The sequence below is a fragment of the Trichosurus vulpecula genome, chromosome 1, assembly GCF_011100635.1.
Source record: "Trichosurus vulpecula isolate mTriVul1 chromosome 1, mTriVul1.pri, whole genome shotgun sequence".
NCBI lineage: Eukaryota > Metazoa > Chordata > Mammalia > Diprotodontia > Phalangeridae > Trichosurus > Trichosurus vulpecula.
The window spans coordinates 66,526,915-66,670,440 of NC_050573.1; the positions used below are offsets into that span (position 1 = coordinate 66,526,915).

General features: G+C 45.8%; 4 protein-coding genes across 5 annotated transcripts; 1 reads left to right on the top strand and 3 right to left on the bottom strand.

Moving 5' to 3' along the window:
* Nucleotides 1–34,418: 34,418 nt before the first annotated feature.
* On the bottom strand, nt 34,419–51,858 carry CILP2 (cartilage intermediate layer protein 2). The gene is made up of 9 exons (XM_036742204.1): nt 51,795–51,858; nt 45,948–46,049; nt 44,674–44,946; nt 43,660–43,848; nt 42,525–42,680; nt 40,986–41,300; nt 40,523–40,631; nt 37,493–37,650; nt 34,419–36,808 (listed from the first exon to the last, which is right to left on the bottom strand). The coding sequence occupies exons 1-9, from the start codon at nt 51,856–51,858 to the stop codon at nt 34,419–34,421; spliced, it is 3,756 nt and encodes a 1,251-aa protein (XP_036598099.1).
* A 2,163-nt stretch (nt 51,859–54,021) lies between these two features.
* YJEFN3 (YjeF N-terminal domain containing 3) lies at nt 54,022–86,958 on the bottom strand. 2 transcript variants are annotated; one of them, XM_036741816.1, is made up of 7 exons: nt 68,912–69,068; nt 65,967–65,973; nt 64,097–64,205; nt 60,638–60,748; nt 59,379–59,492; nt 57,505–57,655; nt 54,022–54,259 (listed from the first exon to the last, which is right to left on the bottom strand). In XM_036741816.1, exons 1-7 carry the CDS (start codon nt 69,066–69,068, stop codon nt 54,060–54,062), a joined length of 849 nt encoding a protein of 282 aa, XP_036597711.1. In that variant the 3' UTR covers nt 54,022–54,059. The 2 variants fall into 2 exon arrangements, with proteins under 2 accessions (XP_036597711.1, XP_036597712.1); XM_036741817.1 differs by lacking the exons at nt 65,967–65,973; nt 68,912–69,068 and adding an exon at nt 86,887–86,958.
* Nucleotides 86,959–99,006: 12,048 nt separating this feature from the next.
* NDUFA13 (NADH:ubiquinone oxidoreductase subunit A13) lies at nt 99,007–114,579 on the bottom strand. The gene is made up of 5 exons (XM_036741554.1): nt 114,441–114,579; nt 106,333–106,411; nt 100,686–100,757; nt 100,001–100,070; nt 99,007–99,181 (listed from the first exon to the last, which is right to left on the bottom strand). Exons 1-5 carry the CDS (start codon nt 114,532–114,534, stop codon nt 99,062–99,064), a joined length of 435 nt encoding a protein of 144 aa, XP_036597449.1. The 5' UTR covers nt 114,535–114,579; the 3' UTR covers nt 99,007–99,061.
* Nucleotides 114,580–115,480: 901 nt separating this feature from the next.
* Nucleotides 115,481–116,342, top strand: TSSK6 (testis specific serine kinase 6). Its single transcript, XM_036741647.1, has one exon. It carries the CDS (start codon nt 115,524–115,526, stop codon nt 116,340–116,342), a length of 819 nt encoding a protein of 272 aa, XP_036597542.1. The 5' UTR covers nt 115,481–115,523.
* Nucleotides 116,343–143,526: the final 27,184 nt, after the last annotated feature.

Sequence of the window (143,526 nt, forward strand, 5' to 3'; positions counted from 1 at the left end):
GATCTTGGCCTGCCTCAGTTTCTTCATCTGAAAAATGAAGAGGCTAGACTTGCTGACTTGCAAGATCTTTTCTAGCTTTAAATCTCTGACCCTAGGATCACTCTGCTATTTCTGTAGGAGGTATGAAGAAATTGCTCCATCAATTTGATGGAATCATAGGGTGGATCAGGCACACCCCTGATGGCCTCTTAAAAGCAAGCTAGTCAAAGCAATTTTGAATTGTGTAAATAAAGCAACTAAAATGTCCATACTCTTTGACTCAGAGATTCCACCATTAGGCATATATCCCAAGGACGTCACTGACAAAAAAAAAGGCTCCATAAACACCAGAATATTTCTAGCAGCACTTTTCAACGTAGCAAAATAGTGGAAACTAAATAGATGCCCATTCATTGGAGAATGGCTAAGCAATTCATGGTGCCTGAACATAATGCAATATTACTGAGCATATTTAAGTTACATGGGTGCCTAGGTAAGATATGTGTGTCAACACAGGTTGTCTAAATGTTTGGGTGTGGCTCATGAGTAATATAGATAGATTTATTTCTGAAATCTGAGCAAAGTTACCTTGCAGGAGGTAGGGAGGACGCTCTTTTCAGCATTCTCTGAGAGGGTTACTAGACTGGAATTATATCTATCTGCCTGCCTCAAATATCTCTGCTCTGCTCTAGAGGTGGGGATTGGAATCTCTGGTCTGAATGGAGGCGGGGAATGATTCAGAAGGAAAGCCAAGTTTATATCCTCCAGCTTGGCTTCTCAGCTGATTCTGGTTTCAAAAGAGACCATCACAAATAGCAAATAGTGAATAAACCCATTTATCCAAGAAAATAGCAAACAGAAGTTGGAAAAATCATACAGATTAGAATATACTGGAAAATACACAAGTGACAGGAGGTCACTTTCTGTACTTCTAGCGAGATCTGAGCCCTGGAGAGCCAGACAAGTCTAATAGTTGACCCATATGTAGCACTTTGAGGTATAGAACATAGTTTCTCACAACAATCCTGTGAGGGAAGTAATATAAGTATTTTTATTTCCTATTTACAGATAAAGAAATTGAACTTCAGACAGGAGAAGAGCATTGACTTTAAAATCCTGTTCCAGCTGATTTATCCTGTGGTGACTAGGAGGAAAGAAGAGTTTTAACTTTGGAATTGTATTCTTTTTAGTCCTGTCTTTATAAAGTTGGTTTTAATTGTGTTTTATGTTCCGCAAGATCTTATTACATGTGAAGTCTGCTGTGGGGAGGAGTAGCTGATTCTAGGTCTTCCAATAATCAGGAATAATCAGTCTCTGAAACCCCATCAGTACAGTCCCAGTGGGCATGTTCAAAGGGGTGGTGCCCCTGGATGCCTTCCCCAAAAAAAAAGACCCACAACCTATAATCTCATTATTAATTGGGGAACTTAGCAAATTAATCAAGATTTACATGATCACATTCCCCTTACAAATTATGAATGCCTATGATAGTTGGAGACTGAATGGGTTTGAACCCAGGATTCCTGATTCTAAAGCCAACTTTCTTTCCAGTATGCCTCTGACTCCCCGTGTGGAGATCTCTAAGGTTGCTTCCAATTCTGAAGCCTATGACCTAAAGTCTTTTCCTGGAAAATAGATGTTAATACATTGTTGATGGAGCTGTGAACTGGTCCAGCCATTCTGGAAAGCAATTTGGAAACTATGCCCAAAAAGCAATAAAACTGTTTGTGCCTTTTGACTACCACTACTAGGTCTATACCCCAAAGAGATCAAAGAAAGAGGAAAAGAACTCATATAAACAAAACTATTATAGCTGCTCTTTCAGTAATAGTAAAGAACTGGAAACAAAGTGGGTATCCATCAATTAATTATGGTACATGAATCCAATTTAATACTATTGTCCCATTAAAATAATGAAAGAGAGTGAAACCTAGGAAGACTTGTATGAACTGATGCAGGATGAAGTGAGCAGAACCAGGAGAACATGCTATACAATAAAAACATTTTTAAAGACAGATAACTTTGAAAGATTTAAGAACTCTAATGACTGCAAAGACCAGGGCTGGTGAGGACCGGGATGGTGAGGTATGTTACCCACCTCCTGATGGAATGGTGATGCAGAATGAGAAGTATAGGGGCAGCTAGGTGGCACAGTGAGTAGAGCACCAGCCCTGGAGTTAGGAGGACCTGAGTTCAAATTTGACCTCAGACACTTGATGCACTTACTAACTGTGTGACCTTGGGCAAGTCACTTAACCCCAATTGCCCTGCCCTCCCTGCTCCAAAAAAGAATGAGAATATATTTTTTAGACTATCCAATGTGGGAATTTTTTTTTCTTGAATATACATGCTTGTTACTTTAGAAAAAGAAAAAAGTTTTCTTCTTCTTTTCTCCCATTTTGGAATAGGGGTGTTGATTTGGGGGGAGAGATTGTATATTTTGGGATCTTCCACCAAGGCTCTGGGTAGCCGCTGCCTTTGTTTCCCTTGTCTACCATGCCAACTGCCCTACCAAGGGGAGAAGGGGAGGAAATAGTTATTTGTTCAATAAGAAGAAAATTTTAATTTAAAAAAAAGTCCTTCCAGGTTCTAACCATTCTATATTCTAAGTTCTCTCCCAGCTCTGACATTCTATTTTCAGGGTTCTAAGGTCCCACCCAGCTCTGACATACTACGCTCTGGGTTCTTTGGTTCCTTCCAGCTCTAAACTCCAGGATTTTGGTTCTGCCAGGACTTCCAGGTGAACAATCCCATACCAGTGGAGGATGACGTCCTATTTGCCTGCCGGCAGGCCTGGCTGCCCTCACCCCGCTTCTCCCAAAAATTAGGTGGCTCAGGGCACGGTAGGAAGGGAGAGATGGAGCAGGGCACAGGGGCCTGGGGAGGGCACTTGGCCTCTCCTCCCCAGTCCAGGGCCTCTGTCGGGAAGACAGCCCAGCGGGGCTGAGCCCAGAGCCACAAGACAAATTGATTTTTCTCTAATTGGCTATAAATAGCCAACATTCTTTCGGCTCCTGGCAGCTCCCTGCTGGGCTTGCTTCACATTCTGTTCACTTCTGCGGTGAAATTTAACACGGCGGCGGCTGCCTCTCGTTGGTGCCTTTCCCCGTCCTCATTCTTTCTCTTTTTCCTGCAGGCGTTTCCTCTGTGGGGAGAACACGCACTCAATAACAATGATTCCGCTCAGTCCGCAATTTCCAAATATTTGGGGTCGGCTGGGCGGGGGCGGGCGGCTCACCACCCGCACTGGCTGTCGGAAACTGCTGGCCCCACCCCAGGCTCACACCTCAAGGTCCCGGGTTCGAATCCATCCCTGAGAAGGCGGGCAGAGACAGCCTGGTGTTATAGTTGGCACGGTAGACAAGGAAAACAAAGGGGACAGCTACCGTAGAGCCTTGGTGGAAGACTCCCCCCCCAAAAAAAGAAGCAGTGCCTCCATTCCATTGATGGGACTGTAGGGAAAAAGGGCCGTCTTTTGCTAAGCGTGGGGGTAAATGGTGTGGGAGGCTGACTTATTCTGACTTTTTAAAGCAAAGAGAGGCTTGCCTCTGCTATATTTCACAGTTAGAGAGTCTGAAATGACCTTGGCAGCCTCCTGCAACTGAATGCTTTCTAACAATAGCTAGCTTTACATGACGCTTTAAGGTTTGCAAAGCACTTGACCCTCGCAACAACTCTGGAAGGGAGGTGCCATTCTTAGCTTCATTTTACAAATGAGGAAACTGAGTTAGGTGGAGGTTAAGTGACTTGCCCAAGGTCACATAGCTAGTAAGTTATCAAATCTGGATTTGAACTCGGGTCTTCCTGAGTCCTGGTCCATTGCCCTATCCACTGTGCCACCTAGCTGCCCCTAGAGGCTCCCCCACAAATGGTCATCCAGCCTTTGATTGAAGATGTCTACTAAGGGGGAGGGAAACCATCTTTGCACTTCCACTTTGGGCTAGATCTAAACACTAGGAAGTTTTCCCCTATCAAACCTAAATTGGCTGCTCTGTAACTTCTACCCGTTGGCCTTCTGGGACCAAGCAGAACAATGCTAAACTCTCTTCCGTGGGAAAGCCCTTCAGGTACTTGAGGACAGTGATGATGTTCGGTCTAAATCTTCTCTTCTCCAGGCTAAACATCCCCAGTTCCTCCAATATATCCTTATATGACATACTCCTCCTTGACTGGGGGTACCCCCGAATCAACTTAGGGATATGATGGAAAAAAATTGAAATCTGTGGGCCACAAGACACTCAATACGCACTCTGGCCTAGAGGGAAGGAAGCTGGCCCAAGCTAGGGCTGGAGAATTGTAGACAGCTGGGATATAATTTAGAAGTGAAGTACAGCCCCAGTCTGCAAGGAGATAGATTTCTTCTTCACACATTTCTAATGATTCCCCACTCAGTTATTTCTGAATGTTGTTTTTATTTTCTTTTCCCCTGTAAAAGCTAGGAGGAGGAGTGGGGAGAAGAGGAAGATGGAGGAAGGTACTGAGACCAAGCACCAAAATAGGTCAACAGCAAGTGGAGAAGAGGGCAAAGATGTAGAAAGTGTGGTAGATTTCTGAACACTAGAACCCAAGCCTGCTCAGACATCAGTGAAGTTGGGATCTCAGTGTGTGTGAGGCTAGACTTCAGGGATCAAAGAGATCAAGAAACTGCAACAGAAGTCATTGGCCTGGGTCCATGGATTTGGTTTGAAGAAGAAAAAAAAATATTTGATAACTATTTCAATGAAAGTGGTTTCCTTGGTAATCCTATTCATTTTATTTTATGCATTTTAAAAACACTATTCTGAGAAAGAATCCACAGGTTTCACCCGAAAATGGGCCTATGACACAAAATAAGTTGAGAACCCTCAGATTAGGGAGAGGTGAAGGCTGTGGAGCTGAAGTCAATGGTTCCCTGTACTGAGTCTCAGGAGGAGCTGGGGTACTGGATAAATGAGGCCATTTGAAGCAAGGTCTATGGTCTAGGGCTGGACCTTTCATGGGGTCAGATAACAAGTGTGGAGGTGCTGTCTCAGGAAGGCTCCTGCGCAAATGCAAGGTCCTGGCAAAAGTGGGGCCAGACACAGAGGCTGGGGTCAGTGTCTGCAGGTTGGAGCCAGGCAGGAGCAAGCTCACGGACTCAGGCTGGGGCCAATGTCCCAAGCTGGCATACAACAGGAATGTGGTAAGAGACAGGGGCCAGGGTCGGTATTCACAATACGAGCCTGGCAGGAATGTGCTTGGGGCTCTAGCCAGGGTCAATGTCCACATTTTAGAGCCAGGCATGAGGGCTCGGTGAGGAGCTGAGAACCAGACATCTAGAATGTCTTAGAATTCAAAAGAGGCGGCCAGCTCAGCATAACAACATCATCTAAGTAAAGCTATTGATGCCTTGGTTCACTGCCTGAGAAGTGTTAGGACCTCAGAGGTCAAGTAATCCAACCCATACCTATCTGCTATCCCTGATGAGTGATAATCCAACTTCTGCTGGTGAGATAGGATCCACAGCCCCTGAAACTGTCCATTCCACTTTTAAACAACTTAACAGCCATCCAAAATCTGCTTCTGGGACCAAACAGAACCAGTCTAATCCTTCTTCCATATTTCAAAATTTTAAACAAAGCTTTCATGATGAACCTCACAAATCTTTTCTCCAAGCTAAACAATCCCAGCTCCTTTATAACCAATCCTTACAGGGCATGACCATCCTGGTCACCTCTTTGTGGATGCTGCCTAGATTGTCAATTCATTCCAAAAAGGTGGTGCCCAAGATTGACGTAAATATTCCACATGTGGCCTGAGAAAAGCAGAATAAAGCAGGACTGTCACTCTCTATTCTAGATGGTATGCTTCTCTTAACATAACCTAAAATTGCATTGGATATTTTGGCTGCCACAGCCATTAGCTGCCATTGTCAATTAGCTTCAAGCTTTCAGAACACTGAAACCAGCAGCCTTCCTTCACATGACATGTTGTCTTGCCACGATTCCCCCCATCCTGTCTTTCTGAAGTTGATTTTTGAAACCCAGTAAGATTTTACTATTTGTCCCTATTAAATTTCATCTTATTAGATTCAACCTAATAGTCTAGCCCGATGAGTTATTTTGGGATCTTGAATCTGTTATTCATATAAGCTGTCCCTCCCAGTTCCATGGAAGTTGCCAACTGTGTAAATATACAGTCTATGTCTTTATTCAAACCATTGATAAAAAATGTTAAACAGCACAAGGCCAAGAATATCTACCTGGATCACTCCCCCTAGAGCCTTCCTTCTAGTTTGACACCCAATCAATAAAGATTACTCTTTGGGGTCAATCATTAGACCCATTCTGAAGCTACTATTATCCATGTGGTCCACATATCTCTCTCGTGTCCACAAGGATCTCACGGGAGAGACTTGGTCAAATGTTTTAAAGAAATCTAGATATTCTTCTCCCAGGGTATTCTTCTGAACGTCTAGTCACCAAAGCTCTAATTGTGAGTTTACTAAAAATTCATGTTGGCAGCTAAGTGATGTAGTGGAAAAAGCACTTAACCTAGAATCAGGAAGACCTGAGTTCAAATGTGACCTCAGACACTGGCTGTGTGACCCTAGGCAAGTCACTTAATCTTTGTCTGCCTTAGTTTCCTCATCTATAAAATGAGGATAATGATAGTAACTACCTCCCAGGGTTGTTGGAAGGATAAAATGAGATAATATTTGTAAAGAGCTTTACAAACCTCAAAGCACTGTATAAATGTTGGTTGTTGTTTTATTATTAGTAGTAGTTGTAGTAGTCGTAGTCGTAGTAGTATTTTAACCAAGCTTTTGATTCTGCATAATAATCCTTTATTTTTTCCTGATTAATTCTCTATCACACCTTCACACGATGCTATTGTAACCTTATCCTCTCTCCTCAAATGTCCTACGCCCCACTTTCCACTACGGCTCAGCAAAGGACCTCACTTCCTACTTTAACAAAATACTAGAAGCCATTCAACATTAGTTCCCCCTTCCCTACACTACAACTCAAAATCCTTTGTCCCTCTCCTCCTTTGCTCCAGATTCAGAGGAAAAGGTGTCCCTTCGTTCATGTTCTTGCTACCATACCTTCCTATCCCCTCCAAGAGCTTACCACTTCAATGATTTCCCTTTTTCTCTCCTCTTCAAACTCTCCTTATCCATTGACTTTCTCCATGGCCTACCAGTATGACCAGGTTTCCACTCAAGCTATTGTCCTACACCTCCTTCATTTTATAGGCCAATAATAGAAAGGGTTATCTACATCCACCGGCACCATTTTCTGAGCTACTATTTCTAATTCCCTCATGTTCTGGTTTCTCGCCTCCACCACCCCACTGGAATGACTCTCCAAGATTACCAGTGATCTCTTTACTGCTAAATCCTATGGCTTTATCATCTTACTTGGCTTCTGTGCAGTTTTTAACATTATTTATCACCCCTTCTTCCTGGGAACTTTCTCCTCCCTTGCCTGCTATGACCCTCCTCTGTCTTGGTTCTCCTTCTATCTGTCTGACCACTCCTTTTCTATATCCTTTGCAGATGAGCCATCATCCTCCCACCCACTCAGTGTGGGCATCCCCCAAAGTTCTATCTTGAGCCTCTGCTCTTTCCTATACATACTTGGTGATCTCATCAGTCCCAACGGGTTCAATTATTATCTCTACGCACTTGACTCTCAAACCTAGTCCTACTATTTCTTCTAAACTCTAATACTATGTCATCGCTGCCTGCTAGATGCCTCCCCCTGGACAACCCATGGGCATCTCCAACTCAGTAAGTCCAAAAAAAGAGACCATTATAACCAACCTCCTCTAAATTTCTCTATTTCTCTTGAGAACATCACCATCCTCCAATCAACATGGTTCACATTGCAAGCATCCTTGATTCTTCCGTTTCTCATACTGCCGCTCCTCCCCTACAACTATCTCTAAACCATTGCCTCATCTTCATAGTTCTACCTCCTCAATATCTCTTCCACCCATTTCCTTCTCTCTCCCCACACAGCCTCTACCCTAGTCCAGGCCCTCTTCATCTCTTGTCCGAATCATTGCAAGAGTATCTTCATTAATCTCTTTGCTTCTAGTCTCTTCCTCTACCCAGTCCCAAAATTGGTATTCTTGCAACACAGACCCAACCGTGTCACTCACCTACTCAAATACCTTCAGTGGTTCCCTTCTTCCCACCAAATCCTTAGCCTGACATTGAAAGCTCTCCTCAATAGGACTCCCCACCTACCTTTCCAATCTATTTTACATCATTCTCTTTCTCACGCTCCCCCTTCCAATCAAGCTCTTTCTAGTATAGAACATCTCATCTTCTTTCCTCATGCCTTTGCCCAGGTTGTGCCCCATGCCTTGTAGAGTCCCAGCAACCTTCAAAGCACAGCTTAGGCACCAATCTTCACAAAAAGGCTTCTCTCTCTGTCTCTGTCTCTCTCTGTCTCTGTCTCTCTCTGTCTCTGTCTCTCTCTGTCTCTCTCTGTCTCTCTCTCTCTCTCTCTCTCTCTCTCTCTCTCTCTCTCTCTGTCTCTCTCTCTCTCTCTCTCTCTCTCTCTCTTTCTGTCTCTCTCTCTCTCCTGAAGTTACTTTGTATTCCTAACCTCAAAGTCAAGAAGCCCAGTGGTCAAATCTTGCCTCTGACACCAAGAAACTATGTCACCTTGGACAATTAATTTAAACTCTGAGTGCTCTAGGGCAACTCTTAAAACAATAAAACCAAGAAATTTCCTCATAGGAAGTTCTCTACATAATGAAACCACAGATCCAAACCCAAAAGAAATCTATATTTTGTGTTTATCTTTTTTATACTGTATCTTTGTACATGTTGCATCTACCCCCGATCGTAATAGTTATTAAGATGGCTAGCATTTCTATCTCTCTATAAGGTTTGCAATATGTTTTACATATATTATCTCATTTGATTCTCACAACAACCTTATGAGAAAGGTGCTCTTATTATCTCTCCATTTTATGATGAGAGCTTAGGCTCTTTGAAGGCAACAACTATTGTTTCCATCTTCATATCCCAAGTGTCTAGCACAGATTTTTCCGTGCAGGAAAAACTTAACAAATTAGGCATGGAATTAAATTAAATTGAATAGTAATCCTTTCCAAAAAGGAAATGAAACTAGACTGGCATGACCTTTTATTGATGAACCCATACTGGCTCTTAGTGATCAGTGCTACCCTTTCTCAATGATCAAAAAATACAACTTTAATGATGTTTCTAAAATTTTGCCAGAAATGGAAATCAAACTTTCTGGTCTGTAGTTTGAAGATTCTACCTTGTTTCCTCTAGTGAAAATCAGAAGACTTACCCATTTCTAGTGCTGTGGCCAATGCTCCCATCGTCCACAGTTCTTCAGTAGCTCAGCAATCACAAGCCCTAGGTCTTCTCATACCATGGGTTGCCATTTTTCTAGGATTGATGAGTTGAACAAGTGGGAGGCAGCTAGTGTTATCTTGGGCAGCAGCTAGGTAGATCAGTGGATAGGATTCTGGGCTTGGAGTCAGGAAGATGTGGGTTCAGATCCAGCCTCAGACATTTACTAGTTGTGTGAACCTGGCGAGTCATTTAAACTCTTAATCCACTGGAGAGGAAAATGGCAAACCACTCTAGGATCTTTGCCAAGAAAATTCCATGTGGGGTCTTAAAGAGTCGGATCCAACAACGGTGTTATCATCTCCTCACTTACCTTGGATCTCATCAAACCCTTAGCTATTTTTGATCTACTTTTCCTACTAGGAGCTCAAATCCATCCTCTATTCACTCACTAAAGTGATTTTCCTAAAGTGCAGGTCCAACTATGTCACCCTCCCACTCAGTAAATTCCAGTGGCTTCCTGTTGTTTCCAGGAACAAATACAAAATGCTTTGTCTGACATTCAAAATCCTTCATAACCTAGCCCCATCCTACCCTTCCAATCCTCTTTGTTCTTACTCCTGGGTACTCCTCCATCCAGTGACACTGGCCTCCTGGTTGTCATTCTATGAATGACACTCCAGCTCTCTGCTACCAGCATTCTCTCTGGCTATCTCCTATACCTGCAATGCTATCCCTCCTCCTTCTCTCTGACTACTGACCTTCCTGGCTTCCTTTAAATCTCAACTAAAATCCTACCTTCTACAGGAAGCCTTCCCCAACTCCTTTTAATCCCAGTCTGTTTTGTGTTATTCTGTATATAGCTTGTTTTCTCATATTTGTTTGCATATTGTCTTCCCTATTAGACTGCAAATTCCTTGAGGACAGGAATTGTCTTTTGCCTCTTTTTTACATCCCCAGTTCAGTTGTTTTTCAGTTGTATCCAACTCTTCATGACCCCATTTGGGGTTTTCTTGGCAAAGATACTGGAATGATTTGCCATTTCCTTTTCCAGCTCATTTTACAGATGAGGAAACTGAGGCAAACAGGGTTAAGTGACTTTGCCCAAGGTCAGACAGCTAGTAAGTGGCTAAAGCCAGATTTGAAGTCAATAAGATGAGTCTTCCTGACTTCAGGCCCTATGCTCTAACCACTGTGCCACCTAGCTGCCCCAGCACTTAATAGATGTTTATTGATGCCTGGTAGAGAGAAACAAAATCATCTGTTGCCACCAACCTAGCAGATAACAGTCCTATCCCATCTTTGATCTTCCTCTTGTCCCAATGTAGCCAAACAGTGGCTTTTTTGTTATCTTCCACATGTTTCACTCTCCATGGCTCTTTCTGGATGAATTTCTGCCTTTATTCTTCCAGGAAGACTATGACACTCATTTTTTAAATTCATTTTCCATTTTCTGCCCTTGATTCCATCTTTTGTTTACATCTTTTCAAAACCAGACACAGGTTGGACACAACCTTCCCTTAGTAAGGGAAAAGAAGGGCTCACTTCAATGAGACAGAGCTTCACAAGAGGTGGAGACTTTGGTCTGGGTCTGGGTCTATGGGCTGGAGGTCAGCAATCTTGAATTTATATATCTTTGTGCATGTGCATACATGTGCCATGTTCATGCATGCATGTCCATGTGTGTTATATATTTCTTTCTTTGTGTATGAATGCATGCTGAGAAACCCACTACAGGCTCCCCACCCAGTCATGTTCCAGTAGGTTGGCTAGTCTGGAGACAGAGCTACCCTCAGAGGCCTCATCAAGGCTGACGTGACGTCTTCTGTCATCTTTACGAGTCCTCTGCTGAGGCTCTAAGTACAGGGGAACAGGACCAGCGCCCAACTTTATGGTGTCAACCTCAGAGTTTGATCTAAGAAAGACAAATTGGGTTGTGTGTGTTTATTTCTCTCAAGAAGGCAAAGCGTGCACACAGAGCTGCAGTCCAAGGCTGAGCTCCCCTTGGAGTTGGGGTACCCAGTTTGTAAATCTTTCCAACGAAGGCTGAGGTCACTCCATCATCACCTCATCTCTGGAGAGAGGAAATACTCCTTCTATCAGACCACCTCCTGGATCTGGGCTGTCTGGACAAAAAGAAAATCTTTTTCTACCCAAGTTTGAGCAGAACAATGGGTTTCCCAGTCCATTAGATTAAATTCCTTCCAGCTTGGGTGGGGGGCTTATCAGAATAAGGAGAGTCCTGTGATCACATTATCCATAATTGTGCTTTTGGAGGAAATTTGTGGTTCAGCAAACACTGCAGGATGGCAGGTATGTCCAGCTTGAGGGGTGCTCAGTTTGCCTCCTGATTAGATGATTCTGATTTCCAGGTCAGTTCAGCTTCCTCTGGATAGTAAGGAAGCTCAAGCAGATCAGGGTGGTTAGTCAGGTCATTAACCATTCTGCTTTCACAATTTTCATAATTTTTACAATGGTGACTGGGAGAAAAGTACTGAGGTGGTGATTCTGGTTTGTCAGTGGAGAGTTAGATGGGGGCGGGGGGTGGTGTCTTAGAGAAGGTAAAGTCACCTGGCAGGGCTTGGGATATCCCAGAATTTCCAGCTTCCTCTCCAAGGCAATGGAAGGGAATAAGAGGATTCCAAGGTTTCCAAAGTGGGAAAATCATGACCCTATAATCCCATAACATATCAGAATTCAAATGCAAATCCAAAGATCTGCCCTCTAGGACCAAATTTCTTTCTCCTACCAAAGCCTTATATTCTTTTCTAGGATCAAATCATAGGCTAAGGGCCAATAAGAAGGCAAAGGGAAGGTCTCAATTGATGCAATACACAAAACTCTACTCTCAGGAGCTTCCAAGGAAATAGACAAAGCCCTGCTCAAAAGGAGACCCTACCTGCCTCAGGATCATCTGAGTCCCTAAAGGCCCAGTGCTTGGGATATTGCCTCTGGAAAGCCCCTCTGACTTTGTTATCTAGAGCTCATCTCCTGACTCTCTCCCATTAGCACTTCTGCTGGGATCAGTATTATACTGGGAGAGGGGGGATGGGAACTGCCCCTTAGGACTCCCTAGCTACCTTCAGAGCACAGGAGTTCTGGAGTCCCCTGGATCCATAAGCTCCATGTTGACATGAGGACCACCTTGGTGTTGGTCGTGAGGCCTATTGCCTGGCCCCAGCCAACCGAGGAACTGAATGGTCAAGAATGTTTCAGCACGAGAGATTCTTCTCTCCAGAATAGAAGACACCCGGGAACGGAAGGCAGGCCACTGAGGGGAAGGGAGAGAGGCAGCAGTCAGTCAACAAACATTTATTAAGCTCCTTCTAAGCCAGAGACTGTGCCAAGTAACAGAGATAAAAAGGCAAGGAGCATATAGTCTAATGGGGGACAGCATGCAAATAACTATGTACAAACAAGCTACAGACAGGGTAAGTGAGACATGATTAGCAAAGTGAAGGCAACAGAATTAAGGGGGGCACTTGAAGGGAGCCAGGGAAGTCCAGAGGAAGAGATAAGGAAGGAGAGAGTTCTGGACATGGGAATAACCAGGGAAAATGCCCAGAGTCAGAAGATGGGGTGTCTTGTTAGAAGAATAGCAGGGACACCGTGTCACTGGATTGAAGAGTACCTAGGAGTTGGGGGAGATATAAAGTATAAGAAGATTGGAAAGGGAGGGAGGGACCAAGTCATAAAGGGCTTTGGACATCAAATTGAGGATTTTATATGTGATCCTGGAGATGACTTGGGAGCCAGTAGAGTTTATTGAGTGTGTTTGGGGGTGGAGGGTGGAGATGGTCAGATTTGTACTTTAGCGAGATCTGTTTGACATCTGAGAGGACAGTGGGCTGGAGTGGAGAGAGACTTGGGGCAGGTAGAGCCACCAGCAACTCTTACATTGTATGTTTGTCCTTCGTTTTTGAAGAGGACCACGACATCACGGACATGATGACATGACTTGCAGTTGACTTTGATTTGAGTGAGGGAGGGCTGTGCAAGATCACTCACTTTCTCCTCCAGAGCCATCCAGGTTCAGTGGCCTGATGTTCACCAGGACAACTGGAGATGGCCCAGGATGCAATGGGAGACCCTGGCCCTTTTAGGTGAAGGCCTTTTCATGCACTCAAGAGTGAGGTAACACCCATTCAGTGAATAGGCCTCTGTATTAGTCCAGGCAGGAGATGATGAGGACCTGCCCCAGGGTAGCCCCCCCAAGACACTGTCCCATGCCTGGAATGCTCTTCTTTCTCTTCTCCGGCACCTGTCCCTCCTGATTTCCTTCAACTCCCCCCTTAAAACCCAACCTTCTACACGAAGCTTTTCTTGATTCCCCTCAATCCCCATGCCTTCCCTCTGTTAATTATCTAATTACTCATCATGTATCTGTATATATACATATATATCATGATTGTAAATAGTTGTTTGTATGTTGTCTCCCCCTTTAGTTTAGCACGGATTGTTTAAGCTTTTTTTTTTTATCCCCAGTACTTAATATAATGTCTGGCACATAGCAGACACTAAAATGCCTATTTACTGACAAACCCTACCAGCCCCACAGTTTAGATGCAAGTAGATCCTATCCCTGGTACCCTAAACATGTTAGGGCCTTATAGGGCTGGAGAAGGCACCCTGGCAAAGAGTCTAGAACTTGGAGATAATGGGAGTTTGTGGGGGAAGCTAGGAGAAGAGAGAAGGCTAGAGTCTGAGAAGCTGAGATCTGTGGGAGGCTTGGAGCCTGGAGAGAGGAGGAACTGGGGGAGGGGCCATGGGACTTGAAGGACTAGGACAGGAAGGGGACCTAGAGGTCCCAGGGACAGAAGGGGCTGGACCCAAGGGCAGTTATGACTTGAGGGGAAGGGGACTAGAGCCTGAGGAATAAGACTGTAGAAGATGGATCCTGGGAGTGCTGGGGCATAAGGACTGGAACAGCTAAAGAGGCTGGGTGGAAGGAAGGGGGTGGGGGGCCGGGCAGGACTGAGACCTGGGTGGAGAAGCTGGGACCACGTGGTACCAGAGGCCCTTGGGTTGGGCCCGAGGGCAAGAGAATCTGGGAGGGCTAAAGGCGAATAGGTTACTGGGGTCCCAGAGGGGAAAACTAGGAGGGGGAAGTTGGCAGAGGGGATTGTTTCTGGAGCCTAAGAAGACTCATAGCCTCCACCCCCACCCTGGCCAAGCCATTAGGACATACCTGAGGTTTGAGAGTGGGCGCTCCCTCCTTCCCTGTCCCCCAAACAGCCTCCTGCCCCCCCCTCCAGTCTGCCTGTCCAGCCACATCAGCATCCAAGACCCTCCCCCCGGCTCAGGGCCCTGACTCAGCGACCTAGTTTCCAGGATTTTTCCCTGAAAGAGAAAGTTGAGGCCCCCTCTTCCCTACTCCTGCTATATGCTTGTCCCCAATCCTGAAGCTCCCCCTCATTTTCCCTCCTCTCTCACTTTCATTCCCCTCCTTCCCCTACACATACACCTGAAAGTCAAAGGTGGAGGAGGAGGGGGCCTGGAGCCCCGAACGAGGGGAGGAGAAGGCTCAGACCCTGGGGGCTTCTCAGGGAGAACCAATCTGGTAGGGGCTCTAGCAGGGGATGGGGAGAGGATGATACATGGACAGGGGATCCAAGTAAGGTAAAATGGAGGGTCAAGAATTCAACAATCAATTCAGAAAACATTTATAAAGGATCTACCTGGGGCAAAGCTCTGTATTCCATGTAGGGGAACAGAGATTCAAATGTTCTTAAGTCAGGGAGGAGCACGCTCAGAGACTCCGGGAAAACAACTATGTCATTTTGTGCAAAAGAGACAGAAAGGAGAAAGGCTGCAGGTCTGTGGGAGCCGGAGTGTGGACTTCAGCTCTAGGAAGAGAAGCAGCTAGATCTCCCAGGCCCCCTGTAAGAGCTGAGCTCAGGAGACCCTCCCCTGAAGATTCCACCAATTCTTCCTTCCGCTAGCCTATTGGTTTTCCCACACCAGGGCCTAAATTGTCCATCCGACTTGGGGACTGAGACATCAAAGACAGCCTAAGTAAGAGAAGCAGTCCAGACAAGCCTAGCCCAGCCCAGAATGCCCTGGGAACAGTAACCTCCCACCCAAGCCCCATCACCCTGAAGACTCCATTAGCCTTTGGGACAATGCCTAAAGAATGATCCCAATGTTCTCTAGTTTCTCCAGATCCAACGCCTGCTATATGGGCTCCCAAAGTCCAATTCTGCTTACGAACCTTTCTCCGATCAGACACTTTCTGTGGCTCCCCACTCTCTGTAGGGGAAAGCCTAGGCTCCATAATAATCTTAACCTTTCTGAGTTTCAGCTTCCTTATCTGTCAAAGGAAGATGATACTATCTATAATACCTACTTTGCAGAATCCTTTGTGCGTCTCAAATGAGACAATGCACACAGTGGTTTACAAACTTTCAAGTGCTAAATAAATATCATCTATTGTTGTTCTCAGTAATAATTTTGGTGATGGTAATTCACATTTTTATGTCACTTTATGGTTTGCATACATTATCTCATGTCATTCTTATCACAACATCCTCATGAGGTGGACAGGGCAGAGGATCATAATGTCCATTTTTACAGATGAGCAAAATGAGGTTGCAAAAAAGAAAACTGACTGGACCACAGTCCCATGGCTATTAGTGAGCAAGCCAGGACTCAAACCCAGCTCTTCTAATGATGGAGCCATTACTCTTCCCACTACACCATGTTTCTTCTCTCTCCCAGCATTCAAGGCCCTCCAGAATGAGAACTGATGGACTCCATATGTCTTGTCATACTTGATCCCCCACCAAGAGACACCCACCAGCCTGCCATTTCCCAATGGTGCCTCTCTCTCCTTGCCTTTCTGGTCCTCCCTCAGAGTTGGCTGGTATCCTAAGTCTTGTGAGCCAATAGGGACAGCCAGGTAGGGGGAGGAGCCCGTGGGTGGTGGCGCTGGGCCTTGGCCTGGAGAGGAGTCCATGACCAACCAGAAACTGGGAAGGCTGGATGGCTCGGTGTACTTCATTCCACTTAGCAAACATTTCTCAAGCATGATTGCTTACTCAACTCAAGACCCAGGCATGAGGGATAGTGCCCAGAAACACTTGTGGACAAGACGACCATCGATTACAGACTTCACATTCAGAACAGGTCTTACAAACCCTCTAGAATGACCTCACCCATTTTACAGGTGGGGAACTGACTTACCCAAAGTCACACTGACTTGGAAGCCACACGTTCTGACTTCAAGTCCAGGGGACTTTCTACTATATTACGCTGCTGGGATTGACAGGATTGGGAATCGAGTAATAATTACAATAATTATAAGTGTAACAATATCTGACATCTATATAGAACTTCAAAGCATAGAAAGTACTTTATAAACATGATTTCATTTGCCTCACCCCAACCCTATGAGGTAGTCATTACAGGTATTATTATCCCCATTTTATAGATGGGGAAACTGAGGCAGTATGGTACAATAGAACACCATGAGACATGAAATTGGAGTCAGACCATCTAGGTTCAAATCCTGGCTCTGACACTTGTTACCTATCACTTATTCTGTCTCTAGGTCGCAGTTTCCTCATGTGTAAAATGAAAGGGTTGCACTCCATGACCTCTCAGGTCCTAGAAGAGTTCTAAATCTATGATCCAATGCTCAGAGAGGTTGCACTGCCTGGGCCACACAGCTGAAGCTGGATTTGAACCCAATTATTCCTGCCTTCAGGTCCAGCTCTATCTATTACACCAAGTTATCCCGGGGGGAAGGATTTGAAGAACATCTTCAAAGCCAAGATGAAGCCACGTTGTGGAGGGCTTTGAATGCCATACTAAGGAGCTGTAGGCAACAGAGAGCCAAGAAAGGTATCTGAGCAAGGCAACTAGGGGTGAAGTGGATAGAGCGGGGGGCCTGGAGGCAGGAAGATCTGAGTTCAAATCCTGCCTTTGACACTAGCTGTGTGACCCTGAATGAGTCACTTCATATATCTGCCTCAGTTTTCTTAACTGCAAAATTGGAATAATATCGGCATCTACCTCCCAGGGTTGTTGTGAAGACCAAATGTGATCGTATTTGTGCCACTTCCTGGCACGTAGTAGGCACCTAAATTCTTATTCCCTTTTTTCCAAAGAAGTGAGAGAACTCCTTATCCTCTAAAAAAGGGAGTGAATTTATGAGTGACTCCCCAGTTGAGGGGTCTCTGCTATAGTGCAGATGTAAGAGCTTCAGTATTTTGAAAGCATAATAAAACTTCCACCTCTGTTGGCTTTAAAATAGAGATCATTATTTCAGAAGTCCCTGAAGGTGAAACCCTGACATGGTGTCCCTGCCTCCAACCTGGCCTCCCTGGCTCTCCCAAGGGGCCATGGTGAGGGGCTGATAGCGGGGTGGAAGAGTCTGTCAGCCACCCCAGAACTACTGGGCTTGGGAGAGGGATGGGTTTAACAGGCCTCCTTGGTGGCGCCGTGATCTCTTTTCCAGGCCAGGAGGTGCAGACGCCGTCGGGGGCCAAGGAGCACATTCCGGGGAGGGAGGCAGCCAGGCCAGGGAGAGAGGGAGGGACTGGGGAGGGGGCCAGATGCCTGAGGCCCAACTGGGGGGGCTGAGATTCCTGGCCTTGGGGAGATGAGGGGTACCCTCTGGGGATCTGAGAAAACCTTTAGAAAGCTGGTTCTGTTGCCTTTTCTAGTCTGAAATTTGGGAGCTAGGGGACTGAGGGATGGGAGACAATAGATTGTGGGGGCTAGAAGTTGTAGGATGGGGGATGGAGGAAATGGAAGATAGGGGTGCTGAGGAGATGGAAGCAGAGAAAACCAGAAGGATTGAGGCTAGGGAATGGATGGTAGTAAGGGCTAGAGAATGGACAATAAAGCATAGCACTTCTGGGAGGATCCCGACCTGAGCCTAACCTAAGGAATGGGGGTAGAGCACTAAGGGGGTACGAGGAACCATAAGCAAACACAATCCCCTGGAACAGCAGAGCTGGACTCCCCCTCCCTCTTCAACCCAGAGAAGAGGAGGAGGTGGAACTGTGGCCAGGAGTCAGCTGCAAGTGCTTTATAAATGATGGGCCCCTGTGCCAGGACACTTCATAAAGCTACTCCCGGCCCTATGCCACCAAGAGAGGAGAGTCCATCCAAACCAGGCTGTGGTCCCAGGAGCACCCCCTCCCGAAGGCACTTCCCTCAAACACCAACATCCAGGCTGCTGACTTCCAGAGAACCAGCTACCCACCAACTCCAGGCACAACTTCTGAATTCCCTCCCCTGTGTCCTGCCCCCTGCCATCCCCACCCCTGAGCACCTCCCCTCTTGCTTCCCAAACCTAGGCATTGTTCAAGATCAGCCCCACCCAGCACGGACACTGGCATCCCGCCCCAACTATCCCTCAACCCCAGCGCCTCGCAGGATCACAGAGTCCCAGAGAACTCAGAGGGCATGGAAACCAACCCATATTTGAATAGTGGGGAGTCAGGAAGACTTGAGTTAGGATTCTACCTCAGACACTGATTGTGTGACCCTAGGCAAGTCCCTTAACCCCTCTGCCTCAGTTCTATCTATAAAAAGCGCACCATAATAGCACCTACTTCTTAGGGCTTTTGTGGGGATCAAATGAGATAATATATGAAAACCCTTAACGAACCTTAAAGTGCTATGTAAATGTTAGCTGCCGTTATAATTATCACTATTATTAATCTACAACACTACCACCATCTCTGACATTTAAAAGCATTTTAGGTTGGCAAAGCATTTGACCACCATCTTTTCCTTTGATTCTCAAAAGTACCCTTTGAGGTAAGGGATATGACTATTCCCATTTCACAGATGAGGCAACTGGTGCCAGTAGGTATCTAAGCGGGTCTTCCTGACTCCTCAAGGAGTCCCCCAGCCTTGCTCAAAGCTCTCCATAGAGGGGTACCTGCTACCTCCAGAAGCAGCCGGTTCCTGTTTTGGATAGCTTTTCAGGGTTAGCAGGAAGTTTTTCCTTACCTCAAGCCTAAATTTGCCTCTCTGAAACATCCATCCCTTGCTCCTGGCACTGCCCTCTGGGTTCAAGAAGAACGGATCTAATCCTTCTTCCATGTAACAACCCTTCAAATACTGCTCCCTCCCTCCCAACTCAGACACCACCCAGACCACTCCCCATTGTCCCCAGTCAACCTCCAGCCATAGTCACTTTTCTTTAACCCCAGTATGCTGGCCCTGCCCATCAGACTTAGGAACCATTTCCATTATCAGGAAATTCCAGGGACTGTCTGGTATCACTAAACAATACTAGGCAGTAATGTTGGCCACCTCCCAACCACAGAGCTAAACCCAACCATCCCCTAAACCCTGGCACCATTACCAACTATGCCTCCTCTTTCCAAATCCTAGTCACTGTCCCCCAGACACTTCCATGACAAACACTTGCCCTGGCCATCTCCAACCCTGGAATTTCCCTGACCATCCCCCAAATCTGGGCACTGTCTCCAAGCAACCTCCACATCAAGCCCTTCCCCCTAGCACTGAATCCCAAGGATTTCCTACTTTCATTGAAATCCAGGCATTTCCCCGACTACTTCCCATTTCTGGGAACTCCCCCTAACCTTCCCAGACCCCTGCACTGTCTCCTATTAGCCCCTAACCCTAAGTATTGTCCCCATCCATGCCCAAAGCCCAGGGACTATCACCAGCCACACCTCAATCAAGGGCGCTGCCCAAAAGTCTATCCCAGTTCAGAGGACAGCCCCAACCTCAACAGCAGACAGTGTCCCCAGTTACCCCCAACCCCTGTCTCTGTGCTCTCCCCCCAATCCTGGGGACTGTCCCTGACCACTCCCCAGTACTGGGCACTATCCCCAGTCACTCCCCAACCCCAGACACTTCTCCCAACCACACCCCAATCCCAGGCACTGCCTCACTCCCCAACCATTGGCACTGACCCCACCTGGCATAGTAGATGGAGTACAAGACCTGAAGTCCAGATGACCTAGGTTTGGATCTCACCTCAGACACTTACTGTGTGACCCTGGACAAATCGCTTACCTCTCTGAGCTGAAACGTCCTCATCTGTAGAAGAACACTTAGCTAACCGGCTCTGATGCCATGACATTTAAATGAGATAATGTATATAGAGCACTCTTAAGACCTTAAGGAGGGGAAGAAAATAAGCATTTATAAAGCCCCTACTACGTGCCATGCACTTCACAAATATTACCTCATAACAACTCTGTGAGGTAGGTAGGTGCTGTCTTCATTCCCGTTTTACAGTTGAGGAAACAGAGGCAAACAAAGATTTGAATTCAAATCTTCCTCACTCCAAGCTCAACATGGTGACACTTAGCTGTCTGAAGATGACGTTTAGTCAACAAACATTTATTAAGGGTTACTATGTGTCAAGCACTACACTAAGAGCTGGAGTTAGAAAACCAGCAAAAAAAAAAATAGACCCTGGTCTCAAGGAGCTTACATTCTAATGGAGCAAGACAACACACAGAAGGGACAGATAAATGAGGGACTGTTATTATTATTCACTATCACAGACAGCAAACATATTCCCCAACCATAGACACTGCCTATGACTGCTTCCCGAGGGCACTAGTCCTAGACACAGATCCCGTCCAAGGGCTGGGCACAAGTCCTAAATATTTCTCAACCATGAATGCTTCGAGCAGCCACTTCTCATCCCCAGAAATTGACTGAGACCATCCTAAAACCCCAGGCACTGACCAGCTCTCAACCTAAGGCAACTGAACAAACCAGGTACCAGACCCTGGCTTCCGCCCCAGACCATCTTGATGAATCCAAGCACTTGCCCTCATCCACCCTCCAGTCCGGGCACTTTCTTCTTATTCCTAAATATAAGTATTGATTCCTAAATACCCCCCCCAACCCCAGTTATTTCTTCTCTGACCCCAATCCTGAGCACTTGCCATTAACAGCTTCCAAACCTCAAAACTGACCTAAAAAAACCTTGAAATGTGGGAAATGCCCCTCAACCATCCCTCAGACAATAGTGGCTTTACCCTTTCCTCCGACTCTGGCCACTGCCATCATCCACCTTCCAACCATCTAGCAATAAAGTCGATGGCCTCAGACATCTGTAGAAAAATATACAAAGCACGGATAGATGCTTAGATCAGACAGCTGGTAAGTAATGAGAGTGGGGTGGGGGAAACTAGCACCTAGGAGCATCAGGCTATGCCTTATGTAAGAGGTGGCATTGAAGCTAAGATTTAATAAGGATACTGAGTGAAGCGAGGAAGGAGTTAATTCTAGGCATGAGGGACAGCTTGGACAAAGGCATAGACAGAGCTGTAAAAGGGAGTATCGTGTACCAGAGAAATGCAAGTTTACAAACATGGAATATATGTAAATTGAGGAAGAGGGCTGAAAAGAATGCTGGATATGGAGTCTGAGAGTCTGTGTTCAAGTCTTGACTCTGGTACTTACTACTCCTGTGATCTCAGGCAGGTCACTGAACTCTCTGGGCTTCAGTTTCTTCATCTGTAGAATGGGCGGGTTGGACTCTATGACTTCCAAAAGTCCCTGCTAATTCCAGATCTAAGATTCTATGATGTTATGACCCCTGGAAGCAGCTACTGGGCCTGGAGTCAAGATGACTTGAATTCAAATATGACCTCAGATACTTAATAGCTACATGGGTGAGTCACTCTGCCTGCCTCAGTTTCCTGATCTGTACAGTGGGGATAATAATGGCACCTACGTCCCAGGGTTGTTGAGACAACCAAATGAGATGATAATTGTGAAGTACTTAGCCTGGCATATAGTAGGTGCTTAGTTAACACTTGTTTCCTTCCCTTCCCTCCCACCCTTACCCCTACTCGGGTAGCACATAGGCTTTTTAGCTAACTACGTTTCTAATGTTAGGAAGTTTTTTCTAACATCAAATCTAAATTTTCTTCTTTGTAACTCTCCCCCGCCACTCCATTCCACCACTGGTCCCCTGCCCTATTGGGCTTTATGGAGCCCAAATTCTCTCTCCCTTGATGGCCCTTCCAGTCCTTGAACACAGCTCTCATCCCCCCTGATGAGGGCCATGGTTAAGACTTCTCTTCTCTCAACTAGACATCCCCAGCCTCTTCAATCATTCCTCATAGAACATGAGTTCAAGCATTTTTGCCACCCCTGGACGCTCTCTAGTTTATCACAGTTTTTCCTAAAACCGAACACAGAACTCCTGGGATACTAGAATTCAAGATTTGGAGCTGAACGGGACCTCAGAGGTCATTGAGTCCACCCCCTTCTTTTTTACAGGTGAGGAAACTGATTCTTACAGAAGTGAACTACCCAAGCTCACACCACCAGTAAGTATCTGAGGCATGGTTTTAACTCAGGTCTTCTTGATGTCAAACCAAGCATTATGGGGAGAGGCAGGCAGACGAAGATTGGGATTGTAGAGTCATAGTATCCCAAGCCAGGATTTCAGCAGGGTCAGGCTGGGCCATCTCCAGTCGTCCTGATAAATATCAGGCCACTGGACCCAGAAGGCTCTGGAGAAGAAAGTAAGGCTGGTGACCTTGCACAGCCCTCCCTCACTCAAATCAAAGTCAACTGCAAATCATGTCATCATTTTCCTGATGTCATGGTCCTCTTTGAAAACAAATGTCTTAAGTTCTAAGGATACTAAGAAATGTAAAAGACAGTCCCTACCCCTGAGGAACTTACAATCTAACGGGGAGACAACATGCAGACAACTATGTACAAAAGGGACAAATTTAAAATAATCAACAGTTTCTCTAGGCACTGGAATTAAGAGGGACTGGGGGAAGTTTTCTCTAAAAGGTGGGCTTTTAGTTGGAGCTTGAAGGCAGATATAAAGGGGAAGAGAGTTCCAGGCATGAAAGACAGCTAGAGAAAATGCTTGGAATAGAGGGATGTCTTGTTCAAAGAACATCTGTGAGGTCTGTGTCGTTGCATCACAGAATATGTGAGGAAGTTTCTGGAGGTGAGGTGAGAAGACTGGAAAGGTGAGAGGGGGACTTATAATGAGCCTTGAACACTAAACAAGAGATTTTGTTGATGAGAAGCCCCTGGAGTTTATAGTGCAGGGGATATCATTGGACCTGATGGGTGAGAGGAGGATGGGGTGGAGTAAGGAGAGACTAGTGGCAGGCAGACCAACCAGCAGGCTACTGCAGTAGTTCAGAAGATGCAGGCCTACACCTGGGTAATGTCAGAGAAGAGAAAGGGACATATTTGAGAGATATTACAAAGGTAAACCCTACAGGCATTGGCAACAGATTGAACATGAGGGATGAGAGACATGAACTGTCCCTCCTTACACATGCTTTAGCCATGTAAGTTCCCTACATGAATGCCTCCCTGCTCCTGAACTCCATGGGCATCTACTCTTCCCACTGGCACCGTGTATATTTGTGAGAGAGTGTGCCTGAAGGTTTACGGTGGAGATGTTTTGTTGCTTTTGTTTTTAATATGCCATCTCATAAGGTGCTTTTGTATAATCACTAACCATGTGGACATTTCAAACTGCACTTCCTGGAGGCATCTCAAACTCAACACGTCCAAAACTGAACTCACTACCTTTCCCCCTAAACTCTTCCCTTTTCTATACTTTCCCAACTCTGTCTAGGGTACTAGTACCATTCCAATAACCCAGGCTGCAATGCAGTTCTTGAATTCTCATTCTTATTTGTGTACAGTTGTTTTCAACCATGTCCGACTCTCCGATGACCCCATTCGGGGTTTTCTTGGCAAAATACTGGAGTAGTTTGCCATTTTCTTCTCCAGCTCATTTTACATGTGGGGAAACTGAGGCAAATAGGGTCAAGTGACTTGCCTAGGGTCACACAGCTATTGTCTCAAGCCAGATTTGAACTCAGGTCTTCCTGACTCCAGACCCAGAGTTCTATCCGCTACGCCACCCAGTTGCCCCACTCTCATTAACTTTGTATCTAATCTGTCAACAAACCTTGCCATTTATTCCTTCACAACATCTCTTGTATATCCCCTTCTCTCCATTCACACAGTTACCACCTTAGTTTAGGCTCTCATCAGCTATTGATGGCGGAACCAAACAAGAGCTAGAAATATTCGAAGGAGTTTAAAATGGAAAGTTTAGTGTAAAACTGAAAAGTTTGTGCGCAAACAAAATCAATGTGTTAACTTTCTCCATTAGAATGCAAGTTTCTTGAGGGTAGGGATTGTCTTGGTCATATTTGTATCTATGGCACTTAGCACAATGCCTGGCAGATAGAAAACAATAAATCTCTCTCTCTCTCTCTCTCTCTGTCTCTCTCTGTCTCTGTCTCTCTCTGTGTGTGTGTGTGTGTCTGTCTGTCTGTCTGTCTGTCTGTCTCTGTCTTTCTCCATCTTTCTCTGTCTCTCTGTGTCTGTCTGTCTCTCTCTCTCTCTCTCTCTCTCTCTCACTCTCTCTCTCTCTCCCCTCACTCCCCCCCCCACCTTTAAGTCTTTAAGTTTCATTCTCTAGGGTAAACAAGGGTAAACAAGGATCTAATAACAAAGAGATTATAAACCCCTTGAGGGCAGGGACTGTACCATTTTTTCATCTTTTTATCCCAAATACCGAGCTTAGGGCTTTATAATACAGTGAATAGGGGTTTTTTTAATCTTTCTTAAATTGAATTCTCATCTCATCCCCTCAAACATAAAAATACACTCCCACCCTGATAGTATACTCAGAGGTAACTGACCCAGACAAACATATTCATCACATTACCTCACAGTAATTTCCCTCCATGCCTCCTAATTCTTTCCCTCTAGGGCCAAGCAGAACAAGTCTGCACTCTGCCCTATGATGGTCCTTCATATATTTGTAGACAGTTATCATATACTCCATAATTCTTTTCTTTTTTGGAATAAGCAGGAATTTAGAGCAGATTAGATTAGACCAGAGGCCTTAGAACCTCTTCAGTTTTGAGATTTAATGCACGGTGCTTCCTTTCACCCCTGATACACTGGATTCTTCCACCACAACTCCAAAAAGAGAAAGCTCCCCTTGGCCAGGCCCCTGATGTCTGGCCTTTTGCCCCCTACTCCCACCCTTCCCATTCTCCTGGACCTTATAATTTCCAGTCCTCCGTGTCCTGCCCTCCATTTTCCACTATTCTGCATCCTCCTAGGTCCACCTCAATTGCTCATATCCCCTAAACCCTATCTAAGCCAAATCCTCTTCTCCACAAATATTTTTGTATGGAGAGGAAGCAGAAGAAAGAAGGGGCAAGAGACAGAAGCAATAAGATATTAATGTGTAAAATGAAATGCAAGAATTTGTCTATGCCCAATACCCCCTTACAAAGTGTGAGAGAGTTCTCCCTGGTGGAATTAGAGGGGCAATTTGCCATTGATGGCTGAAAGATCCACCCTGCCTCTGGGGGCCTTTAAGAAGCAGGACGTGTTCTCCAGAGATATACAGTCAGGGCGGGAGAAGGTTTCAAGGGATGTGATCCCCAGCAGCCTGGAGGAGAGTCAACTGCGGAGGAGGTACTCAGTTCGGGAGACAGCATTGCTTTCTGGTTTTTGCCATGTGCCTCTACCAAGAGGCAGGACAGGGTGGAGGCTAATTCCCTCTCCTTTCTGTCACCCACGATACATCACAGCTAGTATACTCACCCAAGGACAGATACTACAGCCAGAAGCAAGGGAGTCAGAGGGAGAAAGAGTCATCAGAGAAAGTTCAGAAGACTCCAACTATGAAAGAAGAAGAGAGCTATCCCAGGAAGTATGGAGTCAAACTGCCAAGAAGAGCAGACCCAAGGAACCCAGCTGAGTGACCTTTCCAGAAGGGATACCTTGCCCAGATGGGAGAAGCATGAGGACACCATAAAAAGGACAACATGATCCTGCAGTGCCAGGACATGAACTGGTTATGCGACCTTTATGTATACATCCACTCTTCCCACTGATGCTTTGTGTATCTGTGGGAGAGTACACCCTAGGTTTATGGGGAGAATGTTTCACAGCCATCCTTACAATAAAGAGCCTCTTAGTAAATATCTTTGCTTTAATTTAATTGTTTCTACTGACTATTAAGTATTGGGGCAGCTAGGCAGTGCAGTGGATAAAGTACTGGCCCTGGAATCAGGAGGACCTGAGTTAAAATTCTGCCTGAGATACTTACTAGCTGTGTGACCCTGGGCAAGTCACTTAACCCCAATTGCCTCCCCCAACCAGAAAAAAAAGCTAAGCATCAGTGGTAGATTGTTGAGCTATAGTTTTAGAAGTGCAAACCCACATAGTATCTGTGAACCTGAGGTATTAGTCTTCCTATGGGAGACCCAACCAGTTATTCCAAGTAGTAAGTTGGGAGTGTAGACCTAGAGGAGTGTTATTTTTTTATGTCCTATCTTATTCCCCACAGGTTTCAGGGAAAGCATTTAGATGGCCTTATTTTATGTCTGCTTTCCACTTCCAAAGAGTATAACCCATGTACTGGAAAATTCAGAATGAAAATGACTAATAAGGAGTCAATACTAGCAGGAAGACATTGAGATAGAACAGAACGATCTGGGAATTTCCTCAAGGGAACTATGACTCTCTCCTCTGATGAACCAAAGACCTAGTATTGGTCACTGGTTATATCTTCATTCCCTAAAAAGCATATGCAATAACTACACATGTATGACCTATATTGAATTGCTTGCCTTCTCAATGAGGGTGGGTGGGGAGGGAAGAAGGGAGAGTCTGGAACTGAAAATTTTAAAAACAAATGTTCAAAATTGTTTGTACATGCAACTGGGAAATAAGATATACAGGCAGGGGGGTATAGAAATCTATCTTGCCCTACAAGAAAGTAAGGGGGAAAGGAATAAGAGGGCGTGGGGTGATAGAAGGGAGGACAGACTGGGGGAAGGGGTAATCAGAATGCATGCCATCTTGGGGTGGGGGAGGGGAGAGAGGGGAAAAAATCTTGTGGAAATGAATGTTAAAAACTAAAAATAAATTAATTAATTTTTAAAAGAGTGGATGCAGAAGAGAAAGAAACATCTAGGACCCCATTCAATTAATTAAATATTTGCTAAGCTATGTGCAAGGGTACCAAGCCCATGAATAAAAGAGAGACAGAGAGGCTAGAGATACAGCTGATTCAGAACACAACAGTATAGGTAAATGATTGAAGGAGCCAGGACAGAGTCATCTGGCCAGACCCCACAGATGATACAATGAATGACAAACACCATGGAATCTTAAAGGAGATTTCAGAGGGGTCTAGTGTCTTCTGTTCTGAGTAGGAACTCCCCTGATAGACTCTCCTAGACAGAGACCACCTGGACAGAAAGAAGAAATAGATGAGTAGTTTGAAAAACAGGTCACAATCTTGGCCCAGATGTGGGTATTGCATTGATATGGAACTTGATAATCCAACTAATAGCCCAAGTTCTCTCTCTGCATAAAGCAGACAGCAAATCGTTTCTCAGTCTTCCTTAATGATAATTTCATTATTCAAAAAGTAGGGGAACCAAAGCATGGAACTTCAATTTAATGCCTAGCACAGTGCAACACAGTAACATAGTATGTGCTTAACACAGGATGTGCTTTAAAAAGTTCCTTTTTGAATTGAATTTAGGAATGGAAGCAAGGCACTTAAGTGGCTCAGTGGATAGATCTCTGGGCCTAGAATCAAGAAGAGTCGAATTCAATCCAACTTCAGACATTTATTTGCTGTGTGACCCTGGGCAAGTCACTTAACTGCTGTCTACCTCAGTTTCCTCATCTGTAAAATGGAGATAAAGTGAAATAAAAAAGGGAGAGAGGGGAAGGAAGCAGTGATCACCAAGAACTACTACAATTTCATCAAGAACAGGTCATATATAATAAACAAACCTTATTTTCCTTTTGACAGGGTTAAGGCTTTGGTAGATCTAGAGAATGTGATAGCAAAACACATGACAAAATGTTTCATGCTATTTATTCTGTTAAATGAGATCAAAGGAGGTAAGCTAGACAATAGTATATTTAAGTCAATTTGAAACATGTTTCATGGTTAGACTCAATGTTGATTTGACAGCAGGTCTCTAATGGGGTGTCTCAGGAATCTGTACCTAGACCTCTGTCATTTTAAATGTTTATCAGTGATTTAGGTCAATGGCATGCTTGCCCAATTTGTAAAGTACACAAAGCAGGAAGGGATAGCTAACCCACTGGACGACAGACTAGGCGTGGGGTGAGGGACTTGAAGCTGCATCTTCCAAACTCTGGTTTTGGCCTAGGGACTTAGAGCTACAAGTGAGGAAAGGAGGATCAGGCACTTGGCTAGATGAGCAGTTTAGGGTGATCAAAGCACCAGCGATACCTTTTATCCAGGGAGGTCTTCAGGGTAGAGAGGCAAAGGAACCAGACCAGTCCAGAAGGTAAGCCTCAGCAGCAGAAAACATGGAGACCTTTTGACAAGGATCATCTGTAAGGAGCCCTGAGGGATGAATGCCTACTACTCAAAGCCATGCAAGGAGGGTTACAAAACCAGAAGCCAGTTCGCTCAGAAGATAGGCCTTCCTAGGGATTAGAGTAGAACCATGGGACAGAGAGTGTCGGAACTATGAGAAACTGTATGTTCCATATTCAAGAGAGTCAGAGCTGGGAGGGCTCTTAGAACATGGAGTTTCAGAGCTGGGAGGGCCTTTAGAACACTGAATGTCAGAGCTGGGAGGGCCCTTAGAATCCAGGATGTCAGATCTTGGAAGGCCCTTACAGATCATCTAAGTCAATCCCTTGAAAGCTAGGTCAAAAGCAAGCATCTTCCCATTACAACTCAAGATATCTGCAGTCCAAGACTGTGTGGCAAGTTCATATTTAGACTATAAGATCCTTGAGTGTAAGCATTTGTCATTCTTCATATTCATATACCAGTGCCTAGCACTGTATCTGTTATATAGTCGATTGACTAATCAGGTGGCTGGTTGGCTGGTTGGTGTGGTCCTGCCCATGGTCCCTGAGCCGTCCTTGGCTCTAGTGAAAAGCCTGGGCTAGGCAGCAGGGGAAGTCCTAGAATAAATAGGGAGCCAGGCTGAAGCACGGAAGGGGAGCCTAGGGGCCAACCAGGATGTTGGATTCAATCACCAAAGCTGCCATAGGCTTTTCTTGGGCCAGTCCTGTGCCTTCTCTGGTCCTTGCTTTCTCCACATGTAGAATGAAGACATTCAAAGGACTCTAAGCTCTGCCAGCTCTGTCCATCTATCTCTGGCCTCCTAAAGCTCAGGAAGCTCTGATCCACTCTCCCTCGAGATATAGTGAGGAAATTAAGGGGATTAGGACTGCATGTGGCTAATCATTGGAGCAGAGTGAACCACACTGATTCCATCTTGTGACCCAATTCTGGAGCTAGCTCAGTGCCTTTTCTATTCAATTATGGGGCTAATCCAATTTCTGTCTTGTGAGAAAACTTGATTCAATTGTGGGAATTGGGAAAAAACCTTATTGCATTGTCTGAACCTAGCCCTGTGTGGCTGGGAAGCTGGCCCACCGCTCCCTGCTGCTTAGAGACCCTTACCTAAGGACTTAGGTTATGCTGACCACAAATCCAGGCAGATCCAGAGACTGATGCAAGGAGTTTTCTCACAAAGCCACGTCTTATTTGAAAACTAGCCCATTTGTTCAGGGCATCTATCTATTCAATGAGGCTTTGTTTTGATTTTTAAAATATAAAGCCTCCCACAGAATCTGAAAAAAAGAAAAGAGAAAGAAAACTAGCCTATATTGACTAACCAGTTATTCTTCCTATGTTCCTTTGATTGTTTACAGACCCTCAGGGGAGGGACACAATTGTTTTTCTGAATTCAGGGAATTGTACCTGTTTACTCTCCCCTCTCCCAACTTGGACAGTCCCTAATCTTTCATCCAATTTTAAATCATTGCATTGTTTCTTTAATTAATTGGCCTTATTTGATTGCTTTTAATGTATAAAACTGTCATCCCCTGTATTCGGGGTCCAGGCCTAAGCTGAGGACGTCTGGTCCCAGTTTGTTAGGCATTGCTTAATAAATCGATATGATCAGAACATCGAACCTTTCATCTTTCACCCGCCACTACAGCCATTCTTAGGCTCACTGCCCCTCACCAGATGCAGAACTATGGGGCCTAAATTCTCAGCTCAGGACAGGCTCCCGGAGCCTGAAGCAGTAGGCCCTTCTCTCCCTCCCCTTCCTTCCCCTCCAGGCCAGCTGGGACCTGCTCTAGACCCTACTCACTGCCTAGGACTCAGCCCAGAATAAGCAGAGGCCCAGCCAGGCTGGTGGCTGCTACTGTATTCAGGGAGCATTTCTATTCAACAAATGTTTGCCGAATGAGGCCACTGGGGGAGTTCTGCACATGTTTGTCTGTGTGTGTGCACGTGTGTCTGCCCACAGATTTGCACATGTGTACACAGAATACTGGGATGTCTGAGAGTGAAAGGGTCTTAGAGCAGAGGATGTCAGAGTTAGAGACTTTGGAACCGCAGACCTGGAAAGGATCTTGGAACACAGAATGTCAGAACTAGAGGGAAGTTAGACCATAAACTATCAAAGCTGAAACATACAAAACTGATGGCAGAGAGGGGCCTTAGGATACAAAGTGTCAGCTCTAGAATAGAGAATGCAGAACCTTGGAGATGAAAGAGACTTAAGAGACTATTTCAGCCCCTCACTTTACAGTTATGGAAACTAAGACACAGAGAAAGTAACTTGATTTAGTGTCGGATGGGAACCAGAAGCCCTGTCTCCTGACTCCCAGTCAGAGCTATAACTAGGGTCAGACAAGTGGGGTCTAGACCTAGGGAGCTGACGTGGTTTGAGATTGGGGGGCATTTCTTCCTTGAGTTGATTTTAAGGCAGTCTGGACACCACTATGCCTGCGCCTGTTGGCATCTACCAGTCCTCCACCAAACACATGCCACACAGCTCCCTTATCCGCTCCTGGAATATCACCCTTATAGTCCTATTTCTATGCCAGTCCTCTCCTGGAAACTACTTTGTCCCCAACTCTACAGGGTTGGGGCTCAGGCCCAGCTCTCTGAGAGATGAGAAGCCCTGTCACCCAATTTCATCAGATTCTCTGTGATACGGCCCTCACTCTTTTTGGACTGCCCCTTACACTCCACTGAGGCCCCCTCCAATTTCCACCTACCCCCAATTATTTTTGCTCTATGTAAAAGAATTCTTGGTTATAGCTGTTTCCAGCCAAGGGCTCTATTAGATAGATGTGTGCACAGAACTGTATGGGGTACATGCCTGTAGGTCTGTGTGTACTCTCCAACAGGAACAGATAATTGGGTATACACGTATGTGCAGGTCTCAAGGTACATGACTGTGTCCATTCGTGTTTCCAGATTGACTCATAGTCTGGACCCCTCACCACTGGAGGCCAGGGAAGAAAGTGATTAGGAGGGACAGAAAGGGGGTTGGGGGGGGGGATAGGACTCATCCCCTTATCTCTGGTTCAGTGGTTGGGTTAAACATCCAAACACCAGAGTCCCAGATTTTTCATAAACTCACTTTATGACTGTGGGTTTAACTTCCCCCTTCTGGGCCTTAGTTTTCTCATCTATAAAATGGAGATGATGCTTGTACCCATACCCAACCTCATATACCACCCATCCCCAAACATCCCAACAAGACCCCTAAGCCACAAGTTTATTAATGAAGCATCTTTAATCATGAGCACCTAGTTATTTCCACCCTCTGGATTGCCAAGCACCAAATGAATGAGCACTATGGTCCCACACTGGGGAATCCAAAGGCCTCAAAAATCAGTTCAGTCATGACTGAGCCTGGCCTTCTCCCTCCCTCTCCACCCCCCCCCCGAAACTGGCCAAACCCTTACCTGCACCCCTCCCCCAGTCTTCAGAGAAGGGAGACTTACAGGGACAGAGTTCAGACCTGAAAAGGCCATTGCCTTCTCAAGGAATGTAACAAGACAGGAGGTAACCAGGAGTGACCTCACAGGATAGAATGTTGGAAGCAGGGGCTGGTCAGCCCAAAGGAAGAGATGACTGGAGAACCAGGCAATGGAAGGTTAGCGGGGAAGGGAAGGGAATAGGCACCGTAAGGCACCAACCTCATGGGGTGGAGGCAATGACCCCCAACGCCTTACCCCAATCCCTTCACCTGGGCAAGATCCCCAGGACCTCCCACAACAGGGAGGTATTACTGAATGAAAGGGAAAGAGTATTGGCTCCTAGAATCAGAAGACCTTGGTTTGGGGCCCAACACTGTCACTTTCCAACAGTGTGACATTGGGCAAGTCACAATCTCCCTGATCCTTAGTTTCTTCACCTGTAAAATGGGCATAATAATGCTTATACTACCTACCTCACTGGGCTGTTGAGAGGAAAAATGCTCTATAAACTTTAACAGGCCAAAGAAACAGAAGGCATGATTCCATGATAACCAAAAAATGGTGCTTGGGAAATGGAGGAGGTGGTCCTCAGCTGGAAGGAGTACCCTGGTCACATCCCTTCTCCCTCTGATGCTGACCTGGGAGGTCCCAAGCTGCCCACCACTAACAGGCACCCAAGGAGACTGTGAAGGAAAATGTTTGCAGTAGGTCCCACGGACAGGCTGGACAAATGGAAACCCCAGGTAACATGGGCTCCACTGGGCTGGGGTGGATAAAGGACAAGAGTTGGAACCTATCCCTTCCTACTCAGTGACACCAGTCTACTGTTTACCAATTTTAGAGCCTACAGGGTTAAGTTCAATTTCCTTTTCTTGGCATTTGAAGACGTGCCATCTGGTACCACTCAATCATTCCAACTTTCTTGTATTCTTCCCTTCCATGTACTCTATACTCTGCAGAACTCTCTGCTAAGCCCCTCCTTTCCCTCCCCACCAAAGAAACCCACACTCCGTGTTCTTCTGTGTTATTTGCTATCCCTCTGTCTCTTTGCCTGCTGGATTCCTATCCATCCTATAGAGCCCAGCCAAATTGCCACCTCCTCCAGGAAGACTTCCTTGAGCTCCCTGGTTGGTACTGACCTACCCTCACAGACCTTATATAGCACTTGGCTTACCCCTCAATAATACACTTATCAAGTAATGCTGTGTATTATATTTAATTTGTTTGTTTCTTGCCCTCTTTAACAGACTATGAGCTCCATGACGGCAGGCAGGGACTGTGTCATATTAAATTTTGTCTCCCCTCCTCTACTCCACCTAGCACAATGTTCTGCAAACAGCAGCTATTCTCAGTGTGTATTGAACTGACTGGAATCGGGAGCCCAGGGACCAATGGCCAACAGCTACTGTGTGGCACTTCCAGGAGCATGGGGCCAGAACTGCTCTGGAACCCAGAAGCCCTGGCACTAACTACATAGAGTTCCCCATGTGCCTGAATCATCCTTATCAAACACTGGCCAATTTGCTCCCAGGGAAATAATTTTGACATTGCTACTATAGGGAAGGGCTGAGGCATCTGATCCCATAATCCAGGGAATTTCAGAGCTAGGAGGGGACCTTAAAGATCTTGCCATTTTACAGATAAGAAAACTGAGCCCTACAGAATTTAAGTGATTCACCTAGGACCACACCATGAATCTCTTTCCAACACACCATCCTGCATTGTCTAGTGCAAAAGTTATTTCCCTAAGGTACCCAAATGAGTTAGCAAGGCTGGGAATAGAAGTTGAGCCCCTGTAGCCACTCCAGGCCTCTTTCTCCAACCCCACACTGTCTTGGTTCTTTTCCTTTTCTCAGCAATTGACCCCTTCCTTCCCCTGATCAGTCCCAAACTAACCCTGAGGTCTAACCCTAAGGGGCCTGTAGTGCAGTGAGTGGAACTGGGGTAACCGTTACTAATAGCTGGGGGGAAGCCTCTGGAACCCAGGCAGGAAGGAGTTAAAGCCTGGCCCAGTAGCTAAAGAATTAAAGTGAGATGTGGAAGATGGAAGGACCTTCTTTGCTCTGGGCTGGAGTAGGGAGAGGAGGTACAGATAATCACTTTCTCCTAGCCCCCTTCATGGGAACCTAGGCTTTTCCTAAGCAACAAATAGGGAAGGGGAGCATGGAGGAGACCGAGTTGGGGGGGAAGGGCTGTGAAAGAAAGGTGGGAGATGGTGATATCCCTAAGATCAGAGGAAGTATCTCTAGGGTTTGGGACTTCTTAGAGATGGGAGTGGGGGAGGTCATCCCTGGGGCTGGGGACCTGAGGGGATTCTTTGGGTCAGGTGTTATCATTGGGTTGGGAGCTAGGAGGAATTTCCTTGGGTTCAGGGGGCATCCTCAGGGTTACGGGTCAAGGTTTCGGTTGCTGCCCCAGCCTGGAGCGTTTCCATCCTCCTTCGGCGGCCAGAGATTCTTCGAGTGGAAGGAGACAGGCTTCTACGGCCAGGTCCCCCCATCTCACGGCGTATATCTTCCAGTGCAGTCCTAGGAGAGTCCAGCAGCCGCTGGAAAAGACTCCGTTGGCCAGCTGGGCGTTCCTGACACTGGAAAGTCACGGCTATGCCCACATCCGCCTTCATCTCCCTTGAGAAGCCATCTGAGGTACCATCAAAACAGCGGCCAATGGCGATCTCTTTGGCCAGTCGGGGATTCTGGTCTGTTACTGTGTAGATGCCATAGTTGTGGCCCAAGGGGTCTACAGGCGCAATCATGGAGAAGCCTGAGGGGTCATCAGTTGGGGCCACTGGTGGATGGCGGGCCAGGTACTCCCTCAGGAGACTGTTGACATTTATGCGTCGGCAACTACCCTGGGGTATCAGGGTCACCAGGGTCCGGTCTGATAGGCGCTGGTCAAACAGCATCCCACTACACTTGAACTCCACACAGGCTGCCGAGGTGCCAGGATGCTCCATGTCCCTCACGCTGCGTGCATCCCGCAGCCCATAGAGTTGGCCCTGGGTGCGAGGATGGCTGCCCCCAGCATTGTGAGACCTCACCATGTAGTCCTGGGGCCCCTGTATCTTGACCTTGATGAAGCAGGCGCGGAACTCCTGGGGATTGGGCCACCAGGAGAGGTAATCACCAGTCCAGGAAGACAGCTCACTCTCCCGGAAAGGGACCACATTGTACTCATACTTGTCTGCCTCCACCCGGGAGAAGCGGAAGTGGTTGGCTGTCACTGGAGCATCCTCACACTCACGCAAGCTCCGCCAGGGGTAGATGGGGCCCTGAATCTCATCCAGATTGTTAGGATTGGGTTTGGCCACGTTAATCCGGAAACCATTCTTCTTCAAAGCTGGATCATCGTGGTCTGTCCTACGATAGTCCAACTTATCCAGGTAGGGCTGGGTCACGCCCACAGTCCCTGGATGAGGCTGGGGACTGGAAGGTGCAGGCTCCAGCTCCTCACCCCCCAGGGCAGCTGTGATATAGGCAGTATAGGCATCAGCCCTATCAGCATCACAGAAAGCAGGGAGGCAGGCTCCATTGGGGCCGGTGACAGCACTGTCAAAGCGGCCCCAGGCACGGGGGTTGGCAGAGTAACCTGGGGCAGGTTCCAAATTGACCAGGGTCACCACCACCCCCTCAACTTGTTCACTGGGTATAAACTTGTCATTTATGTAGGCACGCACCTTGACAAAGCATCGTCGACGCTCGGGCACATCTAAGTTGAAGAGGCGTCGCTCCCGGATTTCCACGTTTCCTATGAGGAACGTCCGCTCCTCCCTCCGGACCCGGCGCCCACCTGTCTCCTTGCGAAATTTACTCTCCTCCTCCCATAATCCAGTATTTGGATTTAGGGACCACAGCTTCATTTCCTCAGCATGCCCTGCCATGTAGATTTGCCCAGCGTCCATGCGCACCTCTATTGGTCCTGTCTGTAGCTCCTTCCCAGAGCCCGCAGCTCGGAGGTCCACCAAGAACATGCCATAAGTCCGCAGTGGGGCCAGCTCCCCATTGTCATCCACAAAGTTGAGGTCGCTTGAAGCAGCAGCTGCTGTGGCAAGGTCACGTGGGTCCAGGAAAGTAATACTGGCCTGCACAGTCCCATTATAGGGCTCTCCATTAGGATAGTAGAAGGTACTGGCTGGCAAAACAATCTCTCCTATGGGGTCCATACCCTCTACTGTGCCCAGTGGAATGATACTGCTTTTACCAGAGTCCAAACTGATGGGCTCCTTCTTCCGCATGACCTTTATCTCCTGGTAAACGCCACCTCCCCGAGGGTCAAAGGGCAAGACTTTGATTGCATCTACAAACTCCTGATGTCCATCAATAAAAGTCACAACAAGGCGCTCAGTGGCTGGGGGCACCTCAATGGTGAAATCACCTTGGTATCCAGTGAAGCCAGTTTTCTCCTTCCCCAGGAGGATCTGGGCAAAGCGCAAGGGTTCCTTGGTGTCAGCGGCCACAACTCGGCCCCTCACCAGCACCTTGGGGGGCATGCACTTTTCACACCCACACTTGGCCACCACCTTCACAGGCAAGACATAGCCTGCACACTGGATTTCCCGAGTCTCTAAACGGCTCACAGAACAACAGCGATCACCAGACTCCCCACACCGAAGGTTGGAGCCAGGTCGGCCAGGGCAACGGGTATCTGGACAGAGACCCACATTGTAGTAGGCAGATCCTGAAGCAGCCTGGCGGCAGTCATCTGGCAGCTTGATGAGGTGCTCAAGGGGCTGAGGGTCACAGACTTGCTGTCCTGGAGCTGGGGAGGAATCAGTAACAGGATCAGGGGTTTAGTGTAGGGCCAGGAGGCCAATCTGGGGCTGAGGGCAGGGCTAGGACTCAGTCTAAGATGAAGATTCACTCAATATTCAGGGCCTCAGTCCAGGACTAAGGCTGGAAGCTCTGTTTGGGCCTAGGCTCAGGGTCCATGACCTGAGGAAGGGGGCTCAGCCTGAGGCTGGGGTGAACTCAGCCTAGAAAATGAGTTAGGCCTGAGTCTAGAACCATGATCAGTGGCTCGATCCAGGACCAGGATCTCAGTCCAAGGCCAGGGTAGGCAATTCATTCCAAGACTGGGGTCTCAGTCCAAGGCCAGGGATGGAGGCTCAGTTCAAGGCCAAAACTGGACAGAATCCAGGGCTGGGCTCTGAAGTTCATACCATGTCCAGGAAAGAATAACCTAATTTTCTGTGCCTCTTCTCAGAAGACTGAACCCATGCCCCTGGGTCTCATGTAGGCCCACAATACCCAACACACCAGGCTCAGCTTTCAATAACCTGCCCTAAAAATACCAGCAGACGCCTACCTTCTCTCCCCCTTCTATATCCCAAATCTCTCTCCTAAGGGAATTCTAGTCTTGTCCCCTCCCACCCAGCCACCCTAGGCTCTAGGCCCAGACATCGAGGAGAAGGAATGGGTTACAGAGAAGACAAAAAATGCTCACCCAACACGGTCAGGACAGCAGTGTTAGACTTGATGGTCCCAGCATCACTGTTGGCCTTGCAGTGGTAGGTGCCTGTCTGATCCAGGCCCAAGTTCCTGAGCACCAGGCTGCTGTCATACTTGTAGACCTTTCTATCCAGCAGGCTCCCATTGTGGTACCTGGAAGAGTGTGGAGGAAGGAGAGAAGGAAGGAAGCAGGGAGAGGATCAGCTGGGGCTGGAGGAAGAAAAAGGATACAGTGCTGGAGCTGTCGTGGCAACAGCAAGGGAAATAAGAAGGAAGGAAGGACACCCAAACCCACCTCGTGGCTCCCCAGCCCTCATCCTGTCTCCTGACCTCTGATTAGACAGCTGGCAGAATGCCACCTCCTTGGGAGCAGGGAGGATTTCACTTTTGTCTTTAAATCCCCAGCTCTAATGCAGCACCTAACATACAGAGGGCTTAAGAACATCTGTTGACTTGAACAAGCTCTCTCTGACTTGTCCCTCTTCCCCACTTCCCATATGTAACCTGTTGTCCGGACCTGTCATTTCTCCTCTGCAAAATCTAATGCCCCTTCTCTCCACTCACGTGACTATCACTTTAATTTAGGCCCTCATCACTTACTCCAGGAGAACTCTTACAGCTGCTAGTCACCTGGATTCATCTCTCTCTTCTCCAGTCTATCCTTCACGCAGTGCCAGAAGCATCTTTGTAAGGCACAGTTCTAAGCTTGTCACTCCCCTGCTCAAAACTCTGCAGAGGTTCCCTACTGCCTCTAGAGGAAAAAGGCAAAATCCTTGGGCTGCGTTTGAGGCCCATCTACAGCTGTCACTCCCCTTGGTGCCCTCTAGTTCCAACCAGAACAGACTCCTAACTGTTCCCTGAATATAACATGGGATAATTGTAAAGTGCTTAGCACAGTGTCTGGCACATATCATTGCTTAATACATACCTGCTTTCTTCCTCTTCCTTTCCTTCTCTTCCTTCCTGCCTCTTCCTTCCTTCATCTTTCTTCATTCCTTCTTTCTCTCCTTCCTTCCCTGCCTCTTTGCTTCCTCTCTCTTCCTTCCTTCTCTGCCTCCTTCCTTCCTCCCTCTTTCTTCCTTCTTTCTCTCCTTCCTTCCTCTTTCTTCCTTCTTTCTCTCCCCTCTTCTCCTTCCTTCCTTCTCTGCCTCCTTCCTTCCTTTTCCTTCCTTCTTTCTCTCCTTCTTTCTCCTTCCTTTCTTCTCTGCTTCCTTTCTTCCTTCCTCCTTCTTCCTTCCTTCTTTCTCTCCTTCCTTCCTCTTCCTTCTTTCTTTCTCTCCTCTCTTCTCCTTTCTTCCTTCTCTGCTTCCTTCCTTCCTCCTCTTCCTTCCTTGTCTCCTTCCCTCCTCTTTCTTCTTTCCTCTCTCTTCCTTTCTTCCTTACCTCCTCCCTTTCTGCCTCTATGCATGCTCCATCCTGAGAATGCCCTCTTTCCTCATCTTGACCTTTTATATCTACACCTTTGCTTCAAGCCTCAGCTTGGGAGCTACCTCCTCCATGAAGCCTTCCCAGATCCTCAGCTAAAAGTGCTCTCTCCACCCTCATTTTCCTAGAGCACTCTGCCTGGATATCTCCTTTGCTCTCAGCATTTCCCCTTGTATTACATTTATTTCTGTGTGCACTGTGTCCCTACCAGCCCCATCAGAACATAAAGACCCTGAGGTTAGGGACTGTGTCATTTTTCTTTTTGTGTTTACATGCCCAGCACCTAGCTCAGAGCCTTGCCATACTACGTGTTTAATAAATGTTTGCTGAATAAATGAATGACAGACCAAAGGCTAGAACCAAGGTTTTCTGATTCTGGGCCCATTTCTGTTACCTCACACTGATCATCTCAAATAACTAACAATTCAAAGTCTCAATGTAACATGAACATTCAAAAAGATAATAGCCCCCACCTCACAGGAGGCACTTCCTATTCATTAGCCCAGAGCCCCCATCAGCCCTACCAGCCCCTATACCCAAGGCAGGTTTTCCATGGAAATATGGGTGACCCTTATGTCACTATTCCTTGTCTGCTTAGCACAGTGCCTGGCACATAGCTGGAGCTTAATAAATTCTTATTGACTGACTGACCTACAGTTGACCTTAGTGAATCAGGAGAGAGAGGGATTGGAGGAAGGGGACACATGGTCTTAATTCCTCCTCTTATAAGCTAACAAATGCCTGAAGTCAACAGGATGACATAGCAGCCTCCCTACCCTTGCCACCCCTCACTGCCCAAAGCTCATATGATCTTGAGCTCCATTAAGAGAGGCATAACTCCAGGAAAAAAAGGAGGCAGAAGTCCTACTGTGTGGTCAGTCTGGGGAGCCACATTGGAGGAAGGAAGGAAACAAACATTCATTAAGCACTTACTACGTGCCAGGCACTATGCCAAACGCTTCACAAATATCCTGCTTGATTCTCACAACCACCTTGGGAGGTAAGTGAGATTATTATCCCCATTTTACAGATGAGGAAACTGAGGCAGAGGTTAAGTGACTTGCCCAAAGTCACAAAGCTAGGAAGTGTCTGAAGCCAGACACTGGAGGTCTTTGAGCGGAGGATCTGTAACTATGCCTCAGGGATAAAATGATCAAGATTCTTTTCCAGGTATGGGTGGGATGAGACAGCTGCTGAGGCCCCGTCCAGCTCTAAAAATCACTTATTCTTCATGGTTCTAAGTCATCGTTAGATGGCAAGGCTGGGTCTGGACTCATGTCTACTGACTCCAAACGCAGTGCTCTTTGCTCTGGAGCACGATTCTTCCAACAGATAGGCTGCGAACAGAGATCTGAGGGATATTTGAGAGGTTGGGCAACAGAGAAGCTATCCTCTTATGGGGATAGCTCCCTTCAGAAGGTAGGGAGAGAGGGGAAGCTAGGTGGTGCAGTTGGATAGAGCACCGACCCTGGAGTCAGGAGGACCTGAGGGCAAATCCAGCCTCAGACACTTACTAGCTGTGTGACCCTGGGCAAGTCACTTAACCCCAATCGCCTCCAAAAAGAAATAATATAAAAAGTAAGGAGGGGAGTTAGCTCACCAGTAGTATTTCTTTGGCACAGGAGTGCCAAGGGCTTTACAGCAAAACATCACATGTTGTCCAGCCTCTCGGATCCGGGACTCTGGCTGCTTCACCAGGTAGGGCTTCTCTGGGGAGGAAAGAAGAGGTTAACTGATAGACAGCACAGGCAGAGTCTGAGGCCCAGGTCCAAGCCCAACCCTCCCCCTATAGCACTCTGCTTAACGCTAGAGGGGTGTTCGTAACTGACTCATTTTTAACTGGTCCTAGTTTTAAATGGATCTCTCCAGGTAGCAAGTCTGTTTTCATCCAGGAAGGAACTAGTCCAAAGTTCCAGACTGAGCCAGACCTTGAGACTGGGCCTGCATCAACCCAATCATCCCATTCCTTTCCCAGTGCCCTAAATCAGTTTTCAGCCTTTTGCATCTCACACATAGTACTTCACCCTGGCTCCCTGGGGGACCCTTCACTTGCCCCTCCTTACCCAGGGTCCGGAGAATGACCGTGACAGAGGCCGTAGTGGAGTTGTTGGCCACAGCCTGGCCAAGGCCTTGTGAGAAGCCCTCCAACTGGACGCTGACGTTGGTGCGGCCATCGGAACAGATACCTGCAACTCGGAAACCACCTCGGGCATCCGTGGTGGCCAAGATGGGCTTTGGGCGGCCCTTAAGGGTCACATGGGCCCCAGGCAGAGGCCGACCAGCAGGGGTAACCACAGTACCCATGAGAACATGATCCTGGCAGACACAGCTGCTGCAGTCCTTGCTGGCTACACCTCGGCCACAGTTTGAACGGCAACCTGGAGAGAGAGTCTGAGGCTGAGGACTCCCAGTATGGGGGTCTATGCCTTGGGGGAGATGGGGTGGGAAGAATAGCAGGACAGGTAGTACTGAGGGTCTGGCCTCCAAGGAGGGAATCCTCCCTCTACTGGGATCCCAGGAAAGCAAACAGAGAAAGGATGAGTTAAGGTGCATCCTAGCTTCAAACTACAGGGAAGAGCTGCCCTGGGTAAGCAAAGCCCCTATGGCTGGGCCCCCACTAGAGAAAGAAAAGAATGTAAAAGCCCTCAGTGGCTTCGAGCCAACTCCCTCAAGGCTAGAAAGGGCACCAGAGTCATGGGTCTGAAAGTCGGGCCCTGGAAAGGGGCCAAAGGGCATAAAGAGCGTCACAGGCTTAGTACCATAGGCATTATCCTTTGGGAAGGAGGTTTGCTTAACATGAATGCTCACTAAGTGTCTTCCACGGGCCTAGGCCTGGTGGATGAAGCAAGAAAGACACTCAGAGAGGAGTAAATGGAGAACTCAGAGAAGAGACTGGGTGTTTAAGGAAGAAGTAGGAGGCTCAGCGCTCAGCGAGGGGGAGGAATTCCTCAGGCCAACTCTACGGGGGACCATGACAGCTGCATATCCAAATGGGCCCAGCTGCTTTGGAGCCAGAAGGAAGAGGTGGCCAACCAGCATCATTGACTCAGAAGCTCCCCTCTGCCTTCCCTACCTCCTCTCCACCACCACCCCTCCTCTGCCAAATCCTGGCACTTCTTCATATAAAAGGGAAATTTCCACTGGAAACTATTTCTGCACCAGCCCAGCCCCAGGAGCTCTAAATCCAGGGGCCCAAAGCTGGAGACACCTCCAAGCCTAGGCAGAAAGAAGTGCCCCCACCTCCACCCCACTGCCGTAGCTTAGTGTGAATCTGGATGAGAAAGTCAGGGAGAATTTGGATACCTTGCATTTCCCTGACCAACCCCTCTCTGAGCAAAAGAGAAGGGGAAAGACATGAAGAAAGACCATTTGGTTGACCCAGGCATTATCTTCTACCAATGAACTGCCAAAGTGGGGTCTTCCCTATATCCCACTGTTCTACCTTTCTACCTTTTCTACCTTTTCTACCTTCTAACCTTTCTACCTTCCTTCCCACTGGCCTCACTCACAGTGCCTAGGTACAACACTCCTTCTGTTACCCTCCCCTGCAATATCTAGACACAGAGCAACCTCCATACACCATTTCATTCACATCCCAGTACCTGGGCATGGTGGTCGCACACATTTCTGAGCTTCCACAGACCGTCCTATGCAAGTGTCCTTCTTGGCTCCCGGACAGCGGCGGCGGCGGAGGCGACGGCCTGGCCCACAACTCCCAGAGCAAGGCCCCCATGCTCCCCACTCACTCCATGAAACAACTGGGAGAGGAAGGAGATGTCACAAGGTCATCGGTGACCAAGGATTGCACAAGAAGAGCACAAAGGAGAAATGCCCATACTTTCAACCTTGCCTCTGAGCAGTAGCAGAGGGGGTCTGGGCCCTGGAATGAGCCCCAGGTAATCAAAACAATTTCCCTCTAGTTTTTGAAACACAGAAACCGTTGAATGGTGTTCCAGAGGCTGCCTCACCTTCCTGCTAATATAGACAGGCAGCACACACTAGGGCTAAGACTACCAGCTTGAGAGCCCTGAAGACCTGCCTTCAGGGCCCAGTTCAGACACTTCCTACGAGTTGTGTGACCCTGGGCAAGTCACTGGGCTTCTCTGAGACTATTTTCTTCATCTGAAAAATGGGGACATTACATGTGCACGGCCTACTCCTTCAGGGTTGAAAGCACCATAGACACATTGGCATTCGATTATTATATAAAAGCTATATGACTATTATAATTCCACACGGGGGCGGGGCCAGTGGGCTCTCAAAGCCCTGCTACACTCTCTACCAAGCTGGAGAGGCTTCAAACTCAGGCATCCATGGACCAGACCAAGTGCAGAGTCAGCCACTGGGTCTTGGATTGCTTTGGCCACAGCCACTGGAGAAACCCTTTGCTAAGGTGCAGAAGGGGCCACTATCTGCACAACAGAGGACCACACCAACACCGTTTCAAAAAATAATAATGATAATAAGTGCTTGCATAAGACTTCTAGGTTTTCCAGCTGCTTTCCTCACTTATGACCTATGAGGCAGATAGCTCAGTAATCTGCAGATGAGAAAATAAAGTTTCAATTAAAGAAGGATATACAATGTATGGCTAAGGTGAACATTACAAGTGTGAGCTCTCTTGCAGGAAAGAGTCTTAAGGGGGAAGCTGGTGTCCAGAAGAGGGTGGCAGGTGGTTTTTGAGTCTGTTAGGTCCTCATTTTCCTTGTGGGCCCCAAATGCTGGGGAGGCACTCACCTGAGCAAAGCGGGGCAGGGCAAGGCTTCTGTTCTTCAGATGGCCCGGCGCAAGGAGGTTGGTGAAGGAGCCAGAGAGGCTGAGGGCCCAGACATCGGCGTTGGCGAGTCTGGATCCCACGACTCCGCACTCCACAGGTCGACTGACTGCAGGGACTCCAGGTGGACCAGGCCGACCAGGCCACGGGTTCTGGAGGAGCCCAGCACATGAGAAAAGCTAGGGAGGGCTATAATTCCCCTCTTCCTGGAGCTCAAGGTCTCCTAAGTACCCTACCTTCAGGGTCTGGGATTGAATCCTGGGGAAACCATCTGCCCAGATGTCCTGCCAATCCCCCTCCCAGCCCCCAATACTGGAGGATCAGAGAGGTGGCAATGAGAGAGAAAGAGACAGAAGGAAACAGAGAGACAGAAACAAAGACAGAGACAGAGATAGAGTGTGGGAAGAGAAACAGTGAAATAGGAGAAAGCAAGACAGAGACACAGAAAGAGGCAAAAAGAAACAGATAATGACAAATCTGAGTGAAAGAAGATATGGAGAAAACAGGAAAGAAAAACACAGTCATAGAGAAAGACAGAGAAATTCTTGGTCTGGGTCTGGGCTGCCTGTCCCAGAGGCAAGGGGTAAATAGGCTTCCTATTGTACAGAGTCACAAGAAGGGTGGGAAAACCAGGGCTCTGCCCCAGGGCACTGGCACTGTTCTTTCTACAGCATGAAAACAACTGGACTTAGCACCTAGTTAGCAGGAATGATTATATAAAACAGGAGCTACCAGATGGTATGTTCCCTCTCCTGAGGCTTGTACCCTAAGGGAGCTCCTCCTCACCCCAGCCCAGCCTAGTCTTCCTCTCATAGCCCTAGAAGTAACTTCCCAACGTCCCTTCGCTCTTCCCTCAATCCCATGCTCTTTGTCCCATGTGTTAATATTGCCTGCCATTGTGTGATAGAGACCCTCAGAAGGCTACTTTGCCCCCCCCATTTTTCTCCCCAACCCCATCGCAACATCTGCACACTCACCCAGCGGGCACTTGAATCGGACATGGTAGTTGGAACAACTCTTTCCTTCAGGCTGCTCCCGGTTGAGGCACCAGAAGCCCCTCTCAAGACTGTAGTGCACCCGTTCACCCACATCAGAAGGCAATTCCCACTCAGTGGTCCGGGCCTCCAGAGCCAAAGGATGGGCACATAATCGCTCACCATAGTAGAATCGAATAGCCTCCAGGCTTTCAAAGTCCCCATCGCCCCCAGGGTGGTCCACGTTGAACCAGGATGTCCATTCTGCAAGACCATCTGTGCAGCAGGGAGTGGCAAAGACTGGAATCCAGAGGACTGAGAGGGCGCCAAGGTCCCTAGCTCATGCTGCCTGGTGGGCTGGCCAAGAATCAGCCAACCCAGGGTGTCAGTCCTCACCCCCAGATCTAGCCTTCCTCCACCCTACCCTGTCCTCTCATTAGAGGCCTCCTGGTATGAGACAGAGCTGGAGTTGGGTCCCAACTTTGCCCCTTTACTAACTTTATGACCCTTAGTAAGCCAAGTCTCACCCGTAAAAATGAGTGTAATATTTGAATCACACAAATGTACGGTGTTTCTTATCATCAGGAAAATCACAATTTCAAGACATGCTTTCTCCACCTCTGGGCGGGAACAGACATCAGAGATGATGACTCCATCAGTCAGTCTGAGAAGTTGGGGTCCCTGGGCACCAGGAGAAGCCTGGGCCTGCTGCCTCTGACTACTTAATAATTAGGGCTAACATTTGAAAAGTACTTTAAGGTTTTCAAAGCACTTTATATATGGTAGTTAATATTATGATTCCGTTTTACAGATGAGGAAACTGAGGTTGACAGGGGTTAAGTGATTTTCCAAGGGCACCTAGCTAAGAAGTATGTGAGGCTGGCTTAGAACTCAGGTCTCCCTGACTCCTGGCCCAGTACTCTAACTGCCAAACCACCTACATGCCTAACTCTGTCACGTTCATCCACCTGGATATTTGTGGTGTCCCAAACTGGAGAGCCAGAGATTAGAATCCCAGCTAACAGTGCTTAATGCCTCACAGGGCTGGGGTGTGAACTGTGGAGAGACAGCCCTGGTTCTTGAGAAGGTTCTAGGGACACCTCCAGCCTGAGCTCACCCAGAGGAAGATATCCTTGGCCTAGAGATGTCAGCAGGGAGGGAGGGGACAGGGCTTCTCACCTCTGCTGCTTCCTCCCAGCATCACTCCCTCTCCCCACCCCCAGGCCCAGGGAAGTGCTAACTGTGAAGAGGGTTGGGGTGGAGGGGAGGGCTCTCACCTTCCAAGTTGTCCTCTGGGGAAGGGACACGCCTGGCCACCTTCCTCTGAGATGGACTTGGGGCAAGATCGATTCCTTGGGCATCCTCCTTGGCCAGGGCCTCTGTGAGGAGGGAATGTGGCCATTTACGGGCTCCTGGGTCATTGTCTCCACCCAGCTGCCAAGGAGTGGCGCTCAGCATTACAGGTAAATAGAGGGAGAGCCAGGAGTCCAGGGAGGAGAAAGAATAGAAGGAGAAAAGCTAAAGGCTATCTTTTACTGGAATCCTTCCCCAGCCCCTCTCAATCCTAGCACCTTCCCTCAGTCAATTATCTTGTATTCACCCTGTATATAGCTTGCTTTGTATATTTTTGTTTGCATGTTGTCTCTCCCATTAGATTGTAAGCTCCTCCCGGGCAGGAACTGACCCCAATGCTTAGTCCAGCGTCTTCCACATAGGCGTTTAATAAATGTTTATTGACCGATTGGTTCATTGTACCACAAAGGGTCCCAAAGTGAACCCCTTCTGGATGACGGGGAGAAGTGGGAACATGATAGGCAAGGAAGTTGAGGGAAAGGTGCCCCTGGTTTCTGAGCTCCCTTGGGTCTTCTCATATCTTGGGGGGAGAAGAAAGGGAGAAGGCTAGGCCTCAGCCAGAGGGAGGGAGGGAACTTCCATTGCATGAATAACCTACCCTGGACTGTAACAAGCCCAAGGCCTGATAACCTAAGAAGATGGTGGAGAAGGAGCCTGGGTCCCAAGGGTATGAGCGATGCAAAAGAAAGGGGGGAGCAGAGGATGACACAATTGCCTTTGGCAAGAAAAGACAAGATGGGGGAGGACACTGAGCCCCTCCATCTCCCCCAAAGTTTCCATAAGCCTCCCAACTAGTCTTGCTAAAGGTGAGTGTACCCCAGTGCTCTGTCATGGGCCCTCTTCTGTTCTCCCTCCATACAATTTCACTTGGTGACCCCATCAACTATCATGGGTTCAACTGTCTTCTCTCTATGCTAACGATTCTCCAACAACCCCAACCTATCTGCTGACCTTCAGTCTCCCATCTCCAACTGCTTAGTAGACATACTCAACAGCAGTAGCCAAGTATTTTACAATTACTGCCTCATTTGAACCCTGGGAGGTAGGTGCTATAATGATGCCCATTTTCAGATGGGAAAACTGAGGCAGACAGGTTATGTGACTTGCCCAAGGTCACATAGCTAGTCAGGTATCTGAGTTTAGATTGGAGCTCAGGTCTTCCTGACTCCAGGCCCAGAATTCTGTGCACTATGGCGCCCCCTAGCTGCCATGTCCAAAACAGCTCATCATCTTTTCTAAACTTTCCTATTACAGTAGAGGTTACCTTGATCCTCCCAGGCACCCAGGCTTGAAACCTAGGTGTCATCCTCAACTCTTCACTGTAACCCCCCCACCCATGACAACTCTCATAAGTGCTACCTCCTCACCAATGACATTGCAGGGTGCCTACCCTCGTCACTTTGCCCCTGAAGCCTGCTGCTTTGATCTCCCTGCCCCAGATATCTCCTTACTCCAGTCCATTCACTACTTAGCTGTTGAAGTGATCTTCCTAAAGCACAGGTCTAAGTGAATAGAGTGCTGGCCCTGGAATCAGGAAGAACTGAGTTCTAATCCAGCCTCAGACACTTACTAGCAGTGTGATCCTGGATAGGTCATTTGTTATCTACCTTAGTTTCCTAATCTGTTAAGTGGGAATAAATAAATGGTACCTACTTCCTAGGATTATTGTAAGAATCAAGTGAAATAATAACTATAAAGCACCTTGCAAATCTCTCAACACCTTATAAGCATTAGCAATAATAATAACATGCCCCTATTCAATATACTTTGTTTATGCTTAAATGTGAATATGTTGTCTCCTCCGACAGAATACAGTAAGCTTATTGATAGCTATTTCATTTTTCTCTTTGCATCTCTAGTACCTACTTAGCATAGTGCCTGGCATATAATGGATAATTAATAAATCTTTGCTAATTAGACAGTTGACTAAATTGATCTCTATCCTCTCCTTATAACTCCCAAGTCATTTGAATATCAGCTGAAGAAACTGAGAGGGTTTAGCCTGAAGAAGGAAAAAACCCTTAAGGAGGTGAGGGGGTAAGCTGCTGGCTCTGTTGAAATATCTGCAGAGCAGGTCTGTGGGTGATGGATGAGACCTGTCACTTCATTCTGCTTGTCGCCAGAGGACAGAACTAGGAACAATGGGAAAATGGCAGAAAATCAGATAGAATTCTTGAATCCAAGGAGCAACCTGCTAATCATGGGAGAGGTCTCCAAATCGAACTGGCTGCCTTGCAAGGTGATGGAAGCTGGCTGGCCTCTCAGCAGGGATCTCACACAGGGGCTTCCAAGTTCAAGTACCAGTAGGATGAGATGGTCACTAGATCCCCTTCCACTTCTGAGATCCCATGAGGCTGAAATTTTGGGAATGCCTGAATCCCTTTGGGCTCCTTTAGGCTCCACTCTACTGGCCCTTGTCTCCACCCCCTTGTTTTGAAGATGCGAGTGCCCATGCCATCAACTACTAGACTGTGAGCCTCCCGAGGGCAAGTGTGGGGTCTTCTCCATCACTGGCTCCCTCCCAGTCAATCAAAGCCCAGAAAAAACACACGCAGGCAGCTGCTTAGCAACCAGGGGTTGAATTGAGTTCCTCTTAAAAGCTCTTGACTTTGCTTCCACCTCCGCAGGCACGGTGCCTAGAGACAATCCTCTTCCAGGGAGGACACCATGCGGGGGCTGGAGGGAGAGAGCAGTGGGGTTGCTTTGGCCTGGCTGGCAGAGTTGAGCCCAGAAGGGCCAGTGAGTCATCCCTCGTCAATAAACACTCTGTCTCCATTCCTGGAAACCTTGAAGGCTTGGGTCTGGGGCTCGGGATTTTCCGGGGGTTCTGACAGGGCAGGGGACCAGAACTGGGAGGGTCCCACTCCTGGGGAGTGACTACCAGACTAGTCCATTAACCCTCTGTGATCCAGTGCTTCCTGGACACAGACCACACCACCACCATCCAAAGGTAGCATTTGGGCTCAGGGGATTTTGAGAGGTGGGGAAGGTAGAAACAGAGACAGAAACAATAACAGCAGCGATGATGAAGATGATGATGGTGATGGTGGTGATAGTGATAAAGGTGTTGGTGATAGTAATGACAACGACAGCCAGCATTTACTTAGCACTTCTAAGTTTACAAAACACGATCCTCACAACAACCCTGGGAGGTAGGTATTATTATTATCCCCATTTTACAGATGGGAAAACTGAGAAAGACAGAGATTAATGACTTGTCCAGAGTCACAGAGCTATTAAGTGTCTGGGGCTGGATTTGAACTCAAGTCTTACTGACTAGAAGTCCAACATGCTAACCACTGAGCCTAAAAATCTTCCAGATGCCTAGGAAAAAAATGTGAGCATGGGACTAGATCCCCTAGTCTCCTCAATGTATCCTACTAGCCCTCATCCTGATCCCATGACTAGGATTGTTCTAGGGCCACCACAAAAGGGTGAGTTGTAGTCTTATTTCAGCCCTAATCCACGTCTGGTGCCTGGTTCTGCCCTACATCCTGGTCCCCAACCCCATCTCCTCCAGCCTATTCTCATCTCAGCCCTAAGAACCGTGGGAGGAATCAGAGAGAGATAAAGAGATAAGAAGAGATGCAGGGAGAGTGAAGAGGTACAATTCAGTGGAAAGAACAGGGTTTATAGTCAGGAAACCTGAGTTTCAGGGCCAGCTCTGCCACTGAGTGGTATTTTACAGCTTAGAAAATTGAATCAGAAAGAGGTTAAGTTACTTGCCCAGGGCCATGGCTAGTAAGTGTGCAAAGCATCATTTAAACTCAGACCTTCTTGACTCCCCAGCATCCTACCCACTGCACCACCTAGCTGGGCCCTCTCTGGGCCAAAGCTTCCCTACCTGTTAAATGGAGACTTAACCTACTTCAAAAGAATGCTGTGAGAAATCAGAGGGGTCCCAGTTCTGCCCTTAATTCCCTGTGTAACTTTGGGCATATCCCTTCCTCTCTCTAGCCCTCAGTTTCCCCACCTGCAAAATGAGAGGGACTTGAAAATGAGTCTTTAACAGTGACCCTGATGGATAGAGTGGAATACAGTCAAGAGGAGGTTTTCAGGGACCCAAGAGTACATGGGCTTACCTCGGACCAGGGGCACCTTGGAGCTGAAAGAGGGGCTGTGGATTCTGAGCCCAGTGTATCAGACTAAGTAGGTGACAGAAAGGGACAACTGGGGTCAGAGACTTCATCTCTAAGAATACAGAGAACTCCAATGGTTTAAGCTGTGATTGGCATTGTTAGCAAGGAGCGTAGGTGTGAAACACCTTTGATTCCTACTGCCTCTCGCTATTAAGTATGTGGGTGTCACAGGTGTCTATGTATCCTAGAGGTATCCTCCTTCCAATCTACCCTCCCCTTGTCCTGTCTTCTCCTCAAGTCCCTTATTCCATCCTGCTTTGTGTAGTTAACTGTATACATATCTTAAACACCTACTAGACTAGAAGCTTCCTGAGGGCAGGGGGTTGGCTCTTACTCATTTCAGTATCTTCCAGTACATGGGAGAGGTCAGTAATTCTGACCAAAGGTCCTTCTGCACCCAGTCAACCCTCTTCTGTTTAGAATCTCGGATCTAGAAGGAACCTGAGAAGTCTCTAGAGAAACCTCCCAAACAGGGCAGGAATCTCCTTTATGGCCTCCCCACCAGGGAATCATCCAGCCTCTGTTTAATCCCTCCAGTAAGGGGGAAATAAACTAGAAAAGGGATCCCCTTGTAGAAAGAGAACAAGAAAGGGGGTGGGAATGAAATGGGTAGCGCCTAGTTTTGTTCTCCTGGTGCCGCAGCAGAACCAGAACATCTCTTCCATATAGCCCATTGGACGGATGAAAAAGCTCAATAGGTGCCCCTGAGTCTTCTCTTCTCCAGGATAAATCCCCCCATCCGTTCAGCAGATCCTCACCATGAGAAGGTACTCCAAGACTTCTCACCATACTGGTAAATTTCCTCCGGACACCCTAGGCAATGTCTTTCTTAAACTGCTGAACTAAGAACTGAACACAATATTCCAGATAGGGTGTGACCAAAACAAAGGTCAACCGAGACTAGCTCCTTCCTCACTCTGGCCACTGGACACTTGTTAAAGCCTAAACTTGTAATCACTTTTCTTGCCTGACCTGTAACAGTCTTGTCTGTATTGAGCTTGTAGTAAACTTGTGTTAAGAGCTCCTAGGCTTCGCCCATACACACATGAATTGCGGTTGACAAGCATGGCATCTATGCCTTCCCTGGACACAACGACTGGACACAAGATTCAGCCCCCTCCCTGACCTGCCGTCCCGCTCCCCGCCACACACAAACACACACACACACACACACACACACACACACACACACACACACTTCATCTTCCTGGTCAGAAGGTAAGAGGTAAAGGCGGAAAGCATGGGTAGAGATAATCAGTTTCCCCAACTGTCAAATGAAAGGGTTAGAGAGTAGCTCTAAAAGTCATGACCCTAGGGAGGCACAAAGAGCTGGGCACCTGGGAGTGGGAAGCAGAAGCAGGAATTTCAGAAGCAGCTCGGGAGAACCAGTGGGAGAGGTACATGGAAAAACCTAAAGGGGGGTAGGGGGAGGGGAGCGCCAAAGGAGGCACGAGGCGGAAGGTCCGAGCCAGCGGGATTCGGGCCCGCTTACCCGTTTACCCCAGTCCCAGCCCCGTCCCGGGGCCCAGCCGCTTGGCGCATAGGTTGCGCGCAGCAAGCGTCCTCCTGGACAGGACCAGGGCCAGGGGCCACCGGTAGGGGCACGGGCTGGGGCTGAAGCAGCGTTCTCACCTGGGGCTCCCGCCAGCTGGGCGGCTGCGAGGCACAGACACAGGAGCGGCAGGAAAGCCGCCATGGCCCGGACCCGGCTTTCCGTCGGGGGTAGCTGGGCGTGCCTCCAGGCGGTTCCCGACCCGCGACAGCTCCTCTCCTTCCCTCTCCTCTCCCAGCTGTGCTCCGGCGCGCGCCGCGGTACCCTGGGAACCTCTGGCTCGGACCGGGGAACCTCTGGCTGCGCCCGGGCAGTTGCGCGCTTTTCCCTGCTCCCCCGCCTGCTAGCCCCGCCCCAATTCTGCCCCCCCCCCCAACGTTAGGGTGGCTCTGGGATGTGGGTGGTTTTTTTTTTCTTTTTTTCAAACAAAGTTGTTCTGAAGTTTCACGGCTCGAACACCTTCTACCCTCACCACGGGTGCTGGCAGAGTGAGAATCTGGAGAGGCTAACGTGCTTATGACCTCGGCTTTCTGCCTGGCCCTGCCCTAGCCCAGGGGGCTACTGCCCACTCCCCACCTCCAGCTGGCTGTGTGGCCCCAAGCCCCTGGACGAGCCTCTCTGGGCGGGTGCGAGACGAGCGCGCCCCACCTCTGCCGCAGCCTCTCCGTAGCGAGGCGGGGGCTCCCGGTATCCGCTGGTAGGTTGGGATGGGAAGGAGGTGGTACTGTGGGCTGAGGAATATTGCAGCTGTTCTTCCACGTCCCACACCCACGTCTACCCTGGCTTGGTGGCCCTTTCCTGTTTGGCTCTTCCCCCCAGGGGACAGGAAAGCAACTTTGGGGCTCAGAGCCGCCTTCTCCCTGGACACATCTTCTCCCGGAGAAGGTCACCCCGCAGGTGGCTTAGTGAGACTAGCAGTGTAGGGGGAAAAGCACCGTACTTCTGAGCCGTAAGGGACTCAAGGATCAGCGACCCCACCCCCGTTTTTCATATGGCCTCATATAGAGGCTGAATTTGTTCCCCAGGGTCACACAACTCATAAAAAGCTGAACTAGGCTTTGAACCCAGTCCCTTAGACCCCAACTCAAGTACTAGATCCATCCCTCACCTCCATCCTTCTTTGTTCATCTGCAAAGTGGGGATAATAATCTTTGCACTGCCTATGTTTGGCGGTGGGGGGGGGGACACCTGGGGAGCAGAGTTCTAGGCTCCTCCTCCCAGGATACAGCTGCACTTTGTTTCTGGGGGGCTGTGGGTCCTTTGTGAAACGCCAGAAGTGTATTGGCTACTGAGCAGGCCTTAGCTCAGGAAGACCTGGATTAAACTCCTGCCTCTGATAACAAGCTAGCAAGCTGTATGAACACAGACAGTAAATCACAGATGAATTGCAATCTGTACCTGTGGAAGGAAGTTCTGCACTGGGAGTTTCTTACAAAGAAGTCATGGGACTGGGCCAAAGTCATTGCAGGGTGGATTGTTGTAAGGAGAGCCCTTTTACACTGTGTCAAATATGTGCAAATTAATACTTTTAGCAGGGATGGAGGAGAGGAGAAGCGTTCCTCCATGGAAATAAGGGGAACTGCCCTAAAGTATGTGCCCTGGGAAGTTCTCCAGGGCAGCCTCCAGACTCTTCCACTGACCCAGGGCAAATCATTTCCTTCTCTCTCATGTGTAAAATGGAGATTGTAATGATTGCACTAAATTCCACAAGTGTGAGGAAAGTACTTTGGGAACCTGAAATCACTAGGCCCTGTAGACAGACACCTCTGCTCCTCTCCTGCTCAGCTGGGAAGCTTCCAGGACTGTCCAGGAGCTCTGGGCCACAGGTACACATGGCAGTGGGAGGATTAGGGTCTGGGCAGCTGGAGCAGCCTTCTGACTCCAGCAAACATAGCTTCTTTTCCCCTTTTTTGTGTGCAGATTGGAGGATCATCCCCTTTGAGCACCTTAGCCAAAGCTTCCAGATAATTACCAACCCGGAGTCCTGAGGTATATCTACCCTTCCTCTTTCAGCTCTATTCTAGCTGGGGATAGGGTAAAGATATATTTCTCCCCTCAGTCCAGCCTCCTCCTGGGAATGAGAGAAAAGTCCATATTAACTAACCACCTGCTTCTGAACTACCAAGACAACCCAGGCCCTTTATGATCCTGTCCATCTCAGGGAAACCCCAAGCCAATTCCAAAGAGTCTTTGCATTCAGAAGGTCTTTCTTTGTGTCTTATCCCTCAGGTGTCCTCTGGGGCAAGAAAGATTCCCTTGAAGCATGATGGATCTGAAATGATTAATGTTTATTTTGTTTTAGGGAGTGGGAAAGGCCCAAAGGTTCCTTTTGCTCTCCAGTCCCATTAAAGAGCCACCACACACTCTGTGCCTGGGTAGCCAGGCAAATTCAGGTGGAATTTCTTCTGCACATCATCAGGGACAAAGCGTCCGGCCACAAAGTGGTACTTCCCTGAAAACCGACCTGCACACTTCTTGGGGGCAGCCAGGGACACCAGCACCTCGGGGCTGATCCCATCTTCACTGCCCATCTCCACATCCCAGCCTGTTTGAGGAGGAAAGAGCAAAGGGGAGAGGGGATGAGTTCTTTCCAGGCTTGACGAACCCCACCCCAGCTCCCCAGAGGCTCCCACCTCTAGCAGAGAGCTCAGGAGGGTATAAAGGGGGTGGAGGGAAAAGCCTGACTTAGGAATCAAGTGACCTAGATTTTTAGTCCCAGTTGGCCACTGGTCAGTTCTATGACCTTTGGCAAATCATCTCCCTCCTCTGGGGCCTCAGTCTCCCTATCTGTCAAATAAGGGGGTTGGAGTAGAGGTCTCCAACTAAGGTGCATTTCAGCTCCGGCATTCTAAAATTCTTTAAAAAATAAAAAAAGACTTTGTGGGTCAACCAAGGCTTCAACACCATCGCTCTCTGAGAAGGATCTCCTAACACCATAGGATACCTTCAAGGTTCAGCTTTTTCCAGACAAGCCCCAACTGGAAACAAATGGAAGATTCTGGAAAACAATTTGGAATTATGCTTTTTTTTTTAAAAATCACTAAGCTCTACATACCTCCTGACATAGCATTACTGCTAGGAGGCATGGACTTCAAGGGAGTCAAAAGCAGAGGCGAAAGTCCTATAACAGCACATTTTGTAATAGCAAAGAAGGAAAAGAAAAGTGAGTGCCTGTCAATGTGGAATTGGCTGAACAAACTGTGGCATATGAATACAATGGATAACTACTGCACCATAAGAAACAAGGAATTCAGAGAAACTTGAGAAGATTTATATGAACTGATGCAGACTGAAGCAATCAGAACCAGGAGAACAATTTACACAATGACCCCCAATTGACCCCCACAATGACTATTGGGACAGAAAGAGACACATTTCTAAAGTGTTGGTTTATTTTGCTTCTGGATAGAGAACTGAAGTTGGAATCAGGAAGAAAGGGGCCTGAATCGAACTTCAGACACATTAACTATTTGACCCAGGACAAGCCACTTTATAGCTTTGAACTTCACGAGATCTCAGTTTCCTCATCTGTAAAAGGCTGATATTAAGATATCTCACTATGTCCCTCACCTAGACCAAATGAGATCATGTATATAAAGCCCTTTGAAAACCTTAACATAAAATGTGTGTGTGTGTGTGTATGTTAAAATGGGAGGGGTTTTCAGGGGTATGAAGAGTCACTGGGCAGTAAGAGTGATTTTTACAAAGAAAACAGTATCAATAAAACATTTTAAAAGAAAAGCAACTGGTTAGATATGTCCTTCCTCTCATCAAGAAGTTTAGGACTATCGGTTCAAACTGTTGCAGACTCTGGGTCAGTTTTTCTCGCTTAATAGTTTTTCTTTGTTGTGAAGCAGCTGGTAGTGGGGGCAGTATTTGGAAGGGATAGTGGTGTAATAAACAAAAATTTTAAAATAAAATACTGTATAAAAACAAAACCCCCACTGGTTGGGCTCCAGACTCCAACACAATTCTTGGTGCTGTTCCCTCTGATGGAGGCAGCAGAGGAAATATGTCTTGGATAGCACATAGATAGTGGAATGTGAGGGGTCCTTAATGGTTCTACCTGCCCCCAAATGCCTTCCTTTCTGGGCTTGCTCCTTGCAACCCTCCCCTCCTGACCTGGTCTAGTCTGCCTCACATCAGAAGCATGAAAAGGGCTGGCCCCTAAGCCAGAGAGGCCATCTCAGAAGAGAACCGGGAGGTGGCACCTCCTAATAATCATTGACATGGAGACAGATAGATTAGATAGGTAGATAGATAAACACATACACAGCCACATACATGTATGTATATATGTATATACACATGCATACATATATATATATATATATATTACTTTAAAGTTTGCAAAACACTTTACCGACATAGCCTTATTTGAACCTCACAACATCACTCTGAAGCAGGTATCATCAGCATAACTATCCCCATTTTACAGATGAAGAAACTAAGGCTCTGAAAGATTAAATGTGCTCTTTCTCTAGCTGGAGAAGAGGTCCTGGGCCCTGTTCTGGCCCCCTCCGCGGGTCGCAGGCTGAAAAGGGATTCATTAGGCTCTAGTAGGACATAGTTCACCATCTTCTCTGAGGGCCTAGAGAGCAAACCCCTTATAGACTGTCAGAGCTGGAAGGGACTTGGAGATCCTATAGTACAACCACAGGGAAACTGAGGCCCAGAAAAGACAATGACTTGCTCAAAATCAGCAGTGGAGAATCACAGGGTCATGGATTTAGAGACAGAAGGAACCCTAGAAATCCTCGGACCCAATTCCCTCATTTTACAGTTGAGAAAACTGAGAAAGAGAAGTTGATGGTGCACCCAAGGTCATACAGGGTTCATTGGCAGAGACAGGATTTGAACCCAGGTCCTCTGAGTCCACTTACAGCACTCTTTGCCTTCTACCATGATGCCTCCAGAACTAGAACCCAGATCTTTTAACTCCCATTTCACCTTTAGGAATGCCTGAGGGAAGGAAATCTTGTGGTCTCCTGGGCAACACAATATAGTCCCTTTCTTCATTAGGAAGTACCTTGTGAGGTCTAACCCCCAGCCCATGTTCATGCTAGCCCTTTCTGTGGTCCATCTTCTCTACTCCTTCTAGATCACTCAGTGCCAGAGGAAGGATCATAGGTTGGGGAAGGGAGACAAGACAGGTCCCCTCCCACACATACACCATGGGCACTGCCTGGCCTGCTCCAGCCCTGGCCTCTTGCTACATTTATCCTGGTGGGAATTTTCCCCTCTCCATCTGGGACAGGGGCTGTTTGTTCTCCCCCTTACTAGATTCCTGCCTAATGGCTCTAGCAGACGGGGCCGAGGCGGCAGCCAGGCCAGCAGGGTGTTTGCTCAGTTACATCATGTCTCCTGGTTGAGCCGGGCTAGCTGAGGCCCAGTAGCAGGCGGGCACGTGTTTACCCTTTTGGGCCTGGGCACCTGCAGGGGGCGGATGTCAACTTCCCTCCCTCTACCTCTGCATCAGGGATGCCCAGAGGGTTAGCACCAGCCTGAAGCACAGGAATGTCTACAGCTGGTCCCCTCAGAGAGCTTTCACACACACCCTCACGTAGCCATCCCCCACCAAAGCCATAGCTCAGCAGAGGGCTGGGATCAGGGCTTAGCCCAGGACTGGGCTTCAACCTAGGGCCAGGTCCAGTGATTAAGCTCCTCTATGGTCTCCCCAATCCCCATCCCTCACCACATATGCAAACACACACACACACACACACACACACACACACGCCTTTGCTCACTAGTGCCCATAACACCGTCGTCCTGGGGTCAAGTCCTTGCCTGAGGGGATGTCCAGGCTGACAATGGGGATCTTGACTAGCTTCAGGGTGGCCAGGATGCTGGTGCATGGCTCTTTGGCCTCCCCAGGCTCCGCACTGGGACCCAGGATGGCATCAATCACCAGGTTGTAGGCATCATTGATCAGCTGGACCTGCAGGACGGGGTGGGCAAACCAAGGTAGATTTTCCCCAGCTGAGGGAAAGGAGAATAGGGATGCTGGCCAGAGAAGTCTCCTTTCTGTAGTATCTAGCATCCATGAATTGTTCATATCCTAACGGCTACAGGGGCCTTCCTCCTGGTCCATCTCTTCTAGACCGCCCCCAAGGGCTCTGGCCCCTTGGGGGAGGAAGAGAAGGAAGGAGCTGGATAAGGGCCATACCTGGGTTCCTCTCTCTCCCCACTTCCCAGGAAGAATGATCAGTGTATCCCCACTACCCAGGTGTCTGCCTGCCCCTACATGTGCACTGATCCACACGGCCATGTACACACACTTATATATCCCAAACATGTATGCATACCTCTACTATCTGCATGCCAGCCTACCCCCAAGAACGCATATCTCCCCACACCCACCCCACCTTCCATGTGGGCAATTTCTGTTTTTGTAAATAGAGACACCCTCATACGTAAAATTATTCCTCCACTCCTCCCCCCACCACCAAAAAAAAAACCCTGTGCACAGCCAATCCACCCTCCTTCTTCTAGTCTAGCAGAAATGAAAGTCTGGGAGGAGAGGACTGAGAACCCACTAGTTTCTCCTAGACCCCACCTCTTCAGCAAGGTTCAGTGATTCCACTGTCAAAGACAGGCAAAGTCATAAATTCAAACAGGGGAAGGAAACAGTCAGGGATTCAAGAAGGTTGGGGTGAGAACCAAGAATAACCAGGTCTCAGCCATGTGGAGAAGCGGGAAGGAGGTGGGAGTAGGAAGCCACCCCCTCTCTGGGGCAGGGACCACTTCAACCCACCTGCATCCCATTAGGGCCCCCCATGGGGGAACAACTTCTCCCCCTCAGGGATGGATGGCCCTAACAGGATACAACAGGCTAAAGTGGAGCTGCCCATTGAAGAACTCCCACCCAGCTGAAACTCGAAGGGTGGTTTCCTACATCCCCCAGTCACCAAGAAGTGCCACAAAGAGTCATCTCCCCGCTGGCTTGCTACCCTAGGAAATCAGTCCATAGGTGAAAGGTAGCTGAGGAGGTTCCCAGGGGACAGATACAGTAGGGGCCCCAGGAATAGGCCTGCTTAGCAAGTCCTCAAGGCTTCTCCAGCCACCCCATGGTGTTTGGCCCTCCCTCTTTCATGCCCTGTCCTGCCATCCCCCTCCTGTCTGTGGTGGGCGCCAGGCGTGGCTGTGGGTGTCTGTGCCCCTGAGGTGGCCGGTGCTCTGAGGTCACATGCCAGAGGCCGCCAGAGGAACGCAGAGAGGAAATGTGATTCAGTAATGCCTTTCCCAGTCATCACCACTGAGACTGCAGCCCAGGGCCCCGGAGAGCACTGTCCTCCCCCCACCCTGGGGCCCGTGTGGCATGTCATAGATGATGGATGAAGTGTACATCTTCCCCCTCCCTCTGTCCTGGGATTCTGGCCTAGGAGGGAGGGGGACTGGAAAGCTGGCCCTGGCCTGCTGAGCCAACCTCACACATATCTGCCAGCCTACAGTGGGGACAGGCAGGAAGATGCCCTCCATACTCCCCAACCCAAATCTGGTGATATCCTTGCCCAGCTTGAACCAGTCCCTCCTCCCCTACCCCCAGCAAAGCAGTGGTACCAAAAGCAAGGCCCCCTGGGGATCAAGCAGCTTCCCTAGGAGCCTACCAAGGAAGACCACTCTTTGCCCTGCCCCTCAGCAGGGACCACCTGATGACTGACCTCAGTAGGGAGGTAGGAAAGAAAGGGGATGTCCATCTTCTCACACTGTGTAGTGAAGTCCTTGGACAGCGAGTCTGAAGAGCGTTTGGGGTAGAAGATAGTTGGCTCATACTCCTGGAGGGGAGAAGGCGAGGGGGAGTCAAGCCCCTGGGGAAAACCTGGGGCCTGGGGAGCTGGCCAGTGGTGGGGGAAGGCAGGGCACTCTGTGTCATCCTGACATTTGGCAGGGATTCTAGAAAGGGCAGGGGGAGGTTGGTGTGTAAATGGGGAGGATGGATCCCCTGGAGGTGACACTGGAGAGTTACAGCATGACAGGTTAAGTGTCAGAAGGACTCTCAGACACCCTCTAGCTCAACCAGCACCTTAAAAGGCATCCCCCCCAAAACTGGTCATCAAACCTCCACCCAAAGAGACCCAGGGACAGAGAACTCATTACCTTTTGCAGCAGACTTTTGGACAGCTCTGTTAAAAGTTTTTCTTTATGTCTCTGCCTCTTTATAACTTCTTCCCTTTGTTCTTAGTTCTATCCCCTCGGGCCAAGCTGAACAAAGCTAATCCTTCCTCCACAAGACCACCCTTCACATCCTTCAAGACATCTCTCAGGTTCTCCCTGCCTTCTCTTCTTCATACTCAGAAATCCCAATTCCTTCATCTGATCCTTTATAGTGTGTCCCGGAGTCCCCTCATCACTCCCTCTTCTGGATGTGTTCCAATTCATCAATGTTCTCTCTAAAAGTCAGTAGCCAAAATTGAACAGAATATTCCAGATGTCTGGCCAAGGCAGAGCACAACAGGACTCTCACCTCCCTAATTCTGGATACCATGCTACTCTCTGCATTAGCTTGAGATTTGGGGGGCCACTGTTGTCAACTTGTATCAAGGTCACAGACACAGACACTGACATTCCTAAAACTTTTTCCCAGAGTATCTGTGGCATAGTCAGGCCTCCTACATCCTATACTTGTGAAATTGATTCTTTGAACCTCAGTATAGAATTTTACATTTATCTTACATTTGGCCCATTGTTCTCCCACATCAAGATCTCTTTGGATTCTATCATCTAATTTGTGCATAGCCCTCCCAGACTTCCTGGGGGAGTCACAAGGAACAAGGGGAAGGAGAGTTTTAAAATAGATCTCTAGGGGTGATTGGAAGGTTCAGAAAGAACCCCTGCAAGATGTCACCAGGTGATCACAGGAATTCCCAGGGAAATAACACTGGGGGCCCTAAGAAGGTTTCCCAGAAGCACTGATACCTACGAATACCCGAAGATGTCGAGCACACACCAATCCGATGGCCCCATTCTGCTCAGGTCCACACACTACCAGTACAGTACGTTGCTTCCGGGAAAGGGCAGCCACAGGAAACACCTGGAGAAGGGGTGATAGAATCCTGATGAACCTTTGGGGACCCACAGTCCTCCTCCCCACCCCAACCGTTCATGCCTACCTGCCTGCCTTCACCCTCCCCATTTTACAGACAGGGAAACTGAGGTCCAGAGAAAGCAGGAAACTCTCAAGGTCCCACAGTGATGTAGCATCTGTACTTCCTTTTGTCCCAGTGGGGACATCTATCCCATTTCTCAGGAGACCCTTAGGAAGTAGATCCATGGCCAAACATCCCACCCTTTCAAAGATGTCTTCATGTCCAGCGGCAGTCCATCCTGAGCTTGCTGTACACCTCACCAGTCCTCAGGACCATGTTTATGGATCATAGTCTTAGGACAGGGGCAACTGAGGGAATACCTGGAGGCCCCTGTTCTAGCCTTTGCTCTTGTGACTCCCCTGCAGTATGACCCTGAAAGACTCGACTACCTGCAGAAGCATGGCAGCAGAAATATGGAAGTGGTCCAAATTCTGCTTTAGACACTGTCTAGCTGTGTGATGCTTGGCAGGTCATAACCTCTCGGGGCCTCTGTCTCCTCACCTCCTCATTGACCTCTTAGGTCCCTTCTGGTTCTAAATCTGTGATTCTGTGATCTCTGGGCCTCACTTTCTCCATCTGTACAATGGCGAGAATGAGCAAGCATGGCAGGCATGGAGGGCCAGGGACAGAAAGAAGGGAAACACGATGCCTTAGGGCAGTCAGGTGGGGAAAACAGTCCCTCCAGAACCCCTCCTTGGGTCAAGATGGAGGAGTTGTCGCTCATGACCAAGAGCTAGGAGACTCGGGTTCCATTTGTGGCTCTGATGTTAATTGGCAATGTGACCTTAGATAAATCATTTCCCATTCTGGGACTCAGTTTCCCATGTACTTAGCAAGAGGTGGGACCTAAAGATGCTTTTGGCTCTCCTCAGCTTCTAATCCTACTTGAACTATTATTATTAATTATTGCTGTCACCATCATCATCCTTGAACTTCCCATGGGGTGCATGGATTATAGAATGTTAGAGCTGGGAAGAGCCTTAGAGATCACCTAGGATTTTACAGATAGGGAAACTGAGGCCTGGAAGAGGGAAGTGACTCACCCAAGGCCAAATAACCAGTAAGTATCAGAGTGGGACTCAACCCCAGTTTCTTTGATTCTGAGCCCTGGGTTCCACTCTAGCCTCAGATACCTCCTGGCTGAGAAACCTTGGATAAGTCATATGAGCACCCAAAGCCTGTTTATCATAAGTAAAATGAGGATAATATATATATATAGTATTGTGCTTTGCAAACCTTAAAATGCTATATAAACTATTATTATTAATTATCCAGAGGGCCTTTCCAGCTCTGGTATTCTATGCTCTCAAGCCAGTCCCTTCTAACTCTGATGTTCTATGAGTTCATAATCCAGGCTGGGGCGGGGAAGGATGGGGGGAACAGAGAAAGGGAAAAGGAGCTGCTATGGTCCCCTCCAAGCAATGGCAGCGCCTCCTTCACTGGGACCTTTCAGAGACAGACACTAATCCCTGTAGTCTGAAGGAGGAGTCACTCTAGGGTAGAAGCTTTCCTAAAGCCCCTCTAGCCACACCCAAGGGCAGCTGCCTTCCTGACACGGAGACAGCCCAGAGATGAAGGACCTAAGTACTGCTCCCCCCCCCCAGCCCATCCCTCATGGCAGCTGATGCTCTCCTTATACCTAGGAACCCCAGGGCATGGCGAGGGGTGGCCTATTCCCAACCACATTTGCTGTGTACGCCCATGCTACTATTCTCTCCTTGCTGTGGGTAAGGGCCTCCTGCCAAGCCACAAAAGGAACAGGCCTTGCCTTCTCAATTCAGGCCTCAGTGAACGTTTATTTATCTTAAACTTGTTTGCCGGGCCTTGTGGAATCTGGTCTTTTTTCCATACCCAAGGGCCATCAATCAAGGAGTCTGGCACCCAAAAGCCCATGTAGCTGGTAGAAGCAACCAGAACAGGCTCCTGGACACTCTCCTCCTTTAGAACATGGGCAAGGTGCAAGAGTTATTTGGATATACTAGAACAGAATAGAACACAGAATGTCAGGGCTGGAAAGGACCTTAGAACACAGTATGTCAGGGCTGGGAGGGCCCTTAGAAGCCAGAGTGTCAGAACTAGAAGGACCCTTAGAACCCAGGATGTGAACTGGGAGGGCCCTTAGAACACAGTATGTCAGGCTGGGAGGGTCTTTGGAACCCAAGATGTCAGAGCTAGGAGGGCCCTTAGAACCCAGAGTGTCAGAGCTGGGAGGGCCCTTAGAACACAGGATGTCAGGGCTGGGAGGGCCCATAGAACCCAGGATGTCAGAGCTGGAAGGGACCTCAGAACCCAGGATGTCAGAGCTGGGACAGCCCTTAGAACCCAGAGTGTCAGAACTGGGAGGGCCCTTAGAACCCAGAGTGTCAGAAATGAGAGGGCTCTTAGAACCCAGGATGTGAGCTGGGAGGGCCCTTAGAACACAGTATGTCAGGCTGGGAGGGTCTTTGGAACCCAGGATGTCAGAGCTGGGAGGGCCCTTAGAACCCACCATGTTAGGGCTGGGAGGGCCCATAGAACCCAGGATGTCAGAGCTGGGAGGGTACTTAGAACACAGTATGTCAGAACTGAGAGGGCCCTTAGAACCCAGGATGTCAGGGCTGGGAGGGCCCTTAGAACCCAGGATATCAGGGCTGAAAGAGACCTTATAGATCATAGAGTTTTGTGGAGAAAATCAAGGCACAGAGGAGAGAAATTATTTCCTCATGGTCATATAGCAAGCCTGTGGCAGAGCTAGGACTAGAACCCACATCTTCTGCTTCCCAGGCCCCTCCTGACTCTGCTCCCTGCCAAAAGCTGTGGGACCCCCCCAGTTATGACTGAGCTCTCCTTCAGCCCCTTCTGGGCACAGCTTTTATAAGCCCGGGGTTCCGAGGGAAAGCTCATGGTACCTTGTGAACCTCTTTCCTACTAGCACAGCCCTCAGTCTTAGCCTGAAGAGGAAGCAGTTTTCAACTGCTCCTCATCGGCCCCATTCTTGTGACCAAGGCTTGTCCTTGGCTCCTCTTACCCCAGGAGCTCCTGCTGGGTGGAGAGAAAGGAACAGATGCCCTGGAGCAGAAGGGCCTTAGTCTTCTCAACTTAAAGCTTTTGTAGCAGGGAAAGAAAAGGTTATTTTAAGGAGCTACCAGAAAAGAAGAGAAGGTAGTTAAAGAGAACATGGGTCCACACAGGGCCTTACTATGGAGGGGAAGCCTTGGCCTGGCCAAGTATTGATGGAAAGGTGGAAGCTGCCCCATGACCCAGGAGTGCGAGCCCTTCGAGGTTCCTAGGAGGAAGAAGGAAGAGGACTTTACCTTGGTCACAGCCACAGCACAGGCGTACCCACACATCTCTGCCAGCTGCTGCCGCCCAAACCGATAATCTTCGATGAGCTCCTTCTCCATGGCAACAGCCTCCACTTTGCTGGGAGCCAGAGAAAAGACACAGACAGATGGACAGTCAGCCGGAGAAACAACTCAATTCTGCAAATGTTTATTGTGTGTACATTATATGTCCATGTGTGTATTAATATATGTCCAATATGTACTTATATGTGTCCGTATGGATACTTACATATGTCCCTGTTGTCTCCTCTGATAAAGTGTAAACTCTTCAAAGGCAAGGACAGTTTCACTTTTCTCTTAGTATCCCCAGAACCTATCAAAGTACCTGGCATATAGTAGGTGCTTATTGACCAACTGATAAGCACCTAATATGTGCAGGGCACTGAGAAAAGCATCAAGGAAGACACAAAATTCAGATAAAACCCAGTTTCTGCCCTTCATCAACTTTACAGTCACATAGACGCTAAGATACCGAGTGCCCTGAAACACACACATCCTGCTTTTTGCTAAGACAGTATGGACAGCTGAGGCTGGGCAGAAATAGCACAACATGTCACAGAAATAACTAAAACAAACAATATCACAAGACAAATGCATCAAAACATAGCAAAGAGCTATGCCAGGCCTGAGAAAAAAAGGCAGTTGCCAAATGGGGCATCCCTACTAGCAATCATCCCATATATCTCCTTTTTCTGGCTAAGCTCCTTGAGAAGCCTGTCTACAGCAAATGCCTCCACTTCATTTTCTCTCATGTTCTTCTCAAAACTCTACAGTATGACTTCTGACTTCATCATTCAACCAAAATTGCTCTTTACCATTGATCATAGTAATTGCCAAATCTAATAGCCTCTTCTCGATCCTCATCTTTCTCGGCCTCTCTGCAGCCGCTGACACTGGCAATGTCACCTTCTCCTTGATTCTCTCTTCGACCTATCTGACCAACCTTTCTCAGTTTCCTTTGATGGATCTTCATCAGGTCATTGCTAATGGTAGGTGTCCCACAGGGCTCTGTCCTGGGCCCAGATCTTCTCTTCTCCCTCTATACTATATCAATGGGTGGTCTCATCAGCTCCCTTGGTTCAATTATCATCTCCATGCTGGTGATTCTCAGATTAGCTTATCCAGCCCTGACCTCTCTCCTAACTTCCAGGCTGGCATCTCCAATTGCCTCTTGGACCTCTTCATCTGGATATGTCCCAATGACATCTTGAACTCAACATGTCCAAAACTGAACTCATTATCTATACCACCACCACCCTCCAAGTCCTTTTCTTTTCTTTACTTTCTTTTTATTCTAGAGCATTCCACCATCCTCTCAAATACCCAGGTTCACAATTTAAATGTCATCCTCAACCAATCTCTAACCCCCTAGTTCTAATCTGTTGTCAAGTCCTGTTGATTTAACCCTTCCCTCCTCTGACACAGCCACTACCCTGGTACATTCCCTCATCACCTGGCACTTGGACTTTGGCAAAAACCTTTGGTTGGCCAATCTGCCGTTAGACTCTTTTCACTCCAGTCCATCACTCCACTCAGCCACCAAAGTGATCTTCCTAAAGTGCAGGTCTGACCATATCACCCCCTCCCATTCAATAAACTCCAGAGGTTCCCCATCACCTCCAGAATCAAATATTGAATCCTGTTTGGCATTCAAAGCCCTTTGTAACATGGCCCCTGTGCTTTTCCAGTCTTCTTACACTTTACTGCCCCCTTCCCCAAATACTCTGTGATCCAAGGCGCATGGCTTCCTTGCTGTTCCTAGAACAACACAATCAATCTCCCTACACAGGTATTCTCACTGGCAGTTCCCGTGCCTAGAATCTCACGTCCTCATTTTCACCTCCTGGCTTTCCCGGTTTCCTTTAAATTCCAGCTAAAATCCCACCTTCTATGAGAAGCTTTTCCTGTGGTCCCTTCATGGTTGTACCTTACCACTGTTGATTACCCCCAATTTCGCCTGCATGTAGCTTGTTTGCACATCGTTATTTGCATATGGTCTCCTCTCATTAGATTGAGAGCTCCTTGGGAGCAGAGACTGTCCTTTACCTTTCTTTCTATCCTCATCCCTCAGTAAAGTGCCTGGCACATAGTAAATGCTTAATAAATGCTTGCTGACTTGACCTGATGTTAGGAAAAATTTTCTAACCACTAGGGTTGTCCAGAGTGGAAAGGGCAGGAAGCAATAGGTTTCCCCTCAGTAAAGGCTGTCCAAATGAAGGCTGGGTGATCACTGGTTGGCAGGGCCTTCATTAGGGTGGGGACACTAGAACTTTGTCCCGGGGCAGAAAATTTAGAGGATGCCATTGTACCATTCTGGAATACAGTCTCTTCTCTTCCCTTCCCTTCCCTATCTACCCTCCTTGGTCCTTACTAAAGCCAACCTTTCCACCTCTACCCTTCACCCCATTCCTCCAGTTTCTTCTGTGGCCCTGCTCCCTCAATCATTTCCTGTCTTGTGCCTATTCAATGCTTCCTTCTCCTCAGCCTACAACCATGCTGAAGCTTTAATTGTGCTGGATGAACTCTCCTTGACTTTCCTGAATGAAACCTCAAGAGGCACTATGTCATAGGCAAGACCTGGAGTCCTTGACCTTGGTCTGTTTGTTTTTTTAAATATTTCTATAACTATATTTCAGTGTAATTCATTTCCTTTGTAATCCTGCACATTTTATTTTATACATTTAAAAACATTTTTCTGAGAAAAACTCATTTAGGTTCCAGAGCCTCAGAAAGGTTCCCCACACTGATAAAGGGGCTTGTGATACAAACAAGATGAAGAACCCCTGTCGTAGAAGATGGTGCGAAACATGGAGACAGAAAGACCTGGGTTCCAATTCTACCATTTATACTTAGGAGCTGGGTAATCACAAGCAAAACACTTCAGCCCTCTGCTCTTCAGTTTCTCATCTGTAAAATAGAAATAACACCTGTAGTATCTACATCACAGGATTATAAAGACTTAAATTAAATAATGCATATTTAAATTAAATAAAGTACATTTCAAGCCTTAAAAGTCAGGGTGTGCTGGAGCCAGCCTGAACCAAGTGGATTGTTAAATGTTCAGGGTGAGCACTTCCATCTTGGAAATTGGCAAAGGCTGTAAATTAGGGCTTGGTTTAATGTTTTGTTGATTATGTGGACTTAAGAAAGTGACAGAGAAAATGTCAATGATGCAAATTAAACTCCAATGAGTGTCATGGGTACATTTTTTCCCCAGACAGCTGGTTGTTAAAGCCTTGACCGGCACACCACAGTAAAGTGCCATGTGGAGGGTGGGGCTCAAAGGGTCTAATCCTGGCGTTATACACACAAGAAAAATAGGCATTAGAAGGAAAAAAGAAGGAAGGAGACTTTGTCCTTGAAGCTACTTCACCTATTCTTTGCCTTTTCTCCTTAATTTGCATGAAAAATTCATCTGCATAAAAAAAATTAAAAGAATCTTGGGGCAAGAAAACTTGGGGAGGGGATTTCAGATGCAGAGTCTTTTTTGTTTTTATTGTTTTGTTGTTGCTGTTGTTGTCAATTAACAAGCCCTTATCAAATGCCTACCTTGTGCCAAGAACTGGTCTGGGGATGGGCATGCAGGGAAAGGAAAAATCAGGCCCTGCCCTTAAGGAGCTTACATTCTGAGGAAAGGGGCAATGTTGCAGATAACTAGGTCCATTCAAGATATGCGCAGGCTAGATGGAGGGTAATCTCAGAGGGGGAGGCATTAGCAGCTGGTTTGGGCAAGGGGACACACCCAAAAAGTCATCCTGCCAAAGGCAGGATTTGAGCTGAGTCTTGAAAGAAACCAAGGAGGTGGAGGTGAGGATTGAGAGCATTCTAGACTCCTGGGACAGACCGTTCAAAGGCAGAGAAATGGGGGGTGGGATGTTGGGTCCCAGCAACAACAAATAGGCCCTTGTAGGTGGATTATAGAGTGTAAGGAAGAGAGTCAAGTAATGGAGGAAGGGACCAGTTATAAAGAGCTTTAAATGTCAAACAAAAGGCTTTATAATTGATCCTAAAAGGGAAAGGGAACTCCTGGGATTTACTGAGTAGAGGGAGAGACATGGTCAGATCCACCTTTAGGAAAATCACTCAGATTCCCATGTGGAGGATAGATTGGAATGGGGAGGGACCAGAAGAAGGGAAACAAATAGGAAGCTATCATAATAGTCCAACTATTATAACAGATGAAAGATGATGACTTTCTGAACTAGGGTCCCAGCTCAGGGAGAGCATAGAAGGAAACAGAGCAGAGGTGTTATAAGTGTAGAAATGCCAAGATTTGGCAACAGGTTGGATATGTGGCGTGAGTGAAAGTGAGAAGCCGAGGGTGCTATCTAGCTTCTGAGCCCAAGTAACTGGGAGGGAAAGAGTTCTGTTTTAGACATGTTGAGTTTGAGATGTCTACAGGACATCCAGTTAGAGAAATCCAAAAGGCAGTTGGTGATAATGGGACGAGCTCAGGCGACTAGGGTTAGATATATAGACCTGAGAATTATCTGCATAAAGAAGAGCTTCAAGGACACAGCCTTGGGGGACACCCACATTAATAGGCTTGACATCCATGAAGATTCAGCAGAGGCCTCTGAGAAGGAGCAGGTAGTAGAAGACACCAAGAGAGAGCACTGTCACAAGGAGGAGGTGACAAACAGTGACAAAAGCTACAGAGAGGTCCAAAAGGATGAGGAATGAGAAAAAAACCATTAGATTTGACAATGAAAAGATCATTGGTAATTTTAGAAAGGAAAGTTTCAGCCTTTCCCAAACCCTGGTTTGCCTAACTGGATCTTGGACAGTGCCCCTTTCTCATCGAACAAAGATGGCAACCAACTTCCCAGTGCATGAGAAAATCTGGTTTGACAAATTCAAGTATGATGGTACAAAGAGGAAGCTCTGCAAGCAGATGAATGAATGGTCCCATGTCTGACTTCTCCTGCCACAGTGCATACATTGGCTTCTCAGGCAGCCCCAGTGGGAACCACAGAGAGCAGCTGGTCACCAGAATTGCCAGCCTGGAAGTGGAAAACCAGGATCTTCTGAGTGTACGTCAGGACCTGTAGCTCACCAGACCTCCCACCTCTCTCTGGTTCCTCAGACACAGCATGTGCCCCCTATGCAGAAAATGGAGGTGCCTAGAAGACTGCCACATTAACGGAACATCATTTCGCTATCAACCCATGTGGTAGTGATGATGAGGAAGCAGACAAGAAGGAGGCACACATAGCCTCCTGAAGAGCGGCTTCAGCAACATGCAGAGGGGACCAGGAAGCCAGGGCTTATTGCTAAATCTTCCATCCTTCTAAATGTCAAGCCTTGGAATGATGAAACAGACATCAGAATTGGAGGAGTATGTCTGCCCCATGCAGCTGGACAGACTGGGCTGAGGAAGCTTCAAGCTGGTGCCTGTGGGTATGGCATCTGGAAGCTGCAGAGCCAGTGGATATGGAGGTGGGTTTGACCATCCTGGAGGAGATCACCGAGGACAGAGAGTACATGCAGAGCATTGACACTGACATCACTGCTTTTAATACAATCGGCCCAAAATCGTGTGAATCTGCAACTAAAATCAAGGCCAAAATTTGAGAAAAAATAAGGGGGGTAGTTTCCATTGAATGAGGAGTTTAGAAGCCAGATTGCAGAGGTTTGAGAAGAGGATAAAGGAGAAATGGAGGCATTGTACAGAGTTGGCTTTCTCAAGTTTAGACTTGAAGGGAAGGAGAGCTATAGGAAAATATCCAGCAAAGACAGTAGGATTAAGTGAGGATTTTTTTCTTTTTGGAGAGAGGAAGGCAGGGCAGTTGGGGTCAAGTGACTTGCCCAAGGTCACACAGCTAGTAAGTGTGTCATATGTCTGAGGCCAGATTTGAACTCAGGTCCTCCTGACCCCAGGGCCGGTGCTCTACTCACCGCACCACCTAGCTGCCCCAAAGTGAGGAATTTTTTAAGGATAGGAGAAGATATGGGTGTGTTTGTAGGTAGCACGGAATGAACCAGCGGATGTTGTCACTGCTGTTGTTGAGTTGTTTTCGGTTACATCTGATTCTTCGTGATCTCGTTTGGGGGTTTCTTGGAAAAGATATTGGGATGGTTTCCCATTTCCTTCTCCAGTTCATTTTACAGATGAGGAAACTGAGGCCAACAGGGTTTAGTGACTTTCCCAAGTCACATAGCTAGTAGACGTCTGAGGCCAGATTTGAACTCAGAAAAATGAGTCTTCCTGACTCCAGGCCCAGCATTCTGTGCACTTTGGCATTAAAGATTAAAGAAAGAATGGGGATGATAGAGAAAAGAAGGGATAGAATGCAGTCAAGTGTGCCTGTACAAGAGTTTGCCTTGAAGGAGATAGTAGGGGAAGGCATCTGAGTGACGTCAGGTGAGAAGGAGGGGAGAAGCGAGAGCTCTCCATGAATGGCCGTGTGTGTGTGTGTGTGTGTATGCATGTATGTATGTGTGTGTGTAATATGAGGCAAAGTCCCAAGCAGAAAGAGTGGAGGGAGAGGTTGCTGTGGGAGGCTTAAAGAGAAAGAAAACACCCAGAGAAACAAAAAAGTGGTGTAGAACCACTACTGTGTAGGATGGGATTGTAGATCCACCTCTCTTCCTTCCCTGATGGAAGAACATGTCAGTTGAAGCCAGAAGATGGAAGCAGAGAAGCCCTACAGCCTCAAGTCTAACAAAATCCTCCCCATGGCAGTGAACATCAGGGACCATAGAGCCAGAGTGAAGGCGATCTGCAGGAAGTCAGCTCACTGAGAACAGCTTGATGACATCAATAGCCCTGGTACGTTGGGGGGGGATCTATGGCCCCTCCATGCCATTTGCTCTGGCTACACATGCTCCCTAGGTATGATCCTCCACCTATTCCTTAGGTGTGGCCCCTCTTCCCCCCTCCCATGACTATGAGAGAGTATGCCCCAGATTTATAGGGGAAATGTTTTATCGCTACATTTCTTATGCTCTTTGTCAAAAATGCCTTTGCTTTTAACTAGGTGTACTGGCTGGCTGGTAAAAGCAAACACATCCAAGAGGGCTCCTGAGTCATTCTTTTGAGAAGATGCAAGCCTACAGGCCAACCTTAACCTGGGATAGCTTGGGGGGAGTGGTGATAAGGAAAGAGGGTAGGGAGGAAAAAACTCATGTGCACAGTAGAGAGGGAACAGCCCTGGTGCCACATGGATAGATATCAGCTATTGTTACTACTCTCCTTTTAACTATCATCCTCTGTCTCCTCCCCTTCACTGCCAAACTCCTAGTAAGGACCGTCTATACCAATGGTATCAAGCTCAGTCCACTAAACTGTACATAAGGATCCCTGCAGGCTCCATAATGATTTTGTCTTTAAATGTAATATCTGTTTTATTGTATTTTTGTTTTATTTTGCATTTATGCTTCATTTTCATCTGCTTCAGGAGTGTTGTAGGCTACCTGCCAGGGTGTGTTTGCTATCCCTGGTCTACATTGCTTGCCATCATTCTCTTACTCTTCAAATCCTCTCTCAGATAGCTCTTCACCTGGACCTTGCTTTTTTACCTAATTCTTCCTCCCCCGTATCATAGTCATTTACATATTTGCCCTTCACTCCATTAGGTTATAATAATCTTAGAAGCAGTGTCTCTGTCAGATCTATCTTGGTACCCCAAAGGACTTTGCATGCAGGGGGTGTTTAATAAAGATTTGTTCAACTGCGCAAATCAATGTTAAAGCTAGAGAAAGCATTAGAATGTAAGATACAGAGTGTGAGAACAAGAAGAGATCTCGGAGCTCATCTATTCCAACTCCACTCCATTTTAAATATGAGAAAATTGAGTCTCAAGCAGTGGAAATTACATGGTAATCAAGGGACTCACAGAATCTGTTTTGGAAAAGATTTCAAAAACCATCTAATCTGACCTATAGTACTCAAAAATCTCCAGTGAAGGGGAACCCACCATCTCCCAAGCCATCCAATTCTACTTTTGATATCTCTATGTGTTAGAAAGTTATCCTTTACATTAACTTGGAATATGCTTCTGTCAATTGCCCTAAGTCCTTAGACTAATCATTGTATATGGTCAGATTCACTCTTTTAGCATCTGAGTGTCCCTTCCTATGGATAAAGACCAGCTGGTCAATTTCCTCCCTAAACTGGCTCCCAGAACACAATGCTCCAGATGGGGTCTGACCAAGGCAGAGAATAGTAGGACTGTGCTCTCTCATCCTAAATACTATTAAAACGATCTAGGATTATTGCATTCGCTTTTCTGACTGGCACGTTTACATTGAGCTTATGGGTCCCAAAAGGTTTTCATAAAAGTTTTTGTCTAGACCGGCTCCACCCACCTTCCCCATTCTACACATGTGAGGCAGATTTTCTGAACCCAAGTGGAGGAATTTACATTTATTTCTACTACATTTCATCTTGTTAGATTTATCCCATCCTCTTATGCCAAGATCTTTTAAGTTCATGACTATCCTCCAGAGGGTTAACTATCCCATTCAGTTTTGTGTCATCTGTAAATCTGACTAACCCTTTTATTAACAATTTGAATGAAGACATGCTTGATAGAATAGAATTAAAGATCTGTCCCTGGGGCACACTAATAGATAACTTTCTCCAAGTTGATGTCAGTCAGTGCCCTTTGGGATTGGGTCTTTCAACCAGTTCCTATTCCACCTCACTTTGCCATCACATAATCTCTCCATAGTGTCCAAAAGCATTACAGGAGAGACTTTGTCAAGCAAGTGCCTTGTTGACATCCAGATAGAGCATTATATGTCTACAGCATTCACGTGATCTACCAGTCCAGGAGTCCTGTCAAATAAGGAAATAAGATTAGTTTGGCATGACTTGTTCTTAACTAACCCATACTAGCTCTCATTGATTACCTCTTCCTCTTCTTAATACGCAGAATCAATGCTTTTCATCATGTTGTCTAGAATTTTGCTAGTAATCCACGCCAAGCTCAGTGGTCTGTCATCTACAAACTCTGCCTTCTTTTCTCTTTAAAAATCGGGACTTTGTTCTTTCCTACTCCTTTGGGATCTTGCAAACACCACTGCCAGCAGGTTGGCAATCACATCTGCCAATTCTTTCTATACTCTAGGATGTTGTCATTCTTAGCCTAGTAACTTGAATTCATCTCCCCATCCATCTGGAGTTTCATCTCCCTGTTACACATTTTTGTTCTATTCCTCCGAGTCTCAAGATCATTGTCATCAGTAGAGAAAACAGAAACCCAACAAGAGTTGACTAAGCTGAGTCATTCTTAGTTGTCTCTGTCCTCCCTTGTGACTGTCCCATCCCTTCAATACTTTGTTTTTTTGAGGGGGGAAGGCAGGGCAATTGGGGTTAAGTGACTTGCCCAAAGTCACACGGCTAGTGTGTCAAGTGTCTGAGGTCGGATTTGAACTCAGGTCCTCTAAACTCCAGACCCTGTGCTCTATTCACTGCACCACCTAGCTGCCCCTATCCCATCCCTTCGGAACTATACTCTCGGCCCTTTTTTGATTTTTCTCTTGTCCCAAACATAGCTCAAAAAAAAAAACACCCTTCTGTTCTCTTTTCTGTTTATAGATTACTAATCTCAGCTTATTGTCAGTTTTAGTGTTTCTGATACCATTCTCATAGGATCATGCTAATATTTTGTAAACTTGATGATTTATCTGCACTTGCTTCCAACTTCTATACATTTTTTCTTTCTCTAAGTTGATAGTTGAATTCTCTGGGCATCCACATCACTCCCTCTTTTCCTCCTCAATGGACTTGTTTGCCCATCACTTATAATTCCATTCTTGGAAGCTTCCTGGCCCCCACTTACCAAATAGTTTATTAGAAGGGTCAGCCCATGGGATCCTGCCTAACCATGATATATGAACCTTTTGAAAATACTTCTCCCCAAAATTCAGTGGATATGACAGACTGTACCCACCTTTCTCTCCTCTATCACAACAGAATAACCACTTCTCTACAAGACTGGAATTGTTTCTAAGATAACAACCAACTCCAAAGTCACAGAACTCCCTGGACCTTTTGAAAGTATTTTGAAATTATTGTTAAGGCAAGTGGAAGATTAAATATGTGTTCTGCTTAGTATCTGTTTGGAAAAGAGGAAATATGGTGCAGGAGAAAGAGCTCTAGGTTTGTAGTCAAATGAGATGAATTCAAATCCTAGCTCTACCAGAATGACTTTGGAAGAGTCATTTAACCTACATGGTCTTCTTCACTTTCTCCATCTATAAAGGGAAAAGGTTAGACAAAAACAGAAATTATTTTTCTTTTTAATTTATTTATTTTATTCTGAACTTAAGAAATAAAACAAAAGTTTAAAAAAACAGAGGTTCTTAACCTTGGCGTCCACAGATTTGCAAGAGGTCTGACTTCAGGGGGACCATGAACTTGGATAGGAAAAAAATGATCTTTATTTAAATATAATTGCTTTCTTTTGTAATTCTATGTATTTAATTTTATGCATTTATCAAGATTCTAAGAAGGTATCCAAAGGCTTCACTCCTGAAAGGAGCAACAAAGAAAAGATAAAGAACCCCAGACTAAGATTCCTTCCGGCTCCAAATCTCTCATCCCAGTCCCCCCACTACTAAAATCTCATGCCTCTGACTACACATATATAACCTATTTTGAATTGCTTGCCATCTCAATGGAGGTGGGGGATGGGGGAGAGAGAGGGAGGAAGGGAGAGAATCTGGAACTCAAAGTTTTAAAAACAAATGTTAAAAATTATTTTTACATGGAATTGGGGAGAAGTAAGATACTAAATAAATTTTTAAAAATAAATAAATAAAATAAAATCTCACGTCTCCATGCCAGGTTTGTCACTGGTTTCCCATACTCTTCCTCGAGAAGCTAGAAGGGGCTGTAGATGTTATGTTTCAACTGCTTCATTTATAAATGAGAAAAAATGAAAAGAGAAATTGTCCCAGGTCACACATGTAGCAATAAGGAGTCCCAGGACTGTAATTCAGATCAAATTCAGGGCTTTTTCCTCGGGTTCAAGGTGATGTAGGGTTAAAGCAAAGCCAGGGCTAAAACTCAGGGTCCCAGGATACCTAAGTGTTCTATTCTTTGTACAACATTTTGGTGTAACAAGTGTATCGGAGCCAGGGGTCACAGAACTAAGGGCAAAATGTTCCTAAATCCTTGTTCCCTCCTTGGGCCTCCCAAGGGCCAAAACCTTGAGAATTCCTGGAACTCTGGGAGCTCAGAATTCGAGGCAGGAAGGCAGATGGACCCAGCTTTCCTCCACTCTCTTTGTAGCATCGTAGATGAGGTGCTACTGCCCTCTTGTGGTCCCATTCCAGGTTACTCAATTACAGCCCTAAAACAGAAATGTCACAGCAGGACAGTTTGCTAAGATTATAAGAATGTCAGCTATAAGGGCCCTTAAAGTAGAATATCAGAGCTGCCAGGGCCCTTAGAACATAGAAAATCAGAGCTCGGAGAGCCCTTAGAACATAAAACACAGCTCCTCTAGTCCAGGAATGTCCATATGTTTATACAGTAGGTCATCTCATCAGAAATCCATATGTCTGGGCTAAATCAATTTAATCCTATGATTAATTACAGTCAGTTTCGTTGCAATTAGTAAATGACTCAAGCCTGTTGCCACAACACCTAGCATAAGTTCCTGGTCGACTTGAGTGGGTAATTAGGTTCTATTTGCCTATTAATTAGTATTTTAAATGTTTTTTATAAAGATCTGAGGCCAACTGCACCCCCAGGTTAAGCAGGCTACATCTGTCCTATGATCATATTTTGGATCTTCCTAGATATAATCCAATACTTCCATTATATATAGATGAGAAAACTGAAGCTCAGAAAGACGAATTTTGTTGCCTCATATCACAGAAGGATTGGAGGTCGGGAGTAAAACCCGGACTAAAGCCCCTTTGTCCAGGTCCACTACACTACAGTTATAGCCAGAGTTTAAATTGCCTGGGATATAAGAGTCGAGTAAGAAGGAATTTCCAGCCATGAACAACACACCTCTGGTAAGAACACCGTCGTACACCACCACATTACTGGCCCCTTAACCTTCATTTCTGGACATTCCTGCTTTCTATCATATTCCCCACTCGATCTGAGACTAAAGACTTTAGCTTGAAAAGGCCAAGGTCCCCCACTGCATCCTGGGCCATCTCCATATCTGATCCATATTTGGCCACTGGACCCGGATGGTTCCAGAGGAAAGAGTAAGGCTGGTGACTTTGCACAGCCCTCCCTTGCTTAAATCCAATTCACTTACACATCATGACATCATTTCTCTGATGTCATGGTCCTCTTCAAGAATGAAGGACAAACAACAATAACCCACTTGATCCAACATTCAACAAACGTTTACTAAAGTACTTTCTTTGGACAAGACACCTGTTCCTCTATTCTTAAAAGGACAGAGAAGTTGGGGGTGGGGGTAACCCAAAAGAGACTACACTGAAACAAGCAAGTAGGTGTAAATAAACACCAATTAAGAGCCAACTATTTGCCAGGCATCACTATGAGGCAGTGGGGAATACAAATACAAAGAATGAAATAATCCCTATTCTGAAGGAATTTATATTCTAACATGGGAGACAAATATGTACATATATATGAAGAAAATTTAAAAAGACAAGAATAGCTACCATTTCTATAGTGCTTTAAGTTTTACAAGAACTTCACATATATATCATGTAGGTGCTGTTATAATTCTCATTTTACAGATGAGAAGACTAAGCTAAAAGAGGTTAAGTGACTCACCCACGGTCATACAGCATGAGGTGGGATTTGAACTCAGGTGTTTCTGACTCCAAATCCTGGACTCTATCCACCTCTCTACCTAGTTGCCATAGAAATGAGGTAATTAGGGAGGGTCCGGAAAGGCTCCATGTGGAAGGTGGTACTTGAGCTGAGTTCTAAAAAAAGAGAGGAATTCTATGAGGAATGAGCAAATTCCAGGTATGGAGAATGGCCAGTACAGATGCATGGAGGCCAGAGATAGAATGTCCTGTGTGAGGAACAGAGGGCCAATTTGACTAGATAGATCAGGGATAGATAGATAGATAGCTGGAAAGATAAATGGCAGGGAACCAACAAGAGCAGAATTCTATTCTGGACCTGAGGAAGAGATAGGTGCTGGGGTGAAGATAATGGGGACCTTGGGAGGGAGTAACTCTTCCCTCCTAAAGTTTGAGATAGAGGACAGGAAAGCCAGGCACAGTATGACATGCACACTTGAAACTGGGGAGAAGGGTTTTCAAAGAATTCAGGGAAAGGATAGATAGGATACTGTGGAATTAAATTTCAGGAAGTCAGACCAAGAGAGGTAGGAAATAGTCAAGAATGAATTTCTGAAGCTTCGGAATGAGAGACGAAATGACCTATGGGGTGTGTGTGGCTTGGATGGAGGGGAGCTAGGTAGATGGGTGGGTATGGGTATAGGGATGTGGGGAGGATTGGGGCGGGGGATTGAACATGGAACAAGTAGGAACAGTAGGGCTGGACCATAGTGTATGTGAAGGAGTGTGATAAGAAACAAATCTAAGGTTGAAGCCAGATGGTGAAGGACTTTAAATGCCCAACAAGACGTTATGTTTGATCTTGAAGGTAATGGGAAGCCATTGTAGCTTTTTGAGCAGAGGAGTGCCATTGTCAATACTGTACTTTTTTCTGGTGAGGCAACCTTGGTTAAGTAACTGGCCCAGGGTCACAAAGCTAAACCTGAATTTAAACTCAAGTCCTCCTGACTCCAGGGCCAAATGGGTACTTTAGGAATATCACCCTGGCAGCTGAGTGAAAGATCATTGGAGTGGGAAGAAACTTGGGGTGGAGAGACCTATTAGAAGGTTACTGTATATACTCTATTCCTCAATAAAGAAGCAGTTAAGGGACATGAACAGTTCTCAAAAAATAATTGCAAACTATTAATAAACATATGAAAGAATGCTTCAAGTTACTACTAAGAGAAATGCAAAAACAACCCTGAGCTTTCACTTCACACCTAGGAAATTGGCAAAGATAGCCAAAATGGGTATAGCCAGTATTGGAAGGTTTGGGAAAAGACAGGCAGACTCAGGCACTATTAGTGCTGCTGTGAATTGGTACAACCATTCTGGAAAGCAATTTGGAATTATGCAAATAAAGCAACTAAAATGCCCATGCCCTTAGATTCACTTACCCCAAGGAGATCATTAACCAAAAGAATGGCTCCATATACACCAAAGTATATACAGCAGCACTTTCTGAGGTAGCAGAGAGCTGGAAACAAAGTGGATGCCCATTGGTTGCAGAATAGCTAAACAAATGATGGTAGGTGAACATTAGTGTGATGGCAAATGTGCTATAAGAAACAACAAACATGATGAATACAGAGAAGCTTGAGAAAAATGCATATGAATTAATGCAAAGTGAAGTAAGAAGAACCAGGAAAACAGTAAGAATAACCACCACGAATCAATCGAAATGGAATGTTGTGAAAAGAAAGAGTTAACTTGATCCTAAAGATGAGATATGAAGATACCTTCAATATGTTTTGCAAGATTGAACTTGTATAAGCTGTAACAAATCTCTTACCATCTCAGGGAGGGGGAAGGCAAGGGAGGAAGAGAGAAAATTTGGAACTCAAAAAATTTTTAAATGAATGTTAAAAATTGTGCTTACATGTAACTGGGGGAAAAAAATAAAATATTTTTTTAAAAGAAAGAAAAAAAAGATACCTTCCCTGCTCCTTTGCAGAGGTTGGGGATAGAGTGAAGGAGAGAGGGCTACAAGTCTAGAACATTGTATGTAATATCAGGTTTTCTCAATGAGTTGATTTTTTTATCTGTGCTTCCTCTTCTAAAAAAAATTCTTTGTTATAAGGGGTGGCTCTCTGGGAAAGGGAGGGGACAAGATGGAGGAGGAGAGGGGATACAAAAGGAAATCTTGATGATGTAAAACAAAATATGCCATTGGAAAGAAGTAGAAAGGAAGGGAGGAATGTGCGAAATACTGTGCAGTTAGAATAAACCAAACCTGGCCAATGATTAGACATCAAGAGTGAGGGTACAGAGGAAGATTCCCAGTAAATGGACACATTGTGGTGCCCCTGACATAAAGCATCACCTTCCAATATGAGATTCCAGAGACCATGTTGCCCTTCCCTGGGGATGAACCACTCAGCTTTAGAACTTGGCACTGAAGTTTATCTGTCCTGATAGGTGAGTACAAACTCCTGTCACTTACCACATCTAACTGTCCCTAGACCACGGGGACAACTCATGCAATCACTCCAATCAACTAGAAACCTGAGACTGCCTGACCTCTTGCCATCTGCCCATCCCTCTCAGTCACCTACCATTCCCCTCATTTTCCACCTCTTCCTCTCAGGACAGTCATCAAACCAATGCCACCATTGCTAGTAGAAAGGCTGTGACAATCTACTGCCTTTTAGCTCTTGCCATCCCTGTGAATTCTCAGACCGAAATTCCCTTCCTTGGACTCCACTCCCCTTTATGTGTTGTCTCCTCCTGTTAGAATGTAGGCTGCTTGAGGACAGTGAAGGATGTCTCACTTGTATGTTTTGTATCCCCAGAACCCGAACAGTGCCCACCATATATCTGGGGGTTAATAAGTGCTTTTTTGTCCATTCAAGTTAGAAGAGGAGTGGGTTGAGAGGAAGGTGATGATTTCAGTTTTTGATGCTATTGGGACAGTCAAGTGGAGATGTCCAGTGGGAAGAAGTTAGAGACGAGTAGGCTTACTTGAAGAGAAAACATCCTAATAATGAAAAGTAACCCAAAGTCAAATGAGTTGCTTGCAGAGACAGTAGGTTCCACCTCCCTAGAGATCTTCAAGGAGAGGTGGGAAATTTTCTTATTGGGAATATGGAAAAGGATTGCTTGTTCAGGTATAGCTTGGACCAGATGGCCTCTGAGGTCCCATCCAACTCTGAGCTTCTGTGAAGGAATGTGAAGACCAAGGCCTCCAGCCTTGGATGGGCGATTTGGCCTATTCCCAAGGGTGGGGGTGGGGGAAGGGTGAGTGGTCACAGTTGGAGGGAGGAGGAAGAACACGCTCTTCCCCCATGCTAATAGTAGGTTAGATTTTTTTCATCAGTCAGCACCCCTTGTTCTCCAGAGTCTGAAAGGGGTCATTTATACATTGTTCATTTCCAGCCTGGCTAATTAAGGGGATTGGTAGCAGCTGTGTGGCATTGGCTGGGCCCCAAGGACCAGCTTATGGGCTCATCTTGTGCCCATCCCGCCCAGGACAATGAAAATCCCAATTGTCAGTAATTATAAACCAGGCTCCCAGCTCTGCCCCAACTCAATGCGTGATCATGGACAAGTCACCTCCCTTATTAAAGTCTCAGTTTTCCCATCTATGAAATGAGGGAAGTGAACTAGACTATCTCTGGCAAAGGTTCTCAACCTGGGGCCCATGAATTTGGGGGTATATATATAAATATTTATATATACATATACATATATATATTGATAACTGTGTTTCAATGTGATTGGTTTTCTTTGTAATCCTATATATTTTAGTCTATGCATTTAAAGCCATGATTTTAAGATATCTGAAGGCTTCACCACACTGCCAAAGGGGTCCAGGACACAAAAAAAGGCTAAGAACCCCAGCTCTATGCGCTCTGATAACAGCTCTAACAACTTGTCACCTAAGGGTCTCATCTATAAAATTAAAGATTTGGATAATCCCCTCCTACCTCTAAAACTCTGTGATTATCATCTCTTCTTCCCACTGCAACCAGTGTAACTTTGGCCTGTTTTTTCCCTCTGAGCCTCTGAAGCTGACATTCTAAATCCCCAGTCACTGTTAGACTTGGACCCAGGTGCCCAAGGTCATGATGGAGAAAATGGGAGGAACTGGCAGCACACAGGGTCTGGTTCACTGCCCTGGCACCATTGAAAAAAGACACAATAGAAGCAAAAGATAAATTTTGCTGACCACGTAATAATGCTCTCTGTCTTTCCATCTCCCCAAGTGGGTTGGAAGGGGCTTTCGGGGTCTAAGCAGCAGACCAGCATAGGGTAGGGGAAAGGGGGAAGGAGAAATGGAAGTAAAGAAGATGGGCACTGAGAACAGGTCCGTTTTCTCTATAGTGATTGGAATTCCCACTGGGAAATGGCTCCTAAAGGGGTAGTACAAGTTTCTAGTAGATTTACATCTGGGTCCAACCTTTCTCTCTTCTTGACTCTCATCCAAAAAAGACCCACGGAATTGAAATAGACCCTATGAGGGAAAACTCTTTCCTCGGTAGACCTGTATCTTGAATTTCTCTTTCTGAGGTTAAGAGGCATTAATGTCTGGGATGGTGGGGGCTCCCCACTTGAGAACTAAGTGCTTTGGGCAGCCAAGGGTCAGAAGAGATTAATAATGACCACTAATAGCTCCAAGGTCTACAATGCTTTACATTTACACAGTGACTTCTCCATCCATTAGTTTTCATTAAATCTTCCCAACAGCCCTGAAGGGGAGACACAACAACAATGATTCTGCCCATTTTACAAAGGAGGGATACTGAGGCCTAAACAGGAGAAAGGACTTGTCCTCACATTGCTAGTAAATTCAGTGTCCTTCCTAACATCCCCTGCCAACAGACTCATGGCTGTTGGTGGAGAGAGAGGGGAAGAGGTATTCAATTTATTCTGCTTGGCTCCAGAGAGAAGGACTAGGGCCAATGGGGGGCGGGGGGAAGGGCAGGGGTGGACCAGAAGGAGTTTTAAGGAGGCAAATATTGGCTAAAAATAAGGAAGAATTTCCTGACACTTAGAGCTGCTCCAAAATGGACCTGTTAGAAGAGAGATTGGAGGTGAAGTGACTGGAAACTGGGTGATCAATTAGATGGCTACTACGTTAATCCCAAGCCTGAATGAGGATGGCTTGTGCTGAGCAGAGGGGACAGATGCAAGAAACATTCCTCCCCACCCCAAGGGTAGAATCAATTAAGACTTAGCAGATGATTGGGTGTGAGGGGGTGAAGATGAAGGAACATTTTAGGATGACTCTGAGGTTCCGAGCCTGAGTAACTGGGAGGAAGGTGATGTCATCTGAAACAGGGAATTGGGGAGGAGGGGCAGGTTTGACAGAAGTGGGGGAGGAATGATGCTCAATTCAATTTAGGGCATGTTGAGGAATCACGAATGCTGGATATAGAGCCTGAAGAGCTGAGTTTGAATCTCCAACTAAACTAATTGGGCCAGTCAATCATTCTAGGCTTCATTGTCCTTACATATAAAATGAAGAGTTTGGACTACTTGATCTCTCAGGTTGATTTCAGCTCTAAATCTATGCTCTTAAACCAAACCAAATGTGAGGCAGTGCTTTCAAAGGGCAGTGCCCTTTCCACTGGGTCTGGTCCACCACCCCATGCCTGAGCCCTTCTGCCCCACCACTTCCACAAGAGCAGAAGAAGTACTGATCAGAGGACCCAAGTTCAGCAGGAAATTAGAAATCCAAGACGTTAACTTAAAAAAATCAGGGAATCATCTACCCAGTAAGGAGTAGCTAAAGCCATGGGCATGGTTGAGGTTGCCAAGGAAGAGACCCTTATAGGGCATCTGACCTCGGAAAGCACAATGAAAATAAGGAAAGGAGAGCTTGAAGTATCAACCCAGTGGATGGGCAGGAGAAGAGCCACTGGCCACAGGCAAAATCCCAACCCCCTTCCTGGTGGGCTTCTTTAGAAGGAAGCCAACTTCAGCAGGTGCAGCAAGAAGCATCACCTTTCCAAGATGTTGCCACTTAATCAACCCACCTATCCCAGCCTCCCTCTGAATTTAGGCTGAAGGAATTAGGAAGGGGGTGGGGGAGAGGATGATGGAAATTGAGGGAGCTGAAAGCAATTGTTTGCTCTTGCTCCCTTCCCCTCCCCTCACTTTGTTCCCAAAAGTTCCACTCTCTCTGGGGGAACAAAAGGAAGGGAGGAGCAGGCCGACAGGAGACAGTACCATCTCGCCAGCTCTTCCCCCAGCCAATTTGGGAATCATTTCCCTGCTTAAGTGGTAATTAAAGCACTCACAGGGAACCATGGAGTGGAGTGGGGGAAGAGATGTAGCTGACATTACTCGAAAAGCACTGGCCTGAAGTCAGTCAACAAGCATTTATTAAGCACCTACTACGTGCCAAGCACTGTTACCTGCTGGAGATCCAAAGAAAGGCAAAAAACAGACCCTGCCTTCAAAGACCTCACATTCTGATTCTCAACTTACAAACAACTATGAATGTACAGGATATATATGGGCTAAACTGGAGATAATCTCAGAGGGAAGGCAGTGGTACTGAGAGCATTCCGGGACAAGGAAACACTTCTTGCAGAAGGTGGGATTTTAGCTAAGGCTTGAAGGAATCGAGGGAAGCCAGGAAGCAGAAGTGAGCATTCCCGGTATGGAAGAAAGGAACAAAGTGTGAGGGGGGGCAGTCAGGATACCTTGATTCCTGTTCCTCCTGACTCATTGTGAGACCTTGCAGGAATCACTTCCCCCTGCTTCCTATTCCATCCCTTCCACCCCAACCCTTTCCCCAATGTCAACCATCTCTCATCCCCAGCCTGTGGCTCCAGCACAGATCCTGACACTGGTGTCTATTCCCTCATCTGTCCCAGCTGATGTTCTATGACTCCAGAACTCACCGACTCCAGCCTGCAGTTAGAGAGTAAGGATTAAGTTTTAGTGGTGGCAAAGGGCCACGTGCTCCAGGACCTGCAGAGTGGAAGGTGGGATCCCACGTGGGAACTGTGGAGGAGGCAGGGGCGGGAGCTCCTAGGGAGCAGGAGACAATGAAGCCTCACAGCACACGTCATCCAGCCCTAGAAATAACTACAGGTGGGGGCTGTTACTCAACCTACACTGGAGAGAGGGAGGCTGGAAGTGAGGGTGGGGAGGGGCTGGGAATTCCACTCCTGACTGTGCTCCCTTGGGGAAGGAGGAGATCCCATTAAGAAGCCCTTTCCATTGGATATGATCCCCACCCCCTGCCTGAGCCCTTCTACCCCACCACTTCCACAAGAGCAGAAGTACTGATCAGAGGACCCAAGCTCAAATCTTGCCTCTGATGCTTATTACTGTGTGACCTTACGCAAGTCACTGAACTTCTATGGACATCAATTTCTTCATCTGTAAAATGAGAGAGATGAAGAAGTCTTTTCATCCCTAGAGTTATGATCCTATGATCTCTTCAGCACATGGGAGAGAGGTGGGTCAGCTTACCAGAGGAGTTCAGAAGGCCAGAATCACCCACCTCCACTTTAGGGGACATCTCTCCAAGCTCCTATCTTAGCGTGTTAAGGCCAGGCCTATAAGCTCATCTCTAAAAGAGCAGCTCTTATCTCAGACCCAAGCCCTATGTCTCCGCCTCCTCACCCCAGGCAGGGAGGTGGCACTTGGAGTCAGGAAGGCCTGAGTTCAGATCCTTCCTCAGACACTTGGCTGTGTGACCCTGGGCAAGTTACTTAACCTTTCTCGGTCTCAGTTTCCCCATCTGTAAAATGGGGATAAGTGTATCACCTACTTTACAAGGTTGTAAGAATCAAATGAGATAACATATGTAAAGAGCTTTTGCAAATCTGAGAACTCCATGTAAGTTATTGTTATTTTATTATTATTATTATTATTATTATTATTATTATTATTATCATGTATTACTATTCCTGAAAGCTGAACAGCCCAGTGTGTGGAAGGACTGCTTTCCTCCAAAAGGCTTCCAAGCTTTTCTGCAGATAAAGAACAAGGAAGCAGGTTTTAGGACAACATGCCAGCAACCCTCTCTCTTTTTGTGTGTGATCCTCGCAACAGTTACATGATGAGGAAAGTGTAGAGAATCATGCTCATTTAACAAATGAGGCTACTGAGGCTCAATGAAATAAGTATGAAGAGGGGTGAGACTTGATCTCAGATTTTCTGACTCTTTCCTTTATAGACCCTTCCAAAGTGCTCCCAAGAGGAGGAAGCAAGGATCATGAGTCATAGTCATCAGGACCTCCTCACCTGGACAGCTCCCCACTCCTGAGCGGTGCCCAGTAACTAGAAAAAGAGGGGAGGAAGGAATGTGGTCAGCAACTCCTAGGCTAAGAAAATTCCTCAGCCACTCCCTTCCCCCAACCCTGGGCTTCGTCCCTGCTTCCTTCTCACAGCAGCATCTATTTCCCTTATAGGATCGTGGAATGTTAAAACAGGAAGGGAACTTGGAGATCATAGACTAACCCTCTCATTCTACAGGGTAAAATGAGGCCTAGAGAGAGAAAGTGACTAGATGAAGCTGAATTGACTGTAGGTCTGCTTTACATCCTCCTGCATATCGGTCGATCAACAAACATTTATTAAGTGCTATGTTCCAGGCACTGTGTTCCCCAGGTAGGGGACTCAAAGAAAAAAGCAGATATCACCTAGACAGAAGGTGAAAAGAATCAGGAAAGCCAGGAGTCCGGATTCCCTGGTGCTATGTGCCTGAGAGGCTTCGTGCTGGAAGGATAGGGAGAAGACCGGGAGAGACTGTAGGAAGAAAAGGTGCCTAACTGAAAGCTGACAAAGAGTCAATCCCACATTCTGTCTCTGGTTCATCAAGGGAAAGAGCTCAAAGAAGTAACTTCTGTGCCTTTGTCAGCTTCCACCTCCCTCACCACAGTTGACTGGGGTGATGGGTATCTATCTGGAGGAGGGTTCCTTTCTCTTGCCTTTCCTTCCCTACTCTTAAAACCTGGTTGCTAGATTCACCTTCCATCCAATAGGCTAGACAACTTCCACCAGCTGCAAGACCTCTTGGAATTTATCTCAGTCTGTACTGGAATAAGGCTGGAGTGAGTGAGGAGGCTAGGAGGCCCTGAGGGAGAGTTCTCAAGGATTACTATTCCAAGGGCTTTAATGCTGTATCCTGGGGGAAACTGTGGCCCAGCAAGGCCCAAATCTGACTACTAATACCACCCATCCTGATCCCAGGGGTGAAGTAGAGGCCCCAGGGAGATCAGGGAGTTGTCAGGGATAGGATCCCTCACTCCCCTACTAAGAAACACCAGGGGGCTGGGACCTGAGAGACAGCAGCAATAGCAGTTTCCCAGGAAACGGGTGAGAATTCTGGGAAGGAGGGAGCTGAGGGAGAGGAGGAGGAGGGACCCCCAAGTCACAGCAGACCAAAAAGCCCCGAGTAAAAGGGTGAGGGGGAGATCGATCTCCAGGAAAGAACAGGATCCCCTCTGGGGAAGGGTAGGGGCAGTAAGTGGGCAGAGGAGCAGCTGAAAGAGGAAACTAGGACAGTCACCCGGGGACAGCGATGAAAGGGGGAGAGTTCCATGCTCCCGCAGTGGACAGACTAGAGCAGTGGCAGGGAGCCCCAACCCAGAGCCCCCAGCAGGGGATGGTCCTGGATACCCTACTAATTCTCCTTGATCGAAGCTGTCAGCTAGGGGCAGAGGCTGAGAACGAGAATGAGGCTCATTCTCTTCCTCTAATTCCAAATTCCCCCTAACCTCCACCTAGCCTTGTGCAAAGGCGCTCCCCCGGGAGCTCGACAGGGCACTGGGCCCCCAGGGAGACCACCCCTTAGCTCTCCAGGAACTAGGAGTAGCAATTGTCCTCACGTACCCCAAAGGATGGTCGAGGTCCATGGGGCCTATGCCTCTTCCCAGGAGGGTTCTTTCTGATCGCTGCACCCCCCCGGGCCGGGCACCCCTCGACCTTTGCAGGGTGGGAGCCAGAGAAGTTTCTGCAGTGTTCAAGGACCTGCCGGTGCCGCGTCCAGCCGGGGCTGGGCACTGACAACCTGCTCTTGCCCCCCGCCCCCACCCCTTCCCGCGGGCACCACTCACCTGAGGAACCTGGGGAGCTCGGGCTGCCGCCCCTCGGAGGCTGCAGGGCCGCTCATGCTGGGGGGTCGGGAGGACAGGGTGAGCTCTGCCTGGGCCACCGGAGCAGTGTGCGCGGCCTCGCAGCAGCCGCCGCCTCCTTTTATCCTCCCTCCCGCCCCTCCCTCTCTCTTTCTCGGGGCGCGGGCAACTGCGCCCCCCGCAACGCGTTACTCGGGCCCGGATGGGGCAGGTGGCCCAGCCAGTCAGGAGGCAGCCGCCGCTTCGGAGAGCCTGGCGATTGGCTGGGGGGGAAGGAGCGGAACCTCCGCTCCCAATAGCAAAGCCGGGAGCCCTTTAACCCTTTCTCCGCGCCAGCGGTGGCAGCCTTGTGAATGGGAGATGCTCCAGCTAGCCTGGGGCTGCAGGGCCAGGTTCTATCCGACTCGAACCTGGGGCTCCAGACGTGGGCCGCGGATGAGGAGGCTCAGCTCCAAGGGAAGAGAAGGGCCCCTAGAGTCTGGTATCCCAGGCAGGCCTGCTCCTCCCCCAATGTCGGCCGCCCCACCCCCAACCCTCCACCCACTAAAAGATACTGGCTCCCAATCTCTGTCATTCTAGGCAGGGGAGGGGGGCTGTCACAGCGCCCCACAGCCACTTTGGCTTCCGCGACCCCATCCGAGACCCTGGAGTCATCTGAGGGGGGAGAGTCTAATCAGAAGCCTGCCGGAGAGGGGGATCTTTGCCTATGAACCTCCCCGAGGTGCCCCTTTCCCCCACCCGCGCCCCATCCTATTGCAGAAAGCCTAGCCCTCCTGCCTGGGCTCTTCACAATACACTCACTTCACTTACCGCCTTCTGCCTACGGGGCTGAGCCGATCAGGGGTATCTGGTCAGGTCAGGGACAAGTCGGAAATCTGCAATAATAACTTATCCCCACAGGGTTTTAGGGAATACAAAGCATTTCCCGAAAACTCCTCGAGGTGGATAATACTGCTTCATTTTACACAACCGAGGTTCGGAGAAGTTAGGGAGACTTGCCCAAGGTTCTGTAGCTACTTTGTGGCAGAATCCAGAACTCAGCACTGGCTTCAGGAATGAAAATAAATGAATCAGAGCTTACTAGGTGCCAAGCACTGTGCGAAGCTGAGGATACAAATACAAAAGCAGCGACGGTATCTGCCTTCGAGGGGCTTACGTTCTGATTCGGGAGACCACACACATAGGGGAATGGTGCCAGTGAGGGGCACTTTGACCCAGTTAGTTACAAGGATGGCGAGTGGAGTGTGATGCCATGGGCAGCGAGGAGCAGTCAAGGTAGTCAAGATGGAGGCCTAGGAATGGGAATTGAAGCACGGCCGCTGAGGTCTTCCTGAAATAGTGGGCTTAGTCACTATCGTGAGGGTAGCAGGACACAATTTGAGTCTTTGGAACAAACATCCCCACCTCACCCTTATTCCCACAACCAGGGGTCTGGGTCCCTCTCCCCACCCACCAGCCCTTTCCAAACGCTGGCAGCATTGACAGTCAGTCTGTCCCCACACAACTGGGCCCTGGAAGTGGGTTTTTTGTTGTTGCTTTTAATGCAGGTGGCTGTTCTGTGCATGAATCTTATCTATGAGAGATCACCAAGGACAAATATCACATTTTCCCTTGTCTTCCCAACACTAGCTGCACTCAAGGAGTGGGGGGAAGGGTGAAGGAATTAAGAGAAGTGATCCTTGGTGAGTGCCACCCTTTTGTTGTCTCTGCTGGGTTACAGAGTGCAGAGACTGAGGGGATCTGGCCTTGGAGCTGACACTAGCTCTGTGATCAGGAGGCAAGTCGCTCCCATTCTGGGCCTGTTTCCTTATCTACAAAATAGGGGTAATAATCCTTACTCATTTTTATTTCACAGGGTTGTTGTGAGAAGTGTGCTTTGGCAAACCTTACAGGGTCATGGAAATGTGAATTAACTTTATCCTTACCACAGGTCCTGGGACTCAAATTTCTGTGTTTGAACATTTAAAAGGCCACTTTACCCATAACTCCATGAGGTATAGATTGATTTATGACCCACATTTTACAGATAATCATTTGATATAGCACTTTGGGGCTTAAAAAAAGCTTTACATTCATTATTTCATTTGATCTTCGCAGAAAACCTGTGAGGTGGATACTCTCCCATTCATGAGAGTAGATACTGAAGATCAAAGAGATTACATAGCCAGCAAGATAATTAGAAAATTAGCAAAAGGCAGCTATCAAACCCAAGTTTCCCAACTTATCCATAGCTTCTTCAGCGCTGAACAGGTCTTCTGAGATCATGTAGTCAAGGGGTGGGGAACCTTCAGCCTCGAGGCGGCATGTGGCCCTAGGTCCTCAAGTGTGGCCCTTCGACTGAATCCAAGTTTTACAGAACAAACCCTTTTATTAAGTTTGGATTCAGTCAAAGGGCCGCACCTGAGGACCTAGAGGGCCACATGTTCCCCACCTCGATCTAGTCCAACTCCTTTGTTTTAGAGATGAGGATATTGAGGCCCAAAAAGATCATAAGACTTGCCCAAGGTCACAAGCATTAAGCTGAGTCAGAATTTGAACCCAGATCCTCTGATTCCAAGTCACTTTCCATCTAGTCCAACCTTTAAACTTGAAGCAAGAGGCCTTTCTTCACAATATACCTACCAAGTGCTCCTCCACTCTCTGGACAACCATCTTCAGTAACAGAGAGCTCTTTCCATTTTGGAACATTACAATTAGGAAGATTTTTCCATATTGAGATTCAATATACCTCCCTTCAGCTTCCCCTATTGGTCCAAGTTCTGCCCACTAGGGCCCAGCAAACAAACCTAATTACCCTTTTTCCATGGCAGCCTTTCAAGTTTTTAAAAATAGGATGGGATTGCCAAAGGTCATGTAAATGAAGAAGATAGCCATTTTCTAGAGAAGGGACATAAAACCACTGATGCTTCCCAGCTAGATAACAAAGGGAAATATGAATAGGGTAAATATGGAATATGTCAGTACCCAGTTTGGGATCCATTGCCTGACGCTTGGAGGTAAGTGCAAGAAATGCCAGAAAAGTACCCAGCAATAATACTAAGAGGAAATCTAGAGTGTTAGGGGCATCTGGCACCAGGATAAAGAAAGATGGAAGGCCTTCAAGCAGGGGACTGTTATTAAGAGTGTTCCAGAGGAGGACAACTCCAGGGGCTTTAGTTCAAGCCAGCACACCTTTCCCTGGGAAAATGATGGAAGACTGGCAGGACTCCAGTCCTAAAGAAATTTGGTTATGGGACAAAGAATGAAGACAGGGCATGGCAAGGACAAGGAGAGGACATGAGGTGAAGGCTTAGTCATAACAAGTAGCTTTACCCACCTTTGAGGTAAGAAGTGCTCCTAGAATAAACTACCACCTCAGGAAAGAAACTCTAGACAAGTTGCTAAGTTTGGGGGTCAGATGCTCCCAGAATTTGGAAGGAGACAGGGGTCAGACATATAAGTGGAAGCTGTTCTGGAGGTAACTCAGGGAGTCAGGTTGTTAGTTACTGAAGAGGGTGAAGGGTCTGAACTACAGGGGCTTCAGGGAAGACCAGCCACTGCTGGCAGTTTGAAAGAAAGCAGCACCAAGATCAGGCCTCAGAGTTCAAAGATCCTAGAGGCAGAAGGGCCTTTAAGAGATCATCTGGGCCTGCCTCCTCCCTCCATCCATTTTACAGATAAGACAACTGAAGACCAGAAATGTGAAGTGATTGCCCGAGGTCTCACAAGTCATAGCAGTTGAGCAAGAACTAGAACCAGCTTTTATGAGCTGAAAGAAAACAAAGTCATTGTTTCAACAATCTGGCTAGCAGCTGTTGTGGGGGGTGAAAGACCAACACAAGCCCAACAACAAAAATGCTACCAGCACACTGCAAAAGCACAAGTTCTTTTGATCTGCTTTAGTAAGGAAAGCAACATTAAGAGGTTGACAAGTTTACTTTAATCCAGCATACAGACAGCATTCACTTAGTTCAAGGGAAAAAGCCAGCACCCTGACCTTCAGAACAAAATACAAACAAATTGCAAACATCAACAGGCAGACCTTGTCTGATTAAAATCCCAATACATAGTTACCAGAGTTTAACAAAGTCTCAGCATCCGGGTTTACAAGCTGGAGGGCTCTTAGCTACAGCTGCCCAGGAGTCTCCGCATCATCTTGCGCCACCAAGAGTGAGAGCCCTTGCGCAAATGGCTCTGTCTTCTCTTCTTAAAGCATTTCAGATGTCATCAAACATCATCTGAACGACCAGAACTTAGGCTCCTATGACTGGCTCTGGAGTTAGTACCTCCCCTCAGTTAGCCCCACCTTAGTTACCAATCCACACCCACATAGGTTTTACACCTAATAGGGGTTTGGGCCTGGGGCTTAGCACCTAGTAAGACTCAATGAAATACACTGAATTACTCAAAAGAAACAAAAGCCAAACTCTTCAAGGGCACTTGGTTGAACTAAGTGCTAAGAGCCCATTTTGCTTACCAACACAGTCATCGAGCCAGAATCCATTTTCTCATGAGGAAACTAAGGGCCAGAGAGAAATGAATGCTCAAGGCCGAACATCCAATTAGTACCAGACCTGGAACTAGAACCAAAGTCTTCGGACTTCCAAGTTCAGCAACCCTTAATGACTACCCTGCATCTGGTCATGCTACCAATCCCAAATCTACCATTATCTAACCCATATTTCTCTATCTCATCCACAAGAATATCAAATACTTCGCCAAAATCCAGAGATAGGGGGCAGAACCAAGAGAGCAATAAGCAGTGTAGGAGGTCCCCACCCCCACAAATTCCTCCACACTAGAAAAATCTAGTTTGGACCTAGAAAATGCACCAGGCCAAATCCTGATAGGAATATTAGGAAAAAAAATCACAGCAAGTCATTAGACTCAGCATTTGCCACAGCATAGAGACAAACAGGGAGGTCTGTGAACAATGGGAACAGGATCCAGCCAGGAGTATGCCAGCACCCAGAGACTGACTGTGTACCAGAGGGACAGAGAGTCCATACCAGGGCACTACCAGAACCATCATGGGTCACTTCTACAAGGACCTAGTGCTAAGTGGCAGCTTTGTCACACACTGTCCAGTTCTCCACCACAGATCCAGAGTGGATGCAGAAGGGGATCCCTGCAGGGGAGTGGCAGGAGAAGGGGAAGGTAGTATGGAGAAAGCAGGAAGTTCAGAAGCCAGCAGTAGCAGCAGTGGTCTGGCTAAGCTTGCTGAGGAAAAACCAAGGCAAGAATCCCAGACCAAAGGGGAGCCACTCTTAACCAAGAGAGCTTTCTGGATAGCTGATAGGGACTGAGTCCATCAGCAGTCTATTCTTGCTCAGAATAAAACCCAGGTCCAGGAATTTGCAAAGCTCAGACCAGAGGGCAGCAATTAGATTTTACCCTGAAAAAGACCTACCTGGTAACACTGAAAGCTTACAATTCTCCAGCCTATCACTGAAATCTGAAATAACACAACACCCAATACTCCAAGAAAGCAGCAACAGGACCAGCTGAGAGTTTTCCTCCACTGGTGCTGCAAAGTCCAGCCCTAATATCACATCTGAAGTCAGGAAGTAGGTTAGAAGAATGGCCAAAAAAAAAAGGAAAGAAAGAAATCCTACCATAAAAAAATTGTGGTGACAGAGAAGCTCAAGACACAAACCCAGAAGAGAATAACTCTAAAACATCTACAAGCAAAGCCTCAAAAAAAAAATAGCCCAGGCACCAACCAGAACTGCTAGAATAAATGAAGCAACAGTTTTAAAAGAGTTAAAAATATTTTTATAAATGAGAGCACTTGAGGTAAATTTGGAAAAGAAATGAGAGTTATGAAAATAAAGAGAAATAACAGCTTGGCATGAGATATAAAATGTTACTGAAGAAAAAAAACTTAATGAAAATTAAAATGGAACAAATAGAAACTAATGGCTCCAAGACACAACAAGAAATATTAAAACAAAGTCAAAAAGCTGAAAAACAGAAGAAAATGTAAGGTATCTCACAGCAAAAACAAATGACCTGGAAAGCAGAATGAGAAAAAATTTAAGAATTACTGGACTATCTGAATGTCAAGACAAAAAAAAAAAAGCCTAGACATCCTATTGTAAGGGGCCTTCGAACAAAACTGCACTAATGTCTTATAACCAGAGGGCAAAGCCAAAATGAAAAGAATCCACTGGTCATGTCATTTAGGAAAAAAACTAACAAATGAAAACACTCAGGAACATCACAGTAAAATCCAGAGCTTCTAGGTCAAATAAAAAAAATATGGCAAATTCTCTTTTGTTTTTGTTTTTGGGGTTTTTTTTTGGTTCTGTTTCTTCTTTCTCATAATTCATTCCATTGGTCATAATTCTTCTCCACAACTTGACTAGTGCATAAATTAATTCAATGCGAAGTTATACATGATAGTTATATGAGACTCCATGCTGTCTTGGGGAGGGAGGGAGGAGGGAGGAGGAGAAAATCTGAAACTCAAAACTATTTAGAACCGTGTGTGGTAAACTAAAAATAAATAAATAAAATTTAAAAAAAAATATGGCAAACAACCAAAAATCAAGAATTCAAGTACAGAGGAGCCACAGTCAGAAATACACATGATTTAGCACCCACCACTAAAAAGGAGGGAACAACTTAGAATACTATATTCCAGAAGGCAAAGGATATGGGGTTCATAGCCAAGAATAATTTGTCCAGCAAAACTTCAGGGGGAAAATATGGACCTTTAAATTAAATAAAGCACTTCCAAGCATTCCTGATGAAAAGACCAGAGCTGCACCATAACTCTGAATTTCAAACACAAGAATGAAGAGAAACACAAAAAGGTAAACATGAATGAACAATAATAAAAGACTAAACAAGGATAAACTGTTTACATCTTCTGAACCCTATCACCATCAGGGATGATAGAGAGAGTCCAATTAGAAAAGGCCTAGGAGTAGTTATGTTATGTTATGTTATGTTATGTTATGTTATGTTATGTTATGTTATGTTATGTTATGATCTTAATAATGGAAAGAGAAGGAAAGATGAATACATGGGGGGAGGGATGTAAGGTTAGGGAAAATCACCCCACATAATCAGGGTGCACAATTAGATATCTATACAGAAAGGGGAATCGGGGCAGCAGGCACTTGAAACTCATTTATATAAACTGGTCAAAAAAAAGGAAGAATATACACACACAGAGTTGGGTACAAAAACACATTTAACCCAACAGGAAAAAAAAAGGAGCAAAAGAAGAAAACAGGGAGAGGTGGGATTAGAGGTATTATGCATTAAGGAAGGGATTGATCCTAAGCAAAACAGACTCTAAGGATGTACAAAAATATAGCTTTTGGGAGTGGCAAAGAATAAGAATCTGAGGGGGTGTCCACAAAGTGAGGAATGGTTGAACAAGTTATGGTACATAAATGTGATGTGTGTTCAACTCTTATCTGCATAAAGATCAACCATGATTCCAAAGGACTAAAAAAATATTCTACCCACCTCCTGATAGAAGTGAAAGATTGAGAACGCAACAAATTTTTTTTTGGACATGACCAATGTAGAAATTTGTCTTGATTGATTACACATGTTTATAATGAGCTTTCTTGTGTTCTTAATGGGGGGGGGGGCCCTGCAGGAGGGGGAAGAGGAGAAGGCAGATTCTGGCTGACTAAAAACATTCTTTTTTTTTTAAGTTGTAAGAACTAGCATCAATATAATGACCACATACGATTCTACCGGGCTGATAATGAAACATATTATCTACTTCCTGACAGCTTATGTAGGGTATAGAATATGACATGTATATTTTTGTATGCAGCCAATGAGAGAAATTTGTTTTGCTTGACCATGTATATTTGTTATGAGGAATTTGTTTTTCTTTTTTCTCGCTCCCTTTTTTAATGGGGTTAGTGATGGGAAAGAGAGAAATGAGATGTCTGTTAATTTTTTTTAAAACACTTAAAATAGGAGGATGGTGTTACAGATGTGAAATGCTGTATTCATTTTCAAATGAGGTCGCTGCATTGTTAGTTTGGCTTAATTGTCTTACTTGGTTACAAGTGACCTTTTACAGAGTGGGAGCAACCTGGAAATGTTTGAAATGTAAAAACAAAACACTTCAATAAAACTTTAAACATGAAAACACACACACAAACAAAATCTAAGGATGCTTGGCATTCCCCTCACATACCAAGTTGATAATCTTGTCAGAAAAGGAAATAAGCCTATCGCAGCATGAGCTTTTCTTGACAAAGCCATCAAGACCTGCTTCCTTTCTAAATGCTTGCAAACCATTCCTTTCATATGTTCTAGACGTTGCCAAGAATTGAGACTAAACCCTCTGGCCTATAATTTGTAGGCTCCACCTTCTTCCTTTTTTTTTTTTTTTTTTTTTGGAAAACTAGGATATTTGCCCATTTGTGAGCCTGCAGCACCTTCCTTCTGTTCTCTGTGATTTTTCAAAGATCACTAGACACAGCTGCTTAGTAATCACCACCACCAGTTGCTTCCATACTCTGGGGTGAACTCATCTAAGCCTGATGACTTAAAATCGGTGAAGGCACCTAATGGCCCTCTTACCATTTCCTCACTCATTCTGATTTTCAACTCTGCTATCCATTTTTGCCCTAACCTTCTCAATCCAGAGACCATTCTCACTGGCCAAGAAAACAACAGCAAAGCTGGGGTTCGATGGTTCTGTCTACTCCCCATAGTATCCAATCTTGCCTGACCCATCGAATCAGGTCCTGTTCCTTCCTTGAGCTTTTTAACACTAAGGAAGTTGTTTAGCACTCAGTGTCAGAATCAGCTAATTCTGAGACTCGATGCTGCAGACGATGTTCTTACAGAACCATGACACACTTTACAAGGTGAATCCTCATCAGGCCACTCCCCTCCCACCCCAACAAAATCCTCCTTCCACACACCCTGAGGAAGCCTCTTCTTTATGGGCTTCCATCCCCATATGGTAAGTAGGACCACCTAATTAAGTGGTCCCTGCTTGTAGCAGGGCCATACTGTCTATTGGGAACCAAGGACCACTCGGCGCCTGGCTATACTCAGGGTTGTCATGTAGACATATCTGACTTGGATCCCAATTTCCTCATTTGGGGCAGCAGACTGGTGGTAAGATCAAAGATTACCCAAGAGTTCAAATGAGAATGCCAGCTGAGTTTGGGAGCTGAATGAACCAGGGGACACTTGGGAGAGCCGTTGGTGCTCAGTCCTGTAACAAGTCACTTTTTTCTTCTTTGACTTTGATCTTTGTTCTTACAAGCTGATGGTCTGTGCACAATAGACGGGTCTGCCCATTCAATCTATCCTCCTCAGCTGCTAAAATGATTTTACTGAAGCACTGCTCTAACGATATCATTTCTCCTACTCAATAAACTCCCTACTACCCCCAGGATCAAACATAAAGTTCTTTTTGACTAAAGTCCTTTGCAATCCAGCCCCTTCTCTATCTCCAGATCTTTTTACTTTAATTCTAAAGTCCAACCAAATAAGCCTCCTTCCTGTAATTCCTCACCCATCACATGCCACCTCCTTGCCCCATTCCTTGGCACCAGAAGGTACTCTCCTTTCACCTCTGCCCCTTTTCCCAGGGCCTCCACCTACTAGTCCCTTCCCTTCTGAGATCACCTTCCATCTTCTCTGAATAATCTCGTATAATTGTAAAATAGGGATAATAACGGCACTCTTCTCCTAGAATGGTTGTCAGGATCAAAAGAGATCATCATAAAGCACTTAGCACTCTCCCTGGCACCGTGCAGGCACGATATAAATGTTAGCTATTATGATGATGCACTTGTTTCTTTACATGTCTCCATTAGAATGTTAGATCCTTGAGGAAAGACTGTTTTTTGTTTTATCACCAGCACTTGATGTTCTATCAGTCAGTCAACATACTTCCATTGTTTTATTAATTTTAATTATTGGATTTGAATTAATATCTCATTCATTCTATTCTATTGATCACTTACTATGTGCCAAGAACTGAAAGTAGCAGATCGCAAGTGCTCAATAAATATTTGTTGAACGCCTCAAAATCATCTTTCACTTTTCTGTAAGCTCACGGAGGGCAAGAACTATTTTTGATTTTGTCTTTGTATCTCACGTATGCAGACATATTGCACCACATAGAGCAGACGAGTACTTAAACATTTATTTAATTTTAATTTATCCTCATTTACCTGTCCTTGCTTGGCTTCTACACATCCTTTTAAAATCTGAGTCAATGAGTTAATTCCCTATGTATCCACATCAATCTTTAAACAGTTTCCTTTAAAACATCCTCAAGTCATTTCTTTCAAACTTCCTTGTTGGGAGCTTTCCGCTCTCTTGGATAAAAATCCCAGGTCACTAACTGCTACCTCTCTTCTCTCTGACCTCTCTGAAATTGGATCTCCCTCCAAATCAAAGAGTGTATCCAAATATCTCTTCCAAGGTTCCTCTCGTTTCTACTTCAGACACTACGTCATTCTTGGTCAAAATCAGGCTCACTCTTGAGCATCCCCTGGTACAACTCCATATAGCAGACTTTCTTCAACAGTGGGTACCCTGCACCAGGACTCATTTCCTGGGCACTGTCTTCTCTTACAGTGAATAAAGACTGAGAGCTTGCCCTAGCACAGGACTCTCATGGTTTGGGGAGAAGTTGTGCTTCCTTGGGAAAGAAGAGGACATTATCTTAGACTTCTCCTGGCACAGAACGGACTATTCAGAGCCCCAGCTCCCACCCACGACCCTGGCACACATGCCTGCTTTCTAATGACATCTTTGCTGGGGCCTGGCTTTCTCTAAGCCTTCTGCCAATTAGAAGGTTAGAGGATATAACTGCAGAGGGAAAGCAGGGCTGAACTGTGGGACTCTCTGAACTTGGCATCAAAAGACCTGAGACCAGGTCCTAACTCTGCCACTAACTCCCCAAATGGCCTTTGGTAGGTCAGCTCCCTTCTCTGGGCCTGTATGTCCACTGTGAAATGAAGGGGTGACAGAGTTCATTTCTAAATTTAGCCTGACTTGCTATGACTTTCATGACCCAGAAGGTCTGCACACAGGAGGTATCCTTCAAAGTGATGCAAGCCAAGGCCACAAGCAGGCTTAGGGGCCCAGGCTGCTCTAGAGATAGTCCAGCCTCCTCTTGAGACCTTGCCCAGGCTCCATGACAGAAATGCCTAGTTCACTCTTTCCACCATATGGGGTGCCAGCAGCTGTCTCAGACAGTAGTAAAGCTTCTAGATCTGGAGAAACCTGGGAGGCAGAGAAGAAACTCTCAGTCCCTCCTTCCCCAACCAGCCAGAAAAGGTGATCAGTCACCTTACGCAAAGATGGATGAAGGGAAATCACCTTACCAAAAAGTTGTTTTTCTCTCCTCCCACACCCCACAAAGGCTGTCAGGGTCAGACATACAGAGGTCCTTGCTAACATAACATCCCTAGTGTAGAAGGATAAAGAGACCCTGTCAGCAGGATGCTAGTGGCCCCCAAAGCCTGCACCAGCAGTGACATGGGAAAACTAAGTTATCCATCCTCTGTATTCTGCAAAGGCAGGTACTGAGAACATTAGAAAGACTGGGAGCGGAGGGTCAGTGTGGTTGGGTCAATGCATGGGGTAGGGAGGTAAGGATGGCAGTGATGGGGAAATGCATTTATGGTTATGATCAAGAATTCCATATGCGACAAGGATGGGGCATCAGCCTATGACTGGGAATGGAGTCCCTCTGTAGCCAGTAAGTAAGTAAGCCAATGATGGCTAGGGACTTTGATCTACGGTAGGGTTGAGCGACTAAGGGCTATCAATCAGCTTGCCAGAGGTGCCTAATACGGTTCTTACGATGAAAGAGCTTTCTTTGAAGCCCACTACAGTGGGGAGACCAACAGTAAGCACAGGGGGTGTAACTGAGAGTAGGAAGAAGGCCTCTCTTTTACTGCCCTTAAAAATAAGGGAGGCACAGCCCAATATTCATCAGCATGAACTGTGTTTCATCTGGGGGAAATATTAATGATGACTCCAGTATTGAGCAAGTATGGTCCCTGGGGCAGGGGGAAGTGCAGGTTTCTGCCCTAACAGCAAGGCAGGTGGGCCATAGATGGACATAAGTAAGCCCCTCCTTCTCCTCAACACACAAACACACACAAAGATTTCCAAGTGAACCTTTAATCTCTCTGAGGGATGGACAGGCCTTGGCACACCTTTAGGTGTACCACACGAAGCCATAGTTAGCGTGGACCCGCTCCTCATTGGTCCGTAGACTGTACAGCTCACCCACAGTTGGAGGCACCCATCGGGTAGTATGGAAGACAGACTCACCCACCTGGGGAGAAAGAGCTGTTACTGTAAGTCCCAAACCGCCATGGAAGATGAGTGGCCCCCAACCAAGGGCCCACCAAACTCAGGCCAGCCCCCAGCCCAAAAGGGACACCAACTGGTAGGAGTCTACACCATAGCTGGTGGGTGTCCCTACTCCCCAGGTTTACTGAGTGCTCCTAACTGAAGCATCTCTGAAATTCTGCTGGATGTGGAGTCAGAGAACCTGAGTTCAAATCCCAGCTGAGCTGCTCACTCTTTGGATCACACTACGCAGCTCATTTATTCTCTCTGGGCCAATGTTTCTTCACCTGCAAAACTGGGCAGGGGACAACAGGAGACACAAACGACCTCTCAGGTCCTTTTCAGTTCTAAATCTATGATCCTCTGAGTCTTACTCAACCCTCAGCCACCCCACTAACTTCTTTGCCTTCTCTTCTATGGCTGTCGAGGAAAAAAAAAAGCAAAAAACCCTAGTCCCAACACCACCCACAAAACTTGCAGTGTAATCTTGGGCCAATAACTTTTCAGTTTCCTCCTCTGTAAAATAATAATATTAACAAAACAAAATGCTAGGCTGGGAGGGCCCTTAGAACTCAGGATGTCAGAGCTGGGAGGGCCCTTAGAACACAGGATGTCAGAGCTGAGAAGGCCCTTAGGACACAATGTCAGAGCTGAGAAGAATTTCAGAGATCCTCTGTTTTGACACCATCAATCTATAAACAAAGACACTTGGGTCCAGAAAGAATAAAAAATTTGCCCAAGGCCACACAGTTAAATTAGAAGCCTGCTTCTAGATCCTCCCACCCAGCCTAAAGGAACCAACCTTCCAGCCAGGAACATCTTTCATGATTATAGCCTCCTCCTCCAGGTTCTCTCTCAACATACGCAGCTTCCTTCAAGCAAACAGACAACAGTTAGAAGCTACAGCCCCAAACTAACACAGTATTGCTGGTCCCTTAAAATTATCTGTGTGTGGGAAAGTGGGGAGAACTGGTAGAGAAAGAGGTGCCTAAACCTGGTCACGTAGCTTGTCCTTCTATCTGTCCTCTGTGGGAAAGATCTATTTCCTAAGGCAGGCAAGTGGGCAGTATCTGAATCTCTGTTCTCTGGGAGTTTAGAGGAACAGAAAGAATTTTCTTTGTATTTTCCAGCCCCATCCACTTTCTGCGGCTACATCCATACAGAGGGAAAGAAACAAAGCCAGTAAAATCCGGGAGTCTCACGCCAGTTGAAATCAAAATCTCAGAAGTCGTTAGATAAATTTAGCCAATCAAAGGCAAAATGGCTGATAGCGGGCACAGATTCACTCTGCTAGGATAACAAAAGAGAAATCCCTCCATCAGGCCCACTCATACAGTAGCCTTCACTCAGCTGTACTGAGGGCACCACAGGTCTGGCTCTTCTCTTCTACCAGAATCCTCCCACAATCCCAGAGAGACCCCCACCCCACCCCCGGCCTCCTCCGCCCGCTGAAGCCTTCTCCTAACCCCACTCTGAGGGAGTCCTACCTCCGATCCTCCTCCGCCTGCAACAGTGGCATCAGTGCAATCCGGGCTTCCAAGTCTTCAATCAGCCAGCGTCTAGAGCAAACGCAAGCAGAGAGTTAGGTGCCGAGGGCCGCCCTGACGGCTCCCAACAGAAATACAGTGTCATGTAAGGCCTCAGTCCTGAGGGCCAAAGATATAGCCAGAGCACAGTTACCCCCCCCCAACCCCTCATGAGGAGGGAGTGATATCACTTAGACCTCTAACCAGGAAGTTAGCTAGAAGCCCATCACAGCAAGTCTGGGGTGAGGGAGCACTTCCAAGAGACTGTAAAATGACGAAGTCAAGACAGATAATCCCTGAAATCCCTTCCAACAGTTTCCACATCCACGGACCACTACCATTCTACAAACGATTCAAGGGAAGTATCTTCTCCTATCTCCTCTTTAAAACCAAACTTGTTCTTTCTACTTCACAACATTTTGTTCTGATTATTTTGTGGTGGTTGTTCTATTTACATTGTTTGAATCACTGTATTTTCCTGGCTCTAACTTCACTTTGCCTAAGTTCATCTCAGATTTTTCATGATCCTCCACATTCATCATGTCCACTGTTTCTTAACAGTCCATTACATTCACATACCACAATTTTGTTTAGCCATTCCCCAATCAGTGGGCATCTACACTTTGTTCCCAGTTCTTTGTTACCACTAAAAGGGCTGCTATATAAATAGTTTGGTACTTAGGGAGCCTTTCTTTTTGTTAATGACCTCCTTGGGGAACTAAATTGGTAAAGATGGAAAGCAGTTTGGAATTATGTGAACAAAGACTAAAATGTCCATACTCTTTGATCGAGAATAGTTGTACAAAATCAGCTCCACCAACAATGCATTAGAGCACCTGTTTTTTCACAACTCCTCCAACACTGACTATTCCCATCACTTGCCATCTTTATCAATTTGTATAATTTTTTTTTGTAATAGCAAAGAAGTAGAAGGAAAACAGGCACCCACCAAATAGGTAATGGCTGAATAAATTGTAATAGTATATAAATGTAGTGGAACACTATGACACCATAAAAATGACAACTATAAAAAATTCAGAGAAACGAGATTTGTATGAATTGACACAGAGCAAAATAAACAGAACCCAAGTGAATAATTTATATGACTACAATAACGTAAAGGAAAAGAACAATGAAAGACTTAAGACGTCTGATGAATGCAGTTGCTCAACAGTGACTTCAGAAGACTGATAATAAACATTCCTCTTGTTTCTCAGGAGAAACTATGGGAAAACTATGAAAGAAAGTACACATTTTCAGACATGGCCAATGTGTTGATTTGTGTTGCTTGACTAAACTCATTTACTACATGGAGTATTGTGAGTGGAAAGGAGTCATTGGGAAGTGACAGCGATGTCAAAATAGCATTAATAAAATATTTCAAAAGGAAAAAACCTGTAACAGACATCTTGAGTGTCATATCACTGACGTGCAGAGAATGAAATCCTACAGTGTTTACTGCTTGTTAATTATAAAATTAAGCGGCAAACCCATACATAGCATCTTGGACATAAACTGCAGGCAGGTGATGGTCTAGATCCAGAATTATGTGGGAAAATGAAAGCTGGCTAAATTATATTCGGGAAATTCCATGATGCTTTCAATGACCCCAAGCTTCTTACCAAAAAGGAAAACCCATCTTTTTAACACTAGCATTTTTCTGATTGATGACTTTAAATCATGGAACACAATAATTTCCCCTACACCCTTCTCCATCAAACAAACAAAATAAATGCCTTCCCTTCTAACAAATAAGTGCAGTCAAGGAAAACAGATTCACATTTTGGCCTTGTCAGAAAATGTATGCCTCTTTCTGTAATTCTAATTCAGTACTTCTATCTCAAAAGGTAGGAGTTAGCGTAAGAGTCATCATATGGTTAATTACTGCAATCATCAGATTTGTCTTTCAAAATTGTATTCCTTTCCGGTGTTTTAGCTAAAGTAAAAACTGTTTTTCTTGTTCTACTTACTCTGTATCAATTCATGCAAATTTTCTCAGGTTTCTCATCCCTTTCACCGTCTCTTACAGAACAATAATATTCCATTATGTTCGTGTCCATAATTTGTTCAGCCATTCCTCAATTGAGAGGCTCCCTCTTTGTTTCTATTTCTGGTATAACAAAAAATGCTGACATAAACATTTTGTACATCTGAATAATTTCCCTCTTTCTCTGACCTCTCTCAACTATAAGTGAACTGGGTTAAAAGATATGGACAGTACAGTTCTACATTGGAAAGCTACTGTTTCAAGAGTCTATGAAAACCTAGCAAATGTGATGCCAATAGGCCCACCTGAGAGCTTTCTAACAATAAACAGTGTCCTGATCAGAGACGATTGGTACACAGGAACCCACAAGAGAGAAGAATACATTCTGTAAGAACTCTGATCTTGGCTGTCACGAGAGATGACTTGAGTGGCAATGAAACACCATACCCAGAATAACTGTATGACAGCAACAGTAGTCAGTGCTCGTGCAGCTACCTTATCTCCTCACTCTGGCCACATATGGTTGTAAACACACTGCACCACTATTTCTCTTTGTCTCTTTGTGTATATTCTTTCTTGATTTTAGGTTAATGAGTATGAGAGAAAGAATAGACCCATTTACAACTCCATTAACTCAAAAAGTCAGAAGAGCCACAAGAGGTTCAGCAACTGGACCCACAGCCAGATCTCCTGGTCGTCCCAACAACCAATCCCAGTGAGGAGCCATTCTGGAGGAAGGCCCTGAGGGACCCCGCTGTATTGGCAATCAAGATGGGCTCCTAGCACGTATTCAACCAAGTGCCCTTGAAGAGTTTGGCCTTTGTTTCCTTGATTAAATTAGGAGTCTTCGATGACCTCTTTGCCTCAAGGGAAAGCTTAGTTTACATGGGTTTGAGTGACATCAGAGGCTTTTAGACCGTGATTTTAGGTCATGTGGGTGAGTTGCACATGTGACTCACCTTCAACCCTGAACAAGATATATAAACCCAGAAGTTGGCTTTCTCTTTTGGAGCTCTGAGCCACAGCAGGAGTGGCATGTGTTATGAGCTCCCAGCCGTTGTTACAAGCTCCCAGATTTGGAGAAAACTCAGATGTTGGTGCTTCTCTGGTAACTGTATATTGTGATTTTGTCAGACAGAAATCTGTCTGTTGATTCATGTTTATTTGCTCTGTTTGTGTTTGCTCTGAAGTTCAGGGTGCTGGATTTTTCCCCTGAATTAAGTGAATGATATATTTATGTCGGATTACAGCAAGATTGTTAACCTCTTAATGTTGCTTTCCTTAGTAAAGCAGATCAAAAAAACCTGGGCTTGCAACATTCTTGTTGTTGGGCTTGTGTTGGTTGTTCTCCTCCACAGCAGCTGCTGGCCGGATTGTTGCGACACCAGCCCAATGACGGACTGGAGGAGGGGATTCTGCTTTAGGAGGTCAATGAACTCTGGCTTTGGCTATTTGTTGTTCAGTCGTTTATCAGTTGTGTCCAACTCTTCATGACCCCATTTGGGGTTTTCATGGCAAAGAACTGGAGTGGTTTGCCATTTCCTTTTCCATTGGATTAGGTGACTTGCCCAAGGTCACATAGCCAAGTGAGTATCTGAGGCACATTTGAAATTAGGAAGAAGAGTGAATCTTCTGGACTCCAGGTCTAGTGCTCTATCTACTGTGCCACCTGGCTGCCCCCTATTGGTTCCTACTATACTCTCTTTGTAAATCTAACTTTTTGATGTTAAAAAAAAAAGTATGAATTGCAGTAAGGACAAATCTCTTGGGGGAAGAGAGTCAATATATTCTATCAGGCTGGATGAGAATCATATAGGATCTTGCCACACTGATCTTTCAAAGGCAAACACTAATGACTGGCATGAGGAGCACCATGAAACAGAAGCAGCTGCCCCATCCTTGGTTAAAGGGATCACATGCCATAGCACCAATTTTGTGCCTAACACAAAACAGCATCACAGTCCCTATGTATACCAGATCAATAATGGGCCTGGTCCTCAATCTGTAACTTTCCCATAGGGAATTAACTTGTCAGAGGGTTTATGATTATCTCTAATAGACAATAACATGCCTCACAAACAGTTGTAGGCCATGGAAGGCATAGCAAATTCTTCTATTAGTCCTGACCCCAGAGAGTACCTTGAACTCCAGCTCTGTTCTCTTCAGACCCTGGACCACTCAAGTCAGTGGTCACTCCCCATAAATCAGTATAAGTAAAGATCCTATCTGTCTCAACCCTCAAGGCTCTTTCACAAGTCATCCATTTGGTCCATTGGGAGCAACTGCCATCCTTCATTGTATTCCTCATTATTGGATTAATGGATGATGAGGTCCAGTTGTACATGTGTCTCTTATAGTAAGCATAACTATTAGTAAACGAGACAAAATGGCATTTCTCAAAAGCCTAGTCTTTACAGGCAAGGGCTAGCAAGAGGCAGGGCACTGGGGTGGGACAAGAGAGCTAGGCTCATTATGACAGAGTAATCATCTACTCACGAACAGCCTGAAGAACACGACACAGAATACACCATTTCCACTTAAAAAGAGAACCTTCCTTCATGCTACCCATCTTGTTAAAGGGATCACCTTGCATCACCCAACTCATAATGGGCAATGGGTAATTCTAGATGATGGGTGATGATATGGCCCCACATTATCCAATAAGTAAAAACTAGAGGTTTCCTCAGGTGACAAGGAAGCCACACCAATGCTTCAAGCCTTGGTCCTCCAGATGAACTAATCCCAAGGGTGGCCTCTTTGGCCTCTTAAAAGGGATACAACCCAGCCTATGTAAAGCAGATACCACTCCTACCACACACATTTGTACCCAAGGGATTTTGCTTAAGATCTTATGACATAGAAAAAACAATTCCTGGTGATAATTGTGTCACATAGCAAACAAAATTAGAGAGAATATCACTGACTGTTAAACGTCAGATTCACATTAGCTAGAAGAAAGAAATTCACTTTGTATTCAATGCAAGATGCAGGCAGATTCTATCTCCCAGCGTGAGTGGCTGATGCTCACTTGGATACAAAGTACCTAGAGACTGTCTTAACAATCTTGCATATCCAGAGGTTACTCCAGACTACATCAGGAGACCATAAAGAAGAAGCCTGCTCCCCAGTGCTAGGGACAGGCTTTCAGAGTCACATTTCAAGGTCTATTCCTTGTTTCAGTAGAACACACTCAGAGAGAAAGACTGGCTGGGCCTTGGGCCCAGAAGGGGCAAATAAATGGTCTGGGGCCATAGGTGGGGAAACCAAATCTCACCTGATAGGCAGAAGGGTACTTTACAGAGTAACTACACCAAACTTCCTCATTTTTACAAAGAAAATTGAGGCCAGAGAGAGAAAACAATTCATCCAATGTCACATATAGTAGGATTGGGGGGAAGACGAGGAACAGTTTGGAGGGGAGTAACAGGGAGAAAGTGCAAGTAACATCTAAAGTCAGTGAACACAGGAGAGTTAATGGCCTTTACAGGTATCAAACCCATCAACATTTCAGCAGATTGTGCCATAAGCCAGTCACCGTGGATCAACATCTGGCTCTTAACCAGACAACTTCCCCGAGCATGCTGTATAAGCAGTGCAGGCAAAGGAAGATCAGGACCATACCTTCGTTCTCGGTTCCACTTCATCATGCCCCAGTGGCCAAACAACAGCGTCCCGATACCAATGGCAAACATGCTATAGCCTGGAAGGGAAGAGAGGGAAGGGAGGCATGGGACAGATTCTGGTCTTCATATTGGAGTCAAGGCAGGCAGGCAGATGTTTCTGTTGGCTAGTAAAGGAGGAACATGTCATGGTGGAAGAGTCCTTAGAACATAGAAAATACTGCTAGAAAGGGATCAGACCTATGAGCATAGAAGGGCCCTTAGAACGCCATAGAATATACATGTCAGCGGGGGACAAGATCTTAATTTAATAATAATAGTTGACACTTTAAGGTTACAAAATGATTTCAACATTCTCTCTCATTTGATCCCCATGACTTTCAGTAAGGATTGTGACTTTTTTTTGGTCTAGACTTCATCAGCATAGAAAACTCCCAGGATACAAATTTCCTCCACTGAAACAAATCAGCAATTCACCTGTATTTTAAGATGTCTGAAGCATTAGGAAGTTGAGTAAACCACCTTCCTTACTCATATGAAAACTGTACAAATTTGTCAGAGGCGGAACTTGAACCCAGGTCTTGCTGAACCCCAGACTCAGTCTCTATCTACCACACCTTTGTACTGGATTAGGCAGCTAGATGGCAAAATGGATAGACCAAAAAAAAAAAAAATCAGTGAGCCAAGTCAGGAAGATCCAAGTTCAGTCTGGCATCAGATAGGCTCTAGAGTCACTTAACCTGTCTGCCTCAGTTTCCACAACTGTAAAATAGGAATAATAACAGCACCTGCCTCAGAGGGTTGTTGTGAGGATGAAATGAGACAATATTTGTAAAGCGCCTGGTACACAGTAGGCACTATATAAATGAGCTATTTATTATTACTATTCGCATCATCATCATCATTATTGTTATTATCAGCTGTCCTCCATGCCTGGAATATACTCCCAACCTCACTGCTGTCTCTTAGAATCTTCTGTTTGCTTCAAGAGTCTGCTCAAGGAAGAACTTCCACATGAAGCTTTTCCTGATCTCACCAGCTGCTGGTGCCCTCCACCCAAAACATTTACCCTGAAATTATTCCATATAAACTTATTTATGTATGCGGTGTCCTCCAACAAACTCTAGGGTCTTTAGGGGCAGGAGCCATTTTGGTTTTTGTTTTGCTTTGGTATGCCCAGTGCCTAGCAGCACCATACCTGGAAACTGAGACAAGCATTTAGTAAATGTGTGGAATTTGTTATTGGTCGGTTGTTTAGCCCGGGTTTCACCCCCGGATCAATGCCAACACCGATCAGAATAGGAGCTTTACCTAGCTCTGTTTTTCCCAACCTGGGCCAATTCACCCCTCCTTAAGCAGCCCAGCTGCCCTCTCCTTCTAGGCATTCCTCATTCTCCCCTTAGCACAAACATCCAATGGACTTCAGCCAAACTTCAGCTCAGAACTCAGAGGAACCTCAATGGAGTCACCAGCCTCAACCTCAACTACAGGCTCCCCAAGAGGAGAGGTTACCAGCACGCATCACAACTCCCAACAATGAATGTACGTGGACCAACTCATCCCTATTTAACCAATGAGGAAATAGGTTCAGAGAGGGGGGAAGCTAAGCATTCTGGGTGAAGGACAAGACGAGAACAAATTCATAGAAACAGCTCAACATCCCTCCAGGTTGGTATCAATTCATTAACACTACTAAATGTGGCTCCAGTCATTCCAACAGGTCTGAATCCCTACCAAACTGTATTAAGTGTTTACCCCTTATCTCTTCATCCTGCCCAGAAGAGCATAAGCCATCTGTCAAGAGCTTTGCTGAGAGCTAGGTATAGATACTACGTCTGCAGTGTTTCCCCAACCTGCTGGTCTAGTAGATTCATCAAAAAAGAAAACCAAACCTAATTCTTTCTTTTTAAATAATAAGCGTGATTGGTGACTTCAGTTTTGACATCACAATTATCTCCGCACAAACTCCACCACCCTAAAAAAAGCACTTCCTTATAACAAAATAAGCAAAACCAACAGCAACTGCAGCAAAGTATGACTTGTGCTCGATCAAACCAAGCTGACTTGTTAGTGATCACAACTTACTCTTCTAAAGACTTTGACTCCTTGAATGAGCTATTCTAGAATTCTGCCAGGAACAGAGGTTAACTTCACTGAGCTATTAGAGTATAAAGAGCCCACACTCTTCTCTTTTCTGAAAATCTGGCCGCCCATCTCTAGACTGCTTGCTCTCTTCTTCTCCCACAAATTCATCACAGATCCTGACAGTATCTCAGCAATCACATACATATCTACCACATGTGTCACTGCCCTAGGATCTCATTATTCCCGGACTGGTGACTTGAACTCATTCAGGACAGCCTAGGTACTCTCTTACCACACACCTGCTTATCTTGGTCTCCAATTACATTATCCATTTTGGGGCTACACGTCCTAGTTCATAAATCACTCCCCTTCCTCCAAAAGTCTAGAAGGTCAGCCTTATTTTATAGTTCCACCCACCTAAAAAAGCTTTGTTTTTGGCCTTAGTTCTGATATCATTCTTATAGGATTGTACACTTTTCTATTCATCCTAATCCAGTGGTGTCAAACTCAAATCGATCCCTGCAGGCCACAGACTGACTTAGAAAATCATAAATTAACATCATCTATGTTGTACTGTATTATTATTTATTTTGTTAGACATTTCTCAATTACGTTTAATCTGGTCCAGGCTACACTTAACAGTTTTGTGTTAGACAACTCCCTTATAAGCAACCTGTCCTTGTTTTCTTCCTTCTCTACACTTTTTAAACATCTAAATTATTTGATGAGTTCCCTGTTCTGAATCCACCTACTTATACTATCATCTACCCACACCACTTCATCTTGTCCACAATTATAGTAAAGAAACACACTTTGCCAAATGCTTTGCTAAAAGAGCCTATGGTTATGCATACATCTCTTTCAAAATCAACCTCCAGGGAGACCCTAGGGCTGGGGATTTAGAGTCAGGAAGGCCTGGGTTGGAATCCCACCTGATACTTCTCAGCTACCTTGGAGAACTTTGGATAAGTTAACTTGACTTCTCTCAGTCTCTTCTTCGGTATGATGAGGATAATAACATCCAAAACATCAATATCCCAGCACTGTTGTGGGGATTGAGAAAGATAATAGTCATTTTTTTAAAGGCTAAAAAAAAAGCTCCTCGAAAAAAGGCTTTTTTTTTTTAAAGTCATTCTGTTCTTCCTCATAGGAATTGTTTGTTTATGTCACTATAATTTTCAGCCCTCTTGTACTGACTTCTCCCTGTAAAGTTTAGGCCAGCTAATCCCAACTACCTTTTCTCTGAACTCTCTGAAAACCTATTCATCCAAAATCTAGGATGTGAAGAAGACAAGATCCCATTTTTTCTGTTTCTAGCACACAATCTGATTTGGAGTGATCACTTCCAATATTAAAGTCTCCGTCATTTCTACTTCAGCAACTAATTCCTCCTTATTGGTCAGAATTGAGTCCAGAAAAGCAGCTTACCTGTTGTCATCCACCTTTAGAAGAAGGAAATTATCATTAAGAGAATTAACAATTCATCAGCAGCCCTGCTTCTGGCAGAAAGGGCTTAGGCAGATATATCAGAAGTTATCCCATATCTCACAGACAAAAATCCTTTCTCTATTTCCTCTTGTCTGAGAAGTGTGTAGTGTATCATCCTGACAATATTACTTTTTTTCCTCCACTGATCCTCACTGGAAAGACTCTCTACCAAGCTTTTCCTCGCCTCTGGCTTCTCGATTTCTCCAAGAATACAACTTTTTTTTAATATGTGATGCTATTCTGAATCCTTTTAAAACTTACTCTGTTCTCTCTGAGGAAGGCATCTCCTTCCATATCCAAGTTTATGCTATGAGTTTCATTCACCAAATCTCAGTGAGATAGCTATTATCAACAAACATTTATCAAGCACCTACTAAGTGCTGGGCAAAGTAGATAAGAGTGTCAGGCCTACAGTCAGGAAGACTCATCTCCCTGAGTTCATGTCTGGCCTCAGACACTTAATGGCTGTGCAACCCCGGGCAAGGCACTTATGTTTGCCTCAGTTTCTTTACCTGTACAATGAGCTGGAGAAAGAAATGGCAAACTACTTCAGTATCTTTGCCACAAGTCAGACACGACTGAAAAGTGACTTAACAAAAACTAGAAAATGAAGATAGAGAAAAAAAATTTAAGTCTCTTGCTCTTGAGGAGTTTACATTCTATCAAGTTAAATATGCACCACATTTGTAATTTGGTTGTCTCCCACTTTTCTTGACCCCCACATAAGTGAACACAAAGTATATAAGAGGCATACAAAGCAATTCCAGGGACTAGAGATGGGACAGGGAGGAAGATCAGGGAAGCCCTCACGTGGCAGCAGATGGCACTTAAGCTCAGCTTTGAAGGGGGGAAGCTAGATATCCTAAGAGTAAAATGTAACAAAATATTAAGTACCTACTATGTGGGGGGCACTATGCTAAGTGCTAAGTATACAGGGACCCCCCCAGGACACAATGAACCCCAAATGCATTCTCCTTCCCTTAAACTCCACAAATGCCCCTTATGGTGGAGGAAGGAAGGGAAGAAATAAGCATGTATATGGCACCTATTATGGGCCAAGCACTGTGCTCGGCACTTGCTACAAATATCTCATCTGATCCTCACGACAACCCTGGGAGACATGCTATATTATCCCCATTTTACAGCTGAAGCAAACAGAGGTTAACACACGTGCCCAAGGTTACATAGCAGTAAATATCTGAAGCCAAATTTGACCTTGGGTCTTTGTGACTCCAGGCCCAGTGCCTTACCTCACTGCACCACATAGCTGCCTCTGTATATAAGTTAATTTCTATAAAAAGAGTTTAGGTTATATGGATCTCTAAAGTTCTCCTTTCTAGCTCTAATTGCCTTAGACACTGACACTACCTTCAAGAACCTCAGATCTCTCTTCACTTTCGAAATCAAACCACTTGAAAAAGCTCTACTCCTTGCCTCCAGTTCCACATCACAAACCTGCCTGTTAGACTTTTTTGAAGTAGATGTTCTGCAGGCATGAACAAGCCCCAAAGAGAACTCAGTCCCTTCTGCCCAAGCACACTTGAACTTACCTATTCCTATGTAAGGTACCACCACACACCCCCACCCAAACTGTTTCAATCATTCAGGCCTGAAACTTCAAGCATCACACTTGACTCCTCGGTCTCATTCCCCATAGCCCATCAGCTGCCAAACCTTGTCATGTCTTTCTCCATAACACCTCCCAAATAGGTCTCCTCCTCTGTCTACTCACACAGCCACCATCACGGTCCAAGTCCTTCATCACCTTCATCAGGTTACTGCAATGACTGCCTCCTAAGGGGTCTCATTCCTAAGTCTCTCTACATTCCAATCCCTCCCCTCCTCCACACAGCTGCCCAAACGATTTTCCTCAAACTGCCCTAACACAACACATACATACACACACACACAATCTCTCTGTCTCTTCTCTTCTATAAACTTTTCTGTCAAATATTTAACACTTTTCACAATCAGGACCCTTCTTAAGCATCAAACACACTTGATGGTCATACTGGCCTAAGACCACACCACCAGATTTGGCAATTAGATCACTGGTAACTTTACAGTGATGTTTGGAGTCTGAAGGGACAGGATCAAAAATGAGGAGTGTGAGAGGAGGGGAAATAGAGGCACCTGGTTTAGATGGCTTAAGAACTTTACCTGAGAAGGGGAAGAGAAATAGAGGATTATAGCGAATTGGTGTGGTAGGGCCTAGTGAAGGATGGGCACAGGCATTAGGGAAGGAGTTTGAAGGTAGCAGTAACAAGAAAAAAGGGTGAAGACCAGAGAGAGAAGCCGGACAACCAAGAAGGCAATTAGCTGGAGGGCAAAGGACAGTAACAAGGGCACATGTGGAGGTTAAGCCTTGGGGAAAGGAAACGAGAATAGGGGATGTCAGGGGACTTTAAGAAGACAGGGGAAGGAGGAGAGGGAACTCACAGCAAATGGCCTCAATTTCCTAAGGAAGAGACAAAGCTGTCATCTGAGGGAGGCAGAGAGGAAGGTCTGGGAGGCCCGAGCAGAGAGATGCTATAGCTTCAATGAGGATTGTGAGAGGAAATCAATTAGTAAGAAACAAAAAGGACTGCCTTGCTACAGGGAGGACTCAGTTGTGGTTAGACAGCAAATATGTAGCCTATCTAGTCAGTGCAATTGCGAGATTCCTCTAGCTTCATTCAGCAGCACATAAGAGAAACGGAGGTAAATGAGGGAAAGAATACTGGCCTGGGATTTGGTATGGAATGAGCAATAAAATGACAAGAGGCCCAAAGATTGAGGTGAGGAGGGCATGAAACCAGGATGGTGGCTGAGTAGAAATAAGAGGGATAGGGCTGCTAGGTGGCACCACAGTACGCAAAGCACTGGCGGAAGACTCAAATCCAGCTTCACATACTTCCTAGTTGTGCGACCCTGGGCACTGTCTCAGATCCTCATGTGTACAATGAGCCAGAGAAGGAAATGGCAAACCACCCCAGTATCTTTGCCGAGAAAATCCCAAAGGAGGTCACAAAGAGTGGGACGCGACTGAAACAACTCAACATGGTCTTCTGACCATGCAGATAGTACGGAAGCTGAATAAAGACTCCACAAATGATAGATATTCAGGGAAAAGAAAAGTTGATGATGACTCCAAGGTGGAAAACATGGATAACTGGAAGGAATGAATTCTGTTTCAGACATGCTGATTGTGAGAATCTTACAGGACATCCAGCTTGAAATGCCTAATTACAGCTCATAATAAAAGCTACTCAAAAGAGAAATCAAGGCAAGGTAGATCTGGGAGTCATCTGCACAGAGATGACTTAGAAAGTCAAATTAACCTCCTCATGTTAGGATCAATTCCACAGTGCCTGTGTCAGATGTCTATCTAATGTTTTAACTGCTGTCTCTGTTCTTGCGTATTTTCTCTTATGAATTACTGGTCTTTCCAGCTATTATGAATAACAGCAGCATTTATATAGTGCTTTAAGGTTTTACAAATGGTATCTCATTTTATTCTCACAACAACAGATGAGGAAACTGAGAATGAGAGGTTAAGATCAGGGTTCATACAACTAAGTGTCTGAGGTAGGATCTACTCAGGTCTTTCCATTCCAGATCCACTGCATGCACCACCACCCTCCATGCCTGTTACTTATTTTCCTATCTGGCACTAGGAGCTATATCTCCTATAGTTGCTAGTTGGCTTGGCGGATATACATGCAGTCATCTCCAAATGATTGGTAATTTCAGTAAAAGGAGAAATCCACTGAAGGATTGCAGAGATCGGGTAATACCTCACAGGGATAGGTCTTGAGCAGTGCCCTACAATGTATAAAAATAAATAAAAATTTTTAAAAGGCGATGGATTTAGACACTAGTAGTGTGTGTGACCTTGAGCACGTATATTACACTCTCTAATCAGTTTCCTCACCTCACCAAGCCTTTGACCAAATGACCTCTGAGGTACCTCTCCAAGTTTAAGGGTCTAACCTCGGACCTCAGAATGATCTGATGTTTTTCCCATTTCTGCTTAAAATCCCCTTGCTCAGATGTGCAAGACTCTAGGCAAAAAATACATTTACTAGTTCTGAAACTCATTTGTGAAACTCCGTCTCTAGCCAAAAGCCCATTACACCCCTGGAAAACCTGGGATTCATTCATCTCTACGTTCTAAGGGCTCTCCTAGCTCCGACACTGTTCTAAGCTCTCTCCTGGCAGGGCCACTCAATGCTCTAAGGCTTCCAGGTCCGGGGAACCGGGAGGAACGAGGGGGCCCCGGGGGTCAGCGGTGGTTGCTGGAGGTCCCTTCGGGGCAGGGCAACCTCGGGGTGCTAGTGGTGCGGGAAGCACTCGGCCCCCAAGTGCCCGGGCCGTCGGGGGTCCCCCCCCACCTCCCTTCCAGCTCTCCGCGCCCCACGCTTAGGGCCACCTGGCCGCTCTGGTTAATCCGCGAAGGGACCGGAATCCTCGGGCGGGCAAGAGAACGGGAAGAAGTCCCCGGGAGGAGATCGGGAAGAGATCGACCGCGCCCCGCCTCCCCCAAGAAACACTGACCCGAAATTCCCCGACGGGGCAGGTTCCGCTTGTAATCGATGGGACCGTAGCCCCCCGGAGGGGCCATGTCCTGTTTCACCTTGGACGCCGCCATCTTGCCGGCCCAAGGCACTTCCGACAGCGAAGGCCCTCCTAGGAGGAAAGAACCCGGAAATAACGTCAAGGGGCGCGAGCTCGCTCCGCCATTTAAAGAGTGGCGGAAACTACCGGAGAAGCGGGTCTTAAAGGGGCGGATGTTCCACTTAGGGGAGGGTGGAGCAAGGAATACACCCTCCGGCGCGGTCTCCGGTCTCTGGAGGTAAGGGCAAGCCGGTAATAATAGCAATACCTGGCATTTGAGTAGCTTTTTAAAGTTTGCAAAGCACTGTCATCTGATTTGGAGGCAGCTCTGTTAACTGCGTTAGGGGCTTTAAGTGACGCCCAAGAAGCCCCTAGGAGTTAGCGCGCCAAACCTGGACCATCGTTGACCTTGACCCCCATCGGACAAGTTTAGTTCCCCTTAGTTTCCTCGTCAGTAAAACAAGGGGTTGGACTAGCCAGCTGGGCTTGCTAACGTTACTCTCCAGCTCTGAACTGGACTTTAAAGCTGAAGGCCCAGCACGTCCTGCCCCATCGCTTGCATCGTGCCTACCGAGGCCGCCAGGGGGAGGTGCCGCCTTAGAGTTACCCTGCCCGGGGATGCGAGTGGAGCAGGGGAAGGATGGCAGTCCCCAGCACCCCTCGGAGCCCAACTTTATCAGTAGGACCCAGCCTCACTTACGTCCAATCAGACTCCGGGTATGGGCGTCTCGCCATCCCTTATCCCAGCAGCATCTCTATCCCCCCGGGTGCGCCCCCTCCACCCACGTCACAAACCGGGCCCCGGCGTGCAGAGCCTGGAAGCATGCGGCAGCCTCTCTGGGGCCCGTGACGCCCCCAGTCACTTCACAAGGCGGAAATTGTTACCTGGGCGATAAAGGGCGGCGGGGGGCCCCGGGGCAGGAGTGGGCACATGGGGGTCAAGGTCTGTGGGTGCCAAGCGCCATGGGTTAAGCCCCAAATCGAAATTCGAAAAACCCTCCCGACGCTCTCGCCCCGTCCATCATGTCTGGAGACAAACTCTTGAATGAGCTGGGCTACAAGCTGGGCCGCACCATCGGGGAGGGGAGCTACTCCAAGGTCAAGGTGGCCACCTCCAAGAAGTACAAGGGCACGGTGGCCATCAAGGTGGTGGACCGACGGCGAGCCCCCCCGGACTTTGTCAACAAGTTCCTGCCCCGGGAGCTGTCCATCCTGCGCGGCATCCGCCATCCGCACATCGTGCACGTCTTCGAGTTCATCGAAGTGTGCAATGGGAAGCTGTACATCGTTATGGAGGCCGCCGGCACCGACCTACTGCAGGTGGTGCAGCGCAGCGGGCACATCCCGTGCGCCCAGGCGCGCGAGCTTTTCGGCCAAATCGTGGGTGCCGTGCGCTACCTACATGACCACCACCTGGTGCACCGCGACCTCAAATGCGAAAACGTGCTGCTGAGCCCGGACGAGCGGCGCATCAAGCTCACGGACTTCGGCTTCGGACGCCAGGCGCACGGGTACCCGGACCTCAGCACCACCTACTGCGGCTCTGCCGCCTACGCGTCTCCCGAGGTGCTCCTGGGCATTCCCTACGACCCCAAGAAGTACGACGTGTGGAGCCTGGGCGTCGTACTCTACGTCATGGTCACCGGCTGCATGCCCTTCGACGATTCGGACATCGCCGGCCTGCCCCGCCGCCAGAAGCGCGGCGTACTCTATCCCGACGGCCTCGAGCTGGCCGAGCGCTGTAAGGCGCTCATCGCCGAGCTGCTGCAGTTCAGCCCGTCCGCGCGACCCTCCGCCGGCCAGGTTGCCCGCAACAGCTGGCTGCGCGGTGAGGCTTGCTAGCGCCCACCCTAGCGGGGCCGCCCCAAATCTCCTCATCCCTTCTTCCCTAGCTACCTGACCCCGCGCAGGGGGAGCGGCACGAGGGCGCCCGGCGCCCAGGGGAGAGGAGCAGGAAGCTCCCCTGACCTCATCCCCTCCACCCCTTTTCTCCTTTCTCTCCCGCCCCCCAGTCTAGGGGCGTGCTACAGGGGGCCGCCCCTCCCCCCCACAGGACCCAGCGATAGTGGGGTCTGGGGGGGTGGGCGAGGGGTGGGTATAGAAAGGGGCATGACCAAGATGCTAGGGACAGAGCGAGAAAAAAGGTGGGGTCCAGCCGCGCAGGAAGGCCCGGAGGAAATAGAAGTGCCATCACCACGCTGGGCAGGAGGGAATTGCCAAAGCCCGCAGAGCCCCTGCTCAAATGTGGAGCGTAGTCATGAGACCTCGAGGCGCCCCACTGTTGGCCGAGACCGGGGCTGGCCCTCCCTCCACCCTGCTGGACCCGACAATAAACTCGCTCTCTTGCTAGCAACCCCTGACTCTGGTAGCTGCACTGTAAGGGGGCGGAGGAAGGAGCTTATTCTGGGGAGGCGGGGCAGGAGCAGAAGCTATTTTAACCGCCCCACCCCCTTCCCTCTCTGTCAGTCTTTCTGCCCAACTCCATCCTCTCCTTTAGCCTGTGATCGTCCGGCCTGGAAGGAAAGGGTGTGGGGGGAGGCGGAGCGAGGAATTTTAAGTTTTAGCCCTTGGACTTCCAAAGCAGGTCCCTTCCAAATACGTAAGGCTTTTTAGAATCCCCTCCCCAATCACAGTGCCCTCTTTATGTGTCTTGTTGGGATCGGAGAGCAAATTGGGGTTAAAAAAAAAAATGGAAACTTACTAGCCACTGGAGGGCAGAGGGGGGAGAGGGAATGAAAGGGAAGGGTGGGGCGGAGTGACCTCAGCTGAGGCTCTGTTCCCCAGGGCCCTTCCTGCCCCTCCTCCCAGGAGACCGGGAGCTCAGGAAGCCAGATGTGAGATGGCCAGGATCGTAAGAACTGGATGTCTAACAGTAGGGCAGGGCACTGGAAAAAAAAATGTTTGCACTAAGTTTGGAGGCGGAGAGAGCAGGAGAAGCTGGTAGCCCTGGTTTAACTCGGCTTAAAAGCCCTAAACCAGGTAACCACCTTTACCTGTTTACTACCCACACTTGAGGTGAGCAACAAAGCTTAGCAAGGCCTTCTGAATAGCCATCCATGTGCAAGGCTAGACCCAGCATAAGCTAGGGTTTCCCAACTTGCTGGGCTGGAAGGCCAGGCTCAGGGCTTTGAGGGATGCCACAAGGTTTAAGGAGATCACCCAGGGCCTGTTTCCTCAAATAAGAAATGTCAGGGTTGAACTAGATTATCTCTAAAACTCCTTCCGAGACCTAATGCCTGTGATAAGCAGCGAAGGGAGGGAAGAGCCTTGAAGACAGCCTTAGTACTGCATCTCTTCTGGCCATTTCCGGGATTGCCAGCCTAGCTCCGGGTCTCCTAGATCTAGGGAGAGTCCTGTGTACTCACTAGAAAAGGGCAGAAAAAAGAGGGGTTCCCATGGAAACCAACAATCCCCATTTGCTCAATATTTGCAGTACACCTAATGTGTTTTACACAAGGCATTAGGGAAACAAAACAATATGAGACCTGCTCCCTGCCCCAGTGAATCAAGCACTATATGTGTGTATTTGGCAGTGTGCCAGGTGTTGGGGTTACCAATACAGAAGTGACAGCCCTTACCCTCTGGGAGTTTGAATTTTGTAGGCATGCTTTAGCCTAGCTTAAAGCCCTCAACCTAGGTAAGTTTACTCCCCACACTTCAAGCCTCCAGCCAAGCTTAATAAGGCCTTGTAGCCCATCCCTGCAGAAGGCTAGACCCAGGTTGCAAAAGCTAGGGTTTCCCCACCTGCTAACTGATAAATAAATGCAGGATATATGCAAAATAATTATTCAATGATGGGGGTCTACTAACAGTTCAGAAGAATTAGCAAAGTCATCTCCTAGGAGATAGCAGTAATGTTGAACCTGGAAAGTATTCTTGGGGAGTAAGGGGGATAAGAGGCAGAGAAGTGAGGAAGAAGAACCCTCCAAACACAAGGATGGAGGAGATGAAAGAACTATATACAGAGAACCAGCGAGTAAAGCCAGTTTAGCTGGAGTGCAGATATAGCCCAAGAGAAATTTATGATCCATAGAGTAAGATGCCCTGACACCAGATTATGAAGGATTTTTCATGCCAGAGTTGAGCACTTATGCTTCTTGACTTGATTGAGGCCTGAGTAGAAAAATGTTGAGGCTATGAAATTGTTAAGACTCGGCAACTCACAAGATGCAGAGAGGTGAGAAAAGGTGAGTTGGGTTTGACTCCTAGCTTTCGCCCCTGAAGGTTTGGAAGAATGGTGATCTGAACAAAAATAGAAGTGAGGAAGGAGGAAGAGGGGCATTCAGGGGGAAAGATGATGGTCTTGCATGTGCTGAGTATGAGATGCCTGTGGGGCATACAGGTAGAGATAACTAACAGGTAGTTCATGATGTGAAACTGGAGTTCAGAAGAGAGATGAGGGCTGGACGTGTAGACCTGGGAGTCATCTGCATAGAACTGACAGCTGAAACCTGGGAACTGTGGAGAGAATGCGTATAGAGAGAAGAGCAGGCCCAACAAGTGGGGTTTACCTTTGAATAGGGGGCCAGGCATAATGTATCAATAACAACTCAAGTACATATTCTGCTCCCTTCTTTGCAACCCTCCTAGGTAGGTAATGATTGTCATTAGTTCCATTTTACAGATCAGGAAAACAGAGCCACAGAAGTTTCCATAGTAAAGTACAAAAAATGGCAGCTCACATTTTCAGGCACTTACAGCATGACCACCCATCGAGGTAGGGACGATAGCAGCAGTACTGAATTTGACATCAAAAGGCCTGGGTTTTCATTTTTGCTTTAGAGAGTGCATGACACAGCACAGGATTTAGAGTCAGAAAGACCCTGGGTTCACATGGTCCCTCAGACATTTACTACCTGCATGACCCTTAGCAAGTCGCTTAACCTCTCTATGACTCAGTTTCCTCATCTGTAAAATGAAAAGTTTGAACCTGATAACCTCTGAATTATTTCCCAGTTCTAACTCCATGATTTTCCAAGTTTCTGAAATCTGTGATCGCTGAGTCTACTACCTGTGTGATCTTAAGCAAGCCCTTCCATATTTCCTCATTTTTAAGATGTGGGTCTATATGGCCTTTTAAGATTCTTTCCAGCTTTAAATTTCTTATCCTACCTCTAAGTTTCCTTTCCTACTTTAAAATTCTAAATGAATTAATTGTCTAGCTTCACACAGAGCTAGGGTGGGATTAGAAATCTAAGTCCTCTAAGATCAGTGAATGCTCTGGGGCTGTTTGACCAACCCCATTATCTTTCTGCACTGACACAATCAGGTAGAAAGGATGCCTATAGAAGAAGCTCATACATGGAGCCCCTAGTTTTATTAGCTAGACACCAAACAAGCAATGTGATGATAGGAGTATAGAGGAGAGAATCCAATTGCTGCATTGTGAGTCCCTGTGGTTTCCATGGGCTTTTTAGAGGTGAGATTTAGATCCAGCCTTAGCAAGTGGAGAAGGAAGAACTGGTGAGTGGAAAGGCTGAAGCAAGAGAGCAAATACCCAAATCAAGGAGATAGCAGGGAGGCCAGTTTAGCTTGGAGTGGAGGGCAGCTATAGGAAATGAGACTAGAAAGGTAGAATGGAGGGCTGTAAAGCACTTGAAAGACCAGGCTGAAGAGGTTTTGACTAAAAGGTTGATGTAGGTCAGGGCTGTCCAACCTTAGGGTTTTATTGAAACAATAGACAATATATTTTCATTTGCCATTTTAGTGAGAGCTCTGCAGTAGCTCAGCTTCCTTTACTAAAGCATTTATGTAAATTTCTATTCCTGTAGGCAGCCGCATAAGTCGCAGTGCAGGCCTCGTTTTGGACAGCCCTGATGTAGGTGATATGGAACCACTGAAGCTGTTAGAGTGATATATAGGTAGATATAGACATATATATACATATTATATACATGCATACACATAAATATATATACACATATACGTATATATATCTATATATGCAAAATTGTGTTTTAAGATAATTCCTTTGAGAAACTGTGTAAACTGGTTTGGACTGGAAAAAGGCCAGTTAGGAAAATCATTAGAATGTAAGCTCCTGGAGGACAGGGACTATCTTACTTTTGGATTTTTGTCCTCAGAGTCTAGCTCATAGTACCCTTGGCAACTGATTAGATATAGCACTTAAAACTGATTGACTTATAAACAATGCCTTTTCCCCCTATACCAGAGGTTCTCAAACTTTTTTGTGTCATGACCCCTTTCACAGTCTGGTAAAGCATATGGACCCCTTTTCAAAATAATGTTTTAAAATGCATAAAATAAAATACATAGGATGACAAAAGAAACCAATAATATTGAGATGCAGCTATTAAAATTTTTTTAAAAAACATTCATGCCCCTGGTGCATGTCCTACAGTGATGTAAACATGGGTCCTCCTCACAAGGGTCTCAGTCTGGCCCACATAGGAGGCCTGAAATGCTCTAAGGAGAGAAGACCCTCTAACAGGAAAGATGCTCAGAGAGACCAAGTTCTCATAGATGACAGAAGAGTCAAGATTTGAACCTGTTCCTGCTTTCTGATTCTAAAACTAGTTTTCCTTCCACTGTACCAAATTGACTTCTGTGATCTGGAGGAGTATCCATATTTATACCAATCTATAATACACACTCCCTATAAGTTAAAAATGGATCATTTTTCTTTTTTTTTTTTTGAGATTTTTTATTTTTAATTTACAACTCAGTTAAACATAATTTTGAGTTCCAGATTTTCTTCCCCCCCCCCGCCCCTCCCCAAGCATGGAATCCGATATATCTTCTACATATAACTTCACATTGAACTTATTTACACAACAGTCAAGTTGTAAAGAATAATTATGGCCAATGGAATGAATCATGAGAAAGAAGAAACAAAACCAAAAAAAATTTTTTTAAAAAGAGAAAAAAACAAAGGGAAAAAAAACAGGCGAGCATAAAGTGTGCCTCAATCTGCATTCAGAATCCATAGTTCTTTCTCTGGATATAGATAGCTCTCTCCATCATGAGTCCTTTCGAGTTGTCTTTGCACCTTCTTTGCTGAGAAGAGTGAAGTCTGTCAGGGTTAGTCATCACAGAATTCATATATCTGTGGTTGTGTATAATGTTTTCCTGGTTCTGCTTCGCTTGCTCAGCATTGTATCATGTAGGTTTTTCCAGGTTATTATGAAGTCCGTATCATCCCAAAATAGGTCATTCTTCATTTCAAGTGTTCACAGTTCAGATTCTAATTTGATTTCAGGTGTTCACAATTCCAATTCTTCAACCTGCTTTTTGTTTTGACTGAAAGAAGATTAGAGCTGCTTCTCAGGCTCATGAAACCAGGGAGACAGTCAAACTAGTCAAGGACTAAGAGCTGAGGGCCAGGGAAGGATTAGTCCCTGAGATGGACACCTCTTTGTTCCTCCCCATGTTCCCAAGACTCTCAACTTTTTCTCAATTCTATCTTCAAGGATAGATGTGATTCTTTTTCCTGGTGTGCTGCCCAGGGATGACTTGGCAGGAGTGAGGGTGGTTTGCTGCTAGCTGCTCCTATGCACCCTGGGGTCCTCATCTCCAGTCACCTTTGGCTCTTAGCAGCTGGCCCAAAGCCAGCCAGTTCCATTTCTGTTGGGGGCTCCAGTGGGGAGCCTCTCTGCTGCCCCTGCCTCATAAGCAGGAAAAGAAGGAACAAAGCAATGGATCCATGGGTAGGGGTCAGGATGCCCTCACTATCCACCACCTCACCCAGCAAGATCAAACTATGCTTCTTCCACCATCTCAAAGAAACCTTTCTAGATACCCATAGTTATTAGTTTAGGGCCCTCCCTCCTCAAATTATATTGTATGGTAGGGACTATTCTTTCTTCTGTCTTCTACTAGCAAGTCAAGTTAATAAGCGTTTATTAAGCACTTACTATGTACCAGGCACTTGGTTAAACTCTGGGAATAGCAAAAAGAAAAGACATTCTCTGACCTCAAGCAGCTTTCTTGCTACTGGAGGAAGACACATAAAGGGTAGTTGGAAAAGGGTAGAGAGAAGTCCACCTGGGCTTACGGTGGAAAAAGAGGCCAGGTGACTGAGGAGGAATGGGATAAGCACACTGGCCTGGGCCCTTCCTTAAAATAGAGGTTCTGGGAAGAACTGCCCAATCAGAGGGACTGCAGGTACCCTGGTGAGGAATGGTGGAGAAAGAAGTCTAGATGTCCAGAGGGGAGCCCAGAGAAGAGAGCACCTAGAACATAGTAGTCACTCAGCCTTCTAGAACCATCTATAGGATCATAGATCTTGAGCTGGAAGGGACCTCAATCTAGTCTAGTCCCCTCACTTTTCACATGAGAAAGTTCAGACCCAGGGAAGGTTGCAGATGGGTAGTGAGAGGCAAAGGTGAGATTTGAACCCAGGTCCTCTGGCCCTAGAGCCAGTTTCTTTCCCCTATTTATAGATGGGGGAAATTGAGACTCAAATTGCTGTGTTAAGTGGCCCATTCATTCTTTTTTATTATATCACTTCCTAGTTGTGGCTCTATATGGGGCTTCCTCAGCTACAGGCTATAGGAATGCTAATCCGCCTGTCCTCAGTGACTGCTATCCTACTCCTGATATACACACATATAAATGAAAGTTAACCCAAGTCTTTCATGCTGGGGCAATCTTAACTTTTAATATGCTGGGATGTTTCCCAAGACCAGAAGGGGAAGTTCCCTACAGAGCAGCCCATTTAAAATATGCCCCATTCAAAGCATTAAATGGAGTCAAATCTGTGTCTTTTCTTCCACAAAGGTTAAGGAAATGGAACCAACCTCACCCAACCCTCTTGGATCTCAGGAGAAGGGCCACCCTCTCCTTGCCGGTGACCCCTACAGCTGCAGACAACCATCTAAGGCAGGGGGGTAGTAGCACCAGAGGGACATGGGCTCCTTCTGAGTCTGCTAGCCTTGTTTTCAAGGCTGAAGAACAGGAAATGGGGGAAGGGGCCACAACAAAGCAGGCCTATCCACTCCTCAGAATGAGAAAGAAGGCAACTTACCCAGAGGGAGGAAAAACTGGGGGAAGGGAGAGAATGAAGTACAATAGATAGGAGATAATAATAAATAATCATTTATATAGCAAGTTTTACCAAACACCTTACATTATCTCATGTAATCCTCACAAAAATCCCAAGTGGTAGAGTGTATATTACCTCCAATTTACTATAAAGAAAGACAGGATTTACCAGGGTCACATGGCCAATAAGTGGGAGAACCAAGATTTGATCCCAGGCCTTAAAAAGTCCAGTGCTCTTTTCAATATGACAGTACTGCCTTCTTCTCTGAAGTCCCCTTTGGCCACATATGCTACTTCTTTTCTATTGACAGTGTATGGGACGAAAAATCAAATAATGGGAGAGGCATCTTTAGGCAAAAGCAAAGTGAATTTATTTTACAAACCTTGGGAGATTTGGGTGTCGCCTCCACTAGGAGGAACTAGTGGAGGGAGGTAAGGTACAAAGGAAATGCATCAATAGATATACCCTTAATGCCAAGATTCCCACCCACCTCCATCCCTTCTCACCATTGGCTGGGAGGCGGGCTTACAATCTAGGCACAAAAATACAGAGCCAATCCATACATACTTTCCTTATTTGGCTACCAATGTAGTGATGATATGGCTAAGGTAAAGAGAAGGAATGAGGAAGGTGAGGGGGAACCTTCCTGGAGCAGAGAACAAACAGCTCACAGGTAGTCCATTATCTCCCTATTTGGTAAAATTCTTGTGCTAGCACTGAGAGAGGGGGAAGGGAGGGGCACCTACAGCTTCGGGCCCTGACTTTCCAGAAGTTAGGTTAAGTCACTACAAGGTTAAATTCCAAGCCTCTCCTACTGCCTCAGACATTCCCCATTCCAGATATATGAGAAGAGAGTAGCCCCTATATTCTTACCCTGTAAAGTCTTCACAAATTATACCCTTCTCACTTAATAGCAGTAAAAGCTCAGCCCCTCAGCCTTCCATTCCCAGATATAGGGGGAGGGTAGTTTTTCCTATAGCCTTAGGAGAATGCCGTTTTTCTCTTACCTTGGCTGTCTCCTTCAATTTACAGGGGATATGAGGAAAAGGAAGGGGTAGGAGAGCTAATACCTACCTGGGGCATTTATCCTCACCCCCAAACACACAAGGCAGAATCAGGTAACTATCCCTTCCACACATAAAAACACACATGGGAACAGGACGGGAAGCATAGCACGTCTATTTCCAAAGACAGACCAGGGCTGCATTTGTACTCATAGAACATTTGTCCGCCCAGACCACAAAATCCTTTTATTACAATCAGTTCTTAAAATGGTCATCCAAAAAATGGACCTGGAATCAACCTTGCAACAAATGGAAGTCTGATCTCCCTCTCTCCCATGATGCCCTTGTGTGGGATGGATTTTACGAATCCAAAAATTAACAACAGAGGCTCAAGGTGAAAGTAGAAAAGAAAATTTATTACGATCCTGCAGGAAAGGGCCACCCGGACATCGAGAGGACTTGGGGGTCCTCTCAGTGTCAGAGCGCACTGGACACAGAAAATTGGGGTGTTTATATAGGTCCCTAATCGCAATTCCCCCTCCCAACCTTCTTCCTCTCAGCTTGCAGACGTAAGCTTTGAGGGTACAATCTAGACGCGATAAATCTACCCAGGGGCAAACAGTATAGTTATTTTTACAAGCAGGCCACAGTCATAAACCTCCCACCATCCTTACTTCATTCTACTATCAATTTCAAGGTAGTAAATCTGTCTTAAATGACAATGACGATTAAACAAACAGTTCGGTTATCGGTGACAGGCAGGAATTAGTTGTTAGTTACCTAATCCTGCACATCTATATTGCACCTGGCTTTTCGGCTTTCCATCCATTCTTCCCCAAACAGAGGTTCTCTTATCTTGGGGTCAATGTACAGGGGGTGAGTGTCCTGTGTCTTATCCTTATCCTCAGAGAATTTTATAGTTGCTGACTTATTCACCTCAACCCTTCTTTCTTCCAGGCCTCTCGCCATTAGGTAAATACACAGGACCTGTTCTTAACCTCGGGGGCTTTATGGTCACTAGCTAAGCTTGTGGAGGGGAAAACATCTGAGTAGAGATAATGGCTTTACAGAAAGGAAAATATCTAAGTAGAGAAATGGGACTCACTATCCTACTTATTTCTATTTATCTAATTTGTTCCCTTTTATGAGAGGTCTTCACTCGTCCCACACAGACCCTCCTCTTTTATTTGCTCAATGAAGACCTCTCACACTAATCTTGATGTATTTTCTCCTTGAGTCTAATTAGCCTATTGAGGATATAAATTGGGGTTCTACACCCCCAGCTCCCATCTTGAGCCCAAGTAGCTGGTCTATAAGTTTGAATGATCCTTTCTGGGGTTCACTCATTACCCCTTTAAGTAAGTACGAGAAGGACTGATTGACACATTGATAAATCAAAGGGGCAGTCCCCTTTATCAATACAGATACAGACACCCAAAAGAAAATAATGATGCAATTGTCCCTTTAAGATTCAAAAAGTCTTTTCCTGTATAGCTGTCCAGCAGGAAGCATCAAGTCTTCTGGTCCTTGGCATCTGCTCCAGACATCTCCAGCACAGAGGCTTCTTCTTCTTCTTTTCTTCTTGCAGGAACCAGCTTTCTTCCATTCACCTACAAAAGTTACCTCAACACAACTTTGAGTTATCATTTCTATAACCTTTTAGTCATGCCATGTTTCCTTGATGACATTTACAAAATAAACCACAAACCATTCCTTTAACATGACTAATTGTAACAAAACTTTAGACAAGCTTGATGTTAACCAAATAATATTCTCACAAGCACTTGATCTACTCCTTCTTTCTTCCAAGAATTAAAAGACTCCAACTTCTACAAGACCTTATACAAGGCCCTTATAAACTACCCTTAATTTATATGGGACCACACACAGGAACACTAGTCCCAGTCCTATAGTAACCTAAGATGTTCCTTAATCAATTATTTTAATAAATCTGTTACTATACTTACAAAACTTTCTGATTATAGAAATTTGCCACCAAGAGATCAGGAACTTATAGTCTAGTTTCCTGTCAACTCCAGGTAGAAGTTATGTCAAACTGCAAGCTGCATTGAGCCAGGCTCAAAGTCTGCCAAGCTTCAGCTAAGGGATCAAGTCAAGAGGGTCCCACCTCAGCACAGGCTGAACAGTTGCCCTCTTAACTTTACCATGAAATCATACCTGCAGTCCACGCCTGTCCTTCACAGGGCTGCTGCTGCATCATAGATCAGTGGCTCAGACAGCCTTCCTTGATATTCACACCTGGAGTTAGACTCAGAAAAACAGTCAGTTAACAGTCCCATTAAGTCTCTGAATGGCAAGTTTCAAAAATCAGTTTCTTAAGGAACATCTTTAAAGTGAGCCTTAAGTAGCTTGCATGCATTTTCTCCCTTGTTCATAAAATCTTCCCATTAAGGTCATAAGTTATTGTTCTAACACATTTGCATCAGTTTCCCAGACTCTCCTATTCTCCTCTAACTGTGCCTGATCTGAAAGAATGAGATATTCTTCAAGAACTGAATCATATAAATATGATAGGTTCAAATATTAACTTCATCTTTACATTTTGGACCATGGAATGAATTCAAATTCAAACAACCACATTTAACTTGTTCATCAATGCAAAAATATTCTACAACTTATCTCTCTTGAAGAGACTTACACATTGAAATTCTTTCTCCCAAACTGGAAATGTCTCTGATTTAATTCCAGTAATTAATTACACCATTTGTCTTAATACCCAATTGCTCTTACATGACCTTAAAACGTTTAAGGGCCTTACTCCACATAGATACAGAGTAACTTTAAATCCCAGCCTTAATCTATGGGATAATGATTCAACCTTACATTTGTATCTTTATTTTACAAACTTCTAAATTATTCCCATTAATATTTTCAAAGAATATTATCTTTCATATGACTATACAAGAGCACCAATTTACCCAATCATTTGAAATTACTGGATAATTCTTACTTAATATAACTTAGTACAGTCACTCAAATTTGGTTTTCCATTTTTGAAACTTCAGAGAATTTCAGTTTATATATATATCATCTGTTGTTTTCTATCCCTACCTAAACCTTGTACCTGGTATAAGAATCTTTAGAAATGAGCTCATCTATCCTTTTTAAACTATCAGACAAATACCTTAATAAAGGAGAAATAATCTTGCTTTTACCATTATCTTATACAATTTGTGCAAAAATCCAAATTTAAAATATATTTATCAAAGCATAAACCAATAATATACATCTGTATATAATTCTTAGAGAAATCAATCTGATCCTGTTAATTTTCTCAAATTTTGCTTTCCTATTTAATTAGACATCTATCACATTACATCTTTGTCTAATCATTTCCTCCTTCTGTAGGATGTTATCTCTATATGATATTTATTTGGGGAAATATAGGTCAAAATTGTAAGCTATTCATTCTTGCATCCCATTATAGTGACTCAGAGATATTCCAGTATCTATCTATTATCTAACAGATATAGCATTGTTTACAAAACTTCTTGACAACATAAATTTGCTATGGAAGAAAAGAGGGACAATGTCATATATCTTAACAGAAGGCACTAGATGCTGAAAGCAGGGCTTAGGAGTAGTTCTCAACCTGTAGTGCATGTCATTCTACTATTGGCTTTATGGCACCTATCCCTGTAACCAGAGCTTAAAATAATAGTAAATCGAAGTCCCATAGAATCTTAAATAGCAAATGAATGTCCTTCAGATAGTACTGTCCCAAATTTCATTGAGCTAATAATTATCAAATCAATGTACATATCTTTTCTGTCTTCTAAAATACTTCCTCATATTTTCTCAACATAACAACTATGTAGGGGACAGGAAGGGCTTGAATAACTCCCATTTGTCCCCAGACCTTCTTATATGCCTTTTGTATTTCCAATCAAACCTTTATTTATCTTTTCCAAATCTCTCAAACCCATTATTCAGCTTTCCTTTATGTTTCAACCATAAGACAAAATAGCTCATAAATTAGTACTTCTTACTGACATAACTGTCTATACTAGAATCCCATTCCAGCTTCCTATACAAAACAAAGAGGTTAATGACCAACCTCACAGGCTGATGGATTTATGTCCCTGCTTACTCATTCTGGAGGAAAGGGACACTTTTAGGAATTAAATCTTATACACATTGGTAAGCTCTAACTTGCTTAAAATCACAAAAATACTTTTCATCCTGATGTTAAAAAGAATACTCACTAAACTTTTCTGAAGAAAATTATTTGGAAAGTTTTAAAATGATAACATCTCTTTTTTTCTTTCCTTAAAGCAAATTAACCCTTAAACATTAGAATTCATTAACTAAGTTGGTGGAAGATGTCCTCATTCTCAAATATTTATACAGAATTCCTAGATATTATAAAGTTCCTTAATTAAAAAGATGTTGCAATGTGGAGGACACTTAGTTTCTTAAATTAAGAGCATACCCAATTAAATTAGCCTTATCTTTGTTTCAGTTAAACCTCAATTTCAATTCTTAATATAACAACATCCAGATTATAAGAGGAATTGTTTTTTTTTTCTAACAACATAGGTCAAATCAAATCTGGAGTCATAATCACTAGTGGTAACATTTTAATTTCTAAGGCCCAATACTCTTAGCATTGTAAAGATTATAAAATCACATTTCTTAACAGTTTATAATGTATCCTGAATTGACTGAAATTGCAAGAGGAGATTCTTGTTTAAACAGGGCCTGTATAAATACTTGATCTATAGCAAAAACAATTTTAGCTGAACTTCCTTTTAGATAAAGACAAAACTTGGATTTCTTAGGTTATAGCAATTGTCCAGCTTCTTAACCTAATACAATTCTAACAAATTTCAGATTATAGAAACATCAATCTCATTACCAACACATGGAGATTTAAAAGTAATATTACTTGCTCATAACCAGATATAACAGTTTCAAACTATCACATTTTTATCATACCCTTTTTAAAGACCAATTCATATACATGACAAAATTTAGACCTCACAAGGGTTTCTCAAATTTACAGCTTAAGAGAACTATAAAAATACAATTTAGAAATAAGATGACTTCAATTACGTTTTCAGATTATCACATATAGAAATTATTAATCCAATTACTTCTGGTATTTATATATATTAATACATTAATATATATAAATACATACATTAATACATCAATACCTTAAATATTAGCTTTAGCCAAATTAAAATGCCCCATGAATTTGAGAGAGGTGTGGCCACGTCCCTTTGTGTGGCGGCAAGAACTTGGGGGCTTGAGAGGAGAGGTTCCTCTGCTTGCCTCCCCCATTTTCCCAATCAGAGGAGGATAATCTCAAATTCCTTACCATTACTTTCTTCCCTTATCTGATCCAGGATGGGAATCTGCTAAAAGGTTTTAGCTGCTCTAACTTTTATCGCAGCCCTGGCTCGGTCAGAGACAGGACAACTAACTTTCACCTGGGTGAATTTCACTCCTGTGTTCACTCCTTAAAAACTTTCTTTATCCAATCAGGAGTAACACATTTCCCTTAAATCTGAGGGAAAAGTTTCCCACTCTCTTTCTTATTTCTCTTCACCCCAAATTTGGCCAGAACTTGGAATGGAGGGAAAAAGAAAGAGCACTTCTCCTACAACTTCCCAAAAGTTTCCAAAACTTTTACTCTCAAAACCTCTATTCACACTGTCCATGCAAATAGATTATATCTTCCTGACACTTCTCTTACTCTCTTTAATGAGTGACTGTTCAGTCTCTCAACCTGTTTCCTTTTCTCCCCAGCCTTCCAGGGACCTTTCTTTTGTTAATTACTTCCTTTTCAACTTCCCTTTTCCACCTAAAAATACTTTTCTCTCTCTTTCTCCCCCTCCCGCTCTCTGATGCTGCCTGCTGCCACAGTCAGAGAGGAAGGGGAAAGAAAGGGCTGCACTCTTAGAGATAACACACTCTCTTCACACAGAAACACAGACAGATACAGAGAGAAATCCACAGAAAGAATCCAAAGGCTCAGGGGGGATTGCCAGACATCCCCAGATTCCTTTCTTTTCTCTTTTTCTATCCCAGCATCTCTAAGCCTACTCCCAGAGAGCTACCTTCAGGGATATTAGCTGTCTTACACTGTTCCTTTCTCAAGACTTCCCAAAGTCTTATCGGGGGGACAGGGACCCTACAGACACCAACTGTCTAGTTTCTCCCTCTCTCGTCCACCCCACTCCAGGGGACAGGGAACTCTACAGACACCAATTGTCTAGTCTCTCCCTCTCTCGTCCCCTCCCGGTCACCCAAGGCCCCATTGCCCTGGGCCGTGTGCACACCACTTACGGACCGATCAGCAACCCAGCTTCCTCAGCTGTCTCTGCAGTCTCTGCAATCTTCGCTAGCACAATCAGGAGCTCCGCTCTATTTCGTCTCTACTTTCTCCGAGTTCCTCTCTTCGAGATCTTTTGTCCTGCCAGGAAGAGCTCTCCCCAGCGAAACCCCAGGGCCTCCGGAAAAACGGAGTGGGTACCCTGCCCCCAGGGGTCGCAGCGGGACAGCTTCCTCCCAGGCGAGGACTAAATCTCGGTGGGACCTCCAACTGTGTGGGATGGATTTTACGAATCCAAAAATTAACAACAGAGGCTCAAGGTGAAAGTAGAAAAGAAAATTTATTACGATCCTGCAGGAAAGGGCCACCCGGACATCGAGAGGACTTGGGGGTCCTCTCAGTGTCAGAGCGCACTGGACACAGAAAATTGGGGTGTTTATATAGGTCCCTAATCGCAATTCCCCCTCCCAACCTTCTTCCTCTCAGCTTGCAGACGTAAGCTTTGAGGGTACAATCTAGACGCGATAAATCTACCCAGGGGCAAACAGTATAGTTATTTTTACAAGCAGGCCACAGTCATAAACCTCCCACCATCCTTACTTCATTCTACTATCAATTTCAAGGTAGTAAATCTGTCTTAAATGACAATGACGATTAAACAAACAGTTCGGTTATCGGTGACAGGCAGGAATTAGTTGTTAGTTACCTAATCCTGCACATCTATATTGCACCTGGCTTTTCGGCTTTCCATCCATTCTTCCCCAAACAGAGGTTCTCTTATCTTGGGGTCAATGTACAGGGGGTGAGTGTCCTGTGTCTTATCCTTATCCTCAGAGAATTTTATAGTTGCTGACTTATTCACCTCAACCCTTCTTTCTTCCAGGCCTCTCGCCATTAGGTAAATACACAGGACCTGTTCTTAACCTCGGGGGCTTTATGGTCACTAGCTAAGCTTGTGGAGGGGAAAACATCTGAGTAGAGATAATGGCTTTACAGAAAGGAAAATATCTAAGTAGAGAAATGGGACTCACTATCCTACTTATTTCTATTTATCTAATTTGTTCCCTTTTATGAGAGGTCTTCACTCGTCCCACACACCCTCCAATAAGTCCCCACTGGTTTTTGCCAAGCAGCTGCTGTCTTCCCCCAGAGGTGGTTGCATTTCAGATGCAAGGAACCAATGGGGAGGCCTGACTCAGTGCCAACAGGCATACTTTTCCCCCCTCCTTCTCCAGCATCATTCCTGGCTTCCTGAAGAGAAGACTGGAGTCCTACAGCAGGAGGTCCATAGTAAACAACTTACCCCTGAACAACACAGGCCAGATCAGGAGAGACAGGGAAGTTTAGAGAAATAAAGTCCACCTATACACCTTTCCCCTCTGCCCCTACAGCCAGTGATGCCTGACAATCTTAGAAAAATCCTCTGTGACCTAAATCTGAAGAACAGGTATTGTGGCAGTGAGAAAAATGGCAAGTTGGATGAAGGAATGTATAGAGGTTGTTTCAGAGATTCTAAACTTGAATTGCCTTGGTCACATATGTTCCTTACACGTATACCTCATCACCACTGTGCTCTAAAATGGTTCCCACTCTTCCAATGGACCCTTCGTGTTTTTGTGGGAGATTGCAAACCAGGTTTATTATGGGGGTAATCTTTTATAGCTACTGATTTTACTATGCCATCTTAGTAAATGCCTTTGCTAAGAGATACTATGAAGTTTTTTCATCTGTTCTTTGAAAAAGTCACATCTAGAGATGGACTCCAGACTCCAGGCATTTTCACTAGCTATCTCTCATTCCTGGAATTCTCTCCCTCTTCATCTTTGTCTTCTGCTGCCCTGGCTTCCTTCAAGTCCTAGCTAAAATTCTGCCTTCTATGGGAAACCTTTCCGGGTCCCACTCCATTCTAGTGCCTTCCCTCTGTTGATTACCTCAAATTTAACCTGTATGTATCTCATCTGCACATAGTGGTTTGCATGTTGTCTCCCCCATTAGACTGTGACCTCCTTGAGAGCAAGGACTCCTTTTTTCTGTATCCTTGGTGTGCCTGCCACATAGTAGATACTTAAAGAATGCTTACTAACTGACTTCTGGTCCCTTCCTCTAATTCTTACTCAAAACTGGGTCTCCCGAGGAAGCCCTCTGGCTTCCCACTTCTCAGTACAGGGTGTTAACATCTTAACATATTAAGATTTCTTCGTCTGTGATTCTGTTACTACATCCATTGGGAGGGTAAATCAAATCCCCTGCCTTCCCTTACACACTAGAAAGACATTAATAACCTAGATAACATCCAGAAGAAGGCTATTAAATTGGTGATAGTCCTTGAGGCCATGCCATGTGAGGATAAAATGAAGGAGCTGAGAATGTGTAGCCTAGAGAAAAGAAGGGAAGTGGTGGGGTGGAAGAATGTGATAAAAGTCTTCAATTACCTGATAGATATTGAATAGAAAAGATTAGTCATAGTCAATAATCATGTTCAATACACTTAAGGCAGTATTAGTATTGTTGTGAACCAGTCCAACCATTCTAGAGATTTGGAACTGTGCCCAAAAGGCTATAAAATTATGTATACTCTTTGACCCATTAATACCACTACTAGGTCTGTATCCCAAAGAAATCAAAGGAAGAGGACCTAGATGTACAAAAATATTTATAGCATCTTTTTTTTGTGATGGCAAAGAATTGAAAATCAAGGGAATATCCATCAATCAGGGAATGGCTGAACAAATTGTGGTATATGATTGTGATGGAATACTATTGGTTTTTGAAAAAATTTGGGAAGACACATATGAACTAGTGCAAAGTGATGTGAGCAGAACCAAGAAATCATTGTACCCAATAACAGCAATATTGTAATGAAGATCAACTGTGAAAGGTTTAGCTACTTTGATCAATACAGTGATCAAGACAATTCCAAAGGACTCATAATGAAAAATGCTATCCACCTCCAGAGAGAAGTGATGATCTCTGTGTGCAGACTAAAGTATAATTTTTTCACTTTCTTTACTTTTCTTGCTTTTTTTCTTTGCAATATGGTTAATATGGAAATATGTTTTGCATGATTTCATATGCACAGTCGATATCATATTGCTTGCCTTCTCAATGAGTGAGAGTGAGGAAGGAAGCGAAGGGAGAATTTGGAACTCAATTTTTTTGAATCAGTGCCAAAATTAATAATAAATTTATTTTGAAAAGAATAATCCTAGTCAATAAACATTGATTAACTGCTTGCTATGTGCCCAGGACTAGGCTAAGCACTGGAGATACAAATAAAAAAAAAAGATAGTCTTTGCCCTCAAGGAGCTTACAATCTGATGGGGGAAGAAAGCACAGAAAAAAATAGAAAGGAAGGAAGACCATGTGGTAGAGGAGGCACCAAGCAAGGGGGTGGGGGAATGGTAGAGAAGCCGTAGAAATCCAAAATGAGTGCAACTAGCTGGGAAATTAGGAGATACATGGCTCCACTCTCCAATCAGAGGCTACTGATGAGGTATGAGTAACAAGGCTGATTGGATCTTGCAAGATTAGACTTGTTCCGTCTGGCTCTAGAGAGCAGAGCTAAGAACAAAGGGTAGAAGTCTCAAAAAAGGGGATCTTTAGGTTTGGTGAGAGAGGGAGGAGACAGTATGAGGTAGGCCTGGTAGTATGAGGTAGGTCATGAGACCCCAATGGCCCCTGGAAGTCTGGGCAAAGAAAGCCCCTTTATTCTGGCTATTTTTCCCTTCATGCCATGAATCCCAATAGAAAGGGGCAAGGACATCAAAGGCCTAGATCCAGCGTGAGCCAGGTTTCTGTACATGGCAAGATCTCAGGATGGAGGGGATCTAGGATGTGGTTCATCTCAACCTAATCAAGAATAAATATCTTAAGAGCAGGAATGCAAGGACATTACTGAAATTCTGACATTACAAGGAATATTAAAGGGAGTGGGCAAGTTCATGGTATATTTAGTATTAACAGTTTTTTGTCATTATAATAACAATTATATCGACAACTTCGTCAAAGACAGCCTTGATGATCTGGAAGTCCTTCCAGATATCACACAGGCTCCCATGGCCCTCACTGCCTAAAGGCTATAAATACACTCCAGTGCTATAAATATACTCATGCTGTCTAGGAATAAACAATACTTGTTGGGAAGCCAGGAAGGTTTCAATTATATTTTACATTTATTTGGTCTGAATAAATGGGTACATCCCCCGAACAGAGTACAGGAGAGTACAAGGACTCAGACAAATGCCAGTCCTTTTATTGACTCCCAATTCGAATCTCCCACCTGGTGGTGTCTGTCATGCCCTCCTCAAATGACTTGGTAAGCACGCATACAAGCCTCTAACCTTTCACCCAATCAGAAGCCTGCTCTCTGCTAGATCGCAGCTCTGATTAGAACCAGTCAATCTGACTTACAATCTGCTATCACCATCCTGTGGAAACAAAACTGCTCCCACCATTTCTCACACCCAGGGTTCCTCAGTACCTTTAAAGGGGTTGGAGTCTAGGCTTTCTGCAAACGTCTCCATCCCTCACCCACGGTGTTTCCTCAATTATAGGGAGGTGGTTCTCTGCACCCCAGTTCTATTAGGCACTAACAGTCAGATTAGTTTTTACAGAGAAATGTTTACTTCCGAAGGTATCATCACAAATATACAAACATACTCCCTACACACAGAAGGCATAATCCCTGCCCCTTTGCACCTCAGTCTCTGGGGAGGGGGAGGAGGAGGGGATTAGATTCACAGTTTAGCTCTGTTTCTATAGAACACAGTACGGATTCTAATTCCAAAATGCCCCCTCAGGCTTGAGTTCCAGGCACCCTGACTTCTCAGGGCTTCAGTGCCAGGCTGGCTGGCTGAATGCAATGCTGGCTCCAAGGTCATCAAGGTTAGAACTCCCAAAGCAAACAAATGCCCCCTGGCCTGTTTCTTGGAGTCAGGATAAAGAAGGAAGGAAATCCTTTCCCTCTCACAGGTTCAGTTCCTGGCGTCCTCACGGGGCTAGGCTGGGGAGGAGGGGGGTGGGGGGTGGGAGGCGCAGAACTGTGATCTTCCACAGACAGACTGAGCGAGACAGAGAGACAGAGAGACAGAGACAGAGAGAAAAAAAAAAGATTACTGGGTCTCCCCTGTTTTAAAGACTAAGGCAGCCTATCATTTTAAAAGAAGCTACTGCCACTCCCATGGTAGAGGATGAAGGAACCTTCATGTTAGGTAATCTGGACATGCTCCAAAAGACCCTTAGGGGAGCCTCCATATTAGGCAAACTGGGCAGACATGCTCCAGTTACCCAGATATCTAGTCTTAATTACTGTTGCTGTACAAATTAATATTCCTAAATCACAAGTCTGACTGTGTCATTCCCCTACTCTAAAATCTTCATAGGCTTGCTATTGCCTCTTGGATAAAATACAAACTTCTTACTTTAAAGGTTTCCACAATCTCAATACTATCTATCTTTTCAAACCTATTTCGTCCTGCCATTGGAAATGATGAAAAGGACAGTTTCAGTGAAACTTTGGGAAAATTTGTATAAACTGATGAAGAATAAAGTGAGAAGAACCTGGAGAACAAATTATACTATAGCAACAACTCTGTAAGAACAACTTTGAAAGGCTTAAGAACTCTGATCATTGCAGTGAGGATTCTAGAGGACTAGTGGTGAAGGAGGCTCCCCTCCCAAGGAAGACATGATGGATTCAATGTGCAGAATGAAATCTTCATTTTGGGGCTCGACCAATTCAGGAATTTGTTTTGTTTGACTACACATATTCATTCCTTACAAGACATTTGTTTTCCTTCTTTTTTTTTTCTTTTCAATGGCAAGAGAGAGAAAATTTTTTGTTAATTAAAAAATTTAATTTAAAAGAAAAAGTAACTGAACAGATGGAAGCTAATGAGATCACCCTCACTTTATCAGTCTTCCTTACACAAATGTTGTCTGTCCCTTTCTGCAACTAAAATTTCCAGCTAGGTGGTATAGTAGAATACAAGGCCTGGAGTAAGGAACACCTGACTTCAAATCCTGCCTCAGACATTGTAACAACGTTACTTGCAGCCATTGTGGAGGTATAAGTCCAATAACACCAGCACGCAGGAGGGCTGCTAGCACAGGTTCCTTGATCTGCTTTTCGAAGGAAAGCAACTTTAAGGGGTTTACAGTCTCACTTTAATTAAACATACACATGTCATTCACTTAGTTCAGGGGAAAAAGTCATCACCCTGAACTTCAGAGAAAACACAAACAGAAATTGCAAGCAGAAATTATATAAACAGAGCAAATAACACAAATCAGCAGACAGGGCTTCTAACTGTCTGTCTATAGCAATACATACATAGTTACCAGAGAGAGAAGCACCAACATCTGGGTTTTCAAAGCTGGGTGGGGGGCCTCCTGAACCCAGTCTCACCTGGCCAAATCACATGAACACTCTTCCAATGACTGAGCCTCAAAGCAAAATGCTAATTTCAGAGTATATATACTGTTTCCAATCAAGGACTCTTGATTCAATTAAAGACTCTTGATTCAAACAAAGTACTTGATTGCTTTAGTGCTGAGAAGCACTCCAAAAGAAAAAAACAGCAAAAAGTCCCACTTTGCTTGCCATTACAGACATTTACTAGCTGTATGACCCTGAGTGAGTCACTTAATCTATGCCTACCTTGGTTTCCTCAACTGTAAAATGAGGATAATAATAGCACCTACCTGCTAGGGTTGTTGTGAGAATTAAATTAGCTATTTGTAAAGTGCTTAGTACAGTGTTTGGCACATAGTAGATGCTTAATAAATGTTTGTTTCCCTCTTTTCACATGCAAAAGAGGCATTATCTTACATAGAGAAAACTACTAGCCACATAGCTTTGCTATGTGCTTAACTTTTGCAGTGAGATTTAAGATCCAAGGAAAGGTATGACTGATTAGAAAGCACAATACCATCCTGCTCAGAAGGCATGGGGAGTTGGACTTTTCCATAATACTCTCAGACCAGGTCAGGTAACAGTGACAGTGCCCCATTAGATCCTCTCAGGAAAAGAATTTTGGGGAACAGAATGCCAGAACATCATGGCACCTGTCCCTATGTTCCCAAGACTCCAAGATGGAGGGCGAAATCTTGATTCTTACTCCCAGCTGGGTTCTGTTCCTCTGGATGTCTCTGTCCCAGAAATCTCAGCAATACTATCCCAGAAGTCTCAGTTTTGAAATGTTATTAATCCGTAGATTTGGGGTGGTATCACTATGGCAACACAGGTTATACTAAGTATAACCATCTTATCCTCCCTGTAGGAAGGTGAGGGGGTACTTTCCTCCCAGACCCCCCAGAATTCACCTGGGGTGGTAAAAACATCAATGCCTTCTGTTCCTAACCGTAATAGTTGATAACCTGTTAACTTATTTGGAAGTAGCCAAAGAGACAGGACCCCTGGGCCCATTGTTCTTCTAAATAGGAGCTCCTGAGTGATCCTTCTTTGCCTGCAAAAGTTAAGGTCTTTTAAAGGTTCTCAGCTCTCTTAACTCCGTCAAAACAGGGAGACACAGGGGCATAGGGAAAAAGACCCTGGACTGAAGTCAGAAGGTCTAGATTCGAGAATTGGCTTTGTCACTAACTCAGTGAAATTGGAAAAATTGCTTCCTCTCTTGGGTCTCAGTTTCCTCATGTGTAAAAAGAAAGGGTTGGATATGACGTCTATGACCTCTAATTTATGAGTCTATGGGGAAGAGATCATAAATAAAGTGAATTCTATAATCCCCATGAGGCTAGACTTCCTCTCTCTACTCTCAGTACTCTGGTTTTGCAAGAGATTTAGTTCCCAGGACCCTAATCCACAGCTGTTTAACAGCTGGAAAGAGGCACCTCCTATTCCTGAGGGGAAGGCAGGATTAAGAAGATCTCTGAGTTGCATAGGCAAAGCTGTCAGGAGTGCCTAAAAATCCAATAAATTCCCTTTGGCAGGTTGCCAACTTGGCAGCTTTAGAAGGAAGTGAATAAGCCTCTGTGGTCCCCAACCTACCCCCAGGTTTGTTGGCAGCCCTGGGGATATACAAACATGAGTGAATCAAAAGTCAGCTCCCTCCATACTTGAGATTTCAGGTCAAGAAGTTCTTATATGGGTAGTTGAACAGGGAGGAGCTGGATAATTTTATGAGCTCCCCAATCAATTGACTAAATGTAAATGTGTGAGGAATTTGTCAGGAGAAATCTGAAGGGCACTTCCTACAGAGGTAGGCAGGTGCATCTTCTACTTGGTTCTCAATGCCTGTGCTATTTGCAAGATGATTGAGGAGGGGTCCACAAGGGCAGATTAGAGGCAACCATCCAGCTGAACTCTCCCAACATTCCCCTCCAAACAACTTTAAAATGGTGTGTCAAATCAAATTTTGGAGCAGCATAGCCAACAAAAGGTCAAGGTGAGTCATTTTTTTTCTGACCTAAGAAAATTTAAGAGGTCAGCAGAAGTCTGTGGCAAGGGGGTGGAGGGCCTGTGCACATGTGCTTTGGTAGTAACGGTGGCTGCAGCAGCACCAACAGCAGCAGCTTTGCAAGCACTTAGCCCAGAGGCCATAAGGGGGTTGGACAAATGGTCAGAAAGAGATTACAGGGAACCCTTTGCTGGCACTGGGTATAGCTGATGCTGATTGGCAACTCTATTGCTGATATGAGGTTAGCGGTTGCAATTCCAGGGAGGAAAGGAAAGCTGGTGGTCAGTTACAAGGGAGCAGGGATCCTGGTCACAGTACCAAAGCAAAGAAGAGGTCTAGCATTTGCAGCTGCAGGGAAGCAGCAGCTTTTCCTGGGTAAAGACCCAAGTACAGACCAGGAAAGCGGCAACCATACCTCTCCCAGGATCATACAACCTTGGAAGCACCAAAAACTTGCAGACCTCCAGAACTAGCTTTGAAAACAGCAGCATGAAAAAGTCTGAGGCATGCCTTCCCATGTATAAGTGAACAGAGCCCAACTTTAACATAAAAATTCAAATTAAAAAAAATAGGTTGGAAAAATGAGCAAACTACAAAAAAAAAATTAATTTGATCATGAAAACCTACTACAGTGGCAGGGAAGAACAAGACATAAACTTAAAAGACAACAACAACTTTAAAACAGCCTCAAAGAATAGTGCTAATTGGACTCAAACCCAACAAGAATTCTGGAAGAGTTTAAAAAGAGAGATGAGTGGTAGAGGAAAAATTGGGAAAAGAAATGAGAATGATAATTGGGGCAACTAGGTGGCGCAGTGAGTAGAGCACTGGCCCTGGAGTCAGGAGGACCTGAGTTCAAATCCAGCCTCAGACACTTGACACACTTACTAGCTGTGTGACCTTGGGCAAGTCACTTAACCCCAACTGCCCTGCCTTCCCCTCCAAAAATAAAAGAAAGAAATGAGAATGATGCAAGAAAATTATAAAAAAAGAATTAACAGCCTGGTAAAAGAGGCACAAAAAATACTGAAGAAAACAGTACCTTAAACAATAGAATTGGCCAAATGGTAAAAGAGGCACAAAAATTCACTGAAGAGAAGAACTCCCTAAAAAGCAAAATTGGCCAAGAAGAAAAAGAGGTACAAAATCTCACTGAAGAAAATAATTCCTTAAAAATTAAAACTGGGCAAGTGGAAGCAAATGACTCCATGAGACATCAAGAAACAATCAAGATGATTGATGATTGAGAGTCAGAGGGACTATTATCCTTTTTTTCAGTTTATATTTAGTGAGCTGAGAAGCAAAATCCAGGAACTTTTTCCACCTTTAGGACTCCCTCCTTTGCCTTTTCCCTTGTTCCATTTATGAAGGCACAAGTACTTGGGGACAATGTGCAGGTGGGGGAAAGGGGACAGGATTTCTCTTCTCTCTTCCCTTACCTCCAGGAACAGATAATTACAACTTGCAATGGGAAGCTGTGGCAGAGGCAGATGTGTGTTCCTGTTCTTCCAAGAGTCTAGACATGTACAATGTTCATAACTCCCAAACTCCTCTATAGAGGAGAGGGGATGTTGGATTCCCTGGTCAGCGTGATGCGCTAATCAAGCATTCCAGCCAAAGAAGGGACATTTCCAAGGCAGCTCCAGCTTTGGGAATTGCCTTGTGGGTAACTTCAGTTCATGAATTCCTGAGTTTGAGCATTCAGGCACTGACCTCCTAGAGAGAGAGAGATTTCCTCAACAGTGTTTTTCTTGGAGAGGGAAGATCACCCACAAAAGATCCCTCTGTAGCTGAAAGACTAAAGCTACATCACCAGGGAGCAGGGAAAGGAGTGAAGAGGAGAAAAGAGATCTGGACCTGGAGTCTAATGGGCTGAATGCTTCATATAAAATTTTTCCTTATCTATTCCTAAGCTCCTGTGACTGCTTTGCATCTTACTAGTTTTCTGTGGGCATAAAATAAAGTTTGCACCATATCTGATATCCATATTGTACATGAAGTACCTATGTAAGAGGTGAGGACCCTCACCTGTATCTGATGAAAACTAGACATGTGCTATATTTCAGCTTTAGCTTGCTGATTTTTCCAGAGTTTTACTCTGGGATGGTCAGGGTATAATAAACCAGAAGAAGCAACTGGCCTCCTCACTGTTCCTTGAACAAGACACTCATCTCCTGACTGCAGGCATTTTCACTGGCTGTCTCCCATGCCTAGAATGCTCTCCCGCTTCACCTCTGCCTCCTGGTTTCCTTCAAGTCTAAACTTAAATCTCACCTTCTCTCCTGTCCTGATTCTGCTTAATGCTAATACCTTTCCTCCATCATCTCCAATTTATCCTGCAGACACCTTATTTCTACATACCTGTTTGAACATCATCTCCTCCCATTAGACTGTCAGCTCCTCGAATGCAGGGATTGTTGTTTGGTTGGGTTTTTTTGCCCCCAGAGTTTAGCACAGTGCCTAACACATAGTAGGCGCTTATTAAATACTTTAATAAATTGGTTTGATTCTCTTAGGTATATACACATATACACAAGTGTACACATACATACATATACACGTACATACATATACATATACATATGTATGTGTGTGTATACATATTTGCTGACTGCCCAGAGAATAAAGAATATTATAACTGGAAGGGACCTCACTGATAATCTAATCTAATTCTCTCACTTTACAGAAGGGGAAACTAAGGCCCAGAGAGGAGAAGGCGCAAAGCTGGATCTAGAACCAATGTGTCTGGATTTTCATCCCAACATTCTTTTCCATGATCACACAAACCTGTTCCGAGTGGTGATCAAAGTTTAATACATTACTCCTTTATTATAAGTGAGTCAAGTGTATTGCTTGACTAAATAATAGCAATAGTTTACATTAAAAAAATATTTTCTATAATGTCTGCTCATTTGACTAAGGGGAGTTGCCTGTTGCCTGTTGTTTGTCCTTCATTCTCAAAGAGGACCATGACTTCAGGAGGGTGATGCCATGATGTGCAAGTGAATAGGATTTAAGCGAGAGGAATGTGTGCAAAGTCACCAGCCTCACTTTCTCCTCCAGAGCCATCTGGATCCAGTGGTAAGACATAGATCAGGATGACTGGAGATGGCCCCAGAGGCAGTGGGAGACCTTGGCCTTTTTAAATTAAGGTGTTTCCCAGGTCTCAGTCTGACTGAGGCAATGTCCATTCAGTGATTGAAGCTAGATGAGAAATGAGGCAAAAAAAATGGCCTCTTTTACCTAGTAAAATAAATATGTGTGTATGTATATGTATATGTATGAATCTATATATGCACATGTATACATACGCATATAAAATCTATCGCTCTGGGAGGGGAAGACCCTCAGGGTTTCTGGTCAAAACAAAAATAATTGCTATTTATACTGACTGAGCCATCAGAGCCCAAATAACAATCAAGGGAGGCTTGGGCTGGGACTTACTTTTGGCCAATCAATGAGAGGCAGAATGATTTGGGTTTAAGACATGGTCCTTATAAAGAAATCTGGCCCATAAACCCCAAGATATCTTTCGAGGTTTCAGCAATTAAAATTTAAATTCCTTTGAGCAGAAGGGTATGATACTCTGTGTGGACAGAGGGAGAGGATGGAAGGAAGGAAGGAAGGAAGGAAGGAAGGAAGGAAGGAAGGAAGGAAGGAAGGAAGAAAGGGAGGAAGGGAGGAAGGGAGGAAGGGAGGAAGGAAGGAAGGAAGGGAGGAAGGAAGGAAGAAAGGAAGGAAGGGAGGAAGGAAGGGAGGAAGGAAGGGAGGAAGGAAGGAAGGGAGGAAGGAAGGAAGGAAGGAAGGGAGGAAGGAAGGAAGAAAGGAAGGAAGAAAGGAAGGAAGGGAGGAAGGAAGGGAGGAAGGAAGGAAGGGAGGAAGGAAGGAAGGAAGGGAGGGAGGAAGGAAGGAAGAAAGGAAGGAAGGGAGGAAGGAAGGGAGGAAGGAAGGAAGGGAGGAAGGAAGGAAGGAAGGAAGGAAGAAAGGAAGGGAGGGAGGAAGGAAGGGAGGAAGGAAGAAAGGAAGGGAGGGAGGGAGGAAGGGAGGGAGGAAGGGAGGAATGAAGGGAGGGAGGGAAGAAGGGAGGAAGGAAGGAAGGAAGGAAGGAAGGAAGGAAGGAAGGAAGGAAGGAAGGAAGAAAGGAAGGGAGGGAGGGATGAAGGGAGGGAGGAAAGGGCTGGAAGTGTAGAGGCCAGTTAAGGGCCTGATGCCACTGCCAATTATCAGAACAGGAGTTTTGACCTGTTCCATTTCCAACCTGAGTTAATTCGCCCCTCCCTTCCTCACCCTTAGCTTCCACCTC

What these genes read in the sequence shown, in the direction of transcription:
- CILP2 (XM_036742204.1), bottom strand. Translation starts at nt 51,858, where the DNA reads ATGGCGGCTTTCCTGCCGCTCCTGTGTCTGTGCCTCGCAGCCGCCCAG. An exon ending in CCGATTCAAGTGCCCGCTGG is followed by an intron (nt 43,849 to 44,673) that starts GTGAGTGTGCAG and finishes GGGCTCCTCCAG; the next exon opens with AACCCGTGGCCTGGTCGGCC. An exon ending in TGTGCGACCACCATGCCCAG is followed by an intron (nt 41,301 to 42,524) that starts GTACTGGGATGT and finishes CTCTCTCTCCAG; the next exon opens with GTTGCCGTTCAAACTGTGGC.
- YJEFN3 (XM_036741816.1), bottom strand. Translation starts at nt 69,068, where the DNA reads ATGTATGCACTGTGGCAGGAGAAGTCAGACATGGGACCATTCATTCAT. An exon ending in TTTCCTACCTCCCTACTGAG is followed by an intron (nt 57,656 to 59,378) that starts GTCAGTCATCAG and finishes CCCGTCCTGCAG; the next exon opens with GTCCAGCTGATCAATGATGC. An exon ending in CAGCCTGGACATCCCCTCAG is followed by an intron (nt 54,260 to 57,504) that starts GCAAGGACTTGA and finishes CTCCTCAAACAG; the next exon opens with GCTGGGATGTGGAGATGGGC.
- NDUFA13 (XM_036741554.1), bottom strand. Translation starts at nt 114,534, where the DNA reads ATGGCGGCGTCCAAGGTGAAACAGGACATGGCCCCTCCGGGGGGCTAC. An exon ending in GCCCCGTCGGGGAATTTCGG is followed by an intron (nt 106,412 to 114,440) that starts GTCAGTGTTTCT and finishes CTTCCCTTCCAG; the next exon opens with GCTATAGCATGTTTGCCATT. An exon ending in CAGGCGGAGGAGGATCGGAG is followed by an intron (nt 100,071 to 100,685) that starts GTAGGACTCCCT and finishes GTTTGCTTGAAG; the next exon opens with GAAGCTGCGTATGTTGAGAG.
- TSSK6 (XM_036741647.1), top strand. Translation starts at nt 115,524, where the DNA reads ATGTCTGGAGACAAACTCTTGAATGAGCTGGGCTACAAGCTGGGCCGC.